Genomic DNA, 144,179 nt, shown 5'->3' with positions numbered 1-144,179 from the left:
GCACCCCCTCGACTTTCTTCCAAATAACGCACGTTTTATCCATAATGCAATGAATACAGGCCTATAGTTCCTGCACATATTTGTTTTTCTGAATTGTGTGAAATGGCTAATAAAAAATAAGTAATACAAAACGATTATGGCCGTGACTCGTTTCGTGAGTGACAGTTTTGGGGGCGGGGGGGAAATCTGTTGATTGTCTAGTGCCAAATAAACAGAGATGGACAGGAAAAGGTCAAAGCCATCAGGTGCAGAAAAAAAAACTGATTTGTGCAATTGAGAAATATAATTTTCTCTTTCACTTATGTTGTTATAAAAAATATGACGGTTTGTCATCATTTTGTGTATGTGTTTTATTTTTATTTCAAAGGCGCTCAAAGGTGGTCTCGCCTGGTGTGCAATTCAATGTAGAACCGCCACTGCCCTTTATAGAGAACCTGTCATTGTAAGCCCGCCCTTGACAATAGAAATGCTGTGGGATTTGCTTGGTTTGACCTCCATTTGTGCCCAACTAATGTTCTCCTGGAGCTTATCCAGCAGCCACTTTGTACACTCTTGGTTGTTGTTTATTTGTAATAAAAAGCACATACTGGATGAGCAAGGGAAGATTTTGATTTCGTTTTACATTTACTTTCAGATCCCAGTCTACTAGCTATCTTTAGGTTTGGGAAACATGGATATGGGATAAAAACTGGACTATTGATAAACTTATGAGAATAACCCGAAAACAATATTGACAGTAATCAAAGAAATCAGTGTTACAATCAACCCTCTAATTAAAAATATTAACATATAAACTATTGCCTGAAAGTGAAGAAGAAATGTATAAAGCAATTTCATGCTATGATAATGCTGGCCAAGAACTATTTCATTACAAGCATTTTTCATGTGTACATTCAGACCAAATACATTTATACAAATTTGGAACAACTTGAGGGTGAATAAATGATGATCCTTTTTGGGTGACCTGTTTCTTTAATAGACCAATTTACAAGTTGTAAACAGCACAGTTCACAGTAGAACATGATACAACGAACAGAACATTTGTAACTAAATTGAAATGTCTTTTTGACTTAACTATATGGACAAAAACAAAAAATTAACAAAAGCTGGCCTAAAATAGTTTCATAATTGTTTTCAGTTTTTGATCATCAACTAAATGTTGTAATTAAACTTGAGTTAAAGTGCTTATTATTTACAGTCATTGGATAATAAAATTATTAGACATCTAAAAAATCTATGCCTAAAAATAAGTGTATGTTTTGAATTATTTATAATTAATATAATACATAATAAATATAATATAATACATTATAATTTATTTTTCTTTTTCTTTTTTCAATATTACAGTAGCCTAATTGTTTTTATTCAGAGAAACCGTTTCGTCAAAAAATCTTTTGAAAAGAATGAAACCCATTACACATTTTTAGTCTTGTGATGGAATCATGTGAATTAGACTACATTCACACTGCCACCAAAATTAGATTTTCTTTGCTCATATGTGACCCAGATCTGTTAACTGCATGACAGTGTGCACAGGACAAACCACATGGAATCGGATCTTTGTAAATCTGATCCAGTGCTGGACTGGTAATCTGGCATACCGGGCAAATGCCCGGTGGGCCGACGCACTTGGGGGCCGATATAATATAATATTATATTTTTTTAATCGGCCAACGACCGGCCCATAAAGCAGGGACAGTGGCCCATTGGTTCATTTTCCATACTGACACTGGGCTGGCCCAATCATCTCTTAACAGACTCCACCCCCTCCCCAGTTTCTCGTGTCAGATGCAGTCAGTGTCTTATAGAGTGTTCACACCAAACGCAGTAAATCGCGCTATATTATATCGTAGTCTTGAGGAGCACGCCAACCTCCTGGAAATTATATAGGACAGTTTACATGTTCAGGTAATTTATTTTATTATTGTAGAAAGTTTTGCGCCTAGCCATTTTACCTCAACTCTTTATGCTAATAATAGCACTATTGGATTGTTTGGCTTCCCTTACTAACGCTCAATTTGCGCGAATCACACCACAAGTAGGTATAGGTCTATCACCAGGGAGTCAGTCAAGAGAGAGTGAGTACACTGGTCCACTTGCACTGGTACACTGGTCCATGGCATTTAGTTCTCAGCTTTGTAGGTTTTTGGGGGAATGGAACAGTAGATATGCATATCTACAGGGACCGCAAGGATGGTGTACTGGTTGGTTGTGTCCGACCCATTGTGGTGGGCCGGCTGAGTAAAAATGCCAGGGCCCTTTTTTTGTCCTGATCCAGCCCTGATCTGATCTGAGCCACTTCCATATGTGGTCCTAAATCAGATACAGGTGTGATCTTTTGCAATGCGACCTCAGTCTAATGGTCATATGCGAATTCATGCATCTTTTGCGTCGTTGTCGAACACACCCGTTGACTTGATCCTTGCTTTATTCTGTATGACAGCGTCCTAGGTGTTATTGTTGTTTTGCACTTGCGATTCAGTTTATAACAATCACAAGTTCACACTGGAAACTGATATTGGTCACATTTTGAAAATAGTATGAACATTGAGCATTAAGGCTTGCAGTGTGAATGTAGTCTTATTCAGCCCAATAAGTAGTGGTACTATATTTGCCTTGCCTTGCCTTGCAGACTACTCTGCCCTTGCACTGTGGATCTGTTTGTTGTGTGCACTGACCACCAGTGCTTGGATATATGCCTGTTCTGTGGATTTTGTCTTTGGATTACCCCTTTAATAAACTACTTTGGATCCTCATCTGTGTGTCTTCTTGCAGTTCATGACAGAATACTTCGCCACAGCATGGATCCAGCAGTCCGTTTGGGCCAGATTCCGTCTAGGCAACACATCCGGCCAGGATGCACACTCAACCTTAATGGTCCTCGAGGGTTCTTGAATGATATTATTTTTTCATGTGGCTCTCCTTACACTGTTGGTCCGATTGAGATGGATGTTGCCCCTAAACCATGTTTTCTGGGGGGGCAGTAAGCCCATTGAGGGTGACCACACCGGTCATTATTATCGCTTTACCTGAGCCTGTTCACAATATGGCCGTTTACCTGAGCCTAATCGCAAGATGGCCCCCAGTCCAGAGCTCGCTCGCAATATGGCCGCCAGTCCAGAGCACGCTCACAATATGGCCGCCAGTCCACAGCCTGGTCACAAGATGGCCGCCAGTCCGCTAACCCTCTCCCGGTTCAGCTTCCTTTCCACCGCTCTACTGGACTTTGTATTTGGGGTCATCCGCCATCATGACACATATGTATCCAGATTAGTATACATAGCCAAAAACACATCTTAAAAACTTTCCAACTAAACCAAACATCAGGTTTACATAGATTTCTTTTAAAATGACCTCAACCGTTGCCTCTTATTACATCAGTAGTAATTTGGACCATGTCCTCTTTGTGAAGTGCTATTTTACAACTTCCTAAAGGCACCAGAGTTGAGTGAAACTCAGATGCAGCAGTTTTACGAGCCCTGCATGATGTTTTTATTGGTGCGTTTTATGTGTAGGTGTATCAGAATGTGTTACTGTAATAGGCATAGGTTTACCAAAAATAACAATAATCCCTGTTAATTCCACTTAACCACTCAGAAGCCAAATAAATATCTGCTTACAGAGCACACTGTTGGTTTAAATACAACTGTGTACATGGTAAAGATTACAAGTTTTAAAAATGTAGTAGCCCCAACATGCTTTTAACTCCTTAATTAATAATCACAAACAGTATACAGGACATAATCACATATAAAGTTGTATGTTTGAACACACAAACCTTAAGTATTACATCATATTTTCTCTGTTTAAATGCATATCGTTTTGAAAAACATTGACTCAAAGTAAACAACATTTGTTAATTTTGGTGTTTTGCTTAATCTTTTCAAAATTGAAGCCTGAATGTGTAGGTTCCTGCTTAAAACCCAACAGATCTATTTCACATGTCAAAATTATCTGTATGTCTGTCGCTCCTCTCATCTGTGGACTCTAGAAAGCCTCTGGGTCCAGCAGTCAATGACATCTGTTTAAAGTTTGGAGCAGGTTCTTCCACAACCAGGAAGAACAGTCAAAACAAAAGCATGGACCAACACAAACAGATCGACCTCAATGACGTATCTTCAGCGCAAAGCCTCGCCAACATCTGCAGAGATGTTAGAGAATTTAGTAATAAGGGAGTAATCCCATAAAATATTTTAAGAATTGAATCATATTTTCATAGTTGTGTGGTAGTATCATCTAACCCAGAACATTTTGGCAGAACTGAGATATGTAAATGTTCAACAGTTTTGCACTGGTTTGTCCAAAATACCATAAAAATGCCAAGAAAAACGTTTAAATCTAACATTCATAGGGACTGCATTCCTTAAAGATTAGAACTTTAAACAGATGCATGGAGTGTCTTTATTTTCAAGAGAGTGTTATCCAGTCTGCTCTTTTCTAAGATGACTGTTCCCAATTAGATTTTGATACAACGTTTTTAAAGAGTAAATATTTTGCGACTTTTAAGGTCCTACTTTGGTTTATGATGTGTCCAACAACAAGTTTATGTACATACACGGTATAAAAACACTTACATTTTCTAAAAATAGGCAATTATTGTTACCCTACTTCTTGACTGAAGCGATTCATCGGTCTAATAGGCCCTTTTCACATAACGTCACGCATCTTCCCTTCTGCCGCGAAGCAGTGCATCGTCACTCCCGCTAGCGTCTCAGCATGGAGTTTACCAAGTCCCTTGCACAGCTACCACAAATACGGCCAGATGACAAGTCACTAATGACAAGATTATAGCTAGATAAAGGACACAGATTATTCGTTGAACATTACCTGTTTGATTATGAAGGTAAGTGTTTTGTTTTCTTTTTGCGTTAGCGAAGGTGCTAAGATAAGTACTCGAATAAGTCTTCTGTCAGTCAATAACGTTACGAAATATTAACATGCCTGATACTAAACACAAAAATAATCTTACCAATGTATTGACCAGTCGTATTTTCACTGTTAATTCTAGTGCGACGGCAAAACAGAAGTTATGATACACTGCTTTACGAAAAGGCAAAAGTTGAATGGCGTCATTGTGAAAAGGGCCTATACCCCTCTTTTCAGTCAGCCCACTTTGATCTGATTGGTCTAGTCTGCTGTGATTGGTCTACCGCCTGCAGTATCACGAATGGAACGTAGGTGGGCATTACACAGAGTGATGCAAATCTGACCCGGAACTAATATTAGAACGATAGACGACTCGTTCGCGTGATTCAGAGTCGACTCCTTTTTCCCAAGCCAATAACTTTATGATTCGTTCACTTTCGGCTTTACAACTTGGCAGACTGCTTACATTCACACACAGCAACATTACACACGGCATGAAATGTAATTTTAAGGATATTGTAATATTTACTCTTTAACTAAAACATAATTGTAAATCCTGAACTGTAATTAAGTATATTGAACGAAAGAATGAAGTCCTAAGTTATATTGTCCTAAGTTATATTGAATGAGCAACTGAATACGGCTTAAGACCTCTTAAAATAGGCCTTCGCTGTTTCTCAAAGCATTTCTTCCTCTTGAAATCTTAAGTAAAACTCAAGAACGAAAATATTTTGCTCTCGATTCACATTTCTCGTCTAAAACTGTGTGGCCCGCCTAGAAAAACCGCAGCACATGCACATCGCGATCACTCAAACTCATTCAGGACGTTATTTAAACGTTGGCGCGAGTCATTCCCGCTCAAATAATAATGGCAGACCCCAAGGGAGCGCAAACTTCCATGCGCCAAAAAGAAGGACAAAGCGACACAGGCAGCACTTTGCACACGTTTTAGATGCAACATGTGAATGGCGCTAACATTTCTTTGATAAAACAGTTGTCAAACATTTAGCTACTTACATGGCGCACATAAATACGTGGCTCTGTTTTGGAGCCAGTCTCTGAATGGGCTAGTTGAACAAGATGGCGCCAGTGAGCTTTTGCAATGCCAGAGTCAGCAGACAAATTTTCGGACATACTTTATAACACTATCGAGTTGTTTTGGCTTGATGAAAGTGCTCATCAATGCAAAGAGAATCTATCGTATCGCTGAAATATTACTTTCTTGTTTTTTATCTATATTATCCATATTTTCCCGCCAAAATCCTCCTTTTCCCATACAGCATTATATGACCAGAAACTAGTCTGCCGACCCTGGCGTCCCTAAAGCTCACTGGGGCCATCTAGTGCAACTAGCGAATTGCACAATAAAATCACTATCTTGATTATTTTCGCGAGAGAGATTGGACGGTTGCTGCTTGGTTATTAACCGATTAAGTAATGTTTGAAATGAGTGTTTCTGTTCAACAATTAAACATTATGTTTCAGTTTTTTCCTTTCCCGGTCAAATTTAATTTCTTTCCCTTTTCTTTGTTTCTTGAACCGGTTCAGAGGCCTGACTGCGTGTTCTCAGTCTCAAACAAAAGCTTAAATTAACACTCGTAAAGTGACAAATTTAACCTGTGTATGGTGTAAAACAAATGTTTTTAGTCATCTTTGAAAATAAAGTGATTCAGTCATCTGTCATGGCTAGCTTTTCAATTTGACGTCAGTGTCAAATTTACCATCAGAAGTTTATTTAAACTGCCCGGGGCTTTTCTTACTTCTGAGCTCGCACATATGTCTGTGATATTCTTTCATCACAGCCACACATAGAAAAACACAAGGAATAAAATCACCTCCAGGCACCTTAAATTTAAAACCTGTACAATGCAAGAAAACTAAAATAACCAAATAATCCCATATAAGTAAAGGAAAAGTCCTGTGCATTTTTCTATTTGCTCGGCATTTGCAGATGTGGCATAATGTTCCTTTTTGACCATGCTCTCAACCGTAAAGTCCTAAAATGCCTTGCTTAACCTTCCTGCCACCTGTTTAACCCGACCAGATTAGGTCATAAAAACGGTGCATGAACACATACATCTGGTCTTTGATCACGAGAGATAGTGTTTCATTGCTTCTTCTTTAACCGGTGACTAATGATGGTGTCAGTTTATCTGGAGGAGATTTTAGTTTATGTCCATTATAAGGTTCTGAAAAGGCTGTATCTATGAGTCTAAAAGTTCAAGAACAACTGGAATGTTGGCTCACACATTTCAATCATTTTGGAAAGATTTGCATGCTTGTGCTGCATGTGCATTAAAATTAGCATATTAAAACTGTCAGTAAGCATCTCTCAGCAGTCCCCTGTTAAATCTCAGTTACACTCTGCGCAGTTGCTTTGGTATTAGATACAGGGGTGAGATTGACCGTCCCTTTGATTGCTGGGCCAAGTATTTCAGATTTCATATTACACATCCACCGGCTTAAAGAAGACGACCTATGTATATTGTGTGTCAGTATATGGTCCGTATTGAGAAATGCGTGGCGTGTGGAAATTACTTTCACCTCTCATGTCATGTTTTTGTGGGGGGGTTTTCACATGGTGTTTGCTTAAATATTTGTGGAAAGACTTTGTTTTCTCCAAATGTATCCAGATGACCTCTGCTCATGTTCTGCAAACATCCTGACCGCTGCTAGTAAAACTTTAATTGGGTGTAATTTAGCTGTACACTGAATTTTCTGGAGAATTTTGAGATTTCTTGGAGTTTGACGTGAACGAGGATTACATTTCCTGCGAACGCTATGTCAACACCGTGGTGCATTGAGGATGAGATGTAAACAGTTTATGTGACACAAGCAATGTCGCACATTTTTTCACCCATAACAACTGTTTGGTTGACAGACAAATTAAAGGAATTTAGATTTAGGATTTTAGTTTAATTGTGCATCTGATTTATTTATTTTTACCCAGATGTAACACTCGATGTAACCAACTGCGGTTTGAATGTTGCAATAATTGTTTACATAAACTAACCATTTTTGGAAAATATTTGTGGGCAGTTTATCTAGGCAAATATATTTAAGGAATTGTAAAAAGATATTTGCAAAACAGGAAGATTAAGCCTCAGGTCCATCAGATAACGTATAATTTCCTTCTTCTGGATATGTTGTCTTAAGAATAAACTAAACATTTACCGATTTCTCCTGTGTTAAGTTTCACCCAGCATGGGGTCTGTTCGGGCTTTTCAGCCTGATCTGGAACAGCCCCAGAGGAAATATCTGAAAACAAAAAAATAACTTAATAAATAAATTCCAAACATAGAGCATATCATTGTCCAGAAATATGCTCTTGACTATGCAGCTTTTTTGTAAAAAGGGTAGGTTCCCTTGGTGACATCTTTTCTTATATATACTGTTGGTATATTCGTTGCTTTTGCACATCAGGTTCATTGTTAAGGTTTGCAACAAGAAACACGTGCGTGGCTACAAATACCATTCACCCTAGATATAAGTGATTGGTGAGATATGGGCCCAATTGCAAACAGACTGCTCCAAGACTACACGGAAAGTGGACTTACCCAGGTCAGGGGCTCGGTTATGGTGCTTGCATCTGGTTCAGGTTAGCGTTGTTGTATTTATGGCTGATGTGCCATATCTGAGGTAGAACGAATCGGGTTATTTATCAGGAGACAGAGGCCCCGCCTTAAACCCGAGTCCCCTGCTGTGGGCAACGGCAGTGGTATAAATGAATCAAAGAATGGCAAGTTCAGATGATGTCATCCAGCTGTGCAATATCAGTATTTCATCCTGACCATATCAGTTGGTATGAATGGTCGATGGTCAAATAGGACTTAAATCATTTGAAACAACAAGAATCATTCAATTCAATTATTTGGAATCAAAACTGGATCCATATTTCAGTTAGTTGCAAGAGTATGACACCGGACGCGACAGGTGCGGCGTGACATGACAACCTGCCTATTCTTAATGGGTTTCAATGGAATAACCACAAATGACCAAGTCAATTGGAACATAAGACCCTATGTATAGTGTATAGTGAAGAAAAGCTGAAAGATCTTTGGGGTGTCGCTTTCAATAAGTACCAGCTGCATCGATGAAGCCACCAGTATTGTAAAAGACCTCACACAGCGGTTACATCAACTCCTTACCTTCTTGCCGTCTGGCAGAAGACACAGAAGCATTCAGGCCCACATCAGCTATCAGACTCCTCAGTACACACTGGATAAAACAGCATTCTTTCATGTGATATCATATATACAGTTTATACAGTATATATATATATATATATATATATATATATATATGGCTAAAATCTGTAAAGACAGACAGCTCAATCACATATTTGCGGTATACTGTACTCAACTCCAACACAGTATAATAGCAGCCCAGACACCTGAATCGAATTTAGCATAACTGTCCAGCTTATTTGACCATTCACATATATGTCAAATGCTTGAATGGGAAAATACTTTGGGAATAGTTTGATAAAGAAGGTAAGACTGATCGGGCTGTAAATTAGGTGTGAGATTTGTGTGAGATTTGAAGAGGCTTTACCTTGCTGGCATAATAACACTAAATATACTTAATGTAAAATATGTAACAGTAATATTGCAGCAGCCGGGGCACCAGAAAATTATTGTACGGTAATATTACTGTATGTGTTTTTCACATCACTGTAAAAATATATGAAAATGATGAAAAAACTGTAAAAGTCAACAAAATTATAAATATATATCATTATTTCTTTATTATTCAAATAATTTTCACTTCATTTTTTGTCTTTGTTTTCTTTGTCGTGTGAGGAATTACAATTATTTACAGAATGATTCAACAATACATCTCTTCTTTTTCCTCTACCACCAGAGTTTGGTCGCCAAAATGGTCACTTCATGTTCACCCACTCGTGTCAGAGATTTCTTAATCTTTCCAAAACCTCACCCCTAACCTTTAACCGGCCGGTGTGTTCCCTGCAAGCTCTTACATGTGTACAATGGCACTGTTCCTTTAACCTCAGTGGCCGTTCAGAGCCAAGCATGAGTGTATCCCAGAGTTCCACTGCCAGCGTGGAGCCAATCGCTGCTGTGCAGAGAAACCAGGTGCGGGTTTTGTTTCTCCTCCCCTGCTAATTATGTCAAATATTATTCCTCTCCGTCTTCTACATCCCTACTGGAACCTCCTCCAGCTCTCAGAGAAAGAGAAAAATTGTTTGTGCCTGTGTATGCGCTCGTAAGTAATTTGGTAACACTAACAGAATGTATCAGCCTTGTTATTCTTCAGAAAGGCCTGCGATGGGATAAGATGATTGCATCTATGTGCATATTTTATTAAATTGTTATAAAAAATATTTTTAGTTTGAACATTTTTATATTGTATTTGTAAGAAGTGCAAATATGATAAATATTTGTGTATATTATATATTTCATTGTTTATTTTTGAAATTTGGCAACAGAATATTAAGAAAAACGTTTCTACAACAAAACGTGCAAGGCATATGCTTGGCATTGTACTTGTTAAGGCATTTTATGAGGCCAGGACAAAAAGAAGTTGTTAAAAGTGACACGCTCTTAAAAAACAAAGTCAGACATATCCTTATGACGTACCAGATATCTGGTGTTGCAGAAAATTGCGATGGTCTGCAATGGACATGCCCTTGTACATGTTTCTTTGGGTCTTTAAAACTCATGAGGTGTTGAAATATTCTGGGCTTGTCTAACAGTATGAGTAATGGCGTTACAGCGCAGAGGCTCTGTATTTTAGGTCTGCCATGCCATTCAATATGCTGGCTTTTGGATTTGGTTGTGGGGTGGTTGTAGGCTCCCAGAAAGCTGCATAGTGATATCCAATAGCACTCTTTAGTGATCTTTTAATATTCTCATAGGTTGTACAGAAAAGATACTGCATTAAAACATTCTGCTGTATGGTCATTGGTTGTAATGGGATGCTATTATCCAAAGATATTTAACACATTGGGTGATGGTGTTAAAAGCACAAGTCCTCATACAGCGGCTTGTCCCTAGTTGACATTATAGTACAATGCACTAGTGTCCTCTGTAGTGGTGGATGTGCAACTTTTAAAATCAATGCATATGCAAAACATTGCTATCTTTTCTTTGCTGTAGTGATCTTTGTGCGTGAAAGGGTTAAATCAATCTGTTTCCGCATGACAACTTCAGCATAATCCACACTGATACGAAATCAGACAGGCTTTACTTTAAAGATCCCCAAGGGACTATAACTCTAAAGTTCGGACTGTATTGAGTTTTTGGCGGAGAGCATTGTATTGCGTAAAAGCTTGTGTAACAATGGGTCTGATGTTGTGAATTATTGGCTTTAAGACTTGTTATTGGCTTTCGAAGGGTATGAGATATTCATGTTTGTTTATTCAAACTAAGTGAAAAGCTTTTGTGCGTCTAAAAAGACTATTGGCAAGCTTAAAAAAAATGCATGCTCAAATTTTGCTTTTGCTAATGAACAGACAATGAACAAGAGCTAATGAACAATTACCTATCATTACGTCAAGGTTTAAAAGAATCAGTGAGCCGGTCTTTTGAACCGGTTCATTGAAACGAACCGTCCGAAAGATCCGGTTCAAATAAAAGAACCGGACTTCCCTTCACTACTTTTGGGCTTCTCCACACCGCAACTCTTTCAGACCTCAGAAAGACAAGTGAAGGTGGACTCCTGAGAAAATAATACTTCACATTATATATAGTCCAAAATCTGCACTGCTGGCACCATTGGTATTACAGTAGCATGAGTGCAGGCCCGGATTAAGAATTCAAAGGCCCCTGGGCACAGACACACAAGCACCTTGCGACTCACGTTTTTATGTAAGCGAGTGTGTTAAACGGCAATAACGAAAATGATATATCATAGTCGTACGGTGAATTATATGTGCTGCTTCTTCCTGCCGTTAACTCTCAGAGCGATGCTGAGAGAATGGTTCTTCTTGGAGGTTTATCCAAGAAGTCGCTAGATTTTTCAATATGAGCATCTACTGAACAAAAGCCACTAGAGGGCTCGTAAAAGTTAAATCAAGAGACAGACTTCCTAAGTTAGAAACACTGTTTTGTATGCACACCTCCATGTGCTCGGGTCAGAGAAGCACACGGCAGAATGAATAAAGCGGAAACACTGTTATGTGAAATTTTCTTCCCCTTGCTTGGCCCCAAGCGCGCATGAGCCCCTGGGCCTGGGCCCATAATGCTCATTGGATAATCCAGCCCTGCATTAATGATCAAAGTATTGACTACTTTTCCCTTTACAGTCACTCCAATTAGTTTGTCCTAGAGAAACTAGAACAGTCATCCTCAAGTGGCGGCCCGTAGGCCTGATCCGGACCTTTGCTTCGTTCCATCCGGACAGCGAGACATAATAAACAATTTAGAACGTTTGACTATTTCAGTTGTTTAAATTGAGCCGCGTATCTACACAACAGAGAACCGCATCACACGCACTCTCAGGAACATTTATGTAATTTATATTTTGCCGCTATATCTTCATCTAGCGCCAAATGCGCTTGAGACCCTTACCTTGCCGCGTATTTGGTAAGGTAAATTTGGTACAGTAAATGGACACACATCAGTAAACAAAATGCAGCAAAATTTAAGTATTTGAATCCATCAGTCTGACTGTTTGCTATGTCTCCAACCTTTCAACCAGATGTGTGATATTTTATGAACCGTAATGTTTTTATCTACATTTTGCATTAGCATTATTGATCAGCATGTAAACATGTGTGACCCTGTGAAAAAATACCCAGGCTAAAGACTTACTATCTAATGAATTATTAGATAATAATCATCAAATATGAATTTCAAGCCTTTATTTCACAAATATTTCAATCTTTGAAATGGCCTTATTCAGTCAATATTGAAGATATTGTTGTAATATTTCACAGAACATTCTATGGGATGATTTTATGCCATATGTCAAAAGACTTGCTGGGTTTTCACAAGCTGGGTCACATTGTATAATGAGCAACGTTCTAATTGGGAAATTATTATAAGATCGAGGTAGTTCAGGTAGGAATGGCATGTAAAGGCAAATTTTGGAAGTAAATTTGTTTTCTGTTTATGATGAGAGCATTTAAATAGTTACATTACATCTTCTGTTTGTATGTTGTCAGTAGTTTATTTATCTGCGAAAAAGATACTGTCCGGACCTCCGTTTGAAACTTTAAACGAATACCCCTGATCGAGAACATGGATATTGTGACTCTCAATACACCACATAGACTTTATGCTACTTGGATCCATACAGTACATTATAGCATTATAGTAATGGTCAGATTCGAGTGGCTAATTGCTTTATGGTCAAATGACTTGTTTAGTCAAATATGCGAATGTGTAAATTCTTCTACATGAATGCATGTCAGGACGTAATTGCAAAAAGCTGGTAAATCAGATGACTTCACCACTGAGTGACCCACAACCTCAGCGCAGCTTTAATCACAGAACATTGCAGAACAATGTAATTAGTTCTCATAAACAAGCAAACATTGTTTATGCGAAGCATATCAAATATCATTATCAGGAACATACTAAGGAGCTAAATCCTGGTTTAAATCAAACACTGTTGTTGGTGGCTTAACTTGTTTTTCCTTGTTTTACTTGAACAGCTTTAGGAGCCCATTCTACCATTAAAGGTAAGTTTAGTGTTTATCCTAAAATGTCCAGGCTGATTTGTCAGTTTTATGAATGTTGTATGAATATAAACCATGCAAATCTTTTAGAAAATACAAGTTTTGACCATATGTTTTGATTCAAGCATTACAGGTGATGAAGGTGAAGTATTTTGGTACGGGAAGGAGCAGAATGTGATTTATCTGTTAATTCTATGGATATGCATGGAGAAGAATGATTGTGCAATGTTTGAACAGAAAATAACTTGACAAAGGGTTTTTATTTTCATGTCAAACAAGCATGTGAATTTCGCTGAAGTAGAAATGTGGTATGGCACTGTGCCTCGGCAAATACAATAGAGACATGATTGATGAGGCAGAAATTCCCAATTTTGATTTGCAGGCGAAAGTAGAAGCAGAATCCGTTTGGTTTAGGAAGCCTCTCCAAATCCAATGCCTTTGTTCTGTGTATGATCACGTCAACCAAGCGAGAGCTTCAAAATTGTCATCGACAATTACTGGCAGTTTATTCCAAGATCTAAAATAGATGGCAATTGTCTGATTACAAACTTTGACAATACAGAAGTCTCCGTGGCCCTCAGCTTCTACAATGTGTCAACATGAACTCCTCTGTGGTAGTATGTTATAGTTACACAACATGCAATTGTTTTGAGCTGTTGCTATGTGTCCCAGCATCCCTGAGGCGTGTGGGTAGACAGCCATTTTTGTGGTCCATTGTTGCTGTGGGCTGACTGGGGGGAACTTTGGCACATGGAACCGCACAGGGCCAAGGCAGAGGAACCAGGCTTTCATGCTGGTGTTGTTCTTCCCCTTTTCGTTTGTATTATATCTGTAACCCTCCCTTTGCTGGACTGGACTGTGGGTCTTTTGCCCACTTACATAAAAAAATATAAATCACAGTAATTAATTAATAATGTATTTAATAATTAATTGACTGTTTTTATAGCACGCACACAATGAAATAATAAAGGAAAATTAAAGAATACAACTCTTAACCCAATTGTTTGTTTTGTTTTCATTTGCCAATGTTCCATGTTTCTCTTATTTATTCAGTCCATGTCATTTTCCTCTAAACTCCTTAAAGAGACTTTATGTGCAAGTAAACTATATTTTGTTTGGTTATTCTGAGAGCCCATAAATCCATCATTCATTTTCACTTCCTATAAGCGTACCTGAGGGATTCAAACAAAGAAAACTCCATCATTATCCGATTGGCCCAGTGCACAGACACAAACAAAAACACAAGCCGTGTCCAAGACAGTGTGCTCTGTTGTTACTCTGTTTACATAGATGGGATCCAAAGTCTTTCATCTACAATCACCATTTCTTTCAGCCGTAAAATAATATTGTCTTAGACCAACATTCACTAACAAGCAGCTTAGCAAGGAGTTCTTCATCCAAGAAACTGAATTTATGGCATGACATGGCTTGAATTAACCTAAAATATTTTTAGATATGTTCTCATTCTAGTTCAGATGCTGATTATATGGAATGATTCCCGTAAACAAATTATCTGATACCTTTCCAAGAATTCTTGCAGTTTTTTAACTTAATCTGGTTAATTCGCTGGATGGTTTCATCAAAGGTAAGATGTCTTTATTGAAGAATGTTTTAAATGTAGAGAACATCAAAATACATTTAAATCCTTTTTGTTTCCAAAGCCAATTCTGTTGAAAAAGTGACGTTATAGAGCGTCATTATTGGATTTTTCACAGTAAAGGACAATGTTTTCCCTAATCCCAAAGTGAACTGTACAGTATGTGTGTCTGCTCATCCTGAAATGGATTTTTCATTCACAGTGGGTGTATATAAGAGAGACATTGTTGTTAGTACATTATTAAAAGCCCAGAGGAAGTAGCGTTGGTCCCAAATAAGCCAACACATCACCCCACCATCTGCCTCCATAACAGCTGGATGTGAAATCTGTACAAAGTTCTATATAACAATATTCCCATCTGTACCAAAAGAAGAGGTTTGTCGTCTCCAGCTGGAATCTTAGCATCTTGCTGTTTTGGTGTTGTACCATATACTAGAGCTGGACACTCTGTATCTGGTGTTTAGAAGAACATGCCTGCTGGAGATAGACACAGAAGAACCAGGTGTAGGAAGTTAAATCACATGCATGTAAATCAAAGGAAACAGACTTTCATACTGGGAACAGAAACACACTGAACCTGTACGTGGTTTTGGCCTTAGGTCATAGAGATTGGTGTCATTTAAACATTTGTTAATTTTGGTCATTATTTGCTCAGTTTCTTAAAATGATGTTAAAGCAATGCGATTCTACCTTTTGTCACAACAAGATTTCTGTGTGTGATACCAATTCAAGTTTGTGAAATGGAGGTTTGCGTATCTGTTTATATTGGAAATACATTGAATAATATCATTTAAGCATAACACGATTTCAAAGCCTGCCCTCTTCTAAAGAAATGTCGGTCTGTACAAGTAGCTTAATATTGACAGAGAAAACCACACATATAGAGGCACATTAGAAATTGACCTTTTGTTCCTTAATTTATTTAACATTAGACATAAATATTGTAAAGATTATTTTATGTTACACTCTTTTTGAATGAAATAAAAAATTAAATAGCAGATGTTCTGTGAAATGTAGTATTATGTTGTGTTTTTGCATTAGTGCAGGCAACATGAATTTGAATCTCTATCCATTTTCATTAAATGTAGAAAGTATAACAAAAAAAATTTTGTACAACTGCTCAACTAGACCGAACAAATCTATCCAAAAAGACTTAATTTAATTGCATGGAAAAGGTCTCCTCATTTTAATTAAATACGTTTCTTGAACATTTTTGTTTTTTACCAACAAAGAAAAAGAGAAAAGAAACAGCAATGCTGAATAATGCCCAATGGAGATTACTATGGAGAAATACTGGACTGCTGTGTTTGTGTGCACAGCTGTGTAGGCATTTTGGGTCACTTGGAGATGCCGTCTCTACCCTGAGTTTTTGAATTTTTGTGTTGTTTTGTGTGCATTTCTCCAGGTGTTTCCCTGCTTTGATGCTTGATGGAGGGCTGAAGTGCAACATCAATAAACTCTGAAACCAAGTAGTCTCATTCTGCTGAAGAAGATTGTCAATCCAGAAAATTCTGTTTAATGACAATTGCAGTTTCTCTTCAACCAATGTCTGTTTCATGACTAAGTGCACATCTGATGGTTAAAGAGAAAAAACTGAATTCCACGAATAACAGCAGAGCCAACAACTTGTGAGTAATTGGAACCACATGTATGAAATTTAACTTTAAGTGGTAATATACAGTATGACAAACAAAATTTTACCTTTTCTTAGGGCTCTTCGTAACTCAACCTATCCAAAGATACTTTTCAAAAAGGAGAGATTTTATGGGTGCCATGATGAGGTCGTCTTATAGTGAAACTGAAAGAATTTGATGCAGAAAAGACTTTATATACTGTAGAGTATATAGTCAATAATATGTGCATAAAAATGTTGTTGATATTGTTAAACAATTTCACTTTTATGATCTTCTACATTTACTTTTTACATGTTCAACACACACAATGCTTAAATTATCCTGGTGTTATGATTTTAAGATTTTCCATCCCTCAAAGCAACTTTCTTTTACTTACCAAATTTTAAACATTTTTAAAAGCCTGATGTTTATATAAATGGAGCCAAGAATATCTGCAAGTGGCATAAAATGAAAGCTCTTCCATTTTCTTGAGTAAAAGTTACATGATTATGTTAACAACAGTGTTTAAAACACATGACTGTGTCCTTGAGCATTTTAACAAAATACACATAATGTACATGTTATAACAATGTAATAACACATGCTTACACATTTTATTAAATGCATTTGCTCAAAATGATTGTGAAACACCAATTTATTGACCTTATGTCTTTGTTTCGTAAACAGATTGTAGTTTAATGATCATGTGATACTTTGGTTTGGAGAAACACTGGGGATTATACAGTAGATGTTGCAACGCAGATCCCGTTCTACTGCTACATAGGGAACAAAAATTTGTTTAAGAAGGCCATGATCAGGTGCCCCTTTTCTTGGAATGGTAAAGCATACACATATCAGTCAATAGTCGAATATGAACGAGCTCAGTACGCAGAACATCATTGTTCACCATTGTGGGAAGACATGCCTGGGAAGGATGTGATGGGTGGTCTCATTTAAGGAATTTCTGCTTAAAACTGGGTTTAAATCCCTGGTGGGATGCGTGTGGAATTATTATCAATTTCCACAGAAACCTCTCATGTTGCAGTTGACCACAGTTGGCTTTCATATATGGTTTTCTGAGACCTTAAAGCTTTTCCTGGCTTTTGTAATTGCATCTGTTTGTTTGTATAGTATCTACAGCTGAACGCTGTATTCAAACACATTTCTGTAATTCTTTTTATCAATTTCCGGTTTGTTTCAAACCTGTTTTTTGTTATTTTTGTCATGAAACACAGATCGAGAATTTCAGAGAAATTCAGTTTATAGCCTAAACAAAAGGTTCCAGAAAAACCATGATCGAGATTCATATGATTTGGGCACTTGTGAGTTTTATGAAGCCATACAACAATTTTGTGTGAGAAGAAAACTGAAATTTGGGTTGTTATTTACAGAATTAAGTACAGACTTAAATTAAGAAAGTAACAACAAACTGTAATTGTATGAAAAATAGCGTAATTTCTCTTTTTTTGGAATGACAACATCCATTGAAACTCATTGATTTTATTTGATTTCTTTTTTATCGCGGCAAGATCATTTATTTAATAAATAAACATCCAAACGTTCAGATTGTTTATTTGAGTTAGTTTGTTGCATTTGTGGCTGCATGTGTGTGTCCATGTGTGGTAGATTGTTTGTGTTTGGAGAGATATTCTTAAAATTCATGCGTCAGTGAGAAACTGAGCTTTTTAGAGTCCATAAGACTTACCTGATCAACCATCCTTCTGTTCTCTGTTACTTTTACATTGTGTTCAATACCACTATACATTTGGCACCAAATCTTATATTAAATACTAAATTCCCTTACATTACATAAATGTAAGATATTAAATTGAAACACATGCAGGAAAAAGTCACAATTGATCTCAATGTCCTCCTCACTTCAGTCAGAGTGTAAAAGAGAGAGTCTCCATTTATATTTGGCTGAACATTAGGTTAGATCACCTCCATATGTAGACTGTACTGTAAAGTGACATGATGACTGGAACAAGTGATGTTTTTGACTAACCCTTAACTGTTTATCTAACATGAGATTTCGTTAAAAGCTTTGAATTAAATTTCCACGTTTGTTGCCTGCAGTTGTTGTGTGTCTTCAGCTCTCAGCTGGTATAAAATGGGATGTCGCTATGACGGCAGATAAACAAATGCTTACAAACAGTGCTTGGTTTGTTGGGATGGTTCGGTCAGTGAGTATCTGCCGTGAAGTAATGAAACTTCCATCAGTGGTCTGCCTCATAATGATCTTCATAAAATGTCCAAACTTTTAAATGTGACCAATTCAACAGTTCGTTCATGTTCTCTTTTGATTGGGCAAACAGTGTTATGGTGTGCTGATATTTAGTATAACAACACAACAAAACATGTTTTGCTGTGCAAGTCAAGTCTTTCCTCCTTTTCTGTTTGTCAATTTCCGTTGAACATGTGTTTACAGTAATACAGGCTCTGTTTGCAAATGTAGGCTACTGACTTAAATACACTAACTCAAGGTCCGGAAGATGGGCTCAAGTTTTGTTATTCAGCCTTCATAAAACCTATTCCAATCATGCTAAACATGCAAATGCCCCATATACTATTCAGGCCACTGGATTGATTTACTCTGGAGCTTGTGTGCGTGTCACTTTGACTGCCCCTCGCTGTTTCATAATACCTATGTCAGCAAATAAATCCTGGCTTTAATAGAGGCACACAAATCAGCAGTATGTGATAAAGTCATGAGATGATGAGGACCCTCCTCTGAGACTCAGTTCTCCTGGGAGACCTTCATTCAGCCAGACACAATAGAACTGAGCCGTGCACTGCTGGCACTGAGGCAGAAACCCGACACTCACCAAAGCTCCCAGGCGGCTTTTGCTCACACTAACATGCCTGCAGTTTTCTGGCCTGCATTACTGATTTCTTGTAAAAATGAACTTTGTTTCTATCTTTTCTGCTTTATTTGAGATTTTGGAAGAGGGGAGCCCTAATTTCTTATGGTGAATCTGGTCCTGTTGGCCAGTTGTTCTCGTATACATACTTACGGATACATACTGTAAATAAAACATATATACAGATACATACATACAACTAGTGACTAATACTGAAAAAAAATACAGACTAATAATGACGAACTAACAGCCTCAAACTAGAGTCCCAAACTAGTTTTTTTACAATTATGTTGGTATGAGCCAGCACAGTCATTTCAACAGAGGTCATGTTGTGACATTTGGATCTTTTATTTGTCTCAAGCTTCCATGTGACGGAAATTCGCAGATCAGAGTTCACCAAACTTGAACTTTGCTATGCAGCGAATCTTCGGATGGGTTTTGCGTTTCCTGTCTGTCGCTTTCGCATGCGTATGAATGGCAGACAATGAAGCAAAAAGGCAAGTGTGACCGGGGCCTGATCACAGTGAATACGCAATACAAAAATTAACTGTTAATGAAACATGGAAGCTGCTCCTGAATAGAATGAATATCTTACCTTCATTCTTATTCTTGTACATAAAAAACTGTATAGGCCTGCACACACTGGGACATAGGCTACTAAAGCAAAATGTAAAGTGGCCTTTGTCATTAACGAACAAAAGAACATAAAACACATCTCTTCTTTGCATTGAAGTATTTATTTATTCATTATGTCATATGTAATGTTTACTGTATACTTAAATTTATTAACACATCGAAGCATCTTTTATTTAATTTGATCAATCCAGTGTCTACATAATGTAAAGAAAAAAAACATTTAATAATTAAGTAAATTGTCACAGAATAGGAACATGTGAAAAACTCAATATTGATTAAATTGATCCATTTCAGATGGAACCTTATAAATCCAGCATTTTTAATGAGGTATTCAAATGTCAAGATTCAAAGATGAAAGGTAATTAGCGTTTTATGTAGTAAATTTGGACCGAATTGTATATATAAATATGAATATATCGTACATGTTTAGGTAAATGTTTAGAGGCTCAAACTCTTTATTCATTCATGACTTTTGGGACATTTCAATGTAGAAAACTTCCAGAAACATACCTAACATGTGTCGTTGAGCATGTCCATATCATGTACACTTTGATTACACTCCATTCTCTGTATACTGTCAACTTTACATTGGGCTTGACTTACCAGGGTTTGCCGCAATAAAACCTCCAATGACTGGTGTGAGAAATGGCTTCCAGATGCCTTTATTTGTAAGATAAAGTAGCTGCATGAATGTGTCCCCTTTTTCAAAGCAGATTGTAGAAGGAGGTTAGATGCTCAGGGCGTCACCAGACCTTCTCCTCTCATTCGGGCTCATCTGCATAAGTAAACAACCTGGCCAGTCTGTTTATGTGGGAACAGAACAGCTGCCCTTATGGCTCATTGAGCAACCATGGATGTCTGGCTAAAGACTTGATTTACACCCCATGTAAGGCTATTCTGTGCCCTGAGAGGGCAGCTTGCGTCTTCCCTTTGAGATACGTATGTCGTGGCAGCCATTGTGTGAAGGAGATTTACTAGCAGCTGTATGTTTGATAGCAGCACAGAACTTTCTACAATGAACTCTGAAATTGTGAAGATCAATAGAATGGACAACAGAAAAAGGCCGACCAGATGCTCAGTGGGGGTGTCTGTGGTGATGAGCGTTGATGGGCAATCCCACATTTTATTTCCAACATCAAGAGATATCTAAAGTGTGTTGTGGCAAAATAAGCTATTTTGACAGTTCATTCTTCACAATATACACAGAAAAATATTCTGTCCGGGCCTGCCAACAGGCCAAGATTGAAAAGTTTTCATGCTAACATACACTAGCTACGCCAACCGTAAGCATGTAATAATTTCATGTTTGCGTGTACTGTATGCGTGCATGTGTGTTCCACGAGTCTCTTCCAATTTTTATCCTCTCTGCTTGTTCTCCCTAGGCTCAAGAAACGTGCTCGCTCATTTATCGGTAATGTGTGGCAGAGAAAGCCTGAGTATTCCATATCACTCTCAAGAGACAAATGGGCGTAGTGATGTAAGGGAGACAGAGATAAAAAAGAGCTAATAAACTAAAAGCATAAATAATGTTCTTGCGCTGTTGGGGGCATCCCAGCTAATCGCGCCAGCTGGTTTTGGTTACTCTAGCCTGGTGGGAGTGTTGCGTTATAAACCCCCTGCAGCTCTGGTGTTTTACTGCAGTACCCGTATCATCAACCCTGTACATTCAATGACCGGACCGCTGAAGGACTTCAAGATGGTCTGCTTCTTATTAGTGTAAATAGCATTTGGGTTCTGGTCTAAAGTATCTCAATATCCTCTCTGATATTCTGTTCCCTCCTGCCGGAGGGCTCTCCAACTGCGGGTCAGTACTAGGGGAGGACGATTCGGTGGCCTTCACTAATGCTATTTACTGCAGTGAACTACATAATGGCAGGTTTGGTTAAATTTTAATTCTTTAAAGGGATACTTCACCAAAAATAAAGTTTCTGTCTGAATTGCCTACTCTTCCCCAGAACTGTTAGCTTTCCTTAATTCGTCCAAATATCTCATAATAATGATACAAAATATTTTCCTACTACGGTAGTCAATGATTTTACAGAAATGTGAGTAGCTAACATTTCTTTGTGTTCATCAGAACAAAGAACTTCATACAAGCATCGGGTGGAGTATCCCTTTGGTATTTTGAATGAGGTTATAGCAATGTCTGTTTAGGAAAATCGTGGCACTTGGCGGCCATGTTGGCAACATTAATTGATGACTACAAAATGAGGCACATGAGGATGTTTACCATTATTGGATCATGGTGACAAACCAAACTTTCCAGTTAATCTCTCTAATACTATCTCATTGGAAAAGTTATCAAAGACATCTGTCCAATCACCCAAATCACACACAAACACATTTAATGCTTGCAAACAGCCTTTGCTAGCTCATTCCCTTCCTCACACATACAATTCCTCACGCCTCCCTAGAGAAGGACTTAGATTTATGTATGTTTATTTACTTCAGCACCGCACATTCTCCTGCGGTCTCACAGGGTTCAGCGTCCCCAGAGGAAAACCAGGAATTTCTTTCACCACAGATTCAAACGCTCAGCCGCAGAATTCCAAAGAGTTTCTAATCGCGCCTTTTTCTCATCAAAAGAAAGCCTATCTTGGATCTTAATTTCAATGTTTTCTTTAAGTGTATGTGCTGTAGTATTTTTTTGCACATGTTAACTACTCTTGACTTTTGCTCAGAACTGTATTTCTGTTTGAAGGTCTTTCAGGGGCTTATCTTCGCATTTGCGCACTGATTCTGTTTACCGGCTCTATTGAGTTCTGAGAAAAAAGCAGATTGCTCAACAATCTCTGGAGCTTTAAGGCCACAACTGAATCTGATGAAAGAACGGACAGCATATTGTTAGGAACACACATGTCCCAAATTAAACACAACTGTCGGATGGTGAGTCATACATCTGAGACCGGCACAGGGAGCCAAACGTGTGTTGGTACAAAACAACCAAAATACTTGGTGAACATGATGGAAACCAGCGGTCATGGGTGGCTGTCCTGTACATACATAATTAATAAAACTTTGTCTGCTTGCAAAACTGGGGAAATACGAAACGGGTGCATTATGATGCCGCTAGCAGAGCATGAGTATTCTATTTAAAGCTCAAGTGAAACGAATCGGTTGTAAAGTGAAAAAAAGGATTTTTAGAAATAAAGATTGGGAATGATTCGTGAACGCCACACGACATTACGAGCCCTCTGTTTGTTCTGAGCCCATTGGTGAAAAATCTATTGAGGTTGGGGGAGTTCATGCATGTCTCATTTGTGGTACACTAATGTGTTTTCTGTGGCCGAATCGGGCAATAAGCCATTAACAACACGGAGTGGCTCTTCTCGGAGATAAATCATCTCTTTTCTTTCACGGCTATGCAGTGTGGATAGTATACGCCCGTGATTTTCAAACTGGGGGCCCTAAGATGGATCCAGGGGGTACAATTTTGCGGCAGTTTAAGAAAAATATAAATTTACGATCAATTTTGTGCAATCAAACGTCAGAAAAAATATATAATTTGGGGGTTTATTTCAAATTCGATATTGGGGGGGCACAAAGTGATACAAGAAATGTTTGATAATCATATATAGGCACAAAAATTTGTATAGGCACAAAATTTGCACCAATCTTGGTGCTTTCCACCCTTTAGTCAGTGATATGAAATCGAATGTGTCAGTTTTCACATACAATTGGAGTTGAATTGAATGTTTATGGAGATCAGAAAGCAAACTGCGGGATTAGACTTTCAAATTCATTTGACATTGTGTAATTTGCTTTTAAGACTGTAATGGTTCATTTTTGTGCTACAGTATGTGACCAAAAGGACTTAGCTATTATAATATACAGCATATGTGTCAACCCATTAGTGTAAAGCAAATAGGAGTTTTAATGTGTTACTCTAACAGTTGGTCCTGAGCAATTCCAGAAATCCAGGGGCAATACCAGTTTGGCAGTAATTCAAGGCAGTGTGTGGTTTAGAAATGCAGGTTAGCAGACTTGAATAAAAGCCCCGGAGGCAGGTATAACATTAGCACCACTCAACACTAAGTGCCCGCTCTAACTGGGGCTCATAATTAGCCGTGTCAAAAAAAGTGATTAGGGGAGAACTATATCCACATCTATACAAATGACTATAGCTATGACCTCTGCTTCTCTGGCCTGGATTTACCCCCAACTTCAGGTCTGTTTAGGAACGTGTACGCAGAGGAACTAAAACAGAGACTCGGAAGAAAGCAAATCAGCTCAAAAAAGTATATTACTGTAATTGCTGATGCGTGCCAGATGTTTGTGAAAGACTCAGTTGAGTGTATATGTATGTTCTGTTTTAAAAACTTCAAACAAATTAAGCACTGAAGTACGGAGCAGGGGGAGGTTGGCAATCTGACCAATGAGCATCTTTCATCACTGAATCGGACGTACAAGCCCCTTATAAGTGTTGGTGTCATTGTGCCTACTGCTCCTTTGCATTAAAGTTATACCCAGTTTTAATGTCATATGACGATTTAAAAAAGAATCAGTTACTTGACTTAATTCAGAGGCGTTGGGAATCGAGAGTCGATTTTAAAGGCTGGGAAGACTAGAAGCAGCAATACAACAAGAACATTTTTACATGCTGTCTTTAATACAATTCACATGTCTATCGATCTTCCTCGAGTATTTTAAAACTTGAAAAAATGGTCTCGCATGTACTGTAAAAACAAAGCGCTTCGGTGTGACGACTTTGTTTATATTTTTCATTTGATTTAGGGTTGAGCACCCCTTTCAAGTTGATGTGCGTGCTTTTGCTGTGTTTTTTCTCATGTTCTCTTGTGCTTTATTTTGAAAACAGCTGGTAAATAAAAAGCAGAAAAACATTATTATTGATATAACGATACATCGGAATCGAAGGACAGGATTAACATATTGAATAGAAACAAATTCGTATTTAATAACAAATTAGAACCTGTTGTAAAACAAAGAATCGAAAACAATTATTGGAATCCATGGAGTCCTCAACTGTTATCATAATAGTAAAATAATAAAGAAGATACAATATAAAATTTATTCCAAAAATAAATAATGAATTTAAAATATGACCCAAACATTTATCTATAGTCTGGGTACATTTGTTCCCAGAAGTAAGCTGAGTAAGCCCCCCACAAACATTTCTTCCAGTAAATTGATCTCCATGGACTAGATGTGTAATTTGAAATCACTAAAGGTCAGAATGCAACCGAGTTCTCAAGCACACGTCTATCACACAGTCCAGTGCTGGACATTCACATTGTGATGATTACAGAACCTAGGCATTTAAATAATACATTCAAATGACTGATAAAAAGCTTATAATCAAACAAATATTTTATTGATATTAACCAGGAAAAGCAGCAAAGTAATACCTTACTTGGTACTGTGGCTCTCCCATAGACTCCCATAAACGTTCCTTAAAACATACCGATTTTTTAAACTAAACCTGCCACAAGTGAGAAGAGACAGCTTGACTTTGTGTGTCAAGTATGTTTGAGTTTATAGAGTAAATATATGAAGGGAGTGAGTGTATCTCCCTGTGACGTTATAAACAGGCAAGTGTATGTGTGTGGTCAAACCTTAACAATTTATTCACATTTTGTATCAAAATGATATCATGTGGCAAATGTCGTATCTTGAGTATCGCTCTGCTTTATTCAACTTTCTAGAAGAAAGTTTGAGGTTTTAAAATAAATGAATGATGGAAAATCAAAATGTTTGGTTAAAACCGTACACGGTCCGTAATGTGCACATATGGTCCGTGTTGATTATTTAGCATTTGACATTGGAGACTGAACGCACACTATCTCTGCGGATGAGCACCTCACCATACATGGTTCGGCATCTGTCCATGTGCCTTACTGACAAAATCAGGCTAAAGGTTGAGTCAGACTACGAGATGTGTGGACTTAGACTGCACTCTGGTGGATGTAAAGAGAGATGTTTTCAATGGCATGAATCCAATTTTTCATTTGTATGCTTAAACTGAACTTAAATACAAAATACATTTGCAAGTCGTCCATAACATAGAAATAACAGCTGTCACTGCCTGTCGACAATCCAGGCTAAGCATATTTTTATATATTTCCTTATTAATATACACTGTGTATGAATGTCCTCTTCATTTTTGTGATTCCTATTTATTAACAAACACACACAAATTGACATTTTTGGCGAATATTATTTGAAAATATTTAGACAGCAATACAAAAGTGCTTACAAATTGTTAGCTTTTTTTCTAACAGCAAACAGATAAAAAAATTAGTCACCATTTTACAAACATTTCAATTCTTGTTAGCAACATATAACAAGCATTTTTATTTAAACTGCATTTAAATGTAATTCATGCCTTTTGAACTCCTAAGAATCTATGGATAAAATAAGTTGGTTTGGCGTATACAGTTTAGTAAGAACATTGAATTGAATTCTGTACCCAACAGCACTTTCTGCACAGTCCATTACCACCAGTAGGTTATGACAATCTTGTTCTCAGCTTCTTAAATAGAGTGCATGGGTCTCACCCAGTCCATACATACACAAGCGCACACACAAACACACATTCACCGCTTCTCCAGTTTCTTAAACTTGGCCTCTGTGAATAAAGACAAAAAAATATGTAACAGCATGTAAATATACTTGAAATAGATACAGTACATGAAGACTGTTGCAGCATAATAAAAAATAATACTGAAATAAATAATAAAGCTGCACAAATATATGGTGCTTGCAACATGGTTGTAAATCTTGCTAGTTCCATTTAAAGTTTGTTAGTCATTTAAACATCAAGTGAAATGTTTATCATATTAAGATATCCTATGATGCTTTTCTTTTTTTATTCACTAAATATTTTAATGTACATTAAAACATATTTTTGCTAATTCTCTTTAACACTTTTTTTCTTAATCTCTTTGTTTTAATAGGTCATGTGGTATGAAAAATATGTATTATTTTTTTTTAGATTAGATTCAACTTTATTGTCATTACACATATACAAGTACAGTGTAACGAAATGTAGTTTAGGTCTAACCAGAAGTGCAATTAGCAAGTGCAGGATATACAGTTAGAATAAATACAGAATACAATATTGAGAAAATATTATACAGTTATGAAAATATTTTACAGTAGGTATGTTCTATTCATACAAATGGTCCATTACGTAGTAAGATAGTAAAAGATGCATAGATACAGAGATTATCGGCTGCAGGACATTTATGTATTAAAAGCATTATATACGTACCCAGTTTCTTTGAATATGTGTCTAGTTTATAAGCAGCCTGTTCCAGAGTTGTGACCTGCTCTTCGATCTGGTTAATCTGATCCAAATAGGGCTGCAAACTGGCATCTAAAACAAAAATCAAGTGTAATAGGAAAGTTTGGAATTTCCCTTTCCTGAATGGGCACCTTTTATCCCAATGATGTTAGTAAAACTAAATTAAAAGACTAAATCGATCTTAAGTGTACTGAACAGACGAACTGGTGTTGGAATATGTCATATGTCTCACATTTCTGATTGAGGTCTTGCAGATTGCGGCTGATGTTGATTGATATGTCCTTCATCTCCATGTACTTTAGACTGGTGAGCTTGTTCATGTTCTCCAGAAGTTTATAGTCTTCACAGGTGGCTGAGCAAACAGGAAAATATGTAAGGTTCTATTCTACATATTACCAAGAGTAGATCGTGCATATGGGAATGTAATATCAAATAAACTGCTTGTTTTTGTGTATTGTAGTATAGTATGATTTCTAGAGCCCGACCGATATATCGGCCGGCCGATATTATCGGCCGATATGAGCTAATGGCATTTAAATCGGCATCGGCGTTTATAACGGCCGATAAAACATGAGAAAAAGAGTCTCATGCTTCACTCATGTTATGAGTGTTGCATAGTTTGCCCACCAGAGGGCGGTCTGCAACTCCCCAGTTGACAACAGCGGCGTCGTTCGAACGGGACGGCCGAGACCTTTCCAACGAGCCCGGCCACGCATCGCTGCGACCTTCCCTCGCGGAGATACGGACCGAAACGTCGGCCGTTTTCAATCCGGAAATGGCGCCTCTTTCCCGGATCGGCCGGCCCGGCGAGCCGCTAGCTTGAAACTCGGCTTCTTCCGCCGGGTGCTGGCGGTCTCCGAGTCCGCCCAGGTCAGCCCGCTGCTCGGGCAGGTCCCCCGGGTGAATCGCGGGACTAGCTGGGACTCTCTTAAGGTAGAGCTGGCGAAAACAACTTTGTCGTTCGTCATGTGAAATGATTGTAGATTTAGTTCATACACTGCATATAAAAACGGTGTGGTTGTTCTAGCTAACGGTCCTATCATTATCACTTCTAAATATTCTGTAACATCACTTACAGCCGCTAATGCATTGCTATATTAGATTAGCCACAAAGCTAACTAAAACCATGTTTATCAGTGGAAGAACGCGAACGTTAATAAGAGGTCAAACTATAACGTTAGCGTTTAACTTATTCTAAATATATCTGCAGTGTTTCCCACATAATGACCGCGTATCTGTGGCAGGGGGCGCGTGTAGTAAATGACTAGAAGTTATGTACAGCGTGCCTCGAAAAAACAACTGTTACGTTATTCTAACGCTAATCAAGTTAAAGTTTGCCTGTTCATTCATTCCTGCCAATATATAATAATTAATTCCTGCTCATGCACAGACAGTTGTGTAAGGTTACAACGTTAGGGGAACGTTATCTAAAGGTTACAACGTTTTGAGAACATTCTACATTGTTTTAATTATATTTTGGTATTATTTATTTATTTTATATTTATTTATTGTATATGTAGCTATACATTTAACTTATTTTAATTTTATTATGGTTTTGTGGAATATTGAATTTGTTTGGTATAGCTCTTTTACTTTAACTTTAACTTATAATTTATTTACAGTTCACACTGTTAAAACCAGCTTCAACTGGAAGTAAATAAAAGTGTTAAATGTTTAAAACCAGACTGTTTTGTGATCATTGAAAAATATATACTTTAAATGTGCAATTGTTTAGTCATTGAGACTGTAATCTAAGGCTTTTTTTAACATCCCTTCTGGAAAATGGTTTATACAGCCCACATACCTAGAACAGGCAGATATTTTGCTATTGAATGTTGTGTAAGTGCAGTTTATAGGAAATGGGTCTAATATCCAGTTTATTTTCAAAATCAAAATATCGGCTTATAAATCGGCTCTTTTCAAGTTAATATCGGCATCGGCATCGGCCCCCAAAAATCCATATCGGTCGGGCTCTAATGATTTCTTCTTTACAACAAGCTCGTATTTGTTCATGCATTAGCTAATGTAAAGTAACAACGAATGAACAATAATTGTACTGCGCTTATTGATCTTAGTTTTCGTTAATAATTTATGTTAAGTATTACAAGCTATCTATGCTCTCTTGAAGTTACGGCACAAAATGCTTTATAAAGGTCTTGGATGCAAGTGGAACATTACTGTATAAAACCATTACATGGAACTAAGTGCGTTTATGAATTTAAAGCTCCAGGGATTAAAATGTAAGTTTTAGAATTTAGCCCCATGAATGCTTTGAATGCGTGTTAACATTACCAGTCAGCTCTCCTTGTAAAAATACTGCCATCTTCTCAAACATGTCTCTGCAGAGCTCATTGATGTCTGGTTCAGCAGGCTCAGTTGCCTCTTCTGCTGTTTCCACTCCTCCATCATCTGTTAAAGACAGCAGACCCAAAACATTGGCTATTTGCTTACCTAGACATGATTTTCGAACCTACGTAGCCCAACAACCCGTCTGGCAGCTTAATACAGACACAACACTATGACACTACAACAATACAGAGTAACCCTGCTGAAGCAAAAACAGTAGAGACATCAGATTCTACTGGATAATGTATGAAGGGGAATGTTGTTGGATTTAAAGGAAACTCTTATGTTCTCTGTGGGTCCCACCTGGTGATGTTAAGTATTGGTGGGATGTTATTTGAGAGATGGTAACCAATGTTAAATCCAACTGGAATAAGGCCCAAACGTAGGAATTTGACAGTGATTTATTTAGTAAACACTACAGCTTATGGTTCATTGTGGCATTTGTGATGGAAACTTTTGCAATGTAGTCCATTTTGCCAACAGGAACATGCTATTTGTGACACAATCACAAAAAGATCGCTGGAGTGCGTAATAAACGCACCATGAATCTTGACTAACGTTATGTGAAAGGCTATAGTCGACGAAGCTGCAGTTTACAGTAACTTGTTTACAGTTTTAACTCACTGTTATTACTTGATCTTTTTGGCGCAGGCGCCTGGTTCTCTGTCCCCCCCGCATCGCTCCTCTTATCGGGCTCAGTTGAGAGGTTGAGGTCGGTCGGAGGTGCAGGTACTCTACTGATGTTGTCCATCGCAGCGGCCTCCTCCCCCGTAGCAGCCATTTTCCTCTCACGTGATCACATGACCACAGCTAGTCTCACGTGATTTCTTGTTTCCTCTTTTTAGTCAAGATTTTTTTATTTCATTCAAACAGATTTAAGGCGTTGTGGAAAATAATTGTTTTTTTTTCTTTATTCAACTTTATTTTAAGAGCTTGATTTAATTGTATGTTCTAATTTTATATATAATTAACACTACATTAAAAACGGTATAGAATTATTTAGATCAGAGGTTTAAAATGCTGGTCACGACTGTTAATAAACAAAAGTCACTTTTAGCATAAGTCAGAAATACACGTGTATTTCATACCTAGGGGATATGGGTGGGGATGCGTGACGTGGGCCAGGCAAATCTATGGGCAACTCTGTCAATTTAAAACGAGTGAAGCAAAAACAGTAAGGTGCAACTAAATGTGTTTCCGGTCTAATTGCTTTTCAAAGTAACAGTTACTGTGGGCGTAACAACATGTTTGGACTAAATTCAGTCTGAAAATCTAGGTGAACTTGGACTGCATTAAGTAAATCTTTAAAAAAGAGCGAACACATTTAATCACATTTATTTATTATTAATTGTTGTGATTGATTTTATTGTGTTTATATATGTCGTGCATGTATACTGGTTGTAAGGGATATGTTTTATTCACGCTCTGCCTTGTAAACAGAACAAAACAAAACCATGTTTATAACCAGCTATGTTCAATGTGTTAATAACACTTTTGAGTGATAGTTACTTTTTATAATATTAGTATTTTTAGTTATGAATCTATGTTAATTTCTTACAGTGATGTTTAGTTTTCTAAATAAATATAAATTATATTTTGTACATTAAAGGGATACTTCACCCAAAAATGAAAATTCCGTCATGATTTACTCACTTTCTCGTTGTTCCAAATGTGTATAAATGTATTCATTCTGATGAACTCAGAGAAATATATTTGGAAGAATGCTTATAACCAGACAGATTTTGCCCCCAATTGACTACCAAAGTAGGAAAAACTACAACGCCCTTTAAAGGGATTCTTCGCCCAAAAATGAAAATTCTGTCATGACTTACTCACCTTCTAGTTGTTTCAAACATCTTTGTTCGGTTGAACATAAAGAGAGATATTTTGCAATAATGTTAACAACCGACAGTTCTGAAGCACCATTGACTGCCATAGTAGGAAATATTTTAAAATTAAAAAAAAAAAAATTAATTAAAAAAAATGTTTTCCTACTATGGCAGTGCTTCAGAACTGTCGGTTGCTGACAATATTCCAAAATGTCGCTCTTTGTGTTGAACCGAAAACATAAATGTATACAACTCTGGAACAACTAGAGGGTGAGTAATTCATGACAGAATTTTCTATTTTTGGGTGGAGTTACCCTTTAATTTTCAGCCGTGGGACCTTTATTTTGAAAACTGTCCACTCGACACCCACTGGAGAACAGCGAGATTCTCCGGCTTCACAAGGGCCTGGTGTGGCCCGCTCTGCTGCGACGGGAATCCATCGTGACAGGATACTAGCAGCACCAGCGACTGTAAACATGGCGGCATGCACAGCCAGATGCCTGTGCTATGTGTCCCCTTTCTGAAGCCCCGATAATAGTCACACTTCCACGATGGAGACAGAGGAGGAGCAGCATATGACCACGCTGTTATGCATGGGCTTCCCAGACCCGGTAGCCATCCGGAAAGCCCTGCGGCTGGCCAAAAACGACATCAACGAGGCTGTCGCGCTGCTCACCAACGAAAGCCCGGGACTCGGATACGGCTACGAGCCGATGGAGAGCGGCCCTTCCCCGGGCTCCGGTCTCAGCGGGGAAGGCGAGAGCAGCGGGCGGACGGGCACCGGGGGGTTCGATCCTCCGCCTGCGTATCACGATGTCGTGGAAAGTGAGGTATGATTGTGATACAAATGTTATTTGCACGGCTTGTAAAGGCGGAACCGCCGGGCTGTCAAAAACCGGAGGGAAAGGCGCGCGCACGTCTTGATCGTGGCTGTGCAATGCCTGTTGTGCATAACACCTGATGAGGTTTAGGCCCGATGTAACGAGACGTTTTCTCTCAAAACAGTCACATTTGCGCTTAAGCTAGTTGATAGTGATATGAAGACATTGTGTGTCATGCTTCTGGTTAAGTTGTAGGATCATGGGGGGATGGGTGTTGTAGATTCCTTTAAATGTATAAACTGTGCTGTGTTAGGGTCTCTTCTGTTTTAATGTGTTTGTACACAGTGAAAAATATATATTTGAGACTAGGCCGGTGGCTTTCTTGCTGTACCGGTATTGAGTAACTGGGTGCAGCTAAACAGGTAACGAAGGCAGGAAATCTATGGCTGATGATTTACTCGTATTGGAATATCTTTACATGTCACAGATCTGTTATTATTTCTGTTGTGAAGTCGAAGATTATTTTCGATCAGCCCTGGATTGAGCAATGTTAAGTCTGTAGTGCGGTGTCAAACCAAAGCGTCAGATGCACAGTGACGTGCAGTTCTAATAAAACTGTTTGATTTTGCAAGCTTGAGTCTTGTACACATCATACGCAGACACGTGCAGTGGGATATGATATGAGGCCGTGACACTTTGGGATTTTTGCCCGACTGTTGCACTGTTTCTTTTGCCATGGCTCTTTTGACCTGTGGTCAACCTCAGACAGAGTCATGTGGTTTTTGAGGACTGCTCTGTGGCCCGTGCTTACCAATACAGATATGTCGATTTTGCATGCTTTAATCTTCTTTAATATAGCGGACTGTTAACATTATTTCAGCCACTGAGTGTTGATATTAAAACTACAAACCACTCCAGGTACAGTCAACAGGTGCTACTCAACTCTGTGAGTTTGTATTATTGTAACATAAAAGTGAAATAATTATATACTATTGTGTCCGAACCCTTATTTTACTACGACGACGACAAATGACTCTATATTAAGAGAATATTCAAGTCGCACTAATCTGAACGTCAACTCATTGGGTTCGTTGGCTGTTCCAAACAATGTGATCAAATCGCAGGTCTTGCATATTGACACGCTATACAAGGGCACTTTGAAAATAGCTTGTTGTTGGTGACACTATGTTAAGAACAGCAAAACGGTTGTCACGCGACAAAATATTTACATGGATTTCCTTGAATCTGAATGAGGAAACATAACCTTGAGTTCTCACTCGGATGTGATATGATGGTATCTTGCAGCAAAGATTGGATGATAATGTTATGTGCGCGTAGCATTTGAGTCTATCCCAGTTTGTAATTGCTTCATTTAGAAATGTCATTGTGGCTCTTGTGACAATGGAAATCCTATGTCATTTAAATTAGAAGGCCCTTTTCATCCGCCCTTTATGAGTTGTCTCTTCTGACCGAAAAAGACTTCCAGCCGAGATGTCTTGATGGATGACATGCTGGTTTGTGTAATGTCTCGGGCACGAGTGTTTTGGAAGGGTGGTGTTCCTGATAAACAGCCATATTCTGACTAGTGATATTCAGGCCTATGTGGAATCTTCGAACACCAAATGTGTGTCATGCACACAATTCAACACATTTTGCCTCTTAAAAATGAAATGAACAAATTTCAAATCGGATGTCCATACTTTAATATTTGACCTTAGTTTATATTTTTTGTAAATTAAAAATGATCATCAAACTGCGACAGTGTTACAGTTCATCTTAAAGGGCTTAGAAATTGAAGGGGACAGGAGGACGCATCCCTACACAAATATTTAAAATGATGCTGAACAAATATGTCGTTTTCCTTGGTTAATTCGCAAAATACAATTTCTTATAAGATTTAATGGTGTGTTTGTCTGTTATAAATACCACCGTAAAAGGGCCCAAAGTTAACTGGAAAGCCTAAAGACTTCTCATCGCATGTTCCTTGACACATTTCACGTGTTTCTGCGTGTCATGGGTTGCAAGAACCATGCGTCAGTACTATAAATAAAGCATGCAGGCCTGTTCTGGGGTAGCAGGCAGGGTCTCCAGTTACCAGTATTTCGTCCAGCACTGCGCAATATAGCAGAAAACAACAAACAACATACTCGAATCAAAACAGGATGAATCACATGCACAGAGGAATCGACCTAAAAAAGAAAACGTTTCATATCACCCGATGTAAACACTTCAGTCCACCTTAACACAGATCATAGACACATACAGACAGAGCATCAGGGTTAATGAGTTAACACTACATCGGGGAGGTTTAAACCCTCAGAGGTTGCATGTTTTGCAGGCAACATGGGCCATGCATACACACATCTCCCTATTTGTACCATGGCAACGGGTTTGGAATGTGCCACCATGTGACCTCAGCATGCCCCAAAGACCAGAGGCCCCTAAGCACTATATCTCTATCTCTACTTTTTAAATCAACACCACACCAGCCCTGGATTCATCCTGTTTGTTCACAACATATCACATTTATAAAGTGGTTATAAAACTGAAGATGACCTGAAAGTTTTCTTAAAGTGCATAGATGACCTCTGTCACCACCAGTGAATCCACGGCGAAACGCATGGAAATGTGGGTGTGGGACATAGGGGTGTTTACATGCATGTTTATTGTAATAGATAAACTTGTTCTGGCAATAATGATAAAAAAAAAATAACATCATTTATAGAGCTGCAACTAACGATTATTTTAATAATCGATTAATCTGTCGATTATTTGTTCGATTAATCGATGAATCGGATAAATTTTTTTAAAAGCATTCATTTTCAACCCTTTATTGAAAAATAGAACTGACATTGCAAAACATATTTCAAAAGCTTTATTATTACTTATTATATTATTATTACAGCTGGCTGTGGTTTACATGATGCATTTCCCATCAAGAAGCCTCTCATGGTTTGCTGTTTTTTTCTGGAATTGTTTCGGGTCTCTCTGATGGTCTTTCCTCTATCTCCGCTCTGCTTTTTTAATTTATTTTTTCTCCGCTATGCTGCGGGGCGCGATCAACTTTTTTTAGTCCTGTGACACACTAGATGCGTGGCGTGAGCGTCTCAGAAGCCTGGCGTGACCGTTTTTAAATCGGCTCCCATGTTAACAGGTTAGAGCTTGCACACTGCCTGCGTGAGACGAGCCGCACGGAAAACGCGCGCATGCTAGGAATTGAATCGACGCCTATTTTTCACGAGACACGCAAGCGTGTTGGAAGCGTTTCCAGGCAAAATAGAATAGGAAAAGATGTTTATATGTAATTTTGTACACGAATACATATTAATGAATGCCATTTTGATGTTTGAAAGCTAATCATCATTTATTTGAACGTATTTTCAAATTGAATTTCATTAAACCAACATCTACACGTTACGGGGTTTACATGTCCACTGTAGAAAACATCAGGACTTAAATCATGTTTATAATGCATTTTTGGAGAAACAACAAGTGAATATTGAAATAAATTATACATTAATATTCCTATTAAGTATGAGATATTATTCCTAAAATGTTGCAAATGAATACTCCAATTAACTACTTTTTCCATAAAATCTTCCTCCAAGAAAATGCTTAGGCTATATCCAATGAAAAGATACATTGCATTGAATGGGAATATTAATTTATGTCCATCTTAAACACATATTGCATAAAGTAAACTCGTGCATCAATTGATTACGTTACATCTTTAATAACATATCTGAGAATCATCTTAATACGAATTGTGGTTCGTATTAAACCCCAAAATGTATTGGTGACTGAATTATTTTTGTTTTTTACGCTCTTAACAATGTGATTAAAAATGGAAAAAAATATGACACACTACAATAACAACGTAGTCTAGTGTGTCATCTGAGTGACGGTCCAACATCAGGTAATAATGCTACAAAACATTTGGAAATGTTATTTAAATAAACAGACAGCCTACTTACTAATTTTTCGGATTTTGGAAGGTGTAGGTTATGTGAAAAAAGTTTAAACTTGTCGTGAATACAAGACCCTTGTCTGTCGGCGGCCTCCCTCCATGTCACCTATAGCAGCAGCAGCGCGCCAGCGCCGCGTCAGGCACGGTGCTGGTGTGCAAAGATACAGAAAACATGACGCAGCCGCCACAGAGCTGACACGCAACAGAAACGCCACGCTCACGCCACTCAAACATGTGGCGCGCGTTATAGTCGCGCGATACAACGAATCGATAATGAAATTCGTTGCCAACATTTTTAATAATCGATTTTTATCGATTTTATCGATTCGTTGTTGCAGCCCTAATCATTTATAAAGATCAACGTAAAGAGAATTGTGTAGCACAAATAATCATTTTAACTTTATAGGAATCTTTTTTGTATTTTATTGCGTTTTCTGATGAAAATGTAATTAACGCAATTCGTCCAGCTATGTCTGGGTGCTTAATATGTCGCAATTTAGATATTCTAAAAAAAAAGAAATGGTTGTTCTACTAAATGTTCTCAAATAACCAAAATGAACAGTGTATTCATGCATAATAAAAATAAAGAGAATATAATAATGAGGAAATAAGATGAGGCCATGAGGATGATGTTCTTGTCCTCTGTAAGGACTTTTTTGCAATGGAGTATTGCAATTTAGATATGGTTGTTTAAAACCAAAACGCTTGCATGGGCTTTCGTTTTATTTCATCTTGGCAAGTAGGGCTTTACTTGCCTTGCCAAACATCAATGGCCCCACCACAAAAATGATCTAATAAAATAATTTTGGATGTTTTTCAACACCAGACAAATGTCATAAATTTATTTTAACATATGAAACTTTTACTAAAAGTGTCTTTTATGTAATTTGCCAGATCAGTTTGGATTTGTTTGTAAAACCAAATGTTTCTAAGTAAACACAGACCAGAGCACAGCACAGCGAAAACGGACAAAATTTATTTAAATCACAGTATTTTGCTGTTTAACTATCGCACGGAGCCTATTTTTACTTTCCTGGCATTTTCGCCCACTGTGGTGCTGCAAACATTCACACGCAGGGCAAAAGATCTGTCACCTCATTTCCTGAGCCAACGGCCTGAGGCTAGCACAGTGTTTCAGTTGAATTGAGCAGACACAAATGTAAATGATGCCATTGAGGTGACAAGTGGAATCTGGGTAGCTTTCCCTGTCAACATTTAATTCGCATTGGTGAATAGGTCACAAGGTCTATATTTATTGTATGTACTGTGGGTGTATGTGAATGAAACGTGTGCGGATTGTAGTTCGCCTCATACATTTTCTAGCGTTCTGATTGTATACAGCAATTCTGTGACTAAAATGTTAAAATAGAACTTCCGCTGTCTCTATTTCGGTGTCTCTCTCTCTCTTTTCGCACATGGACACTTTCTCTTCTCTAAGACCCACACAGTGCAGGTGGTTGCCACAACCAGAGAACAGAATAAGTGATTTGTTCCTGTTGCTTTTCCACCCTCAACACAGAAGCTGTCAGACTCGGTCAACAGAAGCACACAGAGATCTTTGAATCACCTCTACAGCAGCTTAATGTCTCGAAGATGCCATTACATGCCCATTATACATTATATGATGGATGGCCACTCAGAGTCCGAAAACCTAAGGCCATTGGGATTATATACCTCTGGTCTTTCATTTGTCATTTTTCTTGTTTAAAGTACAGACATGTTCATTGCACATTTGATAATAAAAAGTGGAAATGAATATGAGATAATCGTAGTGTTTGGTAGGCTTGTTCACCTTAAGATTGAATCCTGTCGAAATAGTTTTATTGTGTATTTATTTACAAAAGATATTTAGAAAACAAGCTTACTTCGATTGCCTTTTTATTGCATCGGGATAATTGATTTATGATGATTATACTGTATAGCCTACTGGATTTTTAAAGGCGTCTGTATTTTGTTAGCACGAAAGGGCGTTACATGCTTGTGAATCAGGGGGAATTGACCAGGAGAGACGGCTGTTAATGCAAGCTATATTAGGTTACATTCAATTTGATTTAGAATCTTAATAGGCACACGACCGCTGGTGGAAACCGTTGCTGCTCTTGCTACGGATGTAACATATACTGAATATTTCTACTCCTCTTTTCTCGAATTCCCTGAAGATTAAACTCATGACTTGCGTTGGTAATGCTATGTTCTACCAATTGAGCCACAATTCTCTAAGATGTAAACATTATCAGATCAGTACAATTATTTAAATGTAAAGCAAGGTCATAGAAGACAACGGTCAAATCTAGTGTTTGTGAAAGCAACATTTGTTGAACAGACGCCAGTGACAGCTGTTTTGAAGCATGAAGTTGTAGTTTTAAGTGATATGAAACTCTACCCGTGGCAAGTATCATACTCTGTCGAGCCATCGGAATGTCCGTATCACAAGCCCTGTTTTCAATTCAAGCTCAACCTGCTCTCATAATGTCTCTTTAATATGTAATCAGTCACAGATGAAGTTCACAGAGGTCAGAAGAGCCTTAATTTAACCTCTGAACTTAGACCCTGCCCACAGGGAGCCAATCACCACCCTTAGCAGTGTTGGGTGTAACTAGTTACTATGTAATTATTTACTGTATTTATATTTAAAAACTATTCCATTGAAAAGTTAAAGTAAGGGATTACTTTCATTTAGTACTAAGTATTGTAATTAGTTACCTTAGATCAAGTTGAACATTTGGAAACGACATCAAAGTAATAAGTCTAACTTTAAAATGTATGCTTTAATGTATCCTTCTCACATTTGTATACTTTGGTCCGTTAATAAGAATGTAGTTATTTATTATTTATTTGAATGGATTAAATAAGTTTTATGTGTATCCTTGAATCAATTAACCAAGGAAGGCTGATGTAGGCTATAGAAAGTAAAGTAATGAAATAGTTTTTGGAGAGAATAAATTGACCAGAAATCGAATTACACAATTGAATATGTAATTGGTAACTAGTAAGTAATTACTTTTTTCAGAGTAACTTGCCCAACACTGTCCCTTAGTAAGAAAATGGCTTCTGGGTCTTGTGAACCACATGCAACGTTCCCCGAGGAAGAGTGAGAGAGCGAGAGAGAGAGAGAGAGAGAGAAGGTGACCTCCACTTTTTCTCTCTCTGATTGTACATTCACTTATTCCACTAACTCAAGGGCAAACATATGTCTTGTATACTAATATTCTTCCGTCAGAACTGTTTCCTGTTTGTATAGCGTGCGGCTCTTTGCATTGTAATCTAATACAGCACTGGCATCAGACCCATTAAAATATCTGCCTATTTAAAGTTGTGACATATAATGGTTAGACAAATAAAAGATCAATGGTTTCTAGAAATCAACGGTCAAGCATATTTCCGTTTGTGTTCGAAGGCACTGGTGCCAGATTGCAGTATCAGCTGTGAATGCGATACAGAATATTTAGATCATTTCATCACAGTCACATCCTTATTTTCCCATCGAAGTCGCAAGTATGTAACTAAGTCCTGCTTTGAATCTTTGCTGAGACAATTGTTCCGCTTACGCTGAATGCGGCTGCAGCGTTCAGACGCACAACTGTAGTCGGGTCTTAAACTCGTATACTGGACCGTAACTTTAATAACTGCATTAACTCACCCATTGCATTGCAACTTTAACAGCTAATGTCAATAATCTATGCACACTTAAATCACTTGCACTATTGTTTAGTCTGAATTATTATCTGCTCATATCCACCTGTACATTAATGTTCATAGTGTTAATGTTTATAGTATATAGTCATCTGTATATATTGTTCATATTACATACCTACTGTCATATTTTCATAGAACATACCTACTGTAAAGTATTTTCATAACTGTATAATATTTTATCAATATTGTATTCTGTATTTATTCTAACTGTATATCCTGCACTTGCTAATTGCACTTCTGGTTAGACCTAAACTACATTTCGTTACACTGTACTTGTATATGTGTAATGACAATAAAGTTGAATCTAATCTAATCTAAAAGGGCTCATCGGATAAGCACTTGGTTTGATTTATGAGTGTCTTTATGAAATGTCTGAAACATTGTTTTTAAGCAAACTTTCAATGGCTGTTTAAACAAAACCATTTTCGCTTTGTCAAAAACAGCTATGCTCACAGCAACACGTTTTGGTGTATGTCTCTTTAAATGATAATGGGTTACTGCGCACCCCACCCCCTTTCGTTCAGCATGTCAACAAAACACACATAGTACTGCCATGGCAATCTTTTAGCTAAATTTTGTTTCCTGAACCCCTCCGTGGGTATTTTCGTTTCAAATCTTTCTTATTATATGAAAAAACTTTGACAAAAATTAACTTGCTGATTCTTCTTTGTTTTCGTTTTGTCATCATTTGTTTAGTTATGTTCTTGCCAGCTTTGGATTTATATGATCTAAAATGTATATTATTTTAGTTTTTTTGTCGAAAATGCTGTAGGTTCGTGAAAATGTGATCATATGTGAATGCAGGGGCTGTTGTTGATCTATTCGTTGTGCTGCTGTTAGCCTGTTAAAATTAGTCTGTAAAATAATTTTTTGTATTTTTAACGTGTACGTATTTTGTCAACTGTAGCTGTGTCTCATTCGAAGTCTGTGTCCTACGGCTGTCGCATGCAAAGGCTTATGATTGCCCCGCGACAGCTTCCTTTAAAACAATGTGGCTTCTAATGCAGTTCACAAAAAGATCAAATATTTTATTCTTCAGCGTTTTGCCACTTGTTTCCCTTTGAAAATGAACTGGACAATCGCGACTGCGCGTACCATGTGAATCCTCCATTATGTGGCGGATAAACACAACCTCCGGAGGACGCCCTCGAAATGAGACGAAATGTTAACCCAAATTAACCGAAATGAGCATCCCTAGTTTTGTGTCTATAAAATAATGGTGAATGGGTGCTGCCACTGTTTGGTTACCAACTATCTTTCACTGTTAAAATAAGCGTTGTTGAGTTCTTGCGTATTTAATTATCTTTATGGTGTAAAGTTCTTAAAAGACTTTTTTGCCATGAAAGATCTTTTGGGGCCAAGGTTGGGTGAACATAGTGCAGTGTGCAGTTGCACATAACACCAGTGGTTTCCTGTCTCTTTCGTTCTGTCTGTTAAAAGCATTTATACATTTAATTTAAAAGAACAAATGAGGTTAGAGTAAGTGATCATATTCTGAAATGTTTTTCTCGTTCTCTCTCTGATAGAGAAGCAATGATGAAAATGGGAACTGTTCTGGGACCAGTATGGAGTTTCCTACCACTAATCTGTATGAGTTGGAGAGCAGAGTGTTCACTGACCACTGGTCCATCCCATACAAGAGAGAGGAATCACTTGGGAAGTGTCTCATCGCCTCTACCTGTCTGGCCAGAATGGGTGAGTACTTTGGGGTATGTTATGTGTGTATATGTGTACGTGTGCATATGTGTCTTGGTGGGGTTCTCACTTAATCACATTTATATGTTTACTAATACTTGTTAAATTTCATCCTAAAGCCAATTGCAATATCCTAGAAGCAATGACACCATTGTTTCATGCGTGATGATGTGTGTGGATGTTTCGATACTCGAGAGACGTCAAAATGAAATGGGGCTATAGCTATCGATTTCTTAAGTAATTCAGTATTCTACATGTTATTTCCCTAGATTAATCGAGTTTGCAGATATTGAGATTAACAACTAACTTCAATTAGTTTTATTTTTTCAAAGTTCGTTTTTTATCTTTTACTATTAAACAGAATTTTAAATGACCACATAAAAATACTGTATTTAACCGGACTTTTATTTTGTCAGAAGACTCTTATTTTATAGTGTGTTTTTGTCACTCAAACGGTAAAATGTTTGTGAAATAAACTCTTAGAGTAACTCTGGATATGAAGTTCATGCGCAGAAAAATCTACAAGCATCACGCTTGTGGCACGTTAAACTGTGCATTCATTAGCTCAGACATGCAGAAGAGCTAGATGGCAAGTTTAAATAACAGGATTCGGCGTCCACAAGTCCTCATGTAGTTATATGGATTCAATGCAGTTGGAAAACGAGTTTCACTCGCATAATAGACTAAAACTAAGTAAAATTGCGGCGTGTCATTAATTAACATCACACGAAAACAAGCACAGCGACAAACGCACTCCACACAAACAAACGTCTCTGTTTCATGCACCTACCAAAATGTATTGTGTGCATGCTACACTGGTAAATACCACAAAGATCGCTTTCAGCCTGTGGTCATAATACCTAGTGTAAACAGGACAGGATAAACTTTGCTGACTGAAGTCCTGAAAGTTTGGTTTAAAGATAACACAGTGCTCTGTGTATACTTTAGTTATATGCCGCAGTCACACTAGACTTTTCCCACCATTGACTTCTATTCTTACGAATGTGACAGACCGGAAACTCAAGCCCCTCCAATGATATTTCGCATTTCGCTGCGTAGCAAAGTTCAAGTTTGGTGAATTCCGACATGCGATTTCGCGTTACAGTAGTGCGCAAAACCTATAGAAGATCAAAACGTCACAGCGTGACCTCTCGATACAGAAAAGTGAAAAATGGAAGATTCGCACCCCCGCCAAAATTCGTACTACCGTCCGTACAATCTTTGCATGCTCAAGGTCAATTCTGACCGCGGGGCTTTAAACGATGCTTCGAGGCAGATTTTTTTGTACTCGAATTACAATAGTCACTCAAGCAATCGTTTCAGCCCTAAAAATAAATATAAAAAAACTAATTTCTTTCTAGGCTTGGCTGATGCAGATGAGAATTGCAAGAGGTTCATTGACAGATGTATGCCTGAGGCCTTCAAGAAGGTTTGTGTGTTGAGATATTCAGGCATGTAATTGATGAAATGACACAGACTTGCAGGAGTTGAAAACATAGAGACTTTTATTAAGATGTTATATTGTCTTGTAGTTGCTGACGTCAAGTGCTGTGCACAAGTGGGGAACAGAGATTCATGAGGGCATCTACAACATGCTTATGCTGCTGGTGGATCTCGTCTCCGAGAGAGTCAAACAGGACCCCATACCCATCGGCCTCTTGGGAGTTCTTACTATGGTACACACAGCCATTTGCTTGTAAAATATGAAATGCTGTAGAATTCAAATAATTACACCCCAAACATCGGACCTTACACTGTACAAAAAACATGCATTAGTTACAGATTTTATGAAGAATGGCCAAAACACTTTTATTGTTTACTTTTATTAACCCATATTTAACATATTTTTTAAATACAGTCTAAAACCGTCAATTTACAGGAATAGCCTAAAATTACAAGAAAAACTGATAACAAAATTCAAATTTTATGTAGTACTTTTATGTGAGTCTGGAAAATTAACAGCATGCTTGTTTGAAGCAACATTAACGAAAGTGAATCAAAAGCGAATTTTTGAGTGAAGCTTTGTGAAAGTTTTTCCCTTATATTGTTGATTGACAGGCTTTTAACCCCGACAATGAGTATCACTTTAAGAATCGGATGAAGGCGTGTCAGAGGAACTGGGCTGAGGTGTTTGGAGAGGACAACATGTTCGCTGTATCTCCAAGCTCCACATACCAGAAGGTATACTGAAGTTACATGTGCTGCGTGTGTGCTGTTCCAACGATTTTGCCTAAAGGACAGAAAAACTGGTTTTGTAGATTCCAGCATGCGTTGAACATTGTGACAAAGCAGAAAAACATCCTACATGAATTGACCTTGTTTTTGACCAATAATCTGTTTGACCATTAAGCTGTTATTTGGTGGCAATAGAAACACATTTTGGGGGGTAGTCTGAGCAAATTCACAGATTTGTGGTATTATTGGCCGGAATGAACTAGTGTTTGTGTGCAAGATGACAGTATGTTCTTATGAATGTATGACAGGATTAACCAATGGTCGTTTTGTGTTTGTTTTTTTGATTGGACAGGAGCCTCACGGTTGGTTGGTGGACTTAGTGAATCGGGTAAGAATCAAGTTAAAGTGACATCAAGAATCTAGAATGCTTAAAAATGTATTCTTGTTTTGCAGTTATATGACAAAAGGAGTGACATATATTTAGAAGTTTTAGGTTTCAATGTTTAGTACAAGAAATGAAATTAAAACAAAAAGTGTTTGAATGCATCAAAACTTTGTTTAAAGTGGGTGTTGTGAAGAACTTCAACTTTACTTTTGCAGTGATTGACAATCTATGTAAATCTGAACAAAAAAAACAATTTCATTCATAACCTTAACACGACATACATCCTTTAAAGAAATGAGTGTAAAAATGATTGAAGGTTGTTCTGAGAAAAGCTCCATTTCTTTGCAGATACCACTTGATATTTTCTATCTTGAAGCATCTCTAACGCAATGAAATTTTATCCTTTTTGTGACAACTCTGCAATGCATCGCATACATCACATCTGACTAATATATATTTTATCTTATGGACTTGCTGTTATTTACAGTATGGAGAAATGGGAGGTTTCGCAGCCATTCAGTGCAAGCTCAACCAGGAAGAGATCGAGATAGGGGTAAGGCTTTAAACTCTTTATTAAAGGCTGGGGCTCACCAAAAGATTTTTTTAAATCTTATAAGAGTTAAGCATCTGTCTGCTCACTTTAGGTATTGTTTCGTTCCGTGTCAAAATCAACAAGTTCTTGTGCGTTTGTCCTCTGGGTTTCACCCACACATTAGGATTTCTTATCATAAACATGTTGAATATTTACGATCCGCGATCGGGGCGGCCCTGATGTTCTTCCGATCAGGTTCATTCACTCTTAACACACACATCACACCGCAGGAAAACAGATAAGATCATCTGAAGAGCCGTTTAAGAAAATTATGACTTTACCTAGGATTGTGGGAATGGGAGAATTCGGCCCGATTATCTTGTGGTGAGGCCCCGGCATCACATGAACTTTCACATGAAGTCCTCATAGAATGGCTGCATAATCTTTTAACAGAGAAAAAACGCAAAGGCCACAACGGTCATGGGCTGATAGCTAGCTTCTTTGAAACCCCAGCAGAAACCTATAGAAAGGCAGAAACTTGAATGGCTAATTCATGTGCTATCAGATCAAGAGGACCATTTAGAAGCCAGAAGCATGAGTAAGATGTTCAGCCTGAAAAAAGAGAGAGAGTTGAACGAGTTCAGAGATTTTATTATAGTGGAGTGCTTAAGAGCTCGGAAGTGTTTTTTCAACATCACATGCCATCCTACACTGCAGTGAGCGAGAGAGAGAGATGAGAGACCCCAAGAGCATCAAGGCTAATTATTAACACAGACGTCATTAACCAAATCTCATCAAGCCTTCAGATGTTGTTGGAGTTTGAAAAACAAGAAAAGTCATTTTATTCGTGCCGCACTATAAACCCACCTCCATCCCCATCTCCACCATATCTGCCTGTATCTGTCGAATCATTTTAATTGAATCTTGTTACGCATCAAGAACTCTTCCAGTTCTCCAGGTGTGGGGACATGTATTGCTGCGCTCCCGCTCTTCCCGTGCAAGGCTTCATGGACAGGCGGAGATTTCGCCCACCTTAAATATTGCTATTGTTACAATATTTGACGACAGTGGTCCTGACAGAATTGAAAAACAAATTGTAACATGTGTAAAAAAACCTTTTTAAGCAATTTTGGAGCAAGTACATAAATATGAATGTATATATGAAATATTATCAAAGGCTGAGAAATATAGCAGTGTCACCCAACCTAGAAAAATAGAAAGACAGGTGGATAGATGGATGAACAGGCTGTCTTAAAGCAAGCGTATAAACACAAAACTCTCCCTTGTCTTGGAGCTGTGAGGCCGCCTTGTGCTCGGTTCCGCCCGCTTGTCTTTTGAAGGTGACCATTAGCATGTTCTCGGTGCCAGGACTGAGAGATGGAGCTGGCGACAAGGAAAAGATGCTTTGATATAGGATTTGCATATTAATAGCTTTAACACAGGAACAGGAAGTCGGAGGCAAGGGAAATTCCTTCCCCGGTGTTTAGGCAGTCAGCTAATTGTTTCGGTTGCAGCATGATGGGATTCAGCTACAGTAGCCATTTAATCTGTATTGAGGTGTATGTGTCATTATAGCGAAGAATCATGAGAGAGAGTCTCCCCTCCACTGACTAGACTTCATTCACTCTTTCTCTAATGGAGAAGTCATTTGATTCTGAACAGTGGACTGATTCAGAAGTGCTGTCTCTGTGCTGGCGGATGGCTCTAAAGAGAAGAAGAGAGAAGAGACCCCATAGGATGTTGTGTAAATGTTGTTAAACCCACCCGAGTTTGTAGTTATGGATCTGTTTTAAAGGGATACTTCACCCAAAAATGAAATTTGTGTCCTTATTTACTCGCCTACGAGTTGTTCCAAATCTGAATACATTTCTTTGTTCTGATGAACACATAGTACAAAGAAATGTACACAGATTTGTAACGACTCGAAGGTGAGTTAATGATGACAAAATGAACATTTTTGGGTGAAGTATCCCTTTAAAGGTATACTTTACCCCGAAAAAATGAATTCCGTCATCATTTATTCCTTCACTTATTTAAAACTAAGTCCTTTTTTACTCATGCTGGGTTCACACCAAACTCGAACAATCGCGTTCCACGCTCTTTATTACTCGCTGGAAAAGTTGAAGACGAAATTGATGCACGTTCGCAGCATTTGCTCCGCCCGATTTGCGTCTTTCACATCGCCCGCCGCGAGCTTGCGTCTATTTGTGTCTTGACATTGACTTGTATGTAATGTACTCGAGCAAATTGCTTTATTCGCGTTTGGTGTGAATCCCTAAATTGGACCGTTCTAACCAAATTTGGCTTTAAACAGACTTTACTTGGTCAGTCTTTGTTCAATGTATCTTGTTTGTGTGTATTTGTTTCCTCAGTGTGTATCAGCTCTGGTTCAGCCGCTCGGTGTGTGTGCAGAATACCTCAACTCCAGCCTGGTTCAGGTGAGTGTTTTCATGATGGATCTACTCTCACCTCGCACCTCTACATTTCAGCATCGTCTTGTTAAAAACCCTCTTTGGTTGACAACTGCTTCATAGTGCTGAAAAACTGCAGAGTTATTTCACATACGACACATTCGACCGCAAAGAGTTGTGGATTTGGAACTGTGGCTCAAAGTCACAGCCACTGCAAACTTGACGTGTTGTGGTTTTGTTGTATTTTGCAGCCCATGCTGGACCCAGTCATCCATAAGATGATAACGTATGTGCAGAATCTAGAGGAAAAAGACCTAAAAGACAAGGTAAGACATCCTCACACCAGCACACAGTGGTAACTTGCTTTTTCATGTGCAAGCTTATGATGCTAAACAAATGCAGTTAGCATTTTTCGAACTTTGAGCTGTTTACTTCAATATTTTGGAGGCTCTATTAAAGGATAAAAATCTGACTTTTTCTGTGTTTAAGTGCTATAATTGTTGCATCTAACAACTCCGAAAACGTGAAACATGACAACACAGTAACTTTGTTTTGGTGAGACTTTCTCTGCAAGCGCGTGAGAAATCGAGCCGATCAGATTTTGCTCCTCTTCTGACATAGGAATGGGCTCTTATTATTATATTTCCACCCACAGCGCTGCCGCCATTGTTGTTTTCACAAGCGGTAAACTTCTTCTGACATCATGGCAAACGTTTGCGGAAAACATGCTAAATGTCTTCGCTGTGAAGACGAACACAAATCCTTATTCAGAGTCACAGCCTCGGAGGAGACAAGAGAGGAGTGGATATTTTATTTTTAGTGGAAATCCCCAAGAAACCTTTAGTAAAAACCTGCTTGTTTGCGCGAATCACTTCAAGCCGGAGTGCTTTTTAAACTGGGCAGTACAAGCAGGATTTGCTTCAAAGTTGTTCATCAAGAGGGATCGAGACCCACTGAACTAGTCAAGGCTGCCGATGAAAGTAATTATCAATTTACGTTTGAATTGACGTAAATGTACCATATTCAGTATATAGAAGAATAACGTTAGCATATGATAGCGAAGGGATCTAAGTCAGTCACAGGCTAAATAAAACATTCAAAGCCAGTGTTAAACTTACTCTATATTAATATGTTATTTGGCAAATGGGCACTTGGAGTTTAACTGTATGTATGTTAATACATTGCGTGCGTCCGTAGGTTTAGCTGCGTCAAGCTGTCACTATTGTTGTTTATGAACCAGGGCGAACACTGCGGTCAGTTTCTTTGGATGAATGATTGTACACGCACAACGTGAGCGTATTACTAGGATGCAGTTCAGGAAAGACATCCACACACCTGCACACATTTCAACCTTACGGAGGAGTTCAGGAAATACAATTTAGCTAAATGATGACCATGGCAGTACTACATGTGTGTTGGCACGCTGAACAAAAGGGTGCGCAGTAACTCTATCAGTTAAAGAGACATACACCAAAACAGGTTGCTGTGAGCATAGCTGTTTTTGACAAAGCAAAAAGGGTTTGTTTACACAGCCATTGAGTGTTTTATGCAAAATATGTTACAGATATTTCATGAAGACCCTAATAAAACCCCAACTTGTTGAAAGTGCTTATCCGTTGAGTCCTTTAACAGTAATGCAATACAACATGTATAAACTATATCTTCAGAGGTGTATAAAGACCTTTCGGAAAGAAGCGTTATGTTTTTGTTACCTTTGAATTTGCCATTTCTATCTACCCCCTTGCATGGAATTCGCCATGTTGTTTCTACAGTAGCCGTACAAACCGCTCTACAGATCTAGTGATGCAATAAAAACAAAATGGCGATATGTTGATATTTTGTAAGTCATTTTAGTTGATACAGATATACTGTAATTCTAAAGTCTTTTTTGATGAGGAGAGAACAAAAGGTGTCTCAAACTAAAGTTTTTTTCTATCATGGCATTTCCAAAACCACTTATTACCCAAAATTGTTAGTCCGGTAATAAAAAAGCAATCGTTCAAAGAAATCACTCGTTTTAATAGCCAATAGCTTCAGCTTTTGCTTAGTATCAGTGTAAACGACTGTTGTATTTACAGTGATGGGCGACACGGAATGCCTTCACACAGCGATCTGCCATAAACAATCTCATAATATACATGTATACATACCTGCAGACTCTGTGCTGACTGATTATGGCTCACTGATAGAGCGGATGTGGATGGACACGACAGGAGTACAGTAGGCCTACTGTGCTATAGCATTAGCCTATAGCTTACAAACTAACAACACAGCTGTGAAATAACAAATGTATCGTGTGCTTGTGAAGTATAAATCTTGCGTGTGCGGGTCATTATATAACTAAGACTGACGGATCAGATTTTACACAGTTACCGGAGGAACACCGTGCTGTCTGCATACATGGTTCTTTCACAAGAAATCGAATGTACAGAACGAGATATATATTCACAGTTCACATATATTACGTTTGTGGACTTAAAGTGCAAATTGATATTATATTGTGAATGCAGTGTGAGCACGTCTAGATTTCTGAGGGACGTGCAGTATCATAATAAAGTTAAATAGCGCCCTTATAAATGTATAATCGGATTTGCACTCATCGCGCAAATTACTATTTTACTGCTGCTAGAGAACACACATTATAAAACTTGTTTCGGATATCTATGCGAAAAGCTGTGTTTATTAGAGTCATTGAACAAAAATAGTAAATTAAAAAGTTGGTAGGTAGGGCTCGTAATGGTAGCACAACATGTCATAACAAAGCCTCAACCTAAAACCTTGAGTGCTTTTAACACAACCCTGTGTTTATGTGACAGTTCGGACGCAATAAGACAGGAATATTTACTTTATTACTTATGTACTATGTTACAGCTGGTGTCTTTGCGAGTGCGTGCTAATGAACGCATACACATAATCAAAATTTTCTTTTTTCGGCCAAGCATATCAGAGCAATTTTTCTAATCTGGCCGATGCTGATATTTAATTCATAAGCCAATATCGGCTGATAATATCTGTGTGTTGATAATATCGTGCATCAAATGCGGCAAAATGTTATACACTGGACCTTTGAGGATCTTGCCAGCCAATGGCAGAAATCTTTTTAAAAATATGATTAAGAAATATTTTTCAGTTGGAATTGATTATATGCGATGATTTAAAAGAATCGCTGTAAATCTTTTGAACAGCAGGGGCCGTTGTTATTCGGCAAACTTATTAAACGTGGATATGCTGAAAAGTTAGAAAAAGCACAAACTCTTAGTTTCTTTATATTAAAAAAACGTTTTTAGCATTAGAGAAATAATAGAAGGGCTGTTCATTTTTTATTTGCCTCAACTCATTCTGTAAGTAAAATTGTGAATAAAATTAGTGAATGGCATCGTGAGCTTAGTGAATCGTTGCATCCCTGCTCTTTGGCTATGTTAGGGGTGCCAGAATGACATCCCTCCAAAGATTTTGCAGTGTTTTTGGTTATCATGCATGAATTACCAAAGTGTATACCTAAAATTGTGTTTCAAATGTTTGTTCTTTTCTCTCTCACAGCGATTGGTGAGCATTCCCGAGCTCTTGTCGGCTATCAAGCTCCTCTGCATGCGCTTCCAGCGGGAGCTGGTCAACGTGGTTGATGATCTACGGCTGGACATCCTCCTACGAATGCTCAAGACCCCCCACTTCAGTGCCAAGATGAACTCACTTAAAGAGGTTCTCATTCCTGTCCATGTCCATTAGAGCTGAAGAGTTTTAGTTCATCCCTCAGTGCTTGTCTCGTGTTGACAGCTTCGTTCTCTGTTAGGTTACCAAACTCATTGAGGAAAGCACGGTTTCTAAGACTGTGAAGAATGCCATTGACACCGATCGACTTCTGGACTGGCTGGTAGAGAACTCTGTGCTTTCAATAGCTTTGGAAGGTAAGAGGAACTCATGTCTTATTATAACATACATTTGACCGAGATGATCATAAGGTAAAATTCTTAAAGAACTACTTAGTTGGTAAATGAAGTGTAAGATTTGCGTGTGTTCACACTGAGTGAAGTGTATCAAAGCCAGCTAAACTGTTGCTTTGTGCCTGAAGCGACTCTCCCACACATTTGTGTCATTTCTTTGATACATTTTAGATCACAACCTCTTTGCGTTTTCTCTTTTGACACTTTCCCTTTTTTGCACTTTTCACTTTTATGCCTTTTGTTTATTTTCCCATTTCGCATCCTCTCTGCTTTGCTAACTTATTTCTCTCTGTCTTTCTAGGAAACATTGACCAGGCCCAGTACTGTGACAGAATTAAGGGAATCATTGAACTGTTGGGCAGTAAGCTCTCATTGGATGAACTCTCCAAAATATGGAAAATACAGGTGAGCGGTTTTCTAGACATTCATCAGCTATAACCATCCGACCTCTGTGTGTGTGTGATGTCAGCAAAAAGCAGACTGAGGCTGTGAGGAATCTTGTGTGGAGAAATACACAAGACAACAACCGTTTTCTAGAAGGATACTGAGATGCCATGTTTAGCATTATATAAAACGTATTTGCCAAAATAATGTTTCCAATTTCCAACATACTAAAACAACGATACAAAGCCTCTGTTTTATTCACTAATGGTCTTTAATGATTTTGTGCCATGAGCCAAGAGTAACAGAACTGCACGGCCATACTGAATAACTAAATCCTTAATATGCACAGTACAGTATGTATAATTTATAAGATACATGTAACATTATTCTTGTTTTCTGATACCGAAGAACATCATATTTATTGACTATTGAGAGAGCAAAGCAAATATAGTTGGTACACATTTGTCATGAAGAAAAATCTGTATTTTATTAGATAAATGGAATATTAAGGCACGATGAGGGTTCCTCAGTGGGCAACAAATGATCCATGAGGAATGAAACGTTTCAAGAGGGAATCTATGAGAAAGTGATAAATAGCCTAATAAATGAACAACTGTGTAGATTAGATTTTTTATGAGCCAGAGGATCTGCACCCAAATGAATATTTTACGTTTTTCACAAACAACCCTTAAATATTCTGAAATGTGACATGAGGCCTCTGTACTTTCCTGAATTCAGGCTGGTCAGTCGTCCACTGTGATCGAGAACATCCACACAATCATCGCTGCCGCCGCTGTCAAGTTCAACTTCGATCAGCTCAGTCACCTCTTCGTCCTCATACAGAAAGTAAGATTACCTTAGTCATCTCCTTAAACCGAAGTGTGTTATTTCAGGGTTTGACGGTGATGCTAAACACAATCGTTTTGAAACAGGTCTTCACACACACAGTCCCCGCCCTCGATTGGTCAGAAACAAACACATGGTCCCATACCAAAGGAATGCCATTGGTTTAGCCGATGTTGATTTGTCAGGGATAGAGCCACAGGGTTTAACTTCTGCGTAAAACTCAAACACAATAATCTCCGTTTAAGATTTTCATACACATTTCAAATGACGCACTTCGGGGTTTATTCCAAATCCTCTGTACTTACAAGCAAGAGTGTTTGACTGTGTTGTATGTTTTCAGAGCTGGGAGGTGGAGAGCGATCGTGTCAGACAAAAGCTTTTGAGTCTGATTGGTCGGATTGGCAGAGAAGCTCGATCCGAGGCCACCACTGGAAAGGTATGTTTCACATCATGGTTTACGTATAGCATCTGGAAGTTGCACTGGATTACTGCCCTAAACTGCTAATAATATGCCTGACTAAAATGTGACAGTAAAGTTTTCAAAGTATGTCTAGTTACCAAATATACATAAAACGTTTGTTTTAATGTGCTCCGGTGAAAATTAAAAGCATTTGGCCTTAAGTTAAAATGACCTCATTAGAATAGTTAAACAATTATTTAATTTATTTCACTTTTATTGGTCTCATTTGCGTTTAGATAAAATACTCAGAGTCAATTTATTCTTTATTAGTTGTGAAAATACTATTTTATGTGTAATATTTTTTACAATAAGGTTTTATTTGTTTACATTAGTAAATGCATTAACTAACATGAACTAACAAAGAGAAGTATAGTTTTTACTAGCACTTAATAATCTATCGTTCTAATCTATGTTAGTTAATGGCAACATTTATACATAAGTAATGGTGTAGTAACTAATCTTGCATCATAAAAATAGAATATGTCTCTTTTTAATACTTTGGGTGCCTGCTATGTCAGGTGTTGGAGGTATTGTGGGAATTGGCCCATCTCCCCACCCTTCCCACTACACTCGTACAGCAGGCTCTTGAGGAACATCTCACCATCCTCAGTGACGCATACGCCGTAAAAGAAACTGTCAAGAGGAACTACATCATCAAATGCATCGAGGACATCAAGAAGGTGAGCTGAATGCGTAAATCCATAATGCACCTGAACTCGTGAGATCAAGGAATCCCAGTTACAGTAAACATTTTTAGGAACTAATGAAATTATTGAAGACATTTACTTACTATAAATTATGTTTTGTTCCTGGTTGTGAATTCATATTTAGCTGTAGCTAAACCAAATAGATGAACTAATATTAGGTTGATTGATGTCGTAGTTTTGTCTGTGTTTAATTTTTTTTCTTTTACAATGGTAAGTCTGTCTGGCTTGCTTCTCGTGGTCTGAATTGAAATGAGGTTCTCTCATTCTCCCACACGTCTCTCTGTTCTGCCTTGCACGCTTTCCCGAAAATCTATATTCAAAAGGTTATGGAGAGCAAACACAGAAGTCACACACACATACTTGTGCAGAAATGAAATCACACACCCTTTCTGTGCATTGGGCTATTTTGAGAACTGATCTGGGACTACAAAGGTGTTCTTCTGTCTTAAGCTGCAATATATTGTTGGCTCTCTAGTTTCTGCCTCTCATCCCAGCACACACACACACACACAGATTCACTTTGCTCAGTCTTTGTGCTTCGGCCTCTGGTGCGGTTTGGGTGCAGCGTGCCGTCTCTACGTTAGAATATAAACCTTTAGTGGCGCTCACTGAATACAACTGAAGTTTATGTCTTTAGATACAAATACAGGAGGATTCAAAGTCTCCCAGCGAGACACAGGTCTCTTTTCTTACTGGCACCTGGGGCAGGAAGAAACCGAGCTCATTGGCTAAAGTAAGAGAAGACCCACCCCTTTAGTTTGTCAATGACCAATCATAACTCTCAATCTCGCAAGAATGTGATTTGCAAACTGATGATTGCAACTTTAATCAAGGGGAAGGATTGTAAAAATCCAATAATACGGATATGATTTACAAACGGTTTGCTCTGGTATTTACAAATGTAGCATCATGTGACATTCAATCTGGTGGACGATTTGAAACGTTTGGATATAAGAGATACTAACCAAAGCTTGGGTTTATATATGATATGGGTATTCAAGATATGAATGCACAGTCTGTATTATGCTTGAAATTCACGGTGTGATTTACTTTTGATTGTATTTGTGTGTGCTTTATAGTCATCTCAGCAGAGTAACCCTCAGACAGTGTGGGTGGTTCCAGCCTTACGACAACTTCACGAGATTACACGATCCTTTATCAAACAGACCTATCAGAAACAGGACAAGGTAAGTGCCTACTGTGTCCAGAATAACTTCACTTGGGGCATGTGTCGCAAATCACAATAAATGGTAATATCATAATGCTACGTTGCATTTATGTTGCTGTACTCAATAGCAACACTTTCATATGCAACTGGTGGCATTTATTGATTGCATTAAAGTCCCCAGACCCAACCGGAAGTTGCGATAGTTTTTACTTCCGTATTTTGACGCATTTTCGAGTGAAGCAGAATTTCGAATGAGAAATGTTGTGGGCGTGGCTTGCATTTTTACTGCGAATTGATTGGACGTATAAAAACAGCAGTTGAAGGGGAGGAGTTAACGGAAGAATAGTCACTAGAGGGCGCAGGTGCTTTTTCAGATTTTAACTGAAGATTATGAGGACACGTGCATTTTAAAATTAGAATGACCCACATTAATAAGCTATTTACAATAAATGCAGCAATATTTCATGAAAAAAATAGGAATTTTAATTTTTGATTTCATTGGGACTTTAAGGGCATGCCTAGAAATATATACATTCTTCACATCATAGGTTTTTTTTAAACTTGCACTCCATTTGCATGGGTTATGATAGAAAGTAAGCTACTGATTATTGTAAACTATATTATCTAGAATTATTATAGTGGTTTGAATTAACCACGTTAACAATATTGTGTAAATCAGTTATCACAATAAATTGTATTATTTAATGCAATATACAATTATTTAAGTCACAAGCTTTTGCTGCTTTTTTGTATTTAAGGTTTTAATAACCTGGGTGTTTCCTTTTCTTCCGACTTCTTCTTTATCAGAGTATAATCCAGGACCTTAAGAAAAACTTTGAGATTGTGAAGTTGATCACAGGGTCACTGGTGTCCTGCCATCGTTTGGCCGTGTCCGTCGCAGGATCCAATGGTCTGTCAGGGTCCACGCTAGTGGACGGGCGATATTCCTATCAGGAGGTAGGTGACAACACATCCACTATCTCCCTGCTATAATCATTCAAGCATAACCAATGTTTATACACTGCCTATTAAAAAAAACATCTATTCAGTCCTTATTATTGTTCATTGACTTTTGCTGCACTATCCACCACTTCCATTTCAGTCACACGTAGACATCATTTGTATTTGCACACAAAGTGTTAAGTCAAAGTCTTCGTCACATTTGGTTATAATTAAAATCAAAATTGAAATAATCTGTTGCGCATTTTAATTGCATCTTGATATATTTTCAGTATTTGGAGAGTCACTTGAAGTTCCTTGCGTTCTTCCTTCAAGAGGCCAGTCTTTACCTGGTCTGGAATAGAGCCAAAGAGATCTGGGAATGTTTGGTGTCCGGCATGGATGTGTGCGAACTTGATCGAGAGGTGTGGAGATTTTTTTGATACCGTACACATTTCAAGTTTCAAAATCCAGATCTTTATTGAATGCTTGGTTAATTGTGGATTTACTTTGTGTTCATCCCTCTCGTCCTGTAGATGTGTTTCGAATGGTTCACTAAAGGACAACATGATCTGGAGAGTGACGTTCAACAGCAGCTTTTTAAAGAGAAGATCCTTAAGCTGGAGCCTTATGAGATCACTATGAACGGTGAGAGATTTGTCACATCGTACTCATATTGCACTTGTTTACTTGCCTTATTATACTATCAAAGAGAAACGGCCTATTATATCCGAAGTGTGTGAGTTTTTTCTGAGGGTTTGTTGTTGGTTTTCAGGGTTTAACCTTTTCAAGACCTTCTTTGAGAACGTGAACCTCAGTGACCACCGTCTCAAACGTCAGGGAACCCAACTGGTAGGATCTTCTATGCCGCTTCACAGCACCAATAATGGGGAAATGTATCATTGCATGGATACTACATGTTATCCAGTTTATTATACATGACCGAAAGAATATGGACACCAAACATGACACCAATATGTGTTTGTTGAAGATTGTATTGAAAAAAAAAAGATCGTAACATGTCTGTGGTGATTTTCACACATTTAGAGACGAGTATCATTGAGGTCGGGCACGGGTGTTGTGTTCCAGTTTATCATAAAGGTGTTTAGTTGGGTTCAGGTCTGGGCTTGTGTATGCCAGACAAAATGTTTTCAAGTTATTTCCTTATGGACCTCACTTTGTGCACTTTGGAATTCTCTAATGCACGAACAGAACCCTGCTCCATTCTACTGTAAATGTTGGTCAAAGGAGAAGCAGTAGCGTGCGTCCACATCCGTACTGCCATGTTGTGTTTATACACACTTGCTAAATCTTAGCATATGTGTCTGTGTGTTAGTGTGTGGAGAGGTTGGATCTGGCTGGGATGGATTTCATATGGAGAATTGCGATGGAGTCTCCGGATGAGGACATCGCCAATGAAGCCATACAGCTCATCATCACATACAGTTACATAAACCTCAACCCCAAGATGAAAAAAGTCAGTTGTCAAACCATCCCATAATTTCCCACATTTTTACAATGTTTCCTCAATAATTAATACATCCATTTCTTTTTCTCGTAGGATTCTGTTTCCTTACACAAGAAGTTTATTGCCGACTGCTATAAGAGATTGGAGGTGTGTGTGTGTGTTAGAAAAGGAAATCGTTAAAAAAATGTTCTTGTGATGATGAATTGAAATCTTTTCACGACACACAGGCTGCTAGCTCTGCACTGGGCGGCCCGACCCTTACTCATGCTGTTACCCGGGCAACCAAGATGCTGACTGCCACTGCTATGCCAACAGTCGCTACATCAGTACAATCTCCATCCAGGTATAAGGACTGGTTTTGTGGTTAAGTGGATTGTTGGGCTCTAATGAGTTCAGATATTTGTAGAAAACTCACTTTTTTAGCAAAACCTAAAAAAATCGTGTTAGTAGTTTTGTATTGTTAGTTAGTTAATGTTAGTTGTAGATATATGTATACAGTACACTCGGAGTAGATTGATTTTTTTTGGCTTGGGGTGATAAGTCACCAAGTGCATAACCATCTCTGTTCCTCAGGTCCAGTAAGCTGGTGATCATTGAGAGACTTCTGTTGTTGGCAGAACGCTATGTTATCACGATAGAGGTGAGCGCCGATACCCACACAAACACTGTCGTCTTTTAGTTCTGTATTAAAATGAATAGCCATTCAAATCAGTTTGGTTGTCTACTCTGTTAGTATCTTACTTTTCAGAGATATCTTGACCGTAAATTAATTTGTATCGAGATGTAGTTTAGAGTTTCAAAGTAGCTTTCCCAACACTGAGAAGGATTTATCTGTAGCAAGGTCACGATAGTTTTCCAGCACTGGTTGACACACAAAGATACATGACGTGTTTTCTGTTTCAGGACTTGTATTCAGTTCCTCGGACCATTCTACCTCATGGAGCATCTTTCCATGGACATCCTGTTTCACTTCACGTCACCTACGAATCTACCAAAGACACATTCACCTTGGAGGTAACAACACACGTTTGATAAAAACAAAACGCACACTTCAGACACTCATGACAAATTGTAAGTTGAAAGCGCTGGCTTGAAACACATTTTCCCCATTTGAAGCAGTGAAAAGCATTGATGTATGATGTCCGGCCATTCGGTGTGCACTTAACGTAATAGTTACAAACAAAGGGATCTGCTTGGTGATTTTATGACTTTGACTGGGATTTGCTTTGCCTTACATGAATGAAAATATTCACTTATGCTTCTGTGTGTGTAGGCCCACAGCAATGAGACTATAGGCAGCATCAGATGGAAGATTGCAGAGCAGCTCAGCTGTCCGGTGGACAATGTACAGATATTTGCCAATGACAGCATGGTGAGTTCAACACAAACTGGGATCCAGTTCAGTCTTAACTGAGCATCATCCAATTGCCAAACTCTTCTTTAACTTATTCTCACTATTTGTTCCACTGTCAATAAAACGACAAGAGGGCCAAATCACAATATTTGCGTTTTAAACATAACCTTAAAATATCAATATTGGCCATCGAAAATCTCGCTTGGTTCTTACCAGAATTTGTGAAAACTTTGTGTATTTTTTCAGCTGACGATGAATCGTGACCAGAAGCTGTTAAACCAGCTGGGTTTCTCCGATGAGCAGAGTTTGACGGTGAAGAGCTCAGGAACAGGAACTCCATCAGGCAGCTCAGCGGACAGCTCGGCCTCTGCGAGCTCCAGCAGCAGCGGGGTCTTCAACTCGGCGTACGCTCTCGAACAGGTACACAGACACACTGATTGTACTCAACATCTTGAATACACAAACAGTTTATGCATCTGCATTGTTGTCTGTGTCGTTGCAGGAGAAATCTCTTCCTGGTGTCGTGATGGCACTGGTGTGTAATGTCTTTGAGATGCTTTATCAGCTGGCCAACCTAGAGGAACCCAGGTGAAAATCTTGTTGCTTAATCCTGGATGTACAGTATTTCGTTCGTTTTTTTACGTTATTTCAGTTAGATAATAAGAATTATGTGAACGTGTTTTCAGAATAACTTTACGCGTGAGGAAGTTGTTGCTGCTCATACCGACTGACCCGGAAGTGCAGGATGCCCTCGACAACTTTGTGCCAAAAGAGTCCAGCGTCTGGAGTCACCAGGTATCACCTGAACACCGCTTCCGTACTTAGGCCTGTTCAACAGCCTTAATGGGTGTGGCCTAGTGGTTAAAATTCTGTGCTGGTAACTCAAAGGTTATTAGTATGAATCTGACTTAAGTCGATCCAAATGAAGTTCTGACTTAGTCAGTTTTAGTAGTTCCTATGCTAGTCAAATTTTGGACAAATCATATTGAGAATTTTTTTACTTTTCCAAAAGTACAAATATTGCTATTGTATTGCTTAAAAGTCAACATGAACTTGTTTTCTTTGCGGTATTTGAGGTCTGAAAAAATACAGAGCATCTTATTTTGACCTGTTTCTCCAGTTTTCATTCTCTGTAAATAAATGCAAATAGAAATAATTTTTCTTTATTTGGTCAAAATCTTAAAATAAAATTTTACCCAAAAGCATACCTATAAATAGTACATCTGTATTATATATACTCTGCTATATAATATGGTAAAATAAATATATAACATGAGCAGGTATGTCTGAACCTTTTAACAGATTTCAGTCTGAGCATCTTGATGACTCTGCATTTTGAAAGCGATAACAGAAAATCATGTGACTGTGTCACAACAATTTTGTAGTACGGTGCACACAGAGGACAATGTGCCGTGCCAGATAGCTAATATGACACTCTCTTTCTCTCCAGAAAACTCTGTTTACACTCGGCTCAGGTTCTCAGGCCTCTAAGTCTCCATCACTGTCCAGTAAACAGCAGCACCAGCAGAGTGCGGCGTCCATTCTGGAGTCTCTCTTTCGTTCATCCGCTCCGGGCATGTCTACATTCAGAGTGCTTTATAATTTAGAGGTGCGTAATGCTTCTCTTTCTTCAATGCTACGGTTTTAGAATGAAGCGTGATTCTATTTAGTGCCACAAGTAATACACAAATTCAACACAAACCGAGAGGAAAACACAGCATGCTGAGGATTGTTCAGTGTCCCCATGTACAAACCACTGTCTTGCCCCACAGGTGTTAAGCTCCAAACTGATGCCCACATCCGATGATGAAATGGCAAAAACTAGTGTCAAATCTTTCTGTGAGAACTTTCTCAAAGCTGGGGGTCTCAGGTAACGGTCTGCTTTTTACCCCACAACTCTCTTCGGTACCTCGTCCTGGTGGTGTATGATTTAGTTATTTGACTCTTTCTCACACATAGTCTGGTGGTGAACGTCATGCAGAGAGACTCCATCCCCTCTGAGGTGGACTATGAAACCAGACAGGGAGTCTACTCCATCTGCCTGCAGTTGGCCAGGTCTCTTTATATATCTTATCCTTTGATTTGTAAAGTCTTTCGTTCTCTATGGATGCTGCTTTCTTTTAGGAAAAACAAAGTCTTTACGTATACGAAAATTCTCAAAGAACATTTAGTGTTTACAAGTCATTTTTAGACTGGCTCTTTATCGCCACCTTTAGGTTTCTGCTGGTAGGGCAGGCCATGCCCAGTATCCTTGATGAGGAGTTGAGCAAGGATGGTCTGGATACTCTGTCCTCTCGGCCATTCCGCAACGCGGGGCGGAGCGGGCGTCAACTCTCCGTCTGTGGAACTCCAGAAAAGTCCTCCTACCGACAAGTGTCTATGTCTGACAGATCCTCGATTCGAGTAGAGGAAATCATACCGGCTGCCCGTGTCGCCATACAGGTACGTTACAGTCCCAATACTTTCTTATTAAAAGAACGTTTTTAGCCCCATTGACTTTAATGATTTGTCATTGTAGACAATGGAGGTTGGTGACTTCACATCCACAGTAGCGTGTTTCATGCGGCTCACCTGGGCAGCAGCCGCCGGCCGATTGGACCTAGTCGGCAGCAGCCAGCCAATAAGAGAGACCACCAATTCTCTTCTACCGCTGGGCGTACGTAGCAGGGTTAGCAGCACAGGTGAGGTCCTCTTCCATACTGAAGTATTACCTTTAACCCTCTGCATCCTTCACAAAGTTGTCTTGCATCTATGTTGCAGGCAGTAACTGCAGTTCTGGAAGTGAAGGTGAGGTCACGACCCTACAGGCGGGGATATGCGTCAAACAACTGTCTGTGTCTATCAAAGACACCATCATCGCACGAGAGGCGCTTTCTTTACTCGTCACGTGCCTTCAGCTTCGCTCCCAACAACTCTGTAAGAAACACAGAACCCGGCTGCTTTATTATTTTTTTCTACATTTTAAAGTATGATGGAAAACATTTATCAAAACTACTACAAATGGAAAAAATGTCATAACATTTTTAAAATTTCGGAATGTCGTGAACACCAATTTTTTAAGAAAATTATTTGTATCTGTACAAAGGACACAATAAGATACAAAATAATGATGTAATATAATATTATAAATATGAAATGACTGATGTAAGTGTGTAAGCTTCAGACCCAAAGGTTAAAAGGTTGTTTTATTTAAAGTATAAATGCGGTTAAGCGTGTCCAAATGTGAGCTGATCTGATGTCAGACTCTCTATGTTTTCACTGATAGACTGAACCACACATCGCATTACGGATGATAAACGCAAACACATTTGTGCATTTTTTTAAGGTTCGTTTTACTCTTTGCCATCTGTGAACGATTTCATCATTGATATTCTGCTGGGGTCCCCCAGTGGTGAGGTCAGTAGCTCTCTTGTATTCTTACAATGTTACTGTAATATTAAACTCCCTTTGAACTCTGTATGACATCCAAGACCAGAGACCACTTTTCAAATTTTGTCTTATACTCGTACACTCAGATCCGTCGTGTGGCGAGTGATCAGCTTTACACCCTGAGTCAGTCGGACACTTCTGCGTACCCTGATCTCCAGAAAGCAAACCTCTTCCTGCTGAAGGTGGTTCTGACAGCCCAACTTCCTCTCTGGTCCCCCACCAGCATCATGAGGGGCATTAACCAAAGGTTAAGAACCACAAATAACTCAAATTATAAATGAAATGTTGGAATATCTATTGAGATGTAATGATTATCATGTTTTCAGGTTGCTTTCGCAGTGCACGGAGTATTTTGACCTGAGGTGCCAACTCCTGGATGACCTGACCAGTGAGTGTACACATTACTTCACGAAAAAGCACCTCAAAGTGATTTATAAAAAAGAATTTAGATGTGATGGTGTCTTTAATGCATCGATGTCACTTTTTGGGAGCATTTGTTTTGCTTTTTTGCTTTAATTTGTATTGCACATTTTGTTTCCTCAGCATCAGAGATGGAGCAGCTTCAGATCAGCCCGGCGGTCATGCTGGAGGACGAGATCAGCTGGCTGGATAATTTCGAGCCCACTTGGACCAGTGAGCTGGAGACCAGTGAGGCAGATAACATCCTGCTGGCCGGACACCTACACCTCATCAAAACGCTGCTTTCGCTGTGCGGCAATGAGAAAGAGCAGTTCGGTCAGATTCACATTATTTATTTACTCTTACAGTATAAAGATGTGCACAGGCAGGTGTGGAGTAAAACTGTTTTAATATATGTTATGTGCTGCAGGCCCGTCTCTGATCCAGCAGCTGCTAGATGACTTCCTGTTTAGAGCATCTCGAATCATCCTGAACAGTGACAGCTCATCTAGCACTACAGCATCTATACATGACTTTCACCCAAAGTGAGATTAAACAAAGACACATTTGAACACAGTATGCATATCTCTCTCTCTCGTTCTCGTTCTTTTTCTCCCTAGCTGTCAGTTTGTTTCTCTTTTCTGTCTTCCTATCTCTGTCAGAGTGTTGATATGTATTTAAATATTTGTTAATCTCTCTATTCATCTCTGTTTATCAGTTTCAGTCTCTCTCTTTATACATTTGTCTGTCTCTCTGTCCTCTGTCTTTCACTTTATTAATCCCTGTGTCTCTGCATCCATTTCTTTATCCATCTGTCCGTCTGCCTCTCTATCTCGCTCTCTGTCTGTCCCTCTATTTATTCTGTTTGTCTCTATGAATCTCTGTCCGTCCCTCTATCCATTTCTTTATCCATCCATCCGTCTGTCTGTCTTCCTCTCTCTATCCCTCCCTTTTTCTGTCTTTCTTTCCCTCTGTCTTTTTGTCTACATTCTCTGTCTGTCTGTCTCTCTGTTTATTCTGTCTGTCTTTTTATTAATCTGTTTATCCCTCTATGCATTTCTTTTTCCATCTGCCTGACTGCCTCTTTCTATCCATCTCTGTATTTACTTCTGTCTGTGTAATTAGTAATCCCTGTCTGTCTATATTCATTTCTTTATCCATCCCTCTTTCTGTCTCTCTTTCCGTCAGTCTGTCTTTTCCTCTCTCAATTCAACTCTGCCTCCCTCTATTATCTGTCTCTCTGTTTAATTCTGTCTGTCTCTTTATTAATCCCTTTCCTTCTCTCTATCCATTTCTTTATCCATCTGTCTGTCTGTTTGTCTCTATTCATCCCTGTCTGTCTCTATATCCGTTTCTTTATCCATCTGTCTGTCTGTTTGTCTCTATTCATCCCTGTCTGTCTCTATATCCGTTTCTTTATCCATCTGTCTGTCTGTTTGTCTCTATTCATCCCTGTCTGTCTCTATATCCGTTTCTTTATCCATCTGTCTGTCTGTTTGTCTCTATTCATCCCTGTCTGTCTCTATATCCGTTTCTTTATCCATCTGTCTGTCTGTTTGTCTCTATTCATCCCTGTCTGTCTCTATATCCGTTTCTTTATCCATCTGTCTGTCTGTTTGTCTCTATTCATCCCTGTCTGTCTCTATATCCGTTTCTCTATCAATCTTTCTGTCTGGTTCTCTCTGTCCATCCCTTTTTCTGTCTGTCAGTGTCTTTATCTGTCTCTCTTTCGGTCTATCTCCTTATCAGTCTCTCGGTCCTCCATTTTGCTATATGTCCTTTTTATGTCTCTCAGTCTCTATTCATCTCCCGTCTCTCTATCCAGATCTTTCTGCTTGTCTGTCTCTATCCATTTCTTTATCATCTCTCTATCTCTCCCCCATCTGTCTCTCTCTGTGTGTCACTTCTGTCTGCTTTTCATTCCATGTCTCCGTCTCTCTTGCCTGTATCTCTATCCACACCTTTGTCTGTCTCTTAATTCATGTCTTTTTATCCATCTGTTTTTATTTTTTATTTGTCTCTTTGGCCATTCCTCTATGTCTTATAACATTATCGGACATTTAATTTGCACTTTACTTTGTGTTTGGTCAAATATTAGTCAATATTTTTGTGAAAAATAACTTAAACAGTTTAACTACACGCAAGCAAAACTGTACAAAGCACACGGATTTATAAAATGAGCCAAAATAAAGTAGTAAAAAGAAAGAGTCTGTTCTGTTTGTGTGCGTGTCAGGTGCAGTACAGTCAGCAGTCGTCTGGCGGCGTATGAGGTGCTGGTCATGTTGTCCGACAGTTCTCTCACTAACCTGCAGCTCATCACTAAAGAACTGCTGTCCATGCACCATCAGTCCGACCCCTCCCTCACCAAAGAGTTTGACGTAAGTACCCTCATAAACCCGTAAGTGTATAATAATATAATTCTGCATTATTGTATTATGTGGTTGTAATTGTGTGTATGTTGTCAGTATCTTCCTCCTGTAGACAGTCGGTCTGTGTCTGGTTTTGTGGGGCTGAAGAACGGAGGGGCCACCTGCTACATGAACGCAGTCTTCCAGCAGCTCTACATGCAGCCTGGACTGCCTGAGGTACACTTCACCGTTAGTGTACAACACTCGCTCTCCACTAGGTGACACCATAAGCTTGAAAAAAGTAAAGTAGGATGGAACGCTGGATTGAAAAGGTGTGTGGCGGAAATTAATTGAAGAGTTTTGACAAACAAGCTGTTTTGGGGGTGTTTTAGGCTGTCTTGTCGATTGACGATGACACAGAAAATCCAGAGGAGAGTGTGTTCTGCCAGGTTCAATCTCTGTTTGGCCACTTGATGGAGAGCAAACTGCAGTACTACATACCTGAGAACTTCTGGAAGGTGAGATCCATCATTTTTTGCTAAGACTTCTTCCAATTGCTCTCAAAGCAAAGCATCAGTTTATACTTTTAAAATGAATAATACTTAAAAAAGACACGCGCTTTTGCCCATCTACTGTAATCGTCACATTTATCTCATCACATGGTTGTTGTTTCTTGACACAGATCTTTAAGATGTGGAATAAAGAACTATTCGTGCGTGAACAGCAGGACGCCTACGAGTTCTTCACCAGTCTTGTTGACCAGCTTGATGAACATCTGAAGGTACAGCTCACATCACTCCTACATGCTCAACAACCAAGCATGTTTGAACACTTGGAAGTTTCTAACGTTTATTCTGGATCCCTTTAGAAAATCGGCCGAGAGCAGATCTTCAAAAACACATTCCAGGGCATTTTCTCAGATCAGAAGATATGCAAAGACTGCCCACACAGGTGAGCATAAAGCTCTTGGAGGAACCTTTATTGGTTAACCGTTCTTCTGTGACATTTGCGATTGGATTCCAGGTATGAGCGTGAGGAGACTTTCATGGCTTTGAATCTGGGAGTGACGTCCTGTCAGAGTTTGGAGATCTCTCTGGATCAGTTTGTCAGAGGAGAGGTTCTGGACGGAAGCAATGCCTATTACTGCGAGAAGTGTAAAGAGAAGGTACAGTTGTGTCCGATGATGAACGATATGGAAATGCAGTTATATGTTTCTGTGCTGACACTTTTTGTGTCGTAGCGAATCACTGTGAAGCGGACCTGTATAAAGTCTCTGCCCAGTGTGCTGGTCATCCACCTCATGCGCTTCGGCTTTGACTGGGAAAGCGGCCGGTCCATCAAATACGATGAGCAGATCAGAGTAAGCATTTACCCATCAGCATTAGCAGTAGTCTTGTCTATTTGAGCCTACAATGCCATACAATGTTATTTTTGTGTGCAGCTCACAACTGTTGGTTATGGCAACATGCAGGTTATAGTTTAGATCTCCAACTACCGTTTGTGTTCATTCTGTGTGGTTAAAGTTTCCCTGGGTGCTGAACATGGAGCCGTATACAGTGGCAGGAATGGCTCGTCAGGACTCGAGCGTGGATCATGGAGATAATGGCAGAGGGGGTGAGGCCGGGTCAGGTGGATCACCTCGGAAGAAGGTCACCATCTCTGAGAACTATGAGCTGGTAGGAGTGGTTGTGCACAGCGGACAAGCCCACGCGGGACACTATTATTCATTCATTAAAGACCGCCGGTAAGAGACTGTGTGTGGGATTTCTACATCTGTTGGATATTTGAGATTATATATTTTTTTTCTTTACTAGGCTTACATGGGTGGTTGCTAGGCCATTGCCGTGTTTTCTTTTCTGGGGTGTGTTGGGTGGTTGCTAGGGTGTTTCTAGGTTATTTTCTTTGCTGGGGTGTTGGGTAGTTGCTAGAGTCTCGCTGTGTTATGTTTTCTGGGTTGTTTTGGGTGGTTGCTAGGGTGTTGCTATGTTTTCTTTTCTAGAGTGTTGTGTGTGGTTGCTAGGGTGTTGCTGTGTGTTTTCTTTTCACGAGTGTTGGTAGTTAGTATGGTGTGCAAAGGTTCCAACACGTCCACTAGTCATTCGATATGGCACTGGTTTGTTTCTAAATGCTCATCTATAATATTTTTCCAAACCTGTCTAATACCTTACAGCTCACCTCAACAAACGGCATAAATTGAAGTTTCATTCATGTCTTTAGTATAGGATGTGGACAAGCTGTGTATTAAATGTTAACTTGGGGTTAGTGGTTAACACGAACCTTTTACCTATCACCACTTTGCTGCATTCATTGTAATGTTTTGAACATACCAGATGCCTTGAATTTAAACAATACAGTTATAGTTTCAGGCCATCTGTTTTCCTGATACTGAGTCTACACACAACACCCACAATATCTAAAACATGGGCTTTATATAAGTGTGAGGTATTTTTCCCCTTTGTGTGTGATTGCTTGTGTATTTACTTTGCTTCTGTTCTTGGCCAGTGGGTTTTTCATGAAAACTTTAAACTGTCCCAGATGCTTGGCAGCACGATGCCTTTTAAAACCAGCGCAGGGATTAAAGGAATTATGGCTGACCATTATGAGCTGAGCAATAACATCCTCCTCTCTTCTTTTGTGGGTAGCGCAAGAGGACGGTGGTACAAGTTCAATGACAACGTTGTAGAGGAGTTCGATATGAACGATGAGACCCTGGAGTACGAGTGTTTTGGGGGAGAGTACAGACCAAAGGTTTATGATCAGTGTGAGTCAATCTCTCTATTCCCCCTCAAATGAACACGTTTCAATGCATGTACACAAAGTTTACTCGACCGGTGCCACATTCGCTATTAATCCAACTGGTAGTTCCTGTTAAATTATTATATTTCAATGCTCCAATGTCTGCCAACTACAGCTAACCCCTACCCAGACGTCCGGCGGCGCTACTGGAATGCTTATATGCTGTTCTACCAGCGGATCAGTGACCAGAACTCTCCGGTGCTCCCCAAGAAGAGCCGTGTGAGCATCATGAGGCAAGAAGCAGAAGATCTGTCGTTGTGAGTTACTCACCATCTCCCGCTACATGGATGTTTCACTTACACATTCATAAATGTTCTTGATGCTTCCCCTCAGGTCAGCCCCTTCCTCTCCAGAGATCTCACCCCAGTCCTCTCCACGACCACCCAGGGCCAACAACGACCGGCTCACTCTGCTCACACGCTTGGTCAAGAAAGGAGAAAAGAAGGGACTGTTTGTGGAGAAGATGCCTGCTAGGATATATCAGGTAGAGTTTACTAGCTTGTATTCTCAGCTCTTGTTGTGATGGTGTTCTTGAAATGTTTAGTTATGTTTGACATACAAGTCATACAATTCTTGGCTTTGTAGATGGTGAGAGATGAAAATCTGAAGTTCATGAAGAACAGAGACGTGTACAACAGCGATTACTTTAGCTTCACACTGTCTCTGGCCTCTGTCAATGCTGTAAGTTATTCAGCTTCCATATCTTTTCTTATTACGATAACTGCCCCTTTTGTAAGCAGTCTTGTCTTTATAAACACGGTCATGGTTTTTCTTTTTCACAGACAAAGTTAAAGCATCCATCTTATCAAGCAATGGCAAGAACCAGCCTGCAGCTCGCCGTCCAGTTTCTCTTCCACACGTATATGCGCACCAAAAAGAAACTCAGGTCTGATGCTGCTGCTTTGTTTGAACACATTTGTAATAATCTGTAAACTAGTTCTCTTCCTTTGTTTACCTGGTCATGTAATCTTAAAGTTTTTTTCCTTTTATTAAAAATGAGTGAGCATTAAGGACGTCAAATAACTGATATGCTACTAAGCACTGACAATATTCGCATCTAGGAGAAATAACAGTTCAAAACTGAGAGTCTGGCACTTGCGCTGAAACAAATCTAGAAATTCCATCACATCACGTTACACCTGAGCCTCTCGTCAAAGTTCTTGTCCAATCAAATCCGCTTTAGACCCACCTCCTTCACTAGCAGAGCTGTTGGAGCAGCTCCTATCACCCACTTTTCCGCACATTTATTATGTCCTACCTGGTGAATGATGCATAATGCACTAGATGGGCGATATGGGGATGATCTGGAAAGTGTAAACATTTACATTAAAGTCTTAATTGTAAATCTTAGTGTCACGCGAGTAGTTGCACTTGAGTGGTTAAAAGACACTATATCTCCGAGCAGATCACACACGCAAATCCGCTGAGAAAACAATTTAGCACACGCCTTGATCCAAAATGACTTCCAAAGCCGATACTCGGACCTTGTAATTCTCAAATAATAAAAATCTCTAAATACTTTTTCAATGATTTTAATAAAGATGTTTTTAATATGTCAATAGTTTATTTTTAACAGAATTTATCATTGTTTGCCAAAAACATCTGTACAAATGATTCCAAAACTGTGACACGTTTCATCTCCCTCAGGGTGGACACAGAGGAGTGGATCGCTACAGTGGAGGTCCTGTTGTCCAAGAGCATTGAAGCGTGCCAGTGGATGGTACAGTACCTGGTGTCACCTGAAGGCCGTGAGATCATCAAGTGAGTGAGAAGGATGTCAAGATCCATATTTAACTTCCTGAATCAGTTAATAGGGACTTTCCTTGGTTTTATTCCACAAACAAGCTATCCAATACAGTTCCTAACAAAAGCACCAAGACCTTTTGAGTCCCTATAAGCGAGTTGCGTGGAAAGCCATAAATCGGCCCAACGCTATTCTCCAATGTTACCTCACTTTTGTTTCAGTTAGTGCTCGGCACCCAAACACCAATAGTTGTGCGTGTCCTTGTGTGGGTGTATGTGGGTGGTCATAATAATCATATTACCACCAGCCCCTTAGCTGAAAATCTATAGCACATGTGTGAGACACGGGCACAACTGCTTTGTGTCAACATGAAAGGTGGGCCGCTGGGAAGGTTAATGCGTGTTGATGCTACGGATGCCTGGCCTGTTTATTGTAAGAGCTTACTGTGGTGATTGGGGGAACGGTGAGGTAATGTGGGGTGGTAGGGAGGTCTACTGCCCTGCTTCACGATTGGGCGGTTCGTATCGGACGGCAGGGCTGGTTATCACACCACACCTCAACCAAAGCCAGGAAATGTTCAAGATTGTTTTTATTATCGAGGCCTGACAAACTTCCAATAAACACAGCAGTTGTTTCCCTTATCGATGGAGACTTGGAGTCGTATGTTGACTAACACTTTTCCACCGATGGGATTAATACATCTGGCTCTGCGAAACGAGTTTCCACAAACCTTTGGACGTAGCCAAGTAGCTCAGGTGTGCCAATTTCCAACAAATACAGCCACGGAAACAATTAAGAGACCAGTTGAAAATGCTTAGGTAAATGGTTACTTTTGTTTCATTCTTTGAAATACTAACAATATTTCTACCAAATTTCAAATAAAAATATGTTTTCTATTTGCATTTATTTGCATAAAATGAAATCCGGGAAAAGAGGTCAAAATAACAGTAATAACAAGATGCTCTGTATTTTTTCAGATCTCATATACTTAAAAGAAAACAAGTTCATATTCACTTTTAACCAATTCAACAATTATATTTATATATTTATCCAAAATATATTTCATGTGATAACAAGATTTTGTTGAAATTCAGCAGACACTGGACTGGAATGGCCACAGTACATCTAGAAACGCTCATTAAATGAACATTTGGAATGGTCTCTTCATTTCCCAAATGTTTTATTTTGGAGTTAATGGTGGAAATAAGAATATCGGTAGGATATCGAATTGTGTAATGGTGTAAGCTACTTTAGTTTTAAGTTTAGTGAAAGTTATAGTTTTACAGGTACTATTAAAAGAAGTTATGACAAAATGTCAATTTGTCTATGGAGAATTTGTCTTAAGAAAACCTTCATGTTTTAATTATAAATATAATTGTATATTATAATTCTTTCTTTGCAGGATCTGTCTGTTGGAATGCAGTGTGCGAGAGGTTCGTGTCGTGGTGGCCACCGTCCTGGAGAAGACGCTTGAGAGCGCTCTGTATTTCCAGGATTCAGGACTGGACTGTCTGTTAGACATGCTGCTCTCTCTGTTGGATAAGGACATACCAGACAACTGCAAGAACTGCTCACAGTACTTCAGCCTCTTCAGTAACTTTGCACAGAGGGTGAGAAGATCAAGCCTCTCATGTGCACTGGGTTGTTCACTTGTTCACTTGGATATTTGTCATAAAACTTGTTCTGGTAGATAAAGCATTTTTGATGCTTCTCTCTACTTTTAGGGTACTGGGCCGTGTCAGCTGCTGCTGAAACATTCAGCCTATTGCCGGATGCTTGTATTCCTGCTGGGACCCAACCGACAAACCAACCAGGTACTGCAGACACCTGCTGTTTACACGTGACAAACGTTTCTGTCTTCTGCGCGTTCTCTGTTTCAAGCGTTTATCACTCGGTACGGTCCGACACACTGTGTTTTTCAGCATCGTCGCTGGAGTTCAGCACAGGCTCGCGAGTTCCTGCACCTTCACAACACATTGGCCCTGATTGTGCTCCACACGGACCTCGTGTCTCAGAGGACGGAGGGTAAGAACGTACAGAGATGTTTGTGCTAACACACACAGACACAGAGCAGAGTTCACCATGTTCCTATAGTGAGCAGCTGGTCTGGTGTCTTGAGTTTAGTCGTTTAGTCCTTCAACCGTGAACCAGAAGTCACTAGATCTGTTCATCTTATATTTGTGTTAGTTAATCGATTACTAAGAATTTTAGTTATAGTGACTTCTAAGCAGCTTGTGAACCTGAAAATTCAAAATGTGAAATCAAAACTTCAGAAAAAGGAAATAAATCATAATGTGTTGATTTTGTTCTCAGCCCAAGGAGTGTTTAAGCTGTGTTCTTCAGGACTGGTGGCTTCATCTTCTCCTCTCCTGCCTCTACATTCAGACATCGACACATTGCTCTTCAAATCTGAGAGTCAGACATATCTCATGGAGGTATACTGTGTGTCTCTCTCTTTCTCTCTCTCTCTCTTTGACCGTTCAGTCTCTTCACCCTTTTCAAATATGTTTCAGGTGATGTTTGCCATGCGTGAGCTGTCAGGCCCCCTGTCGTTCCTCATAGAGATGATAACATATTGCTCCTTCTGCAATGAGCCTTTCTCACTGGGAGTTTTGCAGTTACTCAAGGTTTGTACGCTGACAAAAACTGCAACTTAAAGGGACAGTTCCCCGTCAAATTAAAATTCGGTCATCATTTACACACCCTCAGATTGTATCAAACCCGTTGCATCTTAAATATGTACTGTCGGAAACATTCAACAACTGTTGTTTTTATGTAAATTGTAGAACCATCTGGAGACGGCTCCTCCTCATGAGCTGAAGAACGTCTTTCAGCTGCTTCTGGAGATCCTGGTGAGAGATTCATGTTTTCTGTTGTATAATGACATCATAGGTGTGTTGAAAAAGAACGCGTACCTTAAAAAAACAAAATATATGTCCTGTATAAACAAATAATGCTGTTGTTGTTTTTATTTTGTTGGCTGGGTCACTTGATGTAAGATTGTTTTTTCTCTCACCTTCTAGATGGTAGAGGATCCTCTGCAATCCCAGCGACTCAAATATGCATTTGAATCTGAAAAGGGGCTTCTGGGTAAGAACCGTGCCACATGTCTCTGTCAGTCTTGTCTTATCATAAAGGACAGCATGGTAGAATTACATCTGTAAACACTTGATATACATTGAAAACCTTTTTTTTATTTACAGCGTTAATGCATCAGAGCAACAACGTGGACAGCAGCCGTTGCTACCAGTGTGTGAAGTTCTTGGTCACACTGGCTCAGAAGTAAGTGTAGAAGATTAAAATAAAATAAGGGACGGACAATACACAAAACAATATTTTGTCACTTGCATGCTAAAACATTTTCAGTGTACAGAGACAAACAGTTGTTTACAAATGTAATGTGCAGGTGTTTGTTGCTATATAGTGTTTTTAACTAAATAAGATCAACATGGCTTTTAGAATAAATCCAGACATTAAAATATTTAAGATACATTAGAAAATATGATCTCCAAAATCAGCTTTATCAGACTGATACTAGTTATGATTTTAATACCCATATGGCCACTCATGTGAAGTGCATCTTGATATATAATGTGATGAACTGCTTCTGACATTGTGTGATGCGTTGTGTTTTTTCTGTTTCTCTATTAGATGTTCCCCAGCTAAAGACTATTTTAAAGAGCTCTCGGGACATTGGAGCTGGGCCGTGCAGTGGCTACAGAAGAAGGTACAAGACTGTTTGACCTCATACTGTATGCATCAATAACCTGAACCGTCTCTAAAACATGGACAATTGATGAAACCGTGAATGTTAAAACGTACAACACCGTTACAAGTATATAAAATATTTGATTATTGATTTTAAGTTTTTACTTTTGGTTTAAAGTTTGTCATTGTATTTAAATTTAGCACTTAAAGAATTTAAGTAAAACTTTGCAGCGTTGTGGAATACTTGATTCTGGTTGGCCAATCGCGACATTCCAAGGTCTGATATTCCCAGAAAACAACTGCACAAAACTAATAACACATGGTATCCCGGATGCTGCAAATCTTTTTGATAGGCACGGTTATATATTACACAAAATTCACTAGAAATATGTCTTTTAATAACATATTTACGAATGATTAAACCAAATTACCTGTTTCTGACAAAAAAGATAGTGGGCTTATAAAATCTAAATTAATATTTAATATACAATAACGTAACCTGGTAATAATTGGGATAATGTACATTACGCCATTAACATATGTTTTGTAAAAACTATTTTAGTATCAAATATTAATTTGTTACTTGTTTCAGCTAATTGATTTATAGAATATATCTAATATAGGAATTACTTAAACTTAAAAACACCCAAAGCAGCAACGTCATTTTATTTATTTTGTATTAAGGACGTTTTCATCAGTACACAAACTATAACTAAAACAATGGGACTGTGGGACCACACACACACTTTTGTCTGGAAACAACAGCTGGTTATATTCCTCTTCTCTCTTTCAGATGTCTGAACACTACTGGACGCCTCAAAGTAACGTGTCAAATGAGACGTCCACAGCTAAAACCTTCCAGCGCACCATCTCAGCACAGGTACGGTTTAAGGGTGTGCTCGACTGAGAATTGACATAGTCGAATCAGAATTGTCACGTCTTGCCTATTGAAACGTGTGTGTGTGTGTGTGTACGTGCATGCATGTGGGGATGAAACCAGGTGGTTAACAAGGGAACGGCGCAAAGTGTAACATTGATGCACCAAAGAACTACCAATAGAGTTACTTTATTTACCTTATGTAAAGGAGGAATGCAAAAAGCATTTTTCCATTTAAACCGTCAAAAGTCCCTTTTTTCCTGACGTGCACTCTTACTTTCAGTGCAGAGAATGACATGTTCCGAAAGTCTGCGCGGTGCTTGCTATATGCGATGATTTTGGTTCTATTACTTTATTATATCCTTTTTGTATAATGCAGCGCTAAGCTCAGTCTAAGTAACAAACCACCTTCATTTACAGACAAAGTGTTAATTCATATTTATATACCCAAGCATTCAGTGAGGAATTCCGTTTGGAAACGCTGTACACATTCATTTGCGAGTCATCTGCGGGTGCGTGCGGAACGTGCTGCTTCTCTACACCGTTCTCACAGCACAGAAGATGCAGAGAGACACGATCCTGCGCTGGGTCATAGCCGGACCTCGCGCTCATGCGCCGGGGGTTTCGGTACTCAGCCCTTTCCCATTTCTTTACATTAGTGCGTGCCCGTCTGCTAAACCACTGCCCATATAACCAATATGGCATGTTCCCAATTGCATAACACGTTTGCGAAGATTCGACTGTGAGTTTGGTAGTACAGTTACTGCACATATAGTGTGGCGTACATTCATTACAGTCATATGCTAAATTAGATGAATGATTTGTGTGTATGTGAATTTGTAGGACACATTGGCTTATGCTACAGCTTTACTCAATGAGAAGGAACAGTCTGGCAGCAGTAATGGTTCAGATGGCAGTCCAGCCAATGAGAACTCAGACAGAAGTCTCCGACAGGTATCCCTTTTCTCTCTTTTCTCATTAACTTATAAACTTTTACATTTTTTGGTTGACGTTTTCTTTCTTTGTGGTCTTCATACTAGTACGCTATATATTATTTTCAAGCCATAAATCATTTGGTTGACTGTGTTTTCTCTCTTTCTCTCAGGGATCAGAATCGCCAATGATGTTGGGGGATTCTCGGAGTGATTTGGAAGACGTGGACCCTTAACTCTCCCGATTGTTTTTACACAGTGAAACACATACGTTTCCCTCCGACAGAAAGACGTTGAGGCTCTTAAGAGACAATCAGATACTTGCATTTGATCTTCTAGGGACTGGAAATGAAGCGCCTGCAGCCAGAAGCACAGAGGCGCCCATCCGAGGCCTCGCTCTTCAGGTCACCTCGCCGGAGTTGCAGACGGACACGAAAATCTTGCGTTTTTGATCTCCCGAAGGTCATCGGTCAAAGCCTGATGGGATTAAGTTAAAGTTCAGGTCTCGGAAGTTTATGTTTCTGTCAGACAAACGGCATAATAAAAACGGAGGGTTACCTTTGAAATTTTTACACAGATACAATGGTGCCAGGGGGAACGTTTTAACGGAATCAAGTCTGCGTGTATTTGCCAATGTAATTAAGTAGATACTATTCATGAGAAATGTAAAGATGTGTTCCATACGTGTAATTTCAAATGTAAAATAATATTTTTAAGAATCCTTTACTGATTTTTGTTCTGGATCTGTTTAAGAGGTGCCTCAAATTTGTTCAAAGAGGAACTTGCCAAGCTTTTGAGAGTCAAATCACACCTTTTTTTTCTTTCTCGCTGGTATTTTTTAAATGCACTTTATAGTTGGTGACAATGGTGACAAATTTCACTCCTGGGGATTTAACAGCGTGCAGGAAAACCACGCCCAAGACGACACAATCTGTATGCAGGAAAGAAATATTACAGCCAACATCTGAACTAGAGATCAACAAAGATGATGATATGCAAGCACCATCTCAACACAGAATTGTGAGAAATGCAGAGAAACACTATTGTGCGCGGTGCTGTAAAATGTGCAAGTGCTCGCATCATTCACAAAGCGTCTCTCGCTATGTCTGTCTGTCACATGCCGCTCTGATGTGCTTTTCCGGAAGGGTACAGGTGCTTGTTTCAGTAGTACAATTCACAAGCAAGGGACTCTGAGCTGACCATGGAGATGCTTTTCAGGGGTTTATTTTGCCAAATCGTTTTGTTTTGTTTGAATGCTTGCATCTTGATGCAAACCGAGATGAGTTGAAGGACGAGGTAAGGATAGCGCAGAACAAAATGACCTGCCGATAAAAAAATATCTTAAAGCAAACTAAGCTGGATCTCATCCTAGTCAAGCTGTTTCCTTTTTGGAGAGGTGAAACCAGCTCGGACCGGTTTAAAGAGATGGAGGGAAAGAGAGTGACGGGAAGATCTCGGAGAGCAGTAAAGTGCCTTTATTCGACTCTTCCCTCAAACTCGCTTGTGTTCTGACCTCGAGTCAAACATTTGGACACGATGTGCATCGCCTGAACTCACTCACCATTACTAAAACAAAACACACTCGCACGTTGGAATTTAGCAATGCCTCATCTGATGAAACGGACACACGCGGCGGTTCGTGCGTCTGTGTTTGAGCTGCGGCCGCAACGTCCACCTCATGAAGCACCTCATAACGTTTGCTGCTTATTTCGTATGTACAGTAGGGTAGACTTGGCGACATTCCATGTTTACAGCGGAAAGACCTCAACGCCACACTGAAAGTGTGAACCTCGCGCTGCTCTTAACCTCACATTTATCTGCTCACTTGATCATTAACTTTCACATTGTTGCTTTTCTTGCACTGCTGCTTTGCATGTCTGTCCACGAGTTGTGTGAGAGACTATGGGCTGAATAAAACGGCTTGATCAGTCTAGGAGACCTAGAAGGTCAGCTTGGCCAAATTGGGAGACCACCTGAAGATCGGACGAGGCTGTTTTTCTTTCCCATGGCGTCGCCTTTTAAGCGTCAGCGAAACACTGCAGTATTCACAACTGCCTTTGAATGATTCAACAGGAAATCGACTGTGGTCCAGTGGTGGTTTGGGTTTCAAGATAATCAGAGATTTGTTAACATGACTGAAGAATGGGTTTAATAAAGTTCGAGGGAGTAATTCAACAGATCAGAGCCTTCCTACAAGGCTCTTCCTACTCTATTTTATTTGCTGTATTATGCACACGCACATGATCACATATTTCAGCTCAACTGCCTGCATTGGTTTTCAGTCGTATGGATTTCGTAGGGTGACTCGAGCGACAGGGTGCGCTAAAACCATACGTTTACCCTTCCTTTTCCCAACCTTTCCTACACCTGGAGAAGCTGTACCAACCTCACCGAAGATCTTTGATCAAGCTTTTGTTTTTAAGCTTGGTGTCAGGACAGGGTTAAAGAAAGTGTTTTTTAACAACTGGTGACTCTCCGATTCATGCTGCGAGTGTGTATGATGTGTAAAGAAATCTGTTCACGCATGTTATAACCACATTTTAATTTGTACATCAAGAGTTTGACAATGAAAACATTTGATATAAAACTGGAATGCACAACTTTTCACATGCCGTGTGATTTTGTGTGTCGAGTTACTGTGTCTAAGTAGAGGGTTTTTTTGTTTAGATAAATGTAGAGTTACTTTGTATAAAACAGATCATGTCAAATATATTTACAACAATAATTCTACAGGTGCATGCAACAAAGAAAGATTTGAAAGTTTAAATGCAATTTTTAACAATAATTTGTAATTTTTTTAGCAATATACAAACTGTATAATATTCAACTTAAACTACACTTGAATGGAAAACAAGGTTGGACTTTTTTGCCTCCACTTAGCTCAATAGGGCCAACATATACTGATAAAATGTATGCTTTTCATGTACTGTAAAATTGTCTGCCAAATGTATAAATGTAACCACAACATGTTGGTTTGTAGTTAGAATACTATTTTTTCCCTTATACATATTTTTCGCAACTAAATGTATTTATAGGCTACAATAACGCTTGAATGGAAAGTTAAAAAATGCAATTTATTACAATGTTCCTAATAGAGAACGCTACAATAATTTCTGTATATAGTTAAAAGGAATATATTATGATCTAACCATAATATTCCTTCCTGACCAAACTGTGCCCATCTCACACCATCACATTATATTTCATTTATGTCTTCGTATATGTCCAGAAAGCAGGAAGAAAAAAGGTACAAACACACAAATCCCTCAGACGTCAGGGATATCTTCAGTGGGCGTGATGGCATCAGGCCGCTGTAGGGGGCGGTGCCTGCAGCAGGTGGCGATGGCCGCAGCACTTCTATCCCCTCCAGATGTTACAACTACACAAGTGTTTCCCAGACCGTATGCACCGTGAATGAAAGAACCACGTGACACAGCCTGGCAGCCTGTTAATGTCCATGAATCATCACATGAAACCTCCACCTGAGAGACAGAGAGAGAGAGGTCCAACAATGGAACAACTACGAGATGAAGTTGTGCTGCTTTATATAGGTCAGAAAATTGGTTTGGCCAGTAGGGGAACTTGGGGCCTTTACTTCTTTTGACGTGTCATGGTATTTTGAAAAAACCCAAATAAAATCATCATATAAGCTTTACCGAGGAACTATGACTCTCTGTTTCTGTTCATTGGTTGGTTGTCGTGATGTAAAGGATCAAAAAGAGACTACAAAAGCAAAATATCATTGCGAGTTTACAAAAAAAAATATTATGACAAAGACAATGATAATTGTTTTGTTAGATATTTATCCGGAGTCTGCTGTTTAACTTAGCCATGGCTAGATTCACAAAGAACACAATGGATTTGGGTCATTTGCTATAAAATATGGTGGCTCACAAAACACCAGATGTAGGGGGATATTTCTTATTTCCCGTCTTCCCTCTTGGCCTATCAAATTCAAAATTCAAGTTGCTCTGGTACTTTGGTGTCATGGAGATACGAAAGCACAATGGAAAACAAGACCTGAGATTTGACAAACAAACCTTAAATTGTAACTTATAAAATGTTGTTGGAAGCAATTGTTTTCATTTTGTATGAATGAAACTTCTTGTAAGGGTAAGTCACCTGTTCGCTCAAACCCGTTGAGTCATGTTCTTTCACGTGACACTCCATAGAGGGGGCGTGGCAGCAGGAGGCGTAGGACATCACACCCCTTCTAGCTGGACATGCCCTGCGGCTGCCATGCAGAGGTCCATCAGAATCCAATACATCTCCGGATGAAGAGAAAAAACTGCAGCCTGTAAGGGAAAATTGACAGGAATGTTTTACAACAACCAGATAAAAAATGTATAGATAACATTTAGTCATAGGCACTGCATAAAATGTAAAGGTGTCTTTCACCTGTGAGCTGATGGTCTGTATTGAGACATTCTGCATGCACCCCTATCTGTGGACTCTCCAGCATCTGGCATTGAGCATTATGGCCTGTACAGCAGCGAGCGACAGCGTACACACCTTGCCCTCCATTTCCATTGACAGCAACGCACTCCTTCTTTCCCTCTCTCCCCTGTCAGAGAGCAAATGTGTGCTTTTCTGATATTCTCTGATGAGCAAAAACTAAATATACTGTAGATATACTCTCTCTGTCTGACACTCACTTCCATTCTTTCTCCAGCTCGTACTCCCTTAAGTGAGAAACTGGAACAGCTCATCATCTCTTCACCGTGGCGACAGCGGGCCACAGCTGTCGCAAAACCCATGACCCCAGACCTCTCAGACCACACGGAGTGACAGAGCAGAGCCCCCCCTGGCAACAATAAACAGAAATATACAGGTGTTTGCTTAACATTCAGTTCAACACCACATTTACACACCCTAATGAAAAGAATAGCCAAGAGAAGGATGGTGACCAACTTAAAGGAATAGTTCATCCATATAGGAGAATTCTCATAATTTACTCATCCTCATGACAAATGCGATGGCACGTGAAAGATGTTCGATTTCATTGGTTGTTGCATATCTTGTGACTAGTTATATGCGTATTTCGTCATTCGACGCTATCAAATTCGAAGTGCTCATATTTGAACCCTAAGACAATATATTGTTCTTAAAGGGGTCATATGACACGGCTTAAATTAATATTATGGTTTGTTTTAGATGCAATGCATATGTATACACGATTTAAAGTTAAGAAACGCTGTTTTTTCTACAGATCGTGCATTTTTGTCTCCTCTTTGCCCCGCCTCACTGAAATGCGCAGATTTTCTACAAAGCTCATCGCTCTGAAAAGCGTGGTTATGTGCTATGATTGGCCAGTTAGCCAGTGCGTAGTGATTGGTCGAATACTGCAAGCGTGTGACGGAAATGTACCTTACTTACGTAGACATTTGGACGGTCTTAGTTAAATCATACCATGAACTCACCTAGATTTGTGGGGGTGTGGTTAAAGGAGGTGTTTCAGACAGGTCTGGGTGAGCATTCGCTTTTAAATAGAATGCATTTTTTGTTCCGACACTTTCAGTTTTGCAATTTAATGTGTGTAATACATGCATGGGCAACTTATAACACACCAAAGACACAGAAAAACACGTACTCGCCCCATATGGCCCCTTTAAGATCTATTCTAGTATGAATGTTCGTAAGTGCGATTCTCCAACATTTCGTATAAAACGTTCTCAAATATTTTCTTCAAGTAAAAATAACAATTCCTATTTGTTCATGAAATATTGCAGTGTTTATTGTTAATAGCTGACCAATATGGGTCATTCTCTTTTTAAAATTCACGTGTCCTCATAATCTATGTAATGTAATGATCATTTTTATTTCCATCTGTATACTATTGACAAAAAAAATTCTGAATTCCAAATAAAATAAATTGTTGTTTTATTGGCATTTCTTTGCAGAAAACTGGATAAACTGGTCAGACTGACAAAAATGATGTCATGTTGGCAGATCTTGAATAATTAATGTGTAAATAAAACAGCAAACTATTCCAAATTGAACCTTTAATCTGTAACCCCTGAACTCTGACCTGTGAGTGTGGAGGTGGGATCGGGCAGGGCGACAACCATGTTGGGTGTAGTGAGACGGTGGGTCTGCGGTAGAGACTCCGGGCTCATGGCCTTTTTCACTGAATGATAGAGAATCTGTTGCAGAACCTCAGCTGAGCTGGAGTTTGGATTAAGGTTGAGGAGCACCGCTGCTATACCTGAGAACAGACACTGAACATGTAGATGTAAAGTTGCATTGGCCATTATGTCAGTCACCTTGGAATCCCAGCATCATGGATGCATTGTGTATGTGCAAACGTACTGAATGTGCTATTTGAAGCCGTAAATCATCTCTTCTGCAAATGTCCACGAAACAGTGTACATTATTCAGCTGGTCGTGACACTAACGTGACATGACTCGGCCCATGTAAAATATTTATCCGTTCATTAACTAGTTAATAACTAGTCATCTCATGGTTTTTAACATTTTACAAAAGAACGTGTAACGTATAAGCGTGTCCTTTTAATACGACCTGAACAAATCGATATTGATCGGATGTCATATATCTATAATGTGTGTTGCTTGTGTGAGCTAACCAGCGACATGTGCCGCTGCCTGTGACGTTCCACTCTTGGTGGTGAAACAGGTGGGGCAGTCACTGGACGCACTGATGATGTCATCACCAGGTGCAAACACGTCCACACAGCGGCCCACGTTAGTGCCCGTCGTCCCTGTGGTCACCGGCTGATCGGCAAAATTAACAGCCCCAACTGTTATAACCTGCAGCACGGTACCAAGGTATGTCAGCGTGGGGTTATATTTACAAACAAGGGCCTTTCTAAAATATCCAACCGACTGAGAAATGTAGACTTGTACCTCGGGCTCAGAGGCTGGTGAATATAGGCAAGCGTCATCTTTGTAGTTACCAGCTGCAGCAATAACTATAGCACCAGATTCAACCATTTTTCTGCAGGCGGTGTTGAGAGTTCGACTAAATCCGCCTGCAAACGGCAGCAGCAGAATCACGGGGCTGATGGGCTGGGCCCTCAGTGATGACTGGATGTACTCCAGACCTGAAACAGAGTTGTCACTTTAACAGATAGTTCACCAAAAAAAGTAATTCTGTCACCATTCATTTATTTCTTAAAGATTTGATTTGTTGGGTTTATTTATTGAATTCATTTTGTTGTTAACCTGCCAAAGCTCCCGACACGGTACCCTTCCCTTGGCAGTTCAACACTCGAACGCTGTTTAAACTGGCACCCCGAGCCACACCTGAATCCCGCCCACTTACCACGCCTGCTATGTGTGTGCCATGACTGTCACACTGACTGGCCTGTGGGAAGAAGACTTTAGGAAGTAATGGGCATGTGATGATGACATTACTTTCTCAAAATGTGTACATTTACCAACCTGTCTGTGAACTCTGACCCCATCCTCCTCTGGCACACTGTTGAAGTCTGTCACCATCACTTTGCCGTCAATCTCACGATGACTTAAGTGAACACTTGTGTCCATGAGAAAAACACCCACCTGTGCACCATCATCTACACACACAAGCATGCTCGCTAATAGGGGAAAATAATATATATATATATATATATATACAGTATATATATCTCACAACCTTCAAAAAACAACTTAAAACCTGTCTCTTCTGTCAATACTTGACAGACAAATGAATGAAAAATGCTTTTGTTGAAACAAGTAACTTGTATTAGCACCTATTGTACTTTTGCTCTTTATATGACACGTCGCTTATTGCTCCCGAACTCTTTGTAAGTCGCTTTGGATAAAAGCTTCTGCTAAATGACTAAATGTAGATGTATATATAATAAATATATAAATATACATGTTTTAAATAACTCTGAAAAATGGAATAGCAGTGATTTGTGACATGATATGACTTTCTTTTCCATTAAATACCAGACTTGGAAAGCTTACAAGAATGTCGGAGCTGTTGTCTTCCGTACACTAAAAGTGGAACATATTTAAAAGCACCATAAAAGTAGTACTTATATCAAAAACAGTCAGTGCTTTTTACAGTCAGTGCTTTCGAATGGCACGAAGATGGATAAAGCCATTTTCGGTGTAATAAACTTGTATTTCGCCAAGTTATGAGAGAATGGGAAAGACAGCTCACTGGGTGGCGAGTATTTTCCAGTTTCGTGCTTGTTCTGAGTGATGCGCTCCAGGTTCCAGGGGGTGCTCTGAGCAAAGATAGAGGAATCCTCTTCAATGTATTCCACATGAGGCAGCTTTACTGCCTGCCAAAAACACAGGGCAATGGAACGAAAGAGTCACATTTTATTATAGATGTATATTCAAGTTTTGTTATAAAGCTCATCTGCGCATTAATATAAACATCACAACGAGAACAGGTGGCCACATTACCATGTGAAGAACATCGCTGCTCATCTTAACCAGAAATCCGTTGAATACTCCAGAATAGCTGTGCGTGATTTCGATCAGGTATCCGCGTTTTGCTGCTTTTGCGCGGAGTCTGCGCCCGGTGCGCTCCACCTGGTTTACGTGCGTTCCGTTCCGCATCACCACAATATACTGACCTGGCATGCGCCATGCGTCCTGCGTGTAATAAATGTATACGTTTTAAATAGTTTTTGTTCCTTTATAAGCCTATATGAGTCATTAAAGATGACAATTTATTTGATAATTCTGTAAAATCAAAATGCGCATAAAGAAGTGTAACTGTAAAACAATTCCTATCTTCCTAATAAATACGATAATATTAGCCTATATGATTTCGAATAAAAAACAAATAAATCAAATGGAAATGTTCAAAACTTCGAAATGCATTTAAAGATTTGAGAATTCATTTAGTTTGATGGCACCGTAAGGGGTTTTGAACTTACCTTAGTGCACCTGTAAAACTGCGCAGAGGGTCCGCTGTCTGTTTCAGGCTGACTGTCATCCTGCAGAATGAGAGAGAGGATCATCTCATCATCCTCAGTGTAGTCTTCATCACCTTCAACCACAACTAGACACAGAAGAAAACTTAAACAGCAAGCAGTCACAACTCCTCTCATTCTGTGCTCACTTTTTGCCTTTTAAACGAAAAATAAAATCAGAAGTTTAAAATTCCTCTTTGGGAACGTGTGGTGACGCAGGCGTGTATTGCAGAAAGATTTTCAGCGGAATTTTGGCCTCATGTCACTTATCAAGTGTGAAACTGTGAGTGAGGTGGGGCTTGGTGACGTTTCACTATATCGAACGATGTCTTGTCAAAAATACTTCCGAAGAGGGTCAAATTACAGCTCATCCCACCCACACGAATATCTAAAGAACAACCGCACAGACGTTGAAATATTGAATGAAACTTGTCAAATGCAAGTAGGTACACGACTTTATCATTTTTTAAGTTGAGTGACTCTGGTTATGACTCTGGTTACATTCGGTTATCGACCATGGTTTCACACAGGTCCAGATGCAAAGCGTATAGCTATGCCTTGAATGCACTGTACAGTGGCCGCATCCGGATATGAACATCTGCCAAAATGCGAGTGGGGCTATAGTTGTGAGAAAAAAGTTTTCGTACTGGTGTTTACATGTACCTGTAATGCCATATGCACATCTTGATGTTATGTTATAGCAAAATGTGGGAGATCATATGCGCGCATGTATTGAACTTGCGTCTGCGGGATGCTTCGTGGCCTCACGTCGTCCTCTGTTGGCTCGAGAGCGGTATTGTAGGGTGACTGAATACAACATCCTACACTCTAAAGTGAAATAAATGAAATATGCTGTTTGAATTGACTAACTCAAATGTTTCTATTAGAAATCACCATAAATATTAGGTGTATATTAAAATATAACTTGTTGATTAAAAACGTTTGTCTTTTCAGTCAACAAACTTCAATAACATACCTACATTTTAGAAAAATGAACTGTTGTTTTTTTGTCCCATTGAGAAAATCACTTAAATTATTTAAAAACATTTTTTGAAGTAAATAAAGCTGTTCATTTTAATTATATTTACTTAGCCACTGAATTGTTTAAACACAGAAATGACATCGGTTATGTTGCTATAGCCTATTCTCTCTCAAAAAGAATGTTCATTATTAACACAGTTTGTGCTATGCTTTTTAACACATTATGCGTCTATTGATGTGTATATGTTGCCCAGAAATTTTGTGTGTAGTATTCAATTATTTAATAATGTAAGCTTTTAACATGTGCACCTAACATGAATTAACAATAAAGAAAATAGGCTATATATAATAAAATCATCAAAACCAAAATATGAACCGAGACAACTGTACGTTCTTTGGAATCTTCGTAAAACTCAAACTCAAAAATATTCTTCGGTATAAGTCATCCATATCAATCCACAAAATGTGAAATCATTTAAAATGACTTTTGTAATGACAGAAAGAAATACTTTTAAGCATTTAGGCATTAGATCGAAAGGGTTTGGCATATAGAAACCGTTTCACAACATGTTCTTTGTAGTAGAAATGATTCTTAAGATTTTTCGAAAAATAAAGAAATTCTTATTGGGTGAATTGCTCTTTGCGGAACCAAAAAAGATTTTTCAATGGCATTGCTGAAGAAACTTTTATAGCACCTTTTATAAGAGTGTGTTTGTGTGGAAGTGGTTCTTACCTAAGTGGCTAAACTAAAACAATTCTACGAATCAAATAGTTTTCAAACAGACATGAAACCATGTATGGTTGTATTTAGTGTTTGATCTGATATGCTCTCTTGGCTGAGAGCTTCTGTGAATCTTTCAAAACAAAGAGTTCTGAGCTCCACATTCCAAACTGCTACTGTCTAAATATCCTCACATGGTGTCAAGAGTAAAGGTCACCAGTGCATGTATTTGATCATTGTATCACCTTTTTTATAAACCTTCGAGTAGAACAATCCTCATATTTAACAAAAGGTCTTAAATATTTACCTGAATCTGGATGTTGTCCATACACATAGAAAAGACATGTGTAAACGCTCTGTGTCCTGATTGTCTGAAGATCCGATCTTCTTCAGAGCACAGAGAATGAGATCGCATGTTAATGGCAAATATAAACACAGCCTTCGTATGTAAAGTATACCAACATGACTTTTTTCAACTTATTTTGAAGTGAAATAGTCTTTTAATAGGGGTGTTACGAAACACTAGTATTGGCTAAAACCACGATAATCATATTGTGTTCAAAACATATTGTAAACTATTCAGCCCCCTTTTAAATTAATGCTAACTAATTCATTGACCAAATAAAAGACAGGACACAAAATAAACAAAATTTAATATAAACTTGACTGATATCATCAGTCGGTTTCGTTATCGTAATATTGTTACCGTAAATTATTTTGGCCACCATAACCGTGTTGTGAAAATCTGATATTGTGGCAGCCTATTAATATTATTCATATTTTTATTTTTACTTATGAATATAACATAACTAAACAAACAATTGGTGTGAGCTGTAGCCCCACGTTAATTTATTCAAAATTAGATTGTTATTATCGACTTTTGTCATTTTGTCTTTTTCAAAAATATTTATTAACTATTCCAATTGTATCCAATCATATTTAATGCTCACTTCTAGACTAGTCCTGAAATATGTATGAATAAAATGAATACAAAGTAAAACTGTTTCTTTTATTTTTACCTCCTGGGGATGACGAACAACATTTTATCAAGGTTAAACCGACAATATACTGAAAAAAATAAAAGCCCTATATTTTGTAGCATATTTGTGGAAAGTGTCAACTATTCACTGTCAAGATAAGATGTATAACACGAGTCCTCCAATTTCCCATAATACATCTCTCTGTCAGAGCCTGCAGGTCCTGAAGCACGGCTCTCTGCCAGTGGAGTGCTGGAGGATGCCAGGGTTCTGTCTGAAGACCTTTGAGATGTGTGAAGAATAGTACGCTCTTGGTGTTTGTCTTCTGTGTGCGGTTGTGGATCTGCTGATATATCTACTTTTTCATCTTCACAGAAGCCAGCCAGGGGAGCTTTTACCAGCTCTGTTGGACTTACAACAGAAAAAAATAAGTCAGGCTTTTAAATAGTTGTATTGACTCATTATGGTGCGATTGAAGAATACAAAAATATCAAAATCATCATAGAAAGTAAATCTGAAAAAAAAGTTTTTAGAAGTGATGTAAGTATAATTTAAATGTGCAAGTAGTGAACTTTAAGGAAACAACAGGTTAACAAAGTTTTTTTCCGATCAGTATATTTCTCAAAGGATATACTTTTTATTTTAAGTATCATAGTAGCACACTTGAATCAAAAATATTTTTTCAGAGGCCACCAAGACGGTTATGTGCTTGAAATTTACTGAAATCTGTTCAATGATGTATTCAGATGTATATAAGAAAATGGCTGTTGAGTTTTCAAGTTGCAGATCCTTCTCATCAATCATTTACAAACATATTCTTATCGTACAGAACATAATCACATTTTCTGGCTTCTAAGATTCAATTAAGAAACTGCGTAACCTAGTTACGGCCAGAGTGATTTTAGACTGAGAAAGTAATGAGTCTTGATGGACCCTCAAAAGGCACAGACCCTTACCCTCTGTAACATAATGACAGAACAAGGAGAAATTGAGTTACAACGGATGGATAAGAGGAGGGGGTGCAGTAAAGCAGTTCATTTTTAAAATGAACGAAAGCATACACTTAACAAAAATGAAACTGCAGACTAGTTTAATGAGTACATTCATATTTAGCATTGCAAAGACGTTATCCCAACCTTTTTTCATCCAAGCCTTCTACAGCACATGGATCTTGTCTTTCAGCTGCACAGAGCTCTTCTTTCTCTGGTAGTATAAGAGTCACCTAGAGGACAGCCCAGAATGCAACACTTTACACTCTTAACCTATTCCACCACCATCTTTCAACATTAAAGGGTTGAATTACAAGTTAGGGCTTTACAGCTGATGGGCCACAGAACCATAAGAAAAGCAGGAACGCATCATGAAACATTATACAGGCAAAAGGCGGTTTACTGAACATGAGAATCTTTGAAGAACCATTAATTTAATAAAATGTCTAGACTTGAAATGCAAGCACAAGTTTAACAATGCTACCAAAGAGTAAGTAGTAAGACTGTATATACATAAGCACAAATACAAATACCTCCTTACCCTCGGGTAGCACTGACACATGGACCAAACTGTTCCTAGTGCCATCAGCAGTACTCCCATAGCAAAGAATGTGACAAAAACCTGTGGCTCCTCTACGGAAATCATGAACATACCCAACGCCACAAGGGCCATCCCCAAAACTATGAGCCCATAGCGATACGGCTTGTTCTGGGCCATGGACGTAGACTCAGAGGTTCAACACCTGTGCAAGTGTGGAGCTTTAAGGCTGTCCCTTTAGAAGTGAAGGTCTTATTCTAGAGCAAAAGTGACTGAGAGGGCACAGGACCAGTCGGGAACCAAGATCCAGACCATTAAACCCGTAATGGGCCTTGGTCAGGTGACCTTCCCCCAGGCAAAAGTTGCACTGGCTTGAGCAATCGTACAGTCCTTCCAAGAATACTGAAATCTTAATGATTTTGTAGACAAGAAAATAATTTGCTTCCTTAAGTTTAGAGTTGGGAATCGAAAATCTATATCAATTCTGGAATTGGAAGCGAAAGGTAAGGAATTGTATGCTTGATATACATGTTTAATTTCAATTCCTCTCATCAATTCATTCATGTTAACTTCTGATCTGCTCAATAAAAAGCCCTGATAAAAATAAACACATTTAACTATATAGTAGTAACCATAGTTTATCTATGGTATTTATAGTTAAGCACAGTAACCTTTACCATAGTTTCATAGTAACTACAGTTTAACCATGATGTTTGTATTTGTTTGGTATTACAAATGCAATAAATCTGAATAAAAAGGGTTGCTATGTAAACGGTGATCATATATATACTTTCTGCAAACCAGTCAATGGTGGACTTTACAAGTAATTTTAACTTCCTATTTTACATTTTGAAATGTTTTTACATTACTTCAACTTAGCGGAGTCATCAAAATATGTTTTACATAAAAGTTACATCAACTCAAGAACTTATGTTGATGGCAAAATGTATTTTAATTTAAAGCCAACTGAAACTCAAGGCAGTAAAAAATATTTTTCAATGTAAAAGTACTGTACTGAATATACAAAAAGAGTTGGTCTAATAAGAGTTTTAGTTAATAAAAAGAATAAAACACGTTTTGTGTCATTTTTATATGCTGAGGATATAAAATACAGTTTAACAAACATAACTGAAATAGACTTCTTTGGTAATAATAAATCAGTGAAATACAATGAATACAGATACATTAACACACGGACAAAACATATAAGAAAGCTTCTTAAAGTGACAGTGTCTGGAACATACAGGAAAAAAGCACATTTCCTCAATCCCACTAATAACGCAAAACATAAAAAATTTGTTGTCTGATAAGAACGTAATCTAAAAAGATTGTTAGATGTTACTGTAAAGCTGTTGTTTACAGAAACAAGACATCATGACAAATGTGAGCTGGGTAATAGCAGAACAGACACGCATTACAGATAACGGTCCCTTTAAAATGTATATGCAGGTAAAAGGTTGGCACTGCCAAAACCAAAACATTCAACAGTCCTACAGTTTATGACTTCCCTGGGTTCTTCAAGGCAAGTGGTTGTGTGATCAAACTGGAAATTCAGTCAAGTAGCAAAAAGTGCGAAACATGTTGTAAAACTTGAATCAGATGCAATCCAATAACATTTCCTGCATGTCATTCTGCAGCATTATGTAATGTCCTCCCAGGAAAATGTGGGTGAAACGATTACCTAAAGGGGACGTTCATCCAAAAATCATCTTTGTGTGATTTTTTACTCACCCACATGACATTAAACATGTTTAGAGAACGTCCGGCATCTTTCAAACATTTAGGTAGCATCCGAGAGATTTCCAGGTCTCCTCATAGATATCACTGTGTCAGTTTTGCCAAGGTCCAGAAAAATACTAAAGACATTGTTTAATTGGTCCATTGTTTATCATAGTGGCTCAGTTGAATTTTTTTGAAGCAACGAGCACAAATACGGCACACAAACCTAATTTGCATGCGTCAAAGTGCTCTCGTCCAAGAATTCGACTACGAAGTGCTTTGGTGAACGTGCCTCCATACACTGACAAGACAGAGCAGAATACATCGATAAAAGTCGGTATTTAGTTTTGTTTTTCGCACATAAAGCATTCACGTCGCTTCAAAAAAACTCAACTGAGCCACTATGCGCAGATAGTGAGCCTTTACTTTTCTGGTCCTTGGCAAAAACTGAGACCATGATGTCTATGAGGAGGCCTGGGAAGCTCTCGGATGTCACCTAAATATCTTTATTTGTACTGCGAAGATGCCGGAAGTTCTCCAAACATGTTTAACTTCATGTGGGTGAGTAAAAATCACACAAAGTTGATTTTTGGGTGAACTTCCCCTTTTAAGAGAGAAAATATAAAACAATGAATTGTCAATTAAGGCACAGCATAATCTTCAAGACATACATCAATACAGCCCCTGAAGACCATGAACTTCAGTTAATAATTCCTTTATCCTTAAACAACTTATCGAAATGTAGTTCTTATTGGCTTCTTCCTATTGGTATCCTTAGATACTGTAGTAGTTATTGTTGGTCAATAGCTGTTGTAGTCTTCATAACGGTCTCGTAGGATGGTGGAGGTTCCATTTGCCAGGGAGGAGGGGTTCCAGGCAGGCTCAGTTGATTATTATCTGATGATGGGGGCGTCTGGACTGCATTGTGATTCTCTTCTGCAGCCCTGCGGATCCTATCCAGCCTCCTGGGAAAACAGGAAATAGCAATGACTCACCAATGTTTGCTTTAGACACATTGAGTGTTGATGAATGTCTTACATTTGTTACATTGTATGTACTCATTTAGCAGAAATTTTTACCCAAAGCGACTTACTTGGTGGTATAACCTTAAATTAATATAACGTGTTTTCCAGATTTATAACGGTTTCCGGTACATGACGTTTTTTTCCTCCACTTTTTCTAATAATTGAGAGAGGAAATACTGCAGTTGATTGACTTAAAATGTCATTTTATACTTTCATGGTGAGTGAATATTGTAGAAAAATTCCACACTAGTATTATATACGTAGGTTAGTAAATCCCACAAAATGATGCGGTTTATAAATAGGTGGCACTCATGATGAAGTGAGAGAAACAGGATGCATGACAGTGCAGTCAAAATACAGAACCATTTAATTGTGCAAATTTTGCAAAGAACTTGCAATTACACAATGTCCACAATCCCCTTCCCCTATTATAAATGCAAAGTTTAGACTTCTTTAACAACGGAATAGCATGAAAGGTAAATTGCATACATTATATTTAAGAAAATAAATAGAGAATTTCTTGTCAAGCCTTCCTGTCAATTATCATAGCATACAGAGAAACGGTTAAAACTAGAAACACATCAAATTAGACACTTATATTGAGCAGGTATGAGGGGAACACGTCGCTTTATGAATATGTTTGCTTGCGAGTGTATTTAATATAACGTAATATGAACTTGCAATTGCTACACCTGTGTTACAGTCAGCTGCTGTTCAGCCGCGCAGTGTGTGCTCCCATTGCGTAGCGAATGGATTATGTAACTTTACTGTGCGTTCACACCAGACGCGAAATTAAGCATTAAGTGCGAGTGAAATTGGCCTAAGCATCTTCACTCTCATTTTGCTGATTTAGTCTGTAACCTTTGGCATTGCATACCACCAAATTGTCCTGTAATACCCGGTCCACTTTCAGAAACTGCTGTCCACTGGTTTGAGTTCTACTTCCTAGGTAAACCCTTTCACAATGGAAACCATTGCATAGGAGTACCTCAGGGTGTGGTGCTCGGCCCCCTTCTCATCTCAATATATGGCGCATTACTATTGGACAAGTGCAGGTTCTCTCCTTTGTCTCACCCACTTTTCTGTGCTAGCAATTTTGTTTTCTTATGAACAATACTAGAGCTTTGTGTTTGTTTGAATTTTGGCACCTCTAATGTTACTTTACCCTTCCAATGCAGCATTTGTCATTTGTCACTTTTATAAGCATTAATAAAATTGAATGAATGAATATATTAATGAATGAATGTTTATTTTTCACAATAATAGCCTGCATACTCCTTACCATAATCTTCTTTTTTTGCTGTCTTTAAAAATGAATCCAGCTTTAAGTTTAAACAACAAAGCTATGTGAGCTGTGTCTACCATTCCTAAACTACTGTACTTTGCTCGCCAAAAAACACAATGGGTTGGGAAAAGGGGTTCCCCTAGGTACTGATTTGATGGCTTCAGCATGTTGCAATAAAATAAAAATAATGATCTCTGCCAATCTTTCAAAGACCTCCCTTCTCATTCTTTCTGGGCATGTGTACAATGCTGACTGCTTCCTGTTAATGTTTATACCCTGTCTTCATCTTGAAACTAGAAAAAGCTGCTCAAATCTATTTGACTCGGACAAAAACATAAGCTTGCTTTAAACATTCAATCTCTGTTTTGATGATGGTTGACAATTTTGACATTGGGAACAATACAAAGAACATTTTCAATGCTGATCACTCCCACAATAAAATGTCACAAAGAAATAATAAAGAAATAACACAGAAGTTGCAATTTCATAGATGGAGGCAGTTAAATAAGTTCTTGAAATTTCATAGGATAAACTTAGATCCCTTAAGAAATCTAAATAAGGTAAGAGAATAGAGCTTTAGAATTAAAGCCAGCAAGAAACTAAAGTTCGTGTTTTTGAAAGATGTGATGGACCATAAATAAAAAATATCCCGCACAGATAAAAAAACTATTTTATATAAAAAATAAATAAAAATTGTCCGTTTAGATTTTTTTGTACCTAACATGAACAATACAACACTGCACAGATAACCTGGTCTAGGGAGAATTTACTGAAAATGTTTAATGTTTAAGTTTATATTGAAGATTACTAGGGTCTTTTCTCAGAAAATTCTGAGAAGAAAAAACATATTTTTCGTTCCAAAAAACACTCCAAACTCAGTAAATTCAAATGTAGCTCCAACAACGTGATGAACATATCACAATTTCTAACTGTGTTGATGTATTTTTCACAGGCCACACCATTAGAAAAGATACAGTGCTTGTTAAAGGTAAATGTAAACTTTACATCCTTGTTTTCCCTATAAGATTTAGAATTAGAATTTACTCACAGGAAACAGACTTGCCATGTCTGTCATCTAAAAATGCTTGTGACCTACTTCTATAATCAAAACATTTGTTTCTCCTGTTCAACTTTGGTTTTTAAACTGAGAGTAGACTAAGAAGATACAGAGCTCCCTCTGAGCCAGCTTGTTTTACAAACTGAAAGCCAAAGATAGTCTATACAAAACCACCAGTCAATGTATTAATTACAATAGTATTTCATTTGATATGTATCTTTTACGAATCATACAGGCTTTTTACTTCAGTGTTGAACTCATCTTGTGAACATGAAACAAGAAAATGTTTTATAGGCTTTGCTGTACATTAAAGGAGTCACCTGAACCATGTCAGAGGATGAGTATATTATAGAGACAGGGGTGAGCTTTTCAAAGGGTTAATATAGTGCGAATACGTGTTTTTATGTGTCTTTGGTGTGTTATAAGTTGCCCATCCATGTATTAGAAACGTACAATTGCAAAAATGTAAGTGTCGGAACAAAAGATGCATTCTATCTTAATCGAACGCTCACCCAGGCCTGCCGGAAGCGCCTCGTGCCACCACACACCAAAAAATCTACGTAAGGTGGGCAACCTGTCAGTACAATTGCTTTGGAACCTGATGTTCCAAATATGGTAAGAGGCGTTAATTTCCATCAGACGCTTGTTGTATTCAACCAATCATAACACACTGGTTTACTGGCCAATCATAGCACACCTCGCTTTTCAAAGCAAAGAGCTTTGTAAAAAACTGCATGTTTCCGAGAAGAGGGGTAAATACGGAGATGCAGTTGCAAGGTATGTAGAAAAAAAACTGTGTTTTTGTTTACCTTAAATCGTGTATACACATTGCATTGTATCTTAAACAAACCACAATATTTGTTTTAGCCGTGTCATATGGCCCCTTTAAACCAGCAAGCAACATGGCAACCAGCCAGAACATCATAGCAGCTGCAGAGAACACATTCAAAAAGACTTAGACCTTAGCAACCGGATAGCAAAGGCCTGGCAACGATGCACAACATCCCAGTGACCTGAAGGACCCCCACATATAAAACGTGGCAGTTCCATACTACTAGCACGTTTTGGGGAGAGGATTTGATTTTGGGGGGGCTTGACTCTCAATTTACCAATAACTGTCTGGTTTTGGTCAATGCTTGCACATCAGTTATGAACTCTTTGAACACTTCAGTTAGTATCATAAAACCCCACAAGTGCTACAGCTATGTTCATAACTGGCTGTTTTTTAGCCTTACCTTTGCACTGCGATGGCTTGATGTGGGCTGTAGCAGGTCCCTGTTCGTGGATGTAGAATAAAGTGACCCGGCACAGTTACTGGACTGGGTTTGCCAGCCACGCACAAAGCAAGGATAAAAGTGAAGAGCCCCAGGCAAGTTACTGCCAAGCCAATGTAAACGGTATTTGGTATTATAATGAGCACCACACCAGCTATCAAAAGTAAGAGCCCGAATAAAACCGGCCATTTTTTCTTGAAAGACATGTTGTCTCTTCTGGTTATGCCATCACAATAGTAGTCCACGCTGTCCGCCGCGGTTAAAATACGAGGCGCGTTTGATGAGAACATGAAGCTGGATGATCGTAAAGGCGTTTCTATCCTCGTGAACTACATTATGATTTTGCAAAGAAGCAACCCGCCTTCCTTTCCCGTCTCTTCCCATTGTGGGCATATATGTCATCTGTTGCGGTCTCTGACTGTTCGTTAACGCGAAGAGGAAGTGTTGGAGGAGTAGATGGGCGGAGGTTGATGTCACTTTACCGATAGGGAAATCAAATCACGTATTGCCGAACAGGTGGAGCCGAACGGGACTCTTATGGAACTCCCATTCTGGACTTATCAACGCGAAGTTGGATAAAACATTTGATATATGCGATTTGTACAATGGATTGGATCTAGTACCGCCTCTTTCGACATCAAGTCTGCTTCAGGGTTGCCAGATCTTTGCAACAAAAACAGCGCAGTGGCCAATAAAAACGAGCCCAACCATGGTGCACCCCGTCCAAATACTTAAATTTGCCCATATCTATAACACACCGTATACTATTACCAGTATGCATTACACGCAATTTCACGGTTTTGTTGTCATTATTTTTCATATTATTCTAAAAACGAGCGCTGATAAACAAAATCTATCCACCTATTATAAAAACAATCCGCGACAACCGTTTAAAGGCAGCGCAAATTTGGCAACCCAACACCGTGTCTGCAGCGGACGAGACCGGCACGACTCACGGCTAGTGGAATTGTCGCGCCGCATTCAAACTGTAAAATGATAACGTGTTCAGCGAATGCGTTTTTCATGTATTTCGTCGTGTCGTCTGTCGCCCCAAAATAAATGTTGATAACTTTTTTATGTTGATTATACGTGCATGTTTCATTCAACCTACTTTACACTTTTTATTGTGAAAGGGATTTAACTTTCAGATATATTTAAATAGTAAACAAAGAGAAAATCAAGGGCACAGGAGACAGGTTAAGAGAATGACGTTTATAGTGTTTTCAAAATTGAAACAGTGCTGTGTTTCCCATCATCACCCACAGTTCTGTGTAGTTTTTAAGAAAATATTCAAATTAATAAAAAATTATAATTTAACGAAAGCTAAATACAAAAGCAGCAGAGAAAATGATATAATTATTATTAAGATAAATATAAAATACTCACTGCAGGCTAAGCCCCCCCGTCCCCCCAAGAATAAAATCCTAGAACCGCCCCTGCTTTCAACCCTATTTTTAGTAGGCTACAGAGAACATATCGGGGAAACAATTAAATGTCCTACATGTACAGCTTCTGAGTGAAATGCCAAGGTGACAAGCTAATGGGGGTCCGTAAACTCTTTTTGTAGAATAAGGTAGTCTCAGACTAAAAAAGAAATGATTGAATTGTCTTAAAACAATACAATTCCACCTGAGACAACCATGTGAGAGCTACCGGCACACATCTAAACAGCTTTAAAAAAGTGAATAAGTAGTCCTGGCATGTTAGTGAAAACAATAAGCAATGGTTAATGTTTACTATGATTGTCCTGCAGACCTAATGCAAGCCTTACCTAAGACCGTTATACGAGTACACAAATCTATTAACCGTTGTATAGTATAACTTCATAATTAAAAAAACAAGCTGTCGATGTTATATATACTGATTTTATAAAATTCAAAACTTGTTGACATAAATACTTGTTTTGTCTTAATGTTTGATATAATAACAGACAACAGAAAACATTTTTTCACGTTTTTCTTTTAACTTTTTTCACTTCGTGACTATAGTGCAACAGTTTATGTAATCTTTTCGATTTAATGGGCAACACTGGGGAAACAACAAGAAAAGCGAATTAGAGTTTATGATTTAATTTTAATATAAAAAACAGAGCACAACATCTTAAATAAATATTCTGGCATGCCAACAAAACTGATGCAAACAGCCATTACATTGATTGTCTCTGCAGTTTGAAGTAAACATACCATATATGGGCAAAGCATGTGATGGTGGAATACCCAGAAGTGCCCTTGTTAAAAGATGAATATCATTATAATGGTTGAGTCAGAGGAAGTAGTGACAGCGAAAGTCATGTTTTATAGCGTTTCAAACAATATCAGGAGAGCATTAGTTCCCCATTAAACAAAGTAGTGCACTGTGTGGCTGTGTGGTTTTCTCAGCAGAGATGGGCTCCCATTATCATGCACCACAATATTTGCCTTATTTATAAATCGTCTCTTTGGCCTGAACTCTTAAGTCTGCAGCTTGTGATTTTCGTTTTGAGACTGTAACAACGCTTATCTTCAATGAAAATATCCAATAAAGGTAACACATTGTTTCACCCTGAGATTCTCCAAAATAAATAAATTTAAAACACTTTTCAATGCCACTGAACTAGCTGAAATCTGAACCGTGTTAAACACAAACGTTTAAATACCATGCACTGTTGTGGGTGTGTGGAGGACAAATGCATCCTATGGGAGGAAAACGCTTGAGTTCCAGTGGTCTTTGTCACACATATATACACACAAAAACCTTTTATTAAAGGTTAAAGTGATATGATATTGAAATGCCTTGAAGCTAGGATGTGTTTTTTTGGGGGGGGGTTCACAAATGAGGTTGTTTAGAAAAAAAAGAAAAAGATGAATCACTTGTTTTCTGCTACACTTTTATGTTAACACTGCTTTTGAATTGACAAGTTGCATAATCCTACATTTCAGCACGAATAAGGCTATGAATCCAGGTTTAAGATCAGAACACCTGCTCCACAACCTGCGGATCGTCGGTGTTAAACCTCAAAACTGATCTCCCTTGAGCGCCCGAAGAGTGGTTCATTCAGCAGGTGTGTGTCCGAATAGCTGCGTCTTAGGTGTGTTGAGCTTGTAGTTGTTTTAATAGCCACCTCATAAGGTGGAGGAGGTTCCATGTCCCAGTGAGGCGGCCGGACCCGACTGGTAGGACTGAAGCATGCTGGCTCCATTGGAGGATAGTCCAAATCCTCACCGTACACACCTCGCCTCTGCAAAGTCCTTTAAAATACAAACATTATATAGTTAGTCAAATACTCTTTATTTTTTGGTTGTGAATCTCTTTGGACGTGGAATTTTACAAGTAATACTTGGGATAGATAAATGGGACTTCGATGAACAGTGATTTACCACTAGAGTGCGCAAAAGGGCCTTTCAGTATCAAATAACTGGAGCAGAGCGCAACTGAGTGGCCGCAGTTGTTAGACTTCTCCACTAAGTGATTTTTAATGACATCTGAGGTTGGGAAAAAGGCAAGCAGAAACGAGATGGTCCAAATCCGGAGGGATGTGGATGGAAAAGTAAAATTATCGCCACGGATGTTCCTATCAGTCCATTAACGATTTTAAGTCTTATGATGAATTTTGTACAGACTTGAAAAACGTACGCATCATGTTTTATTCATCTAATGGATGTTTTCTATTACAGAATAGCTTTTAGGTTGCTGGCAGCTTCCCCATAACATTTTGTTGACTGCCCTCAAAAATGTTTATGGCTCAACCCTAAGTATGCAATACCTCATGCTGACAACGGCTCTCAGACTATAATATAATTTTCTATATGCCGATTTGGTTTTATGACAAACATTACAGACATTTAACGTTATAGCGCAACTATAGTATCACTAGTCCAAGTCCACTTACCCGTGCAGAAAAACAGACTGAGATTCGGGAAAGTGGCTTCCAGGTGGTGGGGTGAAAAGGACTTGGCTGTAGTCGTGGCTGTACTCTTCGTTGTACGGCACGGGGTTTCTTTTTCCATTCATGGCCCAGAAGAGTCCCAATATCAGCATCACCGCTCCGAGCACCACGCAGCACATACTGAACGCCTGAAGTCTACTTTGGTTAGAAGTTAGAAAAGCGGTGGAGCCACCGGTGACTATCAAAAACACCCCGATAAAAATAGCGCCCTGATGTAGGGAAGGCATAGTGCAAGTCTCATGCAATTGGGCGTTTAAAGCCGCTATTTATCTCAAGGGTTTAGCGCGCATCGTCCGGCTTCGGGAGGACATCGAGCTGCAAGTGAATAAAGTTCCTCAAACGGAAATGTTTCGCTTCTAATGGAAATGGCATGTCCCGGTGATGTCACTACATTCGCATACTGGTAATAATTTCACATTGCCCCAAGATTTAGGCAATAACGGTGACAGGAAAAAACTGCGCGTTCACAATCCCTCGCAAATGATGTGGAATCCTGCTACTCGGTCGCAGCTGAGAACTTCGCGATGTGCTCATGTGCATCAGGTTTGGTCCATCTGATCTGATAGCTGTCAAATGAGCGCCGCTGCCCTGCTGACAGTCAAACTCTATCATAATGAGCATCAGAGTTTACGCCCCACCCAAGAGCCGTCTCAAGGCCAAATTGTAATAAGCGTAACTTAAAAAATGTGATTCAAATAAAGTGCACGGAAAATATGCTTTGTTTAACATGACCAACACCTTAAATCAGATGCATTGGCGGGCAGTTTTAATTATTAAAGGGAAAATTCATTCGTTGTGGCTAATGGAAGTAATGACTCTATCGTTATTATACCAGTTTAATGGTTGCACGTATAATGCAAGTTACGTGTACATCACGAGCGTCAATAATTGATGTTACGTTACTGTTATGTAGCCACACGCAGCGTTGCTCAACTGCTGTATGATAATGAACGCATGGTACTGTGGCAATGGTGTGACGGTGTATCTATCCTGTGATTGGATGAAGAGACGGCGCAACTATGGCGTCATCTGAATTGACGGTCTCCTAGCCAATCGCTTGTCAGGGGCGGTCCTTCCAGTCCCACCTGGGCACGTTCCTGAAAAGTGTGTAAAATATAGACGGAATATTGCGTGCGGGCGAGCGGGACATTCTGCGGTCAAAAACCGCACCGGACATTAATACTGGAATGTGTTAATAGATGCGTTTTCATTTTAATTCACGATCGTTGTCAACGCAGACGGAAAATCAAAGCCAAGCAGCAAACTGTACAACTTTTTTTATCGCGTCATGGACCCGTTGTTTTATTTGGGTGGGCTAGCTGTTCTGTTTTTAGTATGGATCAAAATGAAGGGCTTGGAGTACGTGATAATACACCAGAGATGGATCTTCGTTTGCCTCTTTCTCCTCCCCTTGTCCGTCATCTTTGATGTCTACTATTACCTGCGCGTGTGGGTCATCTTTAAGATGTGCTCGGCACCAAAGCAGCACGACCAGCGAGTCAAAGACATCCAGAGACAGGTAACTGCACAACCCGTGCATGCGTGCGATGCTTTAGCCTTTAATAGTCTGTTGTAAGTTCCTGTAGGGTTCCTATTTAAACATCGCGAAATGGGAGATGAATGATATACGTGTACCTTATAGAGCTATAATAAAGTTATAACGGTATGCACAGTGTAGTTCCAGAATACTCTGCGTTGTTGTACAGTATTTTTTATAGTACCATGTTCATGCATCTTCTGTAACAGAATATGCAGTTTATTCAAAACATCATGCATTTTGCATAGAAAGAAAAACACATCCTATGAAATGCTTGGAAAACAATGACGTCTTAAACTTTTGTTTTCCAGGTGCGAGAATGGAAAAAAGAGGGAGAGAAGAAACACATGTGTACGGGTCGTCCTGGATGGCTTACTGTGTCACTCAGGGTGGGAAAATACAAGAAGACGCACAAAAACATCATGATAAACATGATGGACATTCTCGAAGTCGACACAAAACGAAAGGTAGCGGACGTGTTTCTGACATGTGCTATGCGTATTGTTTCTTTTAGTGTTTATCTTGGTTACATATGTGGCAAAATGGGCTTTAAAATGACCTTTAACACATTTTCAGGTGGTATGTGTGGAACCCTTAGCTAACATGGGTCAGGTGACTGCTCTGCTGAACTCTATTGGCTGGACATTGCCTGTGGTGCCTGAGCTTGATGACCTCACAGTTGGTGGGTTTTCAGAGAGAAACAAATCAGCAGTTACTTTGCATACGCATACATTGGACATGCGTTTACACATTAATTAGTTTTTGATCAAAATAAGTTACGGTTTATACTCTTAAAGTGACAGTTCTCCCCCAAATCTTTTTTTCCGTCATGTCATCGTTTATCAACCCTCTTGTCATTTCAAACCTTTATGACTGTCTTTCTTCTGCAGAACCCAAAAGAAGATATTTTGGAGAAAGTTGGTAATCGAACAGCACTGGCCCCCATTTAATTCTATTGTACGGACACAAAACCAATGCAAGTGCATGTGAGCGAGTTAAGAAAATTCTTCAAAATATCTTCTTTTGTGTTCTGCAGAAGAAAGAAAGTCATACAGGTGTGAAATGACATTAGGGTGAGCAAATGAGGACAAAATTATTTCAGAATTATGACAGAAACACTCTAACGCAACACTTGCCTGTTGTTTGAATTACTTTAATGTTTAGGATTGTGCAAAATTCGAAATTGTCTACGTTAAATTCAAGAGTTAGACGACAAAATCACTGATACGTAATTCAGCATAATGTACGTGCATGCTACATCAAATTCTATTGAGACTGAATTGGCATTCTCAGTTCAGTTGCTAATGCACGACTCCTAATGTTATTTATGCTTGTAACCAGATCACGACACAAGTTTTATGTGGCATTAAAGGGATACTCCACCAAACATGAAAATAAATATTGAACATGAATATTTTTGGCAACCAACAGTTCTGAAGCAACATTGACTGCCATAGTAGGAAACATTTTAATGGGAGTCAAAAGTTCCCCAGGTTTGTTTTCCTACATTCCTCAAAATATCTTGTTTCGTGTAAAACAGAAGCAAAATATTACAAAAATGTTTTCCTACTATGGCGGTCAATGGTGCTTCAGAACTGTTGGTTGCAAACATTATTCTTAATAATGTCCAAAATATCTCTCTTTGTGTTCAACCGAACAAAGAAATGTATACATGTCTGGACCAACTAGAGAGTGAGTAAGTCATGAGTTACCCTTTAATTTAGATGCATTTCTAAAGGAGAATATACAGCACATATTTGTTTCTATTTCGGTATAGACTGTCATCTTGGATCTGTATCCCCGATGCGTGCCTCACTGCAGATTTGTTTAATGTTTCTAAGCACTTGCAGATATTCCCTTTCTTTAAATCGAGCGTAACATTTCTCCAGATCGATATTGTATGTCGTGTGTGGTGCATCAGAGGCTGCTTCTAATTCAGTTATGAATGAGCATAGTCCCTGTTTCAATGAGGCAGATTAGATTAGGTAGGATATGGGTCCTACTGCTGAAAGTGTTTATAGATCTCAGAAAAGCGTGCTTACCGGCTGAGATATGTTTTACGCTGGCACTCCTTGAAATTCATTTTGTGTCTACAGAGACACAATGTTTAATACTAATACAAGAGAAAGGTATGTTCTGTTCGTAGTGTGTCGGACAATATGTTATAATTTTGGCTGCATGTATTGATTCCTGTATCTTGGAAACTTTAGAAATTCAAAGTAATGCGACAGACGTTCTATTTCTAAAAGTCTACTTTGGAATCATGCCTCTGTATTCAAAGGTCATCTGTTGGACTCTTAACTCCACATACCGTATTACACTACAGCTATTTAGGTCCGGTCAGAGCCGTTGACAATGGAAGTTCAACATTTTCGCATGTCACTTGATTCATGGATCCTTCAGATAGTTCCAGGAAGTACTGTTTTGTCTTTATATGCTTTGTTTCTTTAATTTTTTAATTTATTATATGACTTGTGTCTTTAAATGGGTTAAAGGTTTGTCACACAAATCGGTCTGTTTTGCTGCAGCTCCATGGATTACTAGTTGAACTATTGGGGTAACTATTGAGAGGCTTCATGAACCGCCATTGCTGTGAAAAAACTGTTCCATTGGAGCCAATGGAGTTGACCCAACTCTCTCTCTCAATGGCTCTGGGTCCAGTTATTTTACATATTTTGTCTAACCATTCTAATAGCGAAACACTGCCATGAAACACTGTCATATAGAAGGTTTATGATATTCTGTTTAATAGGGCTGTGCAATTAATCGTCAGTTAGTCAGTTTTGGCCTTCATCAATTACAAAAACAAAATAATCGATGAAAGCGCGCTATCTCTTATTTTCAGAGTTTAAAAGCCAAGTTTTTTCTATTTCTATGTTGTTTTAAGGGTTAATGAGTAATCGTGCTAAATAATCGGAATCTCAATATTGGCCAAAATAATCGCAATTATGTTTTTTGTCATAATCGAGCATCCCTAATGTTTAAGCAAATGTTTCCTTAGTTTAACCCAAAATGCTGTCCTGTCGATTTTAATGTACCATCCATACCTGTATTACTTTCCATCTCCAGAAAACATACTGCTATGTATGTGTGGATTTTTTTGCAAAATATCCAGACCACTCTTTTCATATTATAAAAGTAGATTTCAATTCTTAGCAGAATTGTTATTTTTGAATGAAGTGAGGTCAACTTAGTTTTGAGGTCAAAAGTCGACACAGTGTTTTAAAAGAGGATGGTTGAGGAAGGCCATGTGACCGCATTTCCATAAGTTCCATACATTTACATTTGCCTTAATATTTTAAATTGACTCTTTTCTTTCAGGTGGATTGGTTATGGGTACAGGAATAGAATCTTCGTCTCATATCTATGGTCTGTTCCAGCACATATGTGTGGCCTATGAGCTGGTGTTGGCTGATGGTAGTCTGGTTCGTTGCACAGAGGTAGGTCAGTTGAAAGTAAATAGTAATTTAATTTTTTAAAACCGATGCCTTTTCAAACACAACATTTTTGTCAAATTTAACGTGAATTAATAATGTCTTACTGAATTTCTTTTAATATTTGTAATATCAGTCATGTTTGAATACAATAATTGGCTCGGTTCCATATTTAATAATAACAATTCTGTCATTTTTACAACCTATTTGCTTAGTCTAAACCTATTTTTGTAGAACGTTGAAAGAAAAAAGTCTTAGAGATATATATAGTTCACCGAAAAGTTAAAATCCAGTCATCATTTACTCTACCCTCTTGTCATTTCACACCTGTATGACTTTTTTCTTCTGTAGAACACAAAATAAGTTATTCTTTATTCTTGCCCTTTCACTGCTATTGTATAGATACCAAATCAATGCAAGTCAAAAGCTACCGCCATTGTGCGGTTTTCTTTTTTGTTCTTTAGGCCCCTTTTTTGTTGGTCAACATTGTGATGCGTTTTTGTGGGCGGAGCATAGGTGGATTCCCTGGGCGGCTTTACTAATGCTAGCGAGCATGTTTTGCTAGCTTGTTTTTTTGACAATGACTGTAGAAAACACAACAAGATGATATTTTAAACTCCTCATGAAGCCGAATCTGTTCTGGTTTGTATCCGCCGCCTCCAGTTTCCCTTTGTTTTGCCTCCAGCTAGCGCTGTGACGTAAACGCTAAAAGGGGCCGTAAAGGGGTCTATAGAAGAGGAAAGCCATACAATTTTGAAATGACAAGAGGTTAAATAAACGATGACAGAATTTTCATATTTGGATGAACTATACCTTTAATGGAGCTCTTACTGTACTTAAAAAGTAAATGCAATATAATATATTTTTGTGAAAAATGGGCAAATATTTTTTGTTGGAATCACAATGGTTTATCATCCGTTGAGCTTCAGCAAATTACTTGACCTTTATCACACAAAAATTGGATCTCTTGGATATTTAATGTAGTTTTATTAGGGTTATTTTGACCTTTTTTCATGTTTGTTCTGCTCACAGAAAGAAAACACTGACTTGTTCTATGCGGTTCCTTGGTCCTGCGGTACCCTTGGATTCCTGGTGGCGGCGGAGATCCGGATAATTCCAGCTCGGAAATGGGTAAAGCTACGCTATGAACCGGTTCGTGGCTTGGACGCTATCTGTAAAAAGTTTGCAGAGCAATCATCCAATAAGGAGAACCAGTTTGTAGAGGGACTGCAGTACTCTCGGGACGAGGCTGTGATCATGACTGGTATCATGACAGACGATGCAGAGCCTGGCATGGCAAGACCAGTTAAATGTACACTATTAAATTCCATTAAAAAGTCATTGTATAAATATAATCTTATTTTCTGTCCTTCTCTTCGTCTTTCAGACTAACTGTATAGGTTACTATTACAAGCCGTGGTTCTTTAGGCACGTCGAGGGTTTCCTCAGGGAGAACCGTGTTGCAGTGGAATACATTCCACTTAGACACTACTACCACAGACACACCCGCAGCATCTTTTGGGAATTACAAGTAAGTGAATCTGGAAACCTGCACTCAACAATACAAATTCAAATTTTGTCATATTTGTATTTTGTGTTTAAAATATTTATTTAAAGCATATTACAGTGTGCACATTCATCTCCAACTATTATTGTACTTGGAAAAAACTAATGTTGATATATAATTGTAATAATGTAATGTTTCGGTATATATAAAGGACGGTATAGACAGTGTGTAGATCTAGGATTTCATTTGCAATTTATATGGAATTTACCTGAATCTTTATGTATGTTTATGTTCTGAACTGTACTGTATTATCGCTGTGTTTTGCACATCTGTGAGGTCTTAAACAGCAAATGTTATGTGTCCCAAAATGGTTCTCCTTGCTTTGTGTTTGAAATAAAAATATCGATAACATACTTATTTTTAGACTGCTTTCCTTTGCAGGTTGCAACTGTAATATTGGCTTTTGGTCTGTGGCGTAGATTTCAAGCTTATCAGGCTCAGAGTTTGAGACATTTAGTCGAACAGATAGCATCCATTAGCTTTGGCATTGTTCACTTGTGCGATAATGCATAGCTAAAGAGACAAATATCTATTCTGTCCATTCGATTCAGACACTCTCTCTCTTTCAACCCTTCTCTTTTTCACTCAAACACATGCACACAAACCCAGTTTTGAGGTATTATATACGCTAAAGCCTTACATTATGCCATTAGCTACAGGAAAACTTTGCTCTGTGCATTGGCTGGTTTAAGACATTACTCCATAAATTATGCAGCTAAGATTAGATTAGCAAGCTTTGTCTCACAAACATGTCTTTTTGATCTTGACAAATGATGTGCTTACACCCTCACTTTGTTTGTCAGCACTTCCAGTGATAATTGTAAAAATATCGATCTGTCTGCCCATTTACCAGCTCTCACACTTGTTTTTTTCCCCTTAAACTGTCCATTTTCTTTAAGTCAAATTCAAACTTTCACTCTTAAGCTGCTCTTCCATGTTCTCTGTGGGTTTCAGGACATCATTCCATTCGGAAACAATCCGTTGTTCCGCTACGTGTTCGGCTGGATGGTCCCTCCTAAGATCTCCTTGTTGAAGCTTACTCAAGGAGAGACCATCCGCAAACTCTACGAGCAGCGCCATGTGGTTCAGGACATGCTGGTTCCCATGAAGCACGCCAAGAGCTCCATTCTGCGCTTCCATGAGGACATACATGTGAGACACAAACACACGATAGAGATGACAAAGTGTTTTAATTACATGATCAAGGCCTCATATCGGCCTCCAGAAGAGCTGTTCACTCATGATGTCTGCTTGAAGACTGACCTGGAACGCTAATGAGTTCCCTATGGAATGTCTAATGGGTTTTTGCAATAGAAGATTTCGATTTATGAGTTAAATAAGTCCTGTGGTTGATGTTACTTGAAGAGGCTTTCCCACTACACCATTTTCCAATTGATCACAACATCTTTGTCTTAGCTGTAGTCTATATGAGGCAATATTGTAGCATACATTTAAAAGCATACAACAGCTTCAGATTTCAAGTTAAAGGTATGTGTATAATTTACATTATACCATGGTCTGTTTGAATACTTGATTCTGATTGGCTGGGAAGTGTGCATTAAAACCGTTCTCTGTGACTCTTACAAACAATGCTGATCATTTAAAAAAATCATCCTGGCTCCCCCCACCCCCATAACTTGAGTCTAAGCGTTGAATGTGTTATACAGTGATTGGTTTATGTGTTGTAGGTGTATCCCCTGTGGCTTTGTCCATTTGCGCTGCCCAGCCAGCCCGGAATGGTGCATCCTAAAGGAGATGAAGATGAATTGTATGTTGATATTGGAGCATATGGTGAGCCCAAAGTGAAGCACTTTGAGGCCAAAGCATCCACGCGCCAGCTGGAGAAGTTTGTCAGAGACGTTCATGGGTTAGTTTTTATCTTCGTATCTGCACATTATTCTGTAACCCAAATATCTGTGTAACAAGTAATCTGTGTTTCTAGATTCCAGATGTTGTATGCTGATGTTTACATGGATCGGCAGGAATTCTGGGAGATGTTTGATGGCACATTGTATCATAAACTCAGAGACCAACTTAACTGTAAAGATGCATTTCCTGAAGTATATAACAAGATCTGCAAGTCTGCACGACACTGAATCCGTGTGAATCTCCCCCAAAACGAGCATTAGAATAACAGAAAATTGTACCATCCTTTCAAAGTAAGATTTAAGCACAATAAAAAATCCCCACTGTCACATCAATATTTTTGGTGGTCTAAACAAAATTAAAGGCCCATATTATTGCCCATATTATTGTTAACGTGTTGATGACATTAATAGCTAACACATCATATATTTTATTAATAGATGGTCATCATTATTACTTTATAGTACAAAGCTCTCTATTTTCCTACATATAAATGTTGTCTACCTCACGTCTTAACAATACATAGGGATTCTTTCTATACTAAAACACTTAAATGAAAGAATACTCGACATGAATGTATTTACTATGAATTTACTTTGAGTCGTTGTCATGTTGTAAGGGAATGACATTGAATTAGTTATTGTCATCGTCAAAATATTTAGGTCCAAGAACAAAACCACAAACACTCATATCTATAAAAAGTACCTATGAGACACAGTGAGGTTGTACATTTGACCTCTTGAATTCTGCCAGCCCCTGCGGATCCACCGCTTTATATGGCATCAACAAATCTATAAGCTGTGGAGCACAAAACTAGACATGTTCTCTTTTAAAGGCTTTAAACCTCAGATTTATTTTACGTCTTTCCCAATAATTTTGCATTTGTTACTTAATAAGGTCTGATTTTCCACCCACCCTTCTTGAAAATCTACAAATAATATAAAATTTCATATTTATATCACACAAACGGAGTCATATATTAAATCTCTCACTGTCAAGAAGATCACTGTATATTTCACCAATCTAACACTTCACATAACATGACATAGACATTTTCTTCTGTAAAATTATTCTTTTGTTTATTAACTCCAATATATGTGGGAAGGGCACTTTTTTTAAGTTTAGGTAAAAATGCTAAATATGCATCACAGCTGAAGAGGTAAATAGGGCCCAGGGTTTAATGTCTCACACAGACATCAAACGCTGTTTTTGACTTCAGTTTTAGCAGATGTGATGTTTTCTTGATCTTGCTGCCTGCTGTTCTCATTTTTGAGAGCATTTGATTGGACAATAATGTGTGTAGTGCAGCATGAGTCACCAATATTCTTGGCCTTTTTTCCAGACAGAAAAGATTTTTAAACGCGCATCGCTACAAATGTTGTTAGCCCCAAATAGCATTGTGACTTTAAATAAAACAACTCTGAATGTTTTTGCCTAGTAGTTTTTGACTAATGCAATACTTACACTATGAATAATTCATGAAAGTCAATATAGAGTATTTTTCTCCTGTTTTAATGGTACTGCTTAGTATGCCTGTGTGTGAATCGATTTATGGGGTGAGAAACACCGGCTGTACAACACAACCACTCTCCTGTAAAAGGTCTATCCGGAGGCCAAAAAGGCTCTGTGGTCCACAGGAACATTAACAGCTCCCAGTCTCTCACTGTAACATGACAGCGGCACATTATGATCAATAAGACTATAATCAGCAGTCAATTTAATGATGTTATTATTGACATCTTTGCATCAAGAGAACATCTTGTCATAATGTCAACATTAACTACGGTTATTAACAATCACTGAGCTGCTTTTTGACAACTAACTTATCATGTTGATAACCTGTGGAGAGCGAAATCACTGCTGTTAGCATTACTCTATATATGAGTGCAAATGCATATGTTACTACAGTACAGTATATTTCCTGTGTCATTCAATGTGAATACATTTGTTTGAATACAACGCAACTGTAATATTAAACAAAATAATCAATAAATTATTGTAATGCCACTTAGCCCTGGATGTATGCTTCATGTGTAGTAATGTACTATGCAATAACAATAATGTAAATAACGAAGTAAACAATACTGTATCTTTTTGAGAGTGCAGAATGCAGTAGTCAGAGCTAAGACCGAGCTGTCTTTAAATGTTATTAACTTTACGCTCTTGTTGTGTCACGTGGTAACACTCGTTCATACGGTTTTCTGAGCTTTCCATATCTGTTGTGACAGCCATTTATCGCAAAAAAATATTTGAGGAACTTAATATTTAACCATTTAACCAGGAAGTTACTCACGTCAATAGCGCCCTCCATGGTGACTTCAAGAAAAAGGTGGATAACCAGACAGATTTTGACACCTATAGGTGAAGAAAATACTTTATTCTGTTGAACACAAAAGAAGACATTTGAAGAACTGTTCTGGGGCACTTTTGACTACCGTTGTATTTTTTCCTACATAGATTTTGCCCCCCATTGACTCCCTGTCCGGTTATAAGCATTCTTCAAAACATCTTTCTCATCAGAAACAAAGAAATGTATACAGATTTGGAACAACTCGGAGGTGAGTAAATCATGACAACATTTTTATTTTTGTGTGAATTATCCCTTTAGTGCACAAAATGGTATACCACATTTACACCACCTTTTGCAGTTAAAATTTTTCATCAAATCCCCGGTGTTTCCAAGACCCACTAATTTTGTTCTCCTTCAGTTACACCATTTAATTGTTACTGGACATGTTAACCAAAGCCGTGGGACAACAGTGGACACAACCCTTCAGAGAAATATCATGTCCTGTGCTCATTTACACCCATCAACTAGGGACCAATGACATGAAGAGCATTAATTAAATCGCTAGTTTGAACATGCCCAGTGAAAAGACTGTCAGGGTGAATGGTGCCAATATGTCATTAGAACAACTTTAATTATCATCTTTATCAGGTTGCTTATTATTTTTTATTTTGTGTTGACACTTCATTTTACATGTAATCCTTATTTTTACTATCATACGTTTACTTATTTTTATCCAAAGGAAGGAACCAACAACAAGCATATAGTCTACATTTTTATTTTAAGAAGAAGAATAGAAAGGTTCGAAATTTTACCAAACCTGTGGTGCGGGGGTTCCCTACCTTTTTGTCTCCAGAGGTCCCCCCACACTGTATTAAACCAAATGCAAAGGCCCCCTTCCATCCACAAAAACTCAGATCTCATTCCCCATTTACTGCCATAATAGGGGAATTAAATACTTGAGGAGTCAATGGGGAATGAGGTAAGTCTCCTCATTATCTTTTTTGGCCAGGTGTAGGTCAATTCTCACATACTTCTCTCCGGAAAGAACATTTGGTCAAATCCAGGAGATTACGCACTTTCTTCTGAATAGACACTTCAATATTCTGCCAGGTTTTGATGAGGGAGCATGCATATTGGTCACCTGGAAGAAATGGGGGAAGGGTCATAAATCCAATGTAGACATCAACACAGAGTCAATTGCTTGAGTTTGTGAGTTGGCAGCCATGTTGAAAGGATCAGTCCAAACCGAAGTTCTCAAAAATGGCCACTTAAGGGTGCAACTGATGGACACCCCCATGATTGTTTGCACATTTGCTTTGTGTAACAACGGCGCCTCTTTATGGGCATGTGAAGATGACGCAGAATTGCAATCAATTGAAGAAACAGTCTCCTCTATCACTCTGCTGGGTAACCCTTTCAAGGAACTAGGGCACAGGGATGATCCCCTCAATGCAGAATCCGGGGAGGGGCTGATTTAACTTAGCCCAAATATAACCGCCTTATCCAGAGGTGTCGATATTGACATAAAAAATGGCATAACTCCTTGTTTACACCACACGCGTTAGTGGCACGTTACAGCTTTGGCAAGGTTTTGTTTTTCGTCCTCAATGCGGTGCCAAGCATCTCAAACGCGAAGCGGCTGAATTCACAAATTCATATATTTTGTGTTCATTGCTATGAGTCATGCTTTGTTCCTTTACGAAAATGAACGTGGTTTACACCTAAAACAAAAAAAACATGATTATTATAGTTTATAACAATATTTTACCCCAAAATAACCATGGTTCTTTTAGAGGATGAAACTCTTGTTGTCCATTTACGGTCTTATGTCAATGTGATGTAAAATACGTAGTTGTATATTGATTTTGGATGCAAAATGTGAATCACTATGACTGCCCGAGTTGGCTTCAAGGTTGCGCCATCCGGTTTGGTACAGAGAACCCAACAACAATGAAAACAAATGTTTATCTGTGTTTAATATATGGGTCCCATAGCCTATACAAGGTCTCTGTGGATACCCTTTGAAAATAAAATGATCAACAAATCATGGAAACATGTTTTTATGTTACTTTAACTTATTCAATTAAATGTAACTTATTAGAAATGAACTTTTAAAACAGCATATTTACGGACATGTGTCGCAGGGGGATTTATGGTGAGAAATATCTTTTGTTTATATGATGCATTAAATACGTGTGATTTACAATAAATTAAAGACGGGTGTTTCATACGCCTTAATTTAGTCCATTGTTGATTTTTCGATGTGCAGCTGATATTAGACTTCTATAAACTCTGTAGCCTACAGCTTGTTTTAAGTGTAGCACATGCATTTGACGTAGAGCAAGAACGGTTTTAATATTTATGATCATCTTAACTTTCACTTTCTTTAACTGTCATCGTTCAACTTTTCAAAGTTCATTTGACTAGAGAAAGCGGAGCGGCTCGCGTTTTCCGCACGGTGTTAGACGCGAAGTGTGAATCGTCCCTTATGCTGGGTTCACACCAAACGCGAAAAACGTATCACGCGTTCTTTATTACTCGCGGGAAAGTTAGTCACAATATCCATTGTGCGAACTACGGGTGAGCTAATCTAGGTGGAGCTCGGCTTCCCTTAATAAGACATTTGCTCCCCTGAAAACGTCTCCCACAAAGGACACGGTATAGTGCGAACACTGACCATATCTAACAAACATTTTCAACCTTCGCGGAAGATGAGATTGACGCGCGATCGCGGCAATCGCGCCCCCCGATCCGCGTCATTCGCACCGCCTGCCGCGAGTTCGCGTCTATGCGTTGACTTTTTGTGTAATTACTCGCTTAAAACGCTTAATTCGCGTTCGGTGTGAACCCAGCAGTCAGTCTGAACGCCATGGTGACGTATTGTAGTGTGCGCGCTGTATAGAAGTGGGCGGGTCTTGTGGTCCCATGGGACGCAGACGGATACAGGTTTCTGCACAACACCGGCCACTGACGAATTGCAATCACGGGTGACCTTCCGGTGAGTAGATCTGTGACTATGTGTGTGACAGCGTGTAGCATTAGCTGTATATATATCACGTATTTCACAACACAGCGAGTGTGTAACTAACTTACCTGACGCGACGGAAATGCTAACTCCATTGACCTCTTACGTGCGCGTGTCTGTGTAACTTATATAGGTGCCATTTAAATACATAAACGTTTTCCGTCACTTCGCTTGCAGTTTTTTTAGACACCGTGTATGTGTCTCATACGTGTAATTGTATGTTTAGCATGTGTATATAGCATATTACGCTTTAAGACAGCGCCTGCTCAGCGAGTGTTACTTTTTCCTTGTTACTTCTCCGCAGCGCATAACACTTAAACAAAACAGCCAGTTTAACAGACAGTATTTATATTAGGTGTAATTCAGTAAGGCTTGTTTCATTGTGGTATGTCATAGGTAAAAGGCGAGCGTCTCCACCTCATTTGTTCATAAATTCTGTCACATCGGGTACCTGACTGACGTAAGACGTCACGTTACGTTTTGTTTCACCTTTAAACAGAATTGTGGAAGTGAGTGTTGTGGCCAGCTCGTAAAAATGACTACAGACAGAGAGCCTCCTGTCACTGCTAAACTCCTCCATCTCATGTTTCTTTCCACCTTCTGGGGAATGCAGATATGGGTCACCTTTATATCAGGTAAGCTGGCTTTGCCCCCTTTAGATGCTGGACTGTATTGTTTGCATGACGTCAATCATTTCTCAAAAGTGAGCTGCAAGACCTTTCAAGTTCACCAAGTTTATGTATTTTTATTCAGGCTTTGTGATGGACAACAATCTAAACAGGCACACGTTTGGCTTCATCCAGAGCCGGCTCTTCCCGTTTTACCTGCATATCGGCTCAGCCTGCGCTTTCTTTAACCTCACTATTTACTCCATGTACCATCCCAGCGATCTGTTGGATGACAAAGAAGCCTTCCAGGTAGGGAACATTGTTGTGAAGTGTCATGCCCATTCATGATTCTTTTGCTTATCTTAGTGCACAAGAGTAAGGTATGTGAAACGGTGTTACTGTACTTAGGTAGAAAATGCTAATTATTGATTTATTTTACAGATCTTTATTTATTTTATCTGCGTGACCGTAGCCGCAGTGAACGCCCAGTGGTTCGGTCAGATGACCTCGGAAATTATGGCAGACATGCACTTGATTGAGCAGGCCTGTGGCTTGGGTCAAGACATCGGACTCTCGTCCAATCGGGAGGCTTATGCCAAGCTTTGTGAGACAGACACCAAGTATAAACGTTTGAGTGGCCGTCTATGGTTATACCACCTACTTTCCTCACTTTGTAACCTATGCTGTATCATATGTAATGGATACAGTCTATATTACCTGGCGGAGAACCTCACCACACTCTGATCGCCTTCCAGCTCCTCCCCAGGAAAGGGCTACGTACCCACAATGCAATGCAAAACACTAAAAATCTATCATTGATGAACTGCTCTCAGGTACTGGATTTTCTGCAGACAAATCTGGTCATTGTTGTTACGGTTTGTGTCTTTTAAGTGTTTGTTAAATGGGTTTTATTCATAATTATTGTTTCTACATTTTTTTAACATTGGGAGATGTTACACCTTGCATAGTCTGGAAATGAGAAATGAGTTGATATCACAAACGAACACAATTCACGAAAAGAATGGGATATTTCATGATTTCTTTCCATCACAAAACAACCAAGTTATATGGTATGTTCACTATATATTTATGCATTACGCATTTTTTTAAACACTCATTTTATGTTTTATCATAAAGGTAAGTTCACAGCGAGATCGCAGAGATGCACTGCATGCTATATATCATTTTCAAGTAGTTATTCCGTCATAGCTGGCCAGTTTAACATAATACTCTGGTACTAATGTGGATTTATCACTTGGAAGTTATCTTTCAGCATTTAGAAGTCACAATTTTTTCCAGTGCCTTTACTGAGCCTCACCCTTTCTTGATGGGTGCGAATGCACATGAGAATGTTCACGCATAATCTCTCATTACGTGTCCACATTGTAACAGCGACTTCAGATTTGGTGGCATTTTTATAGTGACTCCCACCAGAGTCGACGTGCTTTCGTCTTCCTGTATGTTTTGTTAAAATATAGCCTACATTAAAAGCCATTTGCACTTCTAGTTCCTCTACAGAATGAAGTCATGCGTGTTATAAGATTCACGCCCAGCTGCCTCACACATTATTTTATACTTATTTTGAGACTAGTATACAATCAATGCACAACCACGAATACCTGTTTTGTGTCCTGCTGACGGTCATAAATATGCTTTTTCAAAAGAAACAATTAATGTTTCATTTGGTTTGTGTTGAAACACATGTAAATTGTATTTTATCTGATTCTGTATGCATCACATTGAGCGATTCAACACAAATTAGTTTATCCCCTTTTGCATGCTGTGCCCTTGCAGGTAAGCAGTTGCCAAGCAACCGTAAACGGGGCATGCTGGGTGTGTACGAAGGGCCACATGTCTTATATTGTGCGTTTATTTGTGGGTCACGTGCTGATGTTTTAGTCATATCAAATATCATGTATTCACACAAGAGACGATGTGATGTGATGTTGTAGCTACACCTTGCTGTGAAACGTCTGTTGTCGCTTTACACACATTCTGCTGTTCTCTGTGTCTGTGTGTATGTTCATTATCATAAGTACCAGTGCCTTGCATAGAAATGTTGTCTATAGGTCTAACAAAAACTATCTGTTTCGTCATTTTCTGTTTGTCCTTGTAATTAGGGATTGACTGTGTTTTATAAATGCAAATGAACTAGCAGTGACTCCATGTTAATATTAAATTATTAAATGTCTGCATTGAAATGAATGAACTCTGTTTAACTGAATTTCCCTGTAAATAACATTAAGTATAGCATATGCTCAAGAACATAAGTCTCATGAGCATCTTTGGGCCTAATGCTGTGTTACTGACCAGGGATAAGTATCTGAAAATTGATTCCCTCCTGGGTATGATTTAAGCAGATGAAGAGACGTGAATGTGCAATTCTCATTGCATCCCTCTATGAGCATTAAGTGTAATAAACGTTAAACTATTCATGGTAACACTTTACAATATGGTTGTATGCATTAGGTAGCATGAACTGGCAATGAAAAATCATTGCATTTAATAGTCTTTGCTAGTTCAGTTCAGTTCAGTGTTAGTCCTTATTTGTTAACAAATGCAAATTGAATATTTTAAAAAGTTTCAGTATATGTCGAAATGAATATTTACTACGAAGGTTAATTATTACTTTATAATATTTTTATATACATTATTAGTTTATGTTAACTGTTGTGTTACGAATTTATTAAACTTGCATACAGTTACTTGAAATTATGTTGCCTACTTAACAGAGTTCAGGGGAATGGGTTGTTTTTGTTTCCCCAAATAAAATGAATGATATTCACATATGAATTCAACTTACATGATGTTTGTTTTTGTTAATATGCAAACTAAGGTCTAACAGACCTTTTACGACTATCTGAATGTACACACTGGATATGTCAATAACATTTTGAGGTCTTCCATAGCTACAAAAGTAATGTATTCAATGTTTTAGTTGAACAAACTACCGCATACAGTATATTCCCTCAAAGCATCTATACTGGCAACTATTAATCTTAATATATTGTGCAGCTGTATCTTCTAGCTGGATCACATTTGCTTGATACAATAAAATGTAAATAAAAGAGTGCTTATTGACATCTCTTTACTACTTTATGTATGTTTTTTAAAGCAAGAAGATGTACAGCGATGCTGTGTCCACTATAATGTCATCATGGCTGAAGGGTTTACTGTTCTTTGTTTCAGGCCTTTTGTTAAAAGCCCTTGTACCGTATTTCCAAAGTATATAGTTACTGCACGTATTTACCTTTCATATATACATTTATGCATTAGCCATGCTTTTATCAAAAGTGACTAGAAATGCATTTAATTGATATATTTTATGAGAATGTGTTTTCCCCAGAAATCGAACACGTGCTCTACCACCTGAACTCCATTAAACTCCATACTTTACTGCAATTAAAGTGGATAGCAAAGTCTCAAACTTGACCCAGTGGTAATCCTGATACCGGGATACAGCGGTTGGCTAAATGTAACTTGAATTCTGTGGATTAAACTCATTGTGTCTGTGATACTGTAAAATGCCAAAATCCCAGCGTGGAAATCAACATAAACGCCAATCCTACGAGACACTTGCATTTTGGATATCTTGGTTTCTTTTCCACTGTGCCACAATACATAAGAGTCATCAGAGCACACCAAACTCCAGGACTGGAAGTTCTGTCCAAACGCACATAAGCCACTTATTCCTTTTCTGCTGATCTCCTCATAGCACACTGCTATTTGCACAGGACCTCTTCCGCTCCACTCGGCCTCGAAGTAACAGCGGCCAGATACGCTCTCCCTGCACAGGACTTGGTGGTAGATATCAAATCTCTCTGGGTGGTCAGGAACAGACAGAGCCGTTCTGCTGAATGTCACCTCTCCGCTTTCCGTGCAAACAAGGTTTCTGTGAGCTGTGTTAAGGTCTAGAGTCAGGGGACCTGAATCTGATATATAGAGAAACATATGGAGTAATTTCTTGTCAGTTTATATCTTGTGCATATTTGATAGCATGTCTGTATTACTCACATTCCAAAAACTGCTCTCTGACTTTGGGATCAGGGGTGGGAATACATTTGAGGTTTTGTACTAAAAAACAACAACAAATGTTAATGAGTATTTCAAAACAAAAGTACATTCTTTCAAATTTGTGCAATATTGTAAAATACAAAGTGCCTTTAGGTTAGATTGAACCATAGAGTATGAGGTGTATGGTACAAAATCAACTTTACTCTGTTATTTTGTGTTTTATTTGTAGTAACATTGTGTGGTCATTTTCTTTACCCTTGAGTAAAAAAAAATGTGCATGTGTTATATGTATTTTTTTACCAGGTCTCCTTAAATTCTTCCCAAAGCTGATCTTAAGTCCAAATATGCAACATAAACTCAACACCGAACACACATTTTTTAATACTACTTTGAGTAAAAGACAAATATATCAGTTGGACATCATGCTGGCTGTGCTCTTCGTAAAGTAGAAAAGAGTACGAATTGTATATGTCCGGAAAAACCTTTGGGCTGTTTTGGTGCAACAGGTGTATTATTCAGATCGCCTCACCTTTCTTAGCTAATTTCTCCGATTTTTTCTGGCACAGATCTTTAATATCCTCACTCAGATCTGTCAATTTTCTCGACACCATCTCAAAAGAAAAGTCCGGATTGACCAGAACTGCAGGAGGAATCTCCACCCGCGGCAGACCACGCATTGACTCGTAACTCTGAAGGGACAAAACAAACTCTAATCAGCAAGAAACTAAAAAAATACTTTATGCATTATGATTAACTTATGTTACCTTTAGAAACTGACTCTTATCATCAAGGTGTGAAAGCTGGTCATATTTGGCATCTCTTCTCTTCATCTCTGCGATCTCCTGCTCGAGTTTCTCCATAAATCCATGTGCCTCGTCTAATTCCATTTGCTCCTTTTCATTTATCATCTCTGTCAGCTCAGAACACACGGACTCGATAGACTGAATCATCTCACTGAAGATCCTCTCTGTTTCCTTCACTGCTGACCGGGCAGAACTCTGTTTGAGAACATGCAGTACAATACTAAGAATCAGAGAAATTATGAAGTAAAACGTCCAAATGTAATGAATCTTCACCGAACCTTTTCTCCATTAGGACTGTCTACTCACCCTGAGAAGGACAACGGCTTGCCTCAGATTCTGCAGCTCTTCCTCTCGCTTCCTTATTATTTGCTGGCATCTTCTCTGGGTTTGTTTTAGCTCTTGCTTTAAGCCATGAAATGATGCACAATGTAGATGACCAACCAGCAAAACAAAAGTGTATATCATTAGCAAATCTTCAAACCACCAGTGTACTTGCCTAGAATTTACTTTACCTTTTCCTTTAAGTCAGCTGGTCTTAAGGTTTTTAATACATTTATAAAGTCCGTGAATGAAATTCACAGTGAATATAGTTAGACAGAGGTACTGAAGAATCTCATATCTTTTACTCTCAAGTACTTTTTTAAATATCTGTACATTATCAGTGTTTGTACTTAGGATTTATTTGACTTAACTACATTATAATTCATACTATTTGCTCCACTACATTTCATAAAAACATTTTGTTTTTATAAAAGATAGTTCTTTCTTACTTTTACTCAAAAATTGTACTTGAGTAATAGTAAGAAAGTACATTTTAAATGTACTAACAATAAAATTAACCTAAAATGTACTTGAGTGTAAAAAATCAGTCCACCTCTGCATCCCGGTACTATATGTTATTCTAACAAATTTCTTTTTAACACTTAATAATGTGAGTTTCAGCTATTTTACAGTAAGTTACAAGCTATTTTATTACAAATATTTGTATTATTATTTAATTCAATGCAATGACATTCATACATTTTAGGTGTGGCTTTTAGGTGAGTCCAAATGTTTTAACCATTGTACTGATCTGTTACGCATTACACTTTTGCTTAAGACATAAGAGCTATTATGAAGTTTTACCATGCCAAGTTAAGTTAGGAAGACAGACGTACCTCACAATACATGATGAGTTTCTGCTTTTCTTTTGAAATGCCTTCATTGATCTTATCTCCATGCATGGCTTGGGAACGGATTCCAGTATGTCTCAACTTCTCAACAACTTCAGCGAAAAGTGTGTTTTTGTTGAGAGTGGGTCTCGGGGAGAAGGTCTGTCTACACTCCGGACAGCTGCATTCTTTCCTCTGGTTCTTTTGTTCCCAGAAGCGTCTAATGCAGTCCATGCAGTAGTTGTGTCCACAAGGAATGGTCACGGGGTCTCGCAGAAGGTCCATGCAGATGGGACAGCTGAACTGTTCCTGGTTGACATAAATACCAGTCTCTTCTTCTGCCATATTTTATAGTTTGAGCTAAAAAAACACAGAAAACAAAACAAACTGTACCGCAGTTATGTGAGGAGATAAGGAGTTGTGTGTCTGTGTCTATAGTGTTCGCGTAGGCAGTTGTAATGGGAGGAGCCAGTTTATTGTTTTGAGTCACTGTGGGTGTGTTTCAGATAAATCACAGACTTTAGTCTGTTTAAGTTGCTGTTCTCTAACTTTTTAAAGGAAAAATAGTCAGTCTATGCTTCAAGTGATTTCTGCTTCAAATGTAAGTGGTTTACAGATTTGAAAACACAAGCAAGATTTCTGAAAAAAATGTACTCCAGACTTACAGTGCATGTCTGTTCATGTCCATATGTTCATGTCCACTGATGCAAGCTGTAATTTTTGGATTTCCCCTCCCTTATTTTTGACGGAATAGAGGTAGTGCGTATATTTGAGATGTAGACAGAGTGTATGTCATATATTATTTTTGTAGTTTAAATATATATATGTAATGTAAAGATAATAATTTATTATAAATGAGACTATCCTTTCCAAAAACAAAGAGCAAGAAGAGCAGCTAACATCAATGTCTTTCTTAAATGTATAAAACAAAGTTTAACAAGGTAGAATTTGTGTATTTTTCTCTTCATAATTGACTTACCTTAATTGTAACTAATAAGTACGTGGCAGCCTAATAACCAAATATTCAAGGCCATTTACACACTTGTCCCTCTGTCTCAAGGGAATGTGAGCATGAGGTGATGAAGACATGCAGGGACAAAAAGAGTGAGGTTTGTCTAAGTGGTAAGTAGGACACAACAAGATCTTTAATTTATAAACAGAGGTGTGTGTGTATCTGCTTAGACATCCTTTGGGGGAACATTTTCCCCAGAAGGTCGCTGTTTACAAATGTGTGTTATTGAGGTTTGTCTTAAAAACTTAAGATGCTACACAATGACAGGAAGAACCTTTAACAAACATTCCTTTTTCACACAAGGTTCTTTGTTTTAAGTCTATGAAAAGGTAAGAAAGAAATGGTGCTTATAAGAACTTTATTGAATTAGCTCTGGGAACCAAACATTTTGATTCTATGGCATTGCTGTGAACCTTAGTGCCTTTATTTTTAAGAGTATCCTTGTAATGCTCAGGCGATTTCGCCATGTTCTCACAAATATAATTTTAAAAGACACATGCAGTGTAAATAAAGTTATATAAGACGCAATAGTTTTAATTATAATAATTATCAATGATTATTCAAATGAGAAAATAAGCAACATCACGTTTGGTTGAAAGTTAGGTTAAAATAAGAAGTGGACAAATTGGGCTTGGCTGGACTGTGGTGACTGTACAGTAGGCCTTATAGACCATCAATAAATGTATAAATATTTACATACATAAAAAATATATGTGATGTGGTCTCTAACCCACTAAAGGGCGCTCTCACTATTAAACATTTCAGGAGCGGAGAACCAGTGAGGACATAATAGAACAAATGCATAGGAACGGCAAATAACATAAACGTAATCTAAAAGGGGCGGGGCGCTCGGTCCGGATGTTGTAAAACTAATAATCATTTTATATTTTTTACTACTTTCATTGCAATCGGTATTCAAATCCCTCGGTGACGTTTTATAAGCAGAAATGATTTCCAGATACACAGCCAAACGTCACTGTCACGTACGTTTCTGCACTGTTCATCTCGAGATGCTCTTCCTTTATTTAGATGTCCGTATTTGATTGTTTAAGGTGTAGTATTTCATATGTTTACACCATAATATGTTATGCATATGTGCTAATTTTAAACTTTGAGATAGAAAACATTTAAAACAGAAGATTTTTCTTTATGGGCCGCATAGCGCCCCCTTGAGGTAAACTGTGGCTGTGTAATAAGAGCTCATAACATTTGACGCCAAGGCTATTTCTTTCTCCTTTAGTTGTACGTGCGACTTTGCACAAAGCTGTTTACATCGCACTGGTCTGTACAAGACTCATGACAGGATCTTAGTGTATGAAGTAAATAGAGAATTCCTCTTCTGCCCCGTGAACTGAAACCAGCCCGTACTGGATGAGCAAGCGACGCACGCAGGTGAGAGCTTCCTTTCATTTGTTCTGTGATCAAACCCGCATACTGCACACTAACCGCTGCTGTGCTGTTCCTCTTTGACCTTGTTTATCTAAGTTTATCGAATTGCTGTTTATTGTTTTTACAGAAATTCCACTAAAATATTCAACAGAGAGCATGCAAAGTTAAACCCATTGGAAACTTTTACAACGTTCTTCAAGTTTCATATATTTGTAATGTTTGTGTCCTGCAATAGGCCTAGGGCCCGTTTCAGAAAGGAGGTTTAGGGAAAACTCTAAAATGAGGCTAAACTCTGGGTATGCGATGTATGTCAAACCCGAGATTGCGGGTAACTCAAGCCCATCTCTAAAAGAGAGGTAACTTGCACTCAGAGTCAGTAACCATAGTAACTTACTCTGTGAACCCAGCCTGGTCGGAAGCAGAGTTTCTTTGGTAAACCCAGAGTTTATTTCGTCAGTCAGTCAGTCAGTCAGTCAGTCGTACATACAATCATACATACAGTCATACATACAGTCATACATACAAAGAGTCATACATACATACACAGACACAGACACAGACACAGACACAGACACAGACACAGACACAGACACAGACACAGACACAGACACAGACACAGACACAGACACAGACACACACACACACACACACACACACACACACACACACACACACACACACACACACACACACACACACACACACACACACACACACACACACACAGACACACACACAGACACACACACAGACACAGACACAGACACAGACACAGTCACACACAGACACACAGACAGTCACACACAGACACACAGACAGTCACACACACAGACAGTCACACACACAGACAGTCACACACACATACACACAGTCACTCATACACACAGTCAGTCATACAGTCATTCATGGGACACATTTTGATGACACAGAGACCATCTCATACGTGCTTTTATAGAGGATTCAGTACATGAAGAGGCTGCCTTAATTCATAGGGATGTACTTTGATTTCAGAAGAGCAATTTAGGACCCTAGTGGAATTTTGTCATTTCGCTGTGCATTTTTATTAAAACTGTACCGTTTGTCTGTACAGTGAATTAGATATATCACAAAATATCTCATCCATCCTTACATCAAAGCCATTCCTAAAGCATCTGTTTCGTTATCTACATGAATGTTAAAGTCGCCAAAGACAAGGACTCTGTCTGCGGCCAGTACTAGTTCTGAGAAGGCCTATTTACATTAGCCAGAATCAATTTTAAAGATGTTTTATCCGTAGTATTAGGTGTTGATACATGAAGTACCATGTCTTCAAACGAATTGTATTTAGGATTAGACTTCTGGGAAATGCTAAAAGAGTTACGGTAAAGTGCAGCAACACCTCCCTCTCTGCCTTTTAGTCGAGGCTCATGTTTATAGTAATAATCTTTGGGGCCAGACTCATTTAAAGTAATGTAATCATCTGGGTTTAGCCATGTTCCTGTCAGACAGAGCATGTCTATTTTATGATCTGTTATCATAAAGTGCTTTATTAGAGAGAGATCTAATATTTAGCAATCCGCAGTTTGTTAAACGTTAATTAAATTACATTTGAGAGGTTTACGCATTTTTTTATGTTTGCATATCCGAGGGACAGACACAGTCTCTATTTTATGATGTTTGGGGGAAGGGATTATTGCAAATTGTGCATTTTGTGTGTTCTGCGACGTGAGACGGTTATGCCATTCCGTCTGAACCCTGACCTGGGCACCAGTGAGTCAAGTTTTAGCATTAAGACTATGTGACATATTTCTAGACAGGTGGAAAGCACCATCCCAGGAGGGGTGGAGACCATCACTTTTCAACAGGTCAGGTCTGCTCTCAAAACTCTTCCAGTTTTTTATAAAAATGATATCATTCATGTGTATCACGTGGTGCAAGCGCTTAACTCAAGGGGTTGAAAGAACTAACTCAAATCAGCTGTTCTGAAACTAAAAACTCAAAGTTCCACATCTCGGTGTAAATCAACTCATGATGCTTGAACCTCCTTATTGAAACGGGCCCTTAGTCATGATAATCAGATGTTGTTGTTTATGACAGCCTAGTTTTGTATGTCTCTCAATTGGAGAGGAAACTGAATGTCAATAAAATGGTAGATGAAAATATTAGTAATGATAAAAAGCCAGACTAGAATGACTAATAATAATAATAATAATAATAATACACCATGCCAGTGTCAACTAATGTATACTTTAAATAAATTAAAAATATGGAGACAAAAGTACTATTAAATCTTAAGTTCTACTTATTTAATAATTTAACAGTTGTGCTTTAACAGTCTTTTTACTATTTGTTTTTTGTAGATTTCATTGGTTAGCAGCTTTATCCCTAATGATTTTGCAGCGGTTGGTGTGTAGGGGGCTGACCTCTCATCTTTGCCGGCCAGTTAGCCTGACCTGGAGAGCACCTGAGATGGCCAGACCAAGCTCAAGTAGGATACTATATTACATTGGGGTTGATGTACTATATTGATGAACATATTCCGGGGGTTGACGTACTGTTATGTAAATCGATGGCAAGTTTTTAATCGGATTTACAATATGTTCTCACACAAAGTGCGTGTTGTAGATTTAGCAGAGTTTCGGAAGGAGTTTGCCAAAGCAAAGCACATTGCTATCATTACTGGGGCTGGAGTTAGTGCAGAGAGCGGAGTACCCACTTTCAGGGGACAGGGGGGCTACTGGAGGAAATGGCAGGCACAGGTAATACACACATGTTGGGTCTCCGTGTTTTGTGGGCACTTCTATAATGAATTTTATAATGTACAAACTTTATGTTGTATCCCCTAACCATCACACTAAACCTTTTTGCAATTTTAAATTTTTTAAATAAACATCTTTTAGTTTTTTGAGACACCGGACCGTCCATTCACACACAGACACAGACATTTTCAATATAGCTGTAGATTGCACACACAATACAAAAGGAGGCTAAATATTTACTTAAAAAGAAATATTGTTTGACTTGTTGTTTGTTGAACATGTTGATATTCTTATTTAATGTAGTAGTTCACCCAAAACAAAAACAATTTACTCACTGAACAACCAAACAATGGCGGTACCCATTCACAAGTCAATGGGTACCAACATTCTCCAAAATATCTTCTTTTGTGTTCTGCAGAAGAAAGAAAGTCATACAGGTTTGAAATGACAAGAGGGTGAGTAAATGATAACAGCTTTTTTGGTTGAACTATTTCTTTCAAATATTTAAGATATTTTATCATTTCCAAAGTAGAAATGGGAACCACCTTGTGTAGGGGAGTGTATTGATCTTTTTTCAATTTTATTATAGATTTTTAGAGTAATAGAAGTCATCATATTCAATCACTATCATTGTATTAGATTTCTGATATTTTATACTGTATACACATTATTTGCTCTGCTGAAGCTGTTCTATAGACAATTTGAGACTCACACCTGTTATGATTCGTCAAACCCTGACTGAGTGACTGTGTTTTTTTTCTGACAGGATTTGGCCACTCCCAGTGCCTTCTCTCGAGATCCGTCTTTAGTGTGGGAGTTCTACCATTACAGACGTGAGGTAGCACGCACATTACTGACAATGGAGTAACCGGATCACAAAATCCTTAAGCCGTTTGTGTCTAGGTCAGGGCATCGATTCCAAAAAATAATCGATTGCTCGATTCCAAGGCATTGAGAATCGAGAGTCAATTCCAAAGGTCGGAATCGATTCCAACTAAGGAATCGACTCCTCTTTAAGAGCCTTCAAAAGCACAAGCCCCTACTACAAGTGTATCGGATTAGTTTCTTGTCTAAAACAGTACAGACTTCAGAAAAAAACCTGATAGATGAAGTCCTAAGCTGTGGAATGGCATAAATGATTCTTCATCCATAAAAGCAAAAGCTTTGTTTGCACACACAATGCAGCTATAAATACATGTATCCACATATAAAAAAATCATAAGTACGTCTGCTTTCAGATGAACTGCAAACAGAACGTCTTCTCTTACTCTCTACCGATGAGCGTAATGAGAAATCCATGTATATAAAGCACAGTCTCAGAACATATTTGCTTGGACGTCTGTTTAAAGCTGTTCAAGCTGGACAGAACTTTTGCAACACCTGTCTTCACTACTTGCATCTAACAGTAATATGTATATGCACAGGATTCTTACATATTGTTAATACAATTTACTGATTATCCATGTGTCTATTCTTTCTATATTCCTCAAGTATTTTTGTGTACACTGAGGAATAACAAATAGTCATTTGACTTGTGCTTTGCTTTTGAGAACAGCTAGTAAATTAGATTTTTAATGATAGTATTAATGATACATTGGAATTGCAGGACAAGATCGACATATTTGGTTAAGGTTTTTGTTATAGAAACAATAAAAAATAAATGTAAAAAGTGACAGCTTAGAAAATGGTATTTCATTAAAAACGATTATTTCGATTCCCAGACCAGGAATTGGAATTGACTCCAAAAAAATCTGAATCAACAGCCCTATTTGTTTCTCTCAGCAACTCATTTGCATATTCATAAAAACAGAAAGAGAATTGAAAGTTTGCTTTTATGCATGTTTGGCATAGTACAAACCGGCCCAAAACTGCAGTAAAGTGTTTAAATTTAAAACAGAAACCACAAGGGGGAGTAGCTGTCCTAAAAGTGCACATTTGACATTTAGTTTAGGGCTGTCAAATGATTAATGCTATTAAGCATACAGGAAAAAGTATATGTTTACAAAATATATGTCTGTGTACTGTGTGCATATACATTTTGTATTTATAAAAGGATACACACACCTGCGCATATTTAGCACATATATATATATATATATATATATATATATATAAATATTAAATTTGATAAATTATTAAACATTTATATATAATTTAAAATCTTGTACATGTAAATATTTCCTAAGTATGTTTATATGTATTTGTATGTGTTTATAAATACAAAGTTAATATGCAAAGTTAATAAGACACATATTATGAAAACATAAACTTTTATTCTGGATGCGATTAATTGTTGGAAAAACATAATTTATTTACAACCAAATTTACTTTGTCTTTACATTTTACATACTGGTCATTTAATATTAAAGGAATATGTCATGATTAAAAAAAAAGTGCTAGACAGTCTCAGTCACAATAGACTGTCATTGTAAGAAAAACAGATATAAAGGTCACAATTCACGGCCCTGTTTGTAGTTCACAAAAATCTTTATATAGACATTGAAGTTAAGTAAATTATATTTCTTTGTTTCAGGGTGATCTGTACCTTTAATAAAAATATGGCAATATTTAATGTCTAATTCTAATAATTTAGAATTGCATGTTTATACGAAGATTTGGGTGAATCATAATGACTAATAAATAATTTCAACATGCAGGTAATGCGAAGCAAGTTACCTAACCCAGCACACCTGGCTATAGCGGAGTGTGAGTCCCGTCTTAGCAAGCAGGGGCGCGCTGTTGTGGTCATCACTCAGAATATTGATGAGCTGCACCATCGTGCTGGTTCCAAACGTGTCTCTGAGATTCACGGTGAGAAAAAGAGATGCTTGGATCACCACATCATTATACACCCTCCTTATAAATTCATAATGGTTGAATTGGTCTCGGTCTCAGAACCAATAACATTCCACATTGAGATTCATAGAGCCAGCCTGCTGCCATATTAATCGTAGTTATCTTATCTCTTATAATTACTTTCTCTTGTTGGATTTATTCCCTTTTTTTAATCCCACACTTTTCTCTATAGGTAGTTTATTTAAAACTCGTTGCATGAGCTGTGGAGAGGTCAAGGCCAACCATAAGAGTCCAATATGCCCTGCCCTGGAAGGGAAAGGGTAACACGAACACGCCGCCACGTTTTAACAACCACTTAACATATTTACACTACAAAAGACCTTGCTCTCCGTTTCTTTTTAAATCCTCAGAGAACCTGACCCCAGTGCCAAGGATGCTAGAATACCAGTGGAGCACCTGCCCAGGTTTGTGAGTGAGTTTTTTTTAATGGAGATAGAATAAATGATGGGAACGAAACTTATCGAACAAAACTTCTGTCATCCTTTAGTCCTGTTGTTTCTTCTGTGAAACACACACACAAAAAAAGAAAGAAGATATTTTGAGGTGGTTTGGTGTCCATACAATGGAAGTCAATGTGGTCCAGTGTTGTTTGGTTACCAACCTTCTTCAAAATATCTTATTTTGGGTTCTGGAGAAAGAAAGTCATACAAGTTTGTAATGAGGGTGAATAAATTATAAGATGTATGGGTGAACTATCCCTTTAACATGAGCTAATAATCTGTTCAATTTAGGTCCCTTTCTTACAGTTGGCAAAATAGTACATTTCATGTTTAAATTCAAAGCGTAATATCCTTGTTTCTTAACGGTAAACGTAAAAATTGGACACTTGCATTATATTTATTCAGCTGCAAGATGAAATTGTTTTAACAATTGTTTATTTTGCCCAACAATGAGCAAAAACATTTGCTTAAGATGTCCACACTCACTGTCTCCCAATCCGACTGGAAATGCTGAACACTCTTTCTGGGAGTGAAATTCCTTTTTTAACCTTTCCGAGATATGCCCCAAAAGGATATGCCCCTTAAGACATTCTCTGAGCATTTTCTTTCCCTTTCTGTGATGAGTGACATTTCGAGGAATGATTCAAACACAATAAAATGTCTTAAATACATGAGTTTACTACATTATTATTAGCAGCTAAAAGCATGACCAAATAAGCTAAGATTTGCAACAGCAAACACGCACGAGTCTGGTTATATAGTATAACTGAAATATTTGGAGGTTGCTGCTGAATTCTGTGAAGACTGTAAATCCGATTTTAGAAGCACAGAGAGCAGAGAACTGTGTTTAATAATATGTTTTAATCCCAGACCACTCGCTTCCTCCGACAACTGCCCCCACCTGCCTACAAATCATTGTGTCCAGTGTCGCAACAAATCAAATTACATCCAGCTGGAATGCAGACCGTTAGTTTGTTTTTATTATGTAAACACACTGTAAGCCTGTTTAGTTCAGAGAGTGGGTGGAAAATAGTCATGTAATACTAAATCTGGACTGTTATGGTGCAACACATGTGGTTTTAAGGACTTTTTTCTTGTAAAAAAAGGAAATTGGAACGTAAATGTCCCTAACGGCCACTAGCGCACATCAGATCTAATACTACACTACTAAAAGACTTAATAGAGATGTGATGGAGAATAGTAACACTTTTTTCCCAACAGGGGACAGCAGATGTTCATGTGAATTGTTCAGAGGCGTTACTTTTGTAATCTGTGTTTATAGATGTGAGAGGAGGGGCTGTAATGGTTTACTCAGGCCTCACGTGGTTTGGTTTGGAGAAACTCTGGACGCTGATATTCTCACCAGCGTAGAGCAGGACCTGGAAAAGTGTGATCTCTGTTTAGTTGTGAGTATACTGTTTATACATCAATCTATAAAGGCTATGTTCCTAATGAAACCTAGTGGGCTGCCTACCCAGTGCTTTTGGTTAGGCAACAATCATACAAGAGACCTAACTCAAAGTTTCATGTATTTTGCACTACAGCAATACTAATGAAAATACTAGTGGACAAATCTGTGATGCTGAATATGAAAATCACATTATTTTATTTGACCATCGACGGTACTCTCAAAAACAACTGGCATAACACTGAGCTCAAAACCACTTTTACATAACAGTTACTAAAAATGAGTCGTCTTAAACTTGTAGTGTACATTTGTTGGTTTTGTCTTTTATGACTTATTCTGTCCTCACAACCCAAAAGTTCCAGATGTAGTCACCCATCATCGCTTCATCCCACCTTCCCTGTGCTACAGAAAATTTGAGAATTTCCTGACAGTGACAATTGGATTTTGTTTAAATATGTGAAAATTCGTACAGTTTATTTGCAATATACCGATATGTTGTTATTAATGATATAAGCTCAACATTTACTTGAGATAAATATACACTAAAACATCGATGCTACATGGAAATACATATTACCACAGAATTGTGCAAGAACTATAAAAAGGTTGGCCGAAACAACAATTTGAAACACTGTGTTATGAGCTGTTCTCCCGCAGACATCGAATGAACTTCATGCGTGTGATACGCCAGGGTGCTGTCCGCGTAGAACATTCGCAAATATTTTCTTGCGTTACAATATTTTGTGCATTCGTAGGGCACTACCACTAGGGCAGCAAGTTGGCTCACTAAATGTTGAAACAAAGTCTTCTTAAATATACGTGACTCAAAACAATGTTGTCAATTCTCAGGTGTTTGTTGACACCTTTATATGAGGAACTTGTCACCTTGAAGTGTATTCTGCGTGTGTATGACGTTGTTTTGTTGTTTCTAGGTTGGTACCTCCTCGATTGTTTACCCAGCGGCCATGTTTGCTCCGCAGGTGGCAGCTAGAGGAGTGCCTGTAGCTGAATTTAACATGGAATGCACACCTGCCACTGAAAACTTTATGTAAGATATACAAATACACTCAATATTAGTCACATAGATGCCGCTTATTAAGCACTTTTTACAGATTAAACAAAGAAAATGTGTACACATGGTATATTATTTGGTCATATGACCTTAGTTTACTTCTTTCATATCTTGTTTACCTCTATTTAATAATTTTTGGTTGTTTATTTTGACACAAATACAATTTGTATTTGTGTATATTATTTGGTCATATGACCTTAGTTTACATCTTTCATATCTTGTTTACCTCCATTTAATAATTTTTGGTTGTTTATTTTGACACAAATACAATTTATTTTATTAATATCCCTACAGTGAACAAAACAGATTTTATGTACAATACTGCTTTTAGGTTTCACAATATCAGATTTTCACTACACAATTATCGTGGCCATTAGATATAGCCATAACAATATTATGGCAATATCTATTGAAATTGTAAAAACTAATTACGATTTTATGTATGGAAACAAGGCTTTATCTTTAATCATACTTTTTATCATAATGGATAATGTAAATACTGTATTTTGTATTTTCGAATGTACAGTAATAATTTTTTTTCAACAGGTATCACTTTGAAGGTCCATGTGGCATCACACTGTCTCCTGCACTGGCAGTCCATGAAACTGAGGGCATTTAGGGAGAAAGAAGACTTGATCAAACCATTCACACCCACTGCATAGAGCACTTTAACTGAGGGCACATGGACAGACTTTGAATGGTTCATGCGTTCATGTTATTGGTGTTTCTTTCTTTCTCTTTGTTATCTTTGGGTCCTCTGGTTGATATGAAGATTTGGCCAGAATTTAATTCTTAAAATGAAATTTTACATCACGTCTGGACTGGTTTATTGGGATATGTAGCAGAATTTGTGTTTTTGTCAGTCAACAGAAGAGTTTGAGTGACTTTGAGTGTGTGTGAGAGTGTGGTGTGTGACTGGACGGGCCCTTTGGCATGAGGTCACCTTGATGACCTCATTTCAAGGGTTCAAACTGAAAGTTCACTCTCTCTCACTCTTACATTTCCTGCTACAACTGTCTTTCTTACCTGTGTGAATTGACCTTTTCATGTTAATGCAGATTCAAGCAGTAACATTCAGTACAATTCGTTTTTTGTGATTGACAACGTTCATTTGTGTGTAGGATATTTAGAGACTAATACTGAAACAAAAAATTTTTTGGTGACTGTGTTTATATATGCGAAATGGGGGGTGTACATCTGTGTTTCTAAGTGATAAATAAGTGTGTAGTTTTGAGGCGCGTGTAACTGATAGCTGTTCGTCTCTGTGCGTTCGGTCTCCTGGAGAGGCCGTGCCTCATTAGTTTCTGAGGCGATGAGAGAGGTCTGCTCCAAAAATAACATGCAGCATTTCCTGTCCATTAAACCACAATTTCACACCAATCTGAGCTTAACGGCGTACGCACGCGCATGCACAATAAATATCTCCCCTGACATACGCTTAGCCTCGAAAATCCTTTGAGACGCACATCAATCCTACACACACAGACACGTGAGGTCCCATTAAATATTGATTTCACACCAATCCGAGCATCTCCCTGGTCTGGGCTTGTCAGAGGAAGGGATGGTGGTGGTAGGGGTGGAAATGGGGAGGGGGGTTTGTCTGATAAGGATTTATGATTTCTAATTATCTTATATGTACTTTTGTCATGCCAATGTGTTGCCATTGAACAGCACCAAAGATTCTTAAACAACATTCGGAAGTCAAATTGCTCACTCATGGGTACCATAATGACGGCTCAAAGCATTTGTATAGCAAGAATTGAACCCGCAACCTTCTGGTTACCAGCCCTGAGTCAATACCACTACATCAAACAATTGGACAACATAATCGCATAGTGTTCTGCTGTGTCCTCTCATACAGTAATGGTTTCATCCAATTTGAGAACTTGGCTAATCGCATTAGGAGAAGCCTGATGTGCCAAACCTCTACAGAAGGCTGTTGACCCAGCCCAGATTGTAACCAATTCTGGGCCGACTCTGGCTTGTATTTGGCACTTCTGGCTTAATTCGAGCGTGGTTTTTTCACAATCTTGCGACAAAAAGCATTATGCTGAGTTCAGGCATGAGGCTGGTCAGCCAAAATAAACAAAAAGTATTAGTTTGGCTGAATCCTGGCTTGAGTTTGACTTGCCCAGAAAAGAATAGAATTTGGCTCAGATCTGGGTGTCTTTTGGTTAACTGAAGAGTTAAAATAACAAAAAATAGCTTGTTTTCAGACACGTGCTGCACAAAGTAAGGATTCACTATCACAACCTCAAAATTCCTATGTTTTGTGTCATTTGTGGTTATTATAATCATTAAACAATATAAATCACAAAGCGCTTTCTTTGTGTAGCAAAAATTACTGCTCATGAAGGGGGAATATATGAGTATTAACTGAAAAACGGAGGAAAAGGTGATTTGTAGACCAGAATCTGCCGTTACGTGACGTCATACGCAAACAAACTTGTATCACCGAAAACCTTAGCAGGTACCATAAAGTTCTACCTAAGAAGGCAAATTATATTTAGTATATAATATAACTATATTAAATTATTTTAAGATATAAAATATTATTATAATATTAATTTGTATAGGTGTTAAGTGTATGAAATAAATGGTAAATAAATGGTATGGCTATGCTTTGAGCATTGAGAGCTGACTGCTCCAGAGATCATCTTTGGTTGGTTGCCTTGGACTGTGATAACTCAGGACTTAAACATCTTCCTGCTGTAAATCACTGTCCCCTTATGTTTGTAAGGGGAACTGTCACCATCATCAGCTCAACTGGAAGAGCATTGGGTTCAATCCCATGGCACAAACCTGCTGATAAAAAAAAGTATGGATTGAAAGCATCTGCAAAACGCACAAATGAATTGTAAATGTACCTCTACCAAGAATATCTAATATGCCAATGAAGTTTATTCAACTTAAATTAACTGAAAATTTCTTTTTTTCTTCTGTTCTTACAAATATTGGTGGGATTGCTGCACCTTTTAACACCTTTTTTTTAAGAGTGTGCAGCAGAATTATACCTTTTTCGTCCTCATTTAATGCCTCCATTCATTCTACTTGACCTGCATGTCTGCAAAGGATTGACATGTCAATGTTCATTAGACTAAAACATCCTCCACAAACGTTGCCAGCGTGCCCTGGTCTGTGACACCCCAATGGTGTAATCACTGAGGCCAGCATCAATAAGAGCAGGAAGACATCTGGGTCGTGTTTCTTCAATGCCAAATACATGGAGGGTTATGAGGTTCCACACGCAGTTATCTCTTCCAGGGTCTTCTTCAGACTGTTGACATCTTGGGGCATCACTGGTGAACTTTGCGATGTGTTCAGAAGTTGCTTTCCTGAAATAAATGGGTTCTGGATAGAGGGAAAACCTGGGAACTTGAACCCATCCCAATATTCTTGAAGACATTGAAAGATGAGTAGTTGGGAACATGGCTGTTGCCAATTTCTAAGCTTCTAGTGAGGAGTCCTTTGAGGGGGTGGTAGTGTGTCAACTCTATCAATCTTTATGTGGGGAACCGCCTACAGCTCTCACTGTGCCTGAACACTGCTAAATATAAAAGATTTTGTTTCCTAAAAGCATAAATATTCTGCACTCATAACAGCCTAAAAAGACTGCAAAGACCTCATACTTTGATGTTTTCAACTGTTTATGAAGTATTTACAGTATTGTGTGGGTATAAAGGGCAGTGGATTAAGAATAGTTGGGATTTTGGGCACTGACTGCTGTGCTGAAATGGAATTTTGTCACATTGGATTTCAGTAAGAGATTTGTGTAACAGCAGGAGGGCATCTCAACACTTCACTGCAGCTCCTAGCGACTGAAACATGCCGCTTTGCAGCTTTTTTGTCAGCCACCAAATTCCCCATCACAGAAAACATTTAACTGAGAAGTTTCTTCGAAGAATTTCAGAAAGAGCACCTATACAGCTCTGGACAAAAATGAGGAAACCATTCATATTTGCCTTTATTCAGCATTTCTGTGTTGCACCAGTGTCTGTTGAATCCCTCTCAGGAGTGACAAAGCCATACAATAGAAACGTGAAAGTCTCAAAGCTGGCATTAAAAATAAGACGTATTTTTATTTATCTTATAATGATCATATAATAAGATGTATTTAACATAAAAACATGTTAAAACATTAGTATTGTGTTGTTTAAAAATCAAGATTGTTTTTATTAGAACTCAGTATTAGAGGTCTGAAAACATTGCATCTTTGAAGCAATTTGACTAGCTTTTCTGCACATTTTTTTAGGAATTTAGGAGAAGTGCTATACAGTTCACAGAATGAAACAATATAGAACACACATCTAATGGAAAGTTCAGAAAAACATGAAAATAGTTTTGGAGTGTTCTTTTTTTCAAAGCTGTATAAACACATGTAATACTTTTATACATTTAATCATGTCAAAAACAAAGTGATGTATTCAAGCAAATACAAACAAATACACAACATTAATTTAATGTGTATGAATTGGCAATTCATTTTCAAATGGTTTATTTGGTTACAATTAAGTAGTATTTGTTAATATTTAAGGACTTGCAGATAACAGATAACTTAACCATTTTCAAACAGTATGCGTTTTTTACCGTGCACTCAAATGAAATGCAGTTGAGTTGTTTTGATTAAGTAATAATAACAAAAAATACAACTAACTAACTAACTAACTAACACAAAACACAATAAAAATGAAAAATAAATTTTTGATTCTTTTTCAAACACAGTTATTTGTTTTTGCAGATAGACTCCTTATTTATAAATGACTTAGTTAGTGTTAATTAACAATAAACAACACTTCTACATCATGTCACCGGTGTAGTTAATAATGTCGCAGCATAAGCTTCCCCACAATACACGTGAACAAATTCACCAAGCGGATGGCTAAGGCAGAAACATCATTTGGAAACCATGTCGCACTACTCCGCATGTGGGGGATGAGCGGGGATGGCTGTGTGTACCGACCCGAACACAGAACTTACAGAGCGTGCTTGTAGCCGCTATGAGGCTATGACGCTTTTTACGGCAAAAACTACAAAGTGTTGCTTTAAACATTTGACATTTAGTAACATTAAACAAAAATGCTAAAAAATGATAGTGCTCACTCATCGAGAGTTCATGTTACCTATTGTATTGAACAAATACAATCTTGTTGTAAAGTGTTATTGTTTAATGATCCAATCCTTCAAAAAAATACTTTGGAAAGAAAATGTTTGGACATTTCACGTGAGTGCACTTTAATATCACCTTAGTTCAGTCATGTTCTGTACAAAGCTGCGCAGGCAAATCTGTGATGTCAAAAATAGTGTCGGGGTGTTGTGTCAGGCTACATCTATACAAAAAAAGCAACTTGCTACTGCTCCAGATATCTATATTCCTCCAGTTATGAGGGGAAGTGAGGTTGCATGTGAAATTCTCTGGTGATTCTGTATGGGTGAGGGGCAGGGCAGCTGGTGAGTGGGAGAGTGTGTGGGATTCAGATAAAATGTTGCAGACATCAAGAAGGGTCAGAGAGACTGCAGGGGAGGGGCTGCTTCCAGTCTACACAAGGTCAAGCTGTTTTCCAGCTTTATGAGGAGGAGAATCGGCTGACAGGAAAAAACACAACATGATGTTGGAGCACACTGGAGGATTGAGCAGTTTGTGTAATTTCTCCAAGAATGCGCCTGCGATGATGCATGGGGCGCGTGGTTGTCACAGCATGAAATGAAAGAAATTGTGTCCAGCAGTTACCAAGATCTCAAATGAAAATCTGTAAAAGAGCTCGTTTTGGGGGGGATTAGGCTGTAAAAAGAGCAAGAGCGTTATTTTGAAGTCTTGCGGTTTTACAGTTTCAGCTAAATAAAGATGAAATTGTTGGGGGATTCGGGCAAGGGAATACCAAAATTAGCCCAGTAACAGAAGTCAATAGAAAATGTGGCACCGTGATACCGTGTGTGTGAATATTTCTCCCTCTTGTTCCCCACTTGGAGAATGAGTTTGATCTCACTGCTTCTGACAAGGTTATATAAAATGAATAATCTGTTCAGTCAGACAGTCAAATCGCATATTGAGCTGATACCCAAGCTAATATGCGCAAAGATGTTATTTTTAGCTTAGAATGATCAAAATGTGTCCTGATCTCAGTCTGGGGGAAAAACGTAACAGCTCGTTCAGGCTTAGCAAACCGACAGAGAAACCCAACCCACTGGCAACACTTCCAATGAGCCATGAATGTAGCATAACCCCATATTACATTTACATTTATGTTCCCAGCAGAGACACTCTTACATACTGTAAGTCAAAAGAAATACTACAACATGTTAGGATTAACAATCATAATGCTGCTAAAAAAAACAAGCAAACATATTATTGCAATCACAAATGATGTAAAAATACAAAATAAAACCACAAAAATAAGTAGCTTTGTCTTGGTATAATATACAGTACATAAACACACAATAAAACAGTTTTTTTATTATTTACAAAGAAATCACGATTTATTTGTTTATTGTATTATTTTTAGGCTAGGTTTCAAAAAGGTATTTATTTACCTGACTTAAAACGTTAAGCTCTTTAATTTCAGCAGTCTTCAATTTTGCATCCCAAAAATATATCGCTATTGCCAATAACCCTGAAATTTTAAAACCGTTTCAATACCGTGTTCATTCTACACATATGATAATGGTTACAAATGGTCTCTTTACATTCGAATTGTAGGTGTGTTTGTTGCCCAAAAAAGGAGAAAACTCTTAATACACAGAATCAAAATGAATCATTCATTTGATTGCTTAAATTATTTGTGCATAAATAAATATACAAAAATATATTATGATAATATTGTTACCGTAGATTTGCCTCGGCCATGATCAATCTGATTTTGTCACAGTCCTTGTTCCAACCTTTCCCTTGAATGTTTTAGCAGAGAGGACACAGTTTTCAAGGTCAAGGTCACCTTTATCCCGCATCAACATAACATCTCCTATCACTGAGTGTCAAGCAAAAGTGCACACACAGAATAATTGATGATAAACGCCACTTCGTGAAATGTTCAGCTGATAAAGACCTGTGACCCAAATTACCCCAATATTGTATTTAAGTCAGGAGTGTGTTACGATTCTCGGCATCTGCTTTCTCTTTTACTTGTGCTTTGTGTATATGTTTGTGTGCAGGTATTGGCTGTCCGTCCAGAAGCCTGATTGGTAAGGCAGTGTGACGGTAAAAGAGCAGCGCTAACCAAACATGGCGAGCTTAGTTCGACTGCTAACAAGCATTGTTCAATACTGAAGCCCCATTTTGGCCAAACAGTTCATCTCACCTCCAAAACTCACCCAGACCAACAAAACACTTCATATATGTCTAAAAATAAGCTGGTTGCAACATAACCCTCGCAACAATTCTCATTCAGAAAACATACATTTCATTCATAACACACTGACCAAAAAAAACACTAACAACAGGGAGCGTTACATAAATTATTCCCTTTTAGTTTTTAAGTCTGAATGAATCCGTATTTTAAATAGATTACTACTTTTCACTTTATTGAATGTACTATAAAATAATTGAATCTGAAATGCTGCAATTTCATATTTTTCAATATAGTGCAAACAACTACAGTCAAAAGATGAAAAATTATGGGTGAAATCCTGAAATTCCAGGGCAGCAATGAAAATTACTGTGAACACTAAAATAAATAAATTCAACACACCAACAGGTGTAGTCTTTCATTCATTGTAAATGACTGTGAGGGTTCTAGTCCTCTCTCTCTCTCTCTCTCTCTCTCTCTCTCTCTGTCTCTCTCTCTTGCATTTGGCCCCAAATTATCATCATCTTCACATCTGATGTTTTCGCTGGCAATGCATCTTGAAAAATACAGTGTGAATATCCAACCCAACCCTGACAGTCTTCAGAAATTTCTTCACGCTCACATTCATGTACAGTATGTAAAGTCATCTGTAAACGGTGGTCGAAAACCTTTCAGCAAAAAATCATTTGATTTTCTGCTAACATATTCTAAATATATATATATATATATATATATATATATATATATATATATATATATATATACGTAAAATATATTTTTAAATAATTACTGCAGAAATGCATGAAAGTTGTCGTCATTCTGTTTGAGTGTGTTAGCATTTGAAAAATTGTTGTGTAAAAATTTGAAAAATGTGGTCACAAATGTTGTGCATTTTGTCTAAAAGCAATGAAAAATGATTCAGTTTGGGCTGCAGAGACTTCTGTTTTGCTGTGAAGAGTTTTGAAAATGTGGCTTCTGTGTTGAACAATGCTTGTTAGCAGTCGAACAAAACTGTAATTTCATCTCCCTTTAAAACATTTTTGGGATAGGGAGTTTGGTTTTGTTTGTAAAACACCCTGAAGCCATTGCTCCCTATATTTATTTACTGTATACGTTCTTTTTAATAAATTGTGAAAACAAATTTTTGGTGTCCTGGTCAGGCGGCTGTCATTGGAATCCCGTCGATGTTGATGTTTTCATGGGCTGTAACAAATGTGACCCTGGACAACAAAACCAGTCTTATGGGAGAATTTTTACATCAACTGAAAGCTGAATAGTTAAGCTTTTTATTGATATATACGGGTTGTTAAGATGGGACAATATCTGGTGGAGATACAAGAGTGTAAAACTCTGGAAGTAAAGGGTGCAAAAAATCTAAATATTGAGAAAATCGCCTTTGAAGTTGTTAATCCGAGGCACTGTAGCAGGCCATCCACTCACAAAAATAAAGTTTTTATATATTTTGGGTTGAAAATTTACAAAATATCTTTATGGAACATGATCTTTACTTAATATCCTAATGATTTTGGCACAAAAGAAAAATCTATAATTTTGACCCACACAATGTATTTTTGGCTTTTACTAAAAAATTTCCCGTGCTACTTAAGACTGGTTTTGTGATCCAGGGTCACAAATGTACAAATGTAAAGTGTGTGTGTGTCCGTTTACAGCTAACACACACTTATATATATATATAAACTTTTGTATTACACATACAAATACATTACACACACACACACACACACACACACACACACACCCACTGCATGTGTGTCTCACAGGTCCTTTGTGCAGATTAAGAGATTTATAAATAGAGAAAAAGCTTTGCCTATCTCGGAGCTGTGTACGGATTACTGAATCCTTGTGGGATTTTGCACCAAAACCAAAGCTCTCACACACACACGCTCAAACCCTCAAGCTCTGTATAAACACGAGTGTTCTATATCAGACCAAAAACCAATTTCACATCCAGAGTGCAGATGGCCTTTCTCTCTCTCTCTCTCTCTCTCTCTTTCTTACTGTCTTAACTGCTCATTCTAATCACTCGCTCCCTACCACTGTCCTCATTGACTTCTCTCTTCTGTTTAGCATCTTTAGCATTTTTTCCAGCTGTTCCTCTATAGACCTTGTTCCACCACCCCACCTATTCCATGTCATCATATGTCATCCTATCCTCTTTAGCCTAGATTAATGTTAAGAACTGAGAACCATTTTTATTTTCATTACTTCCTTATGCATGACATTTCATTCTAGTTATTTGTTAAGAGCAAAACTTGCATTCCTCAGCTGAGGCAGTCAGAACATTGTACTAAATTATTCTGTCTGAACAGAAAATGAATGTTTTTGCTGAGTTGTGTTTGCAGTATAAATTGAATGTTATGACACAGAGCGATCGGTGTAGTCTAACTCTCAGGATTCCTTATAATAAAAAGAGACATTAGATTTACATTTGACAGATGTTTTTATCCAACATGACTTACAGTCCATTCACGCTTTATATACAGTATGTGCATTAACTCTAAATCAAACCCACGACCTTTGTAATGCTAACACAATGTACCAATTAAGTTACTGATGTTTCACAGAAGTTTTTAAGAAACTGAGAACTGTTACTGCGTTTTCAAGGTTTGTGAAACTGAAAACTTTCTGAAAACGATGACGTCACGTGCATGCATGTTTTCAGGGATCCGTTTACATACAGACCACTTGATAACGCTGTCATGTGTACGTGAAACTTTTCAAAAACGCAAAGGAAAAACATTTGGCTTTACACTGTCAAGAAATCAGATTTGGAACCCCCCAAACAATTTTACGACACCCTTCCCTTGCCTGGATGAGACTGGCGCTGTTGGTCGGCCAAACTAATGGACCATTATTCTAGCTTGGAGCAAACATTTAGCTAATTATGCTAATACCACTTCATCAGTTCAGAGGGCCCTGCAGAGCGCAATGCACCGTGGGTAATGTCACAACACCATTGTTAATGCTTCTTTGAAAATAGGCATTTTCTTTGTCACAAATCTGATATATTTAGGCTGAGAACAGTGAATAACTTTAGAGAGCACCTGCTCTCTCTTTATCCGTCAGTGCAGTAAAGATATACGGTATAAGGTTAAATCCATATTGTTGAGAAGTACCCTTTCACAAATATTTACCCCAACTGCCCTTTTCATTATTATCTCAGTGATATGCGTCCATTGTCACTTTGTGAAGATAAACCTGGAGTCAATATTTTTTTCTCGCTTGAAGCAGACACTCCATTAGGACACCTGTAATCCCAAATCCCACTGCAGATGGGTTTTAACTTGTCTGTTTATTGTAAACCTAAAGAATCTGTGAATTACATTTCTTCAGGGATTACATCACAATTTCCCTTCCCAGTTTTGCTTTGTTTTCTTTTATAAGTTAACTTCTTTTGTCCATGAAAGAAAGCTTCTTTGTTCTTTGACTGAATACATTTCCTCTCTGGCATGCATTTGATAAAAGAAACATAAATCTATATGCTGGCCGTAGATCTACATTGGACATTAATGTGAACCAATCTTGTACCAAAGGTTCTTATCAAAATCTTCAATAATATTGACTGTGGATCGCAGAATCTGCAAATCTGAGTTCAGTTTGTGACATTGTTGAGATCTCTTTTGCAATTCTAAAACTGTTGACATTCGTGTTGACATTTCTGGCTCGTTCTTTTTGGGAGAAATATCTGAGATGCAAGAGATTTAAGGAAACCTACCCATTTGCTCTCCATTTAATCTTATAGATGTCAAAAATGTAATCCTCATCTCTGATTTGTCTTTTTCATGGGATGGGTAATAAACCTCTCACTTTAGAAATAAAATGTGCACAATGGTAGTTCTAGCTTTAATACATTTAGCTATACATAATGCATCATCTGAGTACTTATAATTCAATGTTTCTGCATTTATTAGTCCAAACACACAACACACAAGTGCGTAAATTGGGACACACTCATTGTCGACAGAGAGTGAGATCATAGAAATGAGTGAGCTGTGCCGAAAAATAAATGAGCCTTCAACAAATTCCCATGACTCCTCTGAAATGAAATTTTATTTCGTGGTGAACTCCAAATATAGCTCACTCCAAAATTTTTAATGACAAGCAGGTTGAAGATTAGCAGAGAGGGATTCAGTTTATTAAGCAATGAGCTGTTTCCACTCAAAAGCAGTTTCTTATGACATCTGTTAAAACAGAACAGCCCCTGGTGTCCCTGCTTCTTGCTATTACATTTCTTAAAGTTGTCTCTGCAGGCTGAGGAAGGACTCTAGGATGAATCCTACTGAAATTGCACAGCATGAGCGCCGCAGCTAACAGCACTTGACTTAAATTCACTTTAAAATGCTTGGTTGTTTCAACCCATGTTTGAGTATAAACAAACCCAACCGTTGGTTTGAATCAACGTTTATGTCCATATGTGAAGCAACCATGGGTTATATCAAGCAAGCAAGTTAATTTACACCCAGTGAATGGATTTGTCGATATTTTATCACACTGTTGGCCGAACGTCTGAAGCACACAACACACTTAAGCAGATTCAAAGTCATCTTCTGACTGGTTAAATTTGACAGGAGATGAGTTCCGTAAGACGTGCGTGTTGCATTCTTTAACAGTCCGCTTGGAAACAACATGAAGCAGTCCGGTGGAAGAAGTAAACTGTTGTGTTTACATCGGTTACAACGAGTATTCATCACAATCGACTTGACACAAAAAGTTTAAAGCAACATTAAGTACTTTTTCGACTTTAAAATAATGTCTCTAAAATGATTTCAGTAGTAGAACAACTCTTATCCGGACGAATTCCGCTGCCGCTGCTACCTGAGCAGCCTCATAGAGGCTACAACCACACTCTGTAAGCTCGTGTTCGGGTCGGCACTCACAGCCCCGCTCATCCTCTACCTGCGGAAGAGTGCGACATGGTTTCCAAATGACATTTCTGCATTCGCCGGTTCCATCAGCTTAGTAAACAAATTCACGTGCAAACAGCGACATTATTTACAACACTGGTAACAGACAATTGCGCACATCGGGGAACCGTGAGCAAAATGCTATAGTGTCGCTTGAAAAGATATGTCAAGTTGCAATATCCCACATCTAAACTGACTGGAACGCATCACCACTAAACATGTGCATTTCCCATCTACCCAATTAAATGATGATCCCAATAAAAACTTTAATGAAGTATTGTTTGATGTCTGGCAATATGTCCTACAGTACTCTTTTGAGATCCACTCGAAGGGAAAGTGGAGTGCAATCTCGGATGCTCATAAAGAAGTCATTATCAGTAAGTGTACAATGGTGCACCAGAGGACATACAAAGATTAAATATTTTCATCTTCAAATCCCCTTGGAAAAGCTCAAAGTTGAGGTGTTCAAAGTCATTGTTGTGTGGGTGGAGCGTATGAGTTAGCTGTGGCTTGTAGGTGGCTAAAGTGCAAGATTATAGGTTATGTTTTTTGATGTTGGCAGTTAGGATTAGCTGTTTTTTCTCTTGAGACTGCAAGTACGTTATAACACAAATCAACACTCACAGTTAAATTAGTCCCTGGAGTAAAGTGCTAGCACAAATTCACACAAACCCGTCACATAAGAGTCGATGAAACTAATGCACTAATCCATCCTCGATTAAGTTCAGCTGAGTTTAAATGTTTTCGTGAAAGATTGCGTGTCATTGTTGTATAACATAGCTTTTGTGTGTTCGGTAAAGGGCAGGTGCTGTGTGACTCATTCCAGAAACGCAGCTTGAGAACAGGAAGTGACCCGTGTCTGGAAATCAGTGGGAAGTTTCTGGTTCAGCTGATCCTTTTATTAAAGTGCCTTCAAAGTTTTTGTGACATTCTGTAAAATTGTGAATCATTTGGTTTGATGTGAGTATATGCAATGGGTAGAAAAACCAATAATTCCATAAATATCATATTGTAATGTTTTTAAAATGTTGTGTGACCTCAAAGTCTTTAATCAAACTGACAATTAGGAGATTTAAGCGGAATCTAGTGATGAAGTTGGAAATCGCAGCCAACGGCTCTCCACTCTTCCCCTCCCTGTGATGACACCCAGATCTACATCTCGTTTCACCCAGACGATACCAATGTAGCAGCTCGCATAACAGCCTGCCCAGATGACATCTCAGCATGGATGAAAGAGCGTCACCTGCAGCTGAACCCGGCCAAGACAGAACTTCTCGTGTTTCCGGCACACCCCACGGTGCAACACGTTCTCACCATCCAGCTTGGCAAGTCCACTATCACTCCCTCCGAATCAGCCAGGAACCTCGGAGTCATATTTGATGAACAGCTGTACTTCAATGATCACATTGCAAAGACAACGCGATCAGGCCGATATGCCTTATTTAACATTCGCAAGGTTAGACCCTACCTCACTGAGCATGCGGCACAACTCCTTGTCCAGGCCCTGGTCATCTTAAGGTTGGACTACTGCAATGCTCTCCTTGCTGGTCTTCCTGCAAAGGCTATCAAACCACTTCAGCTGGTTAAAAACGCAGCAGCACGCCTCATCTGTCAACAGCCCAAAAGAGCTCATGTGACAGCCCTCCACTGGCTACCGGTTGAAGCCCGGATCAAATTCAAGTCACTGATGTTTGCCTACAGGACTATCACTGGATCTGCGCCGGCATACTCCTCGAACTCTTTGTAAGTCGCTTTGGATAAAAGTGTCTGGTAAATGACTAAATGTAAATTTCCCTTCCGAAGCCCTACGGCAACTGACACAGGACAAACATGTCATCACGATTTTCATTTCTTTGGCGAAGGAGATAACATATTTACGAAACACGCTCTGTAGAGCAGTTTGTCCGTTTCCCATGGCCCAAAACCACATGGCAGGCGACCCAAGCTGATTAAAATAGCTCTTTCTGAGCTAATAAAAAACATAACACGTCATATGTAAGGACTTTATACACCTCTGAAGACCAAGTTATTTATATTATATTGCAATTCTGTCCATAGATCCTCCAAAAAAATGACAAACTGGACCGTAAAGATCATAAAAATGTACTTCACATCAGTTGACTCCTCCCCTTCAACTGCCAACTGTTTTTATACATCCATTCAATTTGCAGTGAGAAACATTAGACACAGCAACAATTTTTCTCATTCGACATTCCATTTTACTCTGAAATACGTCAGAATACTGAAGTTTAGACATTTACCACATTCAGTTCATCACGACTAATCTAAAGCTTAGTGACTGTGTCAGCCTTTTACCTCAAAACTTTGCAACTCTACCCACCTCAACTCTCCTTTTACGCAGTGTTTGAATGTGTGCGTATATAATAAACTTAGACCATTTCTTCACATAGGAGGGGACTAGGGAGCTCCCTTATTCAGTTACTATGGAAACGCAACCCTTGCCCACCAACCAGGAGACGGAATGGAGGTTCCAAAATGTAAGCTGTCATTGTGTGTGTATCTGTTTTCTTGTGTATG

At 38.5% G+C, this 144,179-nt stretch overlaps 9 protein-coding genes across 18 annotated transcripts; 4 read left to right on the top strand and 5 right to left on the bottom strand.

Annotated features, from left to right (window-relative positions):
* Positions 1-25,000: 25,000 nt before the first annotated feature.
* Positions 25,001-30,989, bottom strand: bloc1s2 (biogenesis of lysosomal organelles complex-1, subunit 2). 2 transcript variants are annotated; one of them, XM_079475197.1, is made up of 5 exons: positions 30,452-30,989; positions 29,774-29,890; positions 27,714-27,833; positions 27,449-27,553; positions 25,001-26,803 (listed from the first exon to the last, which is right to left on the bottom strand). In XM_079475197.1, the coding sequence occupies exons 1-5, from the start codon at positions 30,606-30,608 to the stop codon at positions 26,772-26,774; spliced, it is 531 nt and encodes a 176-aa protein (XP_079331323.1). In that variant the 5' UTR covers positions 30,609-30,989; the 3' UTR covers positions 25,001-26,771. The 2 variants fall into 2 exon arrangements, with proteins under 2 accessions (XP_079331323.1, XP_079331324.1); XM_079475198.1 differs by having other exon boundaries at positions 25,112-26,803; positions 30,461-30,641.
* Positions 30,990-32,028: 1,039 nt separating this feature from the next.
* On the top strand, positions 32,029-75,564 carry usp24 (ubiquitin specific peptidase 24). Of its 2 annotated transcripts, XM_079474141.1 has the most exons (67): positions 32,029-32,486; positions 41,667-41,835; positions 43,197-43,264; positions 43,368-43,511; positions 43,894-44,016; positions 44,363-44,398; positions 44,883-44,948; positions 47,300-47,365; positions 47,590-47,664; positions 50,879-51,037; positions 51,129-51,243; positions 51,581-51,684; positions 52,402-52,509; positions 52,850-52,945; positions 53,488-53,649; positions 54,314-54,409; positions 54,756-54,863; positions 55,652-55,801; positions 56,077-56,208; positions 56,320-56,431; positions 56,559-56,635; positions 57,120-57,260; positions 57,345-57,398; positions 57,479-57,594; positions 57,825-57,891; positions 58,155-58,265; positions 58,525-58,623; positions 58,852-59,025; positions 59,108-59,193; positions 59,292-59,400; positions 60,056-60,214; positions 60,378-60,475; positions 60,565-60,660; positions 60,822-61,047; positions 61,124-61,286; positions 61,366-61,521; positions 61,931-62,001; positions 62,121-62,281; positions 62,361-62,422; positions 62,578-62,769; positions 62,864-62,978; positions 64,667-64,811; positions 64,899-65,018; positions 65,174-65,299; positions 65,464-65,562; positions 65,650-65,732; positions 65,805-65,946; positions 66,022-66,141; positions 66,305-66,525; positions 67,424-67,542; positions 67,693-67,834; positions 67,911-68,061; positions 68,163-68,258; positions 68,360-68,463; positions 69,225-69,338; positions 70,724-70,931; positions 71,046-71,135; positions 71,244-71,346; positions 71,635-71,756; positions 71,835-71,948; positions 72,108-72,173; positions 72,345-72,411; positions 72,525-72,603; positions 72,973-73,048; positions 73,823-73,909; positions 74,750-74,860; positions 75,012-75,564. In XM_079474141.1, the coding sequence occupies exons 1-67, from the start codon at positions 32,208-32,210 to the stop codon at positions 75,072-75,074; spliced, it is 7,869 nt and encodes a 2,622-aa protein (XP_079330267.1). In that variant the 5' UTR covers positions 32,029-32,207; the 3' UTR covers positions 75,075-75,564. The 2 variants fall into 2 exon arrangements, with proteins under 2 accessions (XP_079330267.1, XP_079330268.1); XM_079474142.1 differs by lacking the exon at positions 54,314-54,409.
* Positions 75,565-77,361: 1,797 nt separating this feature from the next.
* Positions 77,362-83,873, bottom strand: pcsk9 (proprotein convertase subtilisin/kexin type 9; the record flags this gene model as incomplete). The annotated part of the gene is made up of 12 exons (XM_079474143.1): positions 77,362-78,320; positions 78,961-79,133; positions 79,237-79,402; positions 79,494-79,642; positions 80,867-81,043; positions 81,423-81,606; positions 81,703-81,899; positions 82,021-82,162; positions 82,240-82,373; positions 82,970-83,093; positions 83,221-83,412; positions 83,700-83,873. 12 exons carry the CDS (start codon positions 83,871-83,873, stop codon positions 78,105-78,107), a joined length of 2,028 nt encoding a protein of 675 aa, XP_079330269.1. The 3' UTR covers positions 77,362-78,104.
* Positions 83,874-86,557: 2,684 nt separating this feature from the next.
* Positions 86,558-88,121, bottom strand: bsnd (barttin CLCNK type accessory subunit beta; the record flags this gene model as incomplete). Its single annotated transcript, XM_079474586.1, has 3 exons — positions 86,558-86,825; positions 87,551-87,636; positions 87,945-88,121. The coding sequence occupies 3 exons, from the start codon at positions 88,119-88,121 to the stop codon at positions 86,558-86,560; spliced, it is 531 nt and encodes a 176-aa protein (XP_079330712.1).
* An 8,235-nt stretch (positions 88,122-96,356) lies between these two features.
* On the bottom strand, positions 96,357-98,782 carry LOC306905195 (uncharacterized protein). The gene is made up of 2 exons (XM_079475640.1): positions 98,170-98,782; positions 96,357-97,528 (listed from the first exon to the last, which is right to left on the bottom strand). Exons 1-2 carry the CDS (start codon positions 98,451-98,453, stop codon positions 97,288-97,290), a joined length of 525 nt encoding a protein of 174 aa, XP_079331766.1. The 5' UTR covers positions 98,454-98,782; the 3' UTR covers positions 96,357-97,287.
* A 506-nt stretch (positions 98,783-99,288) lies between these two features.
* On the top strand, positions 99,289-108,648 carry dhcr24 (24-dehydrocholesterol reductase). Its single transcript, XM_079475124.1, has 9 exons — positions 99,289-99,745; positions 100,075-100,230; positions 100,340-100,445; positions 103,085-103,203; positions 104,230-104,493; positions 104,585-104,728; positions 105,719-105,916; positions 106,453-106,631; positions 106,707-108,648. The coding sequence occupies exons 1-9, from the start codon at positions 99,515-99,517 to the stop codon at positions 106,858-106,860; spliced, it is 1,551 nt and encodes a 516-aa protein (XP_079331250.1). The 5' UTR covers positions 99,289-99,514; the 3' UTR covers positions 106,861-108,648.
* A 3,118-nt stretch (positions 108,649-111,766) lies between these two features.
* On the top strand, positions 111,767-115,629 carry LOC306904357 (transmembrane protein 205). Of its 5 annotated transcripts, none has more exons than XM_079474202.1 (4): positions 111,767-111,918; positions 112,445-112,580; positions 112,699-112,862; positions 112,995-115,629. In XM_079474202.1, exons 2-4 carry the CDS (start codon positions 112,481-112,483, stop codon positions 113,295-113,297), a joined length of 567 nt encoding a protein of 188 aa, XP_079330328.1. In that variant the 5' UTR covers positions 111,767-111,918; positions 112,445-112,480; the 3' UTR covers positions 113,298-115,629. The 5 variants fall into 5 exon arrangements, with proteins under 5 accessions (XP_079330328.1, XP_079330329.1, XP_079330330.1 ...); XM_079474203.1 differs by having other exon boundaries at positions 111,917-112,341; XM_079474204.1 differs by lacking the exon at positions 111,767-111,918 and adding an exon at positions 111,921-112,348.
* Positions 115,170-118,972, bottom strand: ftr85 (finTRIM family, member 85). The gene is made up of 6 exons (XM_079474200.1): positions 118,528-118,972; positions 117,677-117,772; positions 117,332-117,565; positions 117,097-117,256; positions 116,568-116,627; positions 115,170-116,485 (listed from the first exon to the last, which is right to left on the bottom strand). Exons 1-6 carry the CDS (start codon positions 118,864-118,866, stop codon positions 115,956-115,958), a joined length of 1,419 nt encoding a protein of 472 aa, XP_079330326.1. The 5' UTR covers positions 118,867-118,972; the 3' UTR covers positions 115,170-115,955.
* A 1,719-nt stretch (positions 118,973-120,691) lies between these two features.
* On the top strand, positions 120,692-131,751 carry sirt5 (sirtuin 5). 4 transcript variants are annotated; one of them, XM_079475363.1, is made up of 10 exons: positions 120,692-120,925; positions 123,262-123,389; positions 123,527-123,660; positions 124,427-124,498; positions 126,318-126,471; positions 126,689-126,776; positions 126,867-126,920; positions 128,239-128,362; positions 129,297-129,412; positions 129,983-131,751. In XM_079475363.1, exons 2-10 carry the CDS (start codon positions 123,290-123,292, stop codon positions 130,053-130,055), a joined length of 915 nt encoding a protein of 304 aa, XP_079331489.1. In that variant the 5' UTR covers positions 120,692-120,925; positions 123,262-123,289; the 3' UTR covers positions 130,056-131,751. The 4 variants fall into 4 exon arrangements, with proteins under 4 accessions (XP_079331489.1, XP_079331491.1, XP_079331488.1 ...); XM_079475362.1 differs by having other exon boundaries at positions 120,756-120,925; positions 123,515-123,660; XM_079475365.1 differs by lacking the exon at positions 123,527-123,660 and having other exon boundaries at positions 120,702-120,925.
* Positions 131,752-144,179: the final 12,428 nt, after the last annotated feature.

The sequence above is a fragment of the Barbatula barbatula genome, assembly GCF_947034865.1.
Source record: "Barbatula barbatula genome assembly, chromosome: 15".
Taxonomy (NCBI): Eukaryota; Metazoa; Chordata; class Actinopteri; order Cypriniformes; family Nemacheilidae; genus Barbatula; species Barbatula barbatula.
The sequence above is the reverse complement of the archived record's forward strand: the minus strand, read 5'-3'. Positions and strand labels throughout refer to the sequence as shown.

What these genes read in the sequence shown, in the direction of transcription:
- bloc1s2 (XM_079475197.1), bottom strand. Translation starts at nt 30,608, where the DNA reads ATGGCTGCTACGGGGGAGGAGGCCGCTGCGATGGACAACATCAGTAGA. An exon ending in AAAAAGATCAAGTAATAACA is followed by an intron (nt 29,891 to 30,451) that starts GTGAGTTAAAAC and finishes TGTCTTTAACAG; the next exon opens with ATGATGGAGGAGTGGAAACA. An exon ending in TTTACAAGGAGAGCTGACTG is followed by an intron (nt 27,834 to 29,773) that starts GTAATGTTAACA and finishes CTGTTTGCTCAG; the next exon opens with CCACCTGTGAAGACTATAAA.
- usp24 (XM_079474141.1), top strand. Translation starts at nt 32,208, where the DNA reads ATGGAGACAGAGGAGGAGCAGCATATGACCACGCTGTTATGCATGGGC. An exon ending in TTGGTCACACTGGCTCAGAA is followed by an intron (nt 72,604 to 72,972) that starts GTAAGTGTAGAA and finishes TTTCTCTATTAG; the next exon opens with ATGTTCCCCAGCTAAAGACT. An exon ending in TGCAGTGGCTACAGAAGAAG is followed by an intron (nt 73,049 to 73,822) that starts GTACAAGACTGT and finishes TCTCTCTTTCAG; the next exon opens with ATGTCTGAACACTACTGGAC.
- LOC306905195 (XM_079475640.1), bottom strand. Translation starts at nt 98,453, where the DNA reads ATGCCTTCCCTACATCAGGGCGCTATTTTTATCGGGGTGTTTTTGATA. An exon ending in CAGTCTGTTTTTCTGCACGG is followed by an intron (nt 97,529 to 98,169) that starts GTAAGTGGACTT and finishes TGTATTTTAAAG; the next exon opens with GACTTTGCAGAGGCGAGGTG.
- dhcr24 (XM_079475124.1), top strand. Translation starts at nt 99,515, where the DNA reads ATGGACCCGTTGTTTTATTTGGGTGGGCTAGCTGTTCTGTTTTTAGTA. An exon ending in AAGTCGACACAAAACGAAAG is followed by an intron (nt 100,231 to 100,339) that starts GTAGCGGACGTG and finishes ACACATTTTCAG; the next exon opens with GTGGTATGTGTGGAACCCTT. An exon ending in TTTGTCAGAGACGTTCATGG is followed by an intron (nt 106,632 to 106,706) that starts GTTAGTTTTTAT and finishes CTGTGTTTCTAG; the next exon opens with ATTCCAGATGTTGTATGCTG.
- LOC306904357 (XM_079474201.1), top strand. Translation starts at nt 111,937, where the DNA reads ATGTGTGTGACAGCGTGTAGCATTAGCTGTATATATATCACGTATTTC. An exon ending in CGTATTTCACAACACAGCGA is followed by an intron (nt 111,997 to 112,444) that starts GTGTGTAACTAA and finishes ACCTTTAAACAG; the next exon opens with AATTGTGGAAGTGAGTGTTG. An exon ending in ATGGGTCACCTTTATATCAG is followed by an intron (nt 112,581 to 112,698) that starts GTAAGCTGGCTT and finishes ATTTTTATTCAG; the next exon opens with GCTTTGTGATGGACAACAAT.
- ftr85 (XM_079474200.1), bottom strand. Translation starts at nt 118,866, where the DNA reads ATGGCAGAAGAAGAGACTGGTATTTATGTCAACCAGGAACAGTTCAGC. An exon ending in ATAAGAGTCAGTTTCTAAAG is followed by an intron (nt 117,257 to 117,331) that starts GTAACATAAGTT and finishes TTGTCCCTTCAG; the next exon opens with AGTTACGAGTCAATGCGTGG. An exon ending in CAGAGAGCAGTTTTTGGAAT is followed by an intron (nt 116,486 to 116,567) that starts GTGAGTAATACA and finishes TCTATATATCAG; the next exon opens with ATTCAGGTCCCCTGACTCTA.
- sirt5 (XM_079475362.1), top strand. Translation starts at nt 123,290, where the DNA reads ATGATTTTGCAGCGGTTGGTGTGTAGGGGGCTGACCTCTCATCTTTGC. An exon ending in ACGTGTCTCTGAGATTCACG is followed by an intron (nt 126,472 to 126,688) that starts GTGAGAAAAAGA and finishes TTTTCTCTATAG; the next exon opens with GTAGTTTATTTAAAACTCGT. An exon ending in CCTGCCACTGAAAACTTTAT is followed by an intron (nt 129,413 to 129,982) that starts GTAAGATATACA and finishes TTTTTTCAACAG; the next exon opens with GTATCACTTTGAAGGTCCAT.